Source organism: Salvia hispanica, chromosome 5 (genome assembly GCF_023119035.1).
Source record: "Salvia hispanica cultivar TCC Black 2014 chromosome 5, UniMelb_Shisp_WGS_1.0, whole genome shotgun sequence".
In the NCBI taxonomy this organism is placed as follows: Eukaryota; Viridiplantae; Streptophyta; class Magnoliopsida; order Lamiales; family Lamiaceae; genus Salvia; species Salvia hispanica.
The window spans coordinates 13,782,220-13,921,205 of NC_062969.1; the positions used below are offsets into that span (position 1 = coordinate 13,782,220).

At 36.8% G+C, this 138,986-nt stretch overlaps 22 protein-coding genes across 30 annotated transcripts in view; 10 read left to right on the plus strand and 12 right to left on the minus strand.

Annotated features, from left to right (window-relative positions):
• Window positions 1-5,762: 5,762 nt before the first annotated feature.
• On the minus strand, window positions 5,763-6,304 carry LOC125187240. Its single transcript, XM_048083794.1, has one exon. The coding sequence runs from the start codon at window positions 6,264-6,266 to the stop codon at window positions 5,922-5,924; it is 345 nt and encodes a 114-aa protein (XP_047939751.1). The 5' UTR covers window positions 6,267-6,304; the 3' UTR covers window positions 5,763-5,921.
• Window positions 6,305-9,552: 3,248 nt separating this feature from the next.
• On the plus strand, window positions 9,553-10,469 carry LOC125186065 (heme-binding protein 2-like). The gene is made up of 2 exons (XM_048082381.1): window positions 9,553-9,817; window positions 9,935-10,469. Exons 1-2 carry the CDS (start codon window positions 9,567-9,569, stop codon window positions 10,320-10,322), a joined length of 639 nt encoding a protein of 212 aa, XP_047938338.1. The 5' UTR covers window positions 9,553-9,566; the 3' UTR covers window positions 10,323-10,469.
• A 1,972-nt stretch (window positions 10,470-12,441) lies between these two features.
• On the minus strand, window positions 12,442-13,301 carry LOC125191354 (protein BIG GRAIN 1-like D). The gene has a single exon (XM_048088899.1). The coding sequence runs from the start codon at window positions 13,208-13,210 to the stop codon at window positions 12,551-12,553; it is 660 nt and encodes a 219-aa protein (XP_047944856.1). The 5' UTR covers window positions 13,211-13,301; the 3' UTR covers window positions 12,442-12,550.
• Window positions 13,302-14,251: 950 nt separating this feature from the next.
• LOC125189472 (omega-amidase, chloroplastic-like) lies at window positions 14,252-17,768 on the minus strand. The gene is made up of 7 exons (XM_048086746.1): window positions 17,732-17,768; window positions 17,398-17,472; window positions 17,030-17,108; window positions 16,298-16,313; window positions 15,655-15,735; window positions 14,900-14,982; window positions 14,252-14,537 (listed from the first exon to the last, which is right to left on the minus strand). The coding sequence occupies exons 1-7, from the start codon at window positions 17,766-17,768 to the stop codon at window positions 14,459-14,461; spliced, it is 450 nt and encodes a 149-aa protein (XP_047942703.1). The 3' UTR covers window positions 14,252-14,458.
• A 2,737-nt stretch (window positions 17,769-20,505) lies between these two features.
• On the plus strand, window positions 20,506-22,622 carry LOC125189473. Its single transcript, XM_048086747.1, has 2 exons — window positions 20,506-21,107; window positions 21,821-22,622. The coding sequence occupies exons 1-2, from the start codon at window positions 20,506-20,508 to the stop codon at window positions 22,584-22,586; spliced, it is 1,368 nt and encodes a 455-aa protein (XP_047942704.1). The 3' UTR covers window positions 22,587-22,622.
• A 490-nt stretch (window positions 22,623-23,112) lies between these two features.
• LOC125187769 (protein Brevis radix-like 4) lies at window positions 23,113-26,484 on the minus strand. 2 transcript variants are annotated; one of them, XM_048084399.1, is made up of 4 exons: window positions 26,231-26,484; window positions 25,827-26,140; window positions 23,417-23,857; window positions 23,113-23,315 (listed from the first exon to the last, which is right to left on the minus strand). In XM_048084399.1, exons 1-4 carry the CDS (start codon window positions 26,360-26,362, stop codon window positions 23,237-23,239), a joined length of 966 nt encoding a protein of 321 aa, XP_047940356.1. In that variant the 5' UTR covers window positions 26,363-26,484; the 3' UTR covers window positions 23,113-23,236. The 2 variants fall into 2 exon arrangements, with proteins under 2 accessions (XP_047940356.1, XP_047940357.1); XM_048084400.1 differs by having other exon boundaries at window positions 25,827-26,156; window positions 26,231-26,403.
• A 3,121-nt stretch (window positions 26,485-29,605) lies between these two features.
• LOC125190119 (alpha/beta hydrolase domain-containing protein WAV2-like) lies at window positions 29,606-34,522 on the plus strand. Its single transcript, XM_048087322.1, has 8 exons — window positions 29,606-30,083; window positions 30,765-30,800; window positions 30,946-31,024; window positions 31,306-31,360; window positions 31,567-31,683; window positions 32,380-32,544; window positions 33,508-33,745; window positions 34,228-34,522. Exons 1-7 carry the CDS (start codon window positions 29,846-29,848, stop codon window positions 33,739-33,741), a joined length of 924 nt encoding a protein of 307 aa, XP_047943279.1. The 5' UTR covers window positions 29,606-29,845; the 3' UTR covers window positions 33,742-33,745; window positions 34,228-34,522.
• A 1,689-nt stretch (window positions 34,523-36,211) lies between these two features.
• LOC125190353 (PHD finger protein ALFIN-LIKE 4-like) lies at window positions 36,212-40,742 on the plus strand. The gene is made up of 5 exons (XM_048087633.1): window positions 36,212-36,490; window positions 36,687-36,719; window positions 37,452-37,680; window positions 38,330-38,420; window positions 40,191-40,742. Exons 1-5 carry the CDS (start codon window positions 36,394-36,396, stop codon window positions 40,461-40,463), a joined length of 723 nt encoding a protein of 240 aa, XP_047943590.1. The 5' UTR covers window positions 36,212-36,393; the 3' UTR covers window positions 40,464-40,742.
• Window positions 40,743-41,625: 883 nt separating this feature from the next.
• Window positions 41,626-45,792, minus strand: LOC125190268 (protein PLASTID MOVEMENT IMPAIRED 1-RELATED 1-like). The gene is made up of 3 exons (XM_048087529.1): window positions 45,684-45,792; window positions 43,118-45,357; window positions 41,626-43,007 (listed from the first exon to the last, which is right to left on the minus strand). Exons 2-3 carry the CDS (start codon window positions 45,340-45,342, stop codon window positions 41,846-41,848), a joined length of 3,387 nt encoding a protein of 1,128 aa, XP_047943486.1. The 5' UTR covers window positions 45,343-45,357; window positions 45,684-45,792; the 3' UTR covers window positions 41,626-41,845.
• A 7,270-nt stretch (window positions 45,793-53,062) lies between these two features.
• Window positions 53,063-55,644, plus strand: LOC125187030 (glycerophosphocholine acyltransferase 1-like). Its single transcript, XM_048083537.1, has 8 exons — window positions 53,063-53,335; window positions 53,508-53,627; window positions 53,906-53,963; window positions 54,030-54,130; window positions 54,319-54,414; window positions 54,494-54,587; window positions 54,877-55,126; window positions 55,209-55,644. Exons 1-8 carry the CDS (start codon window positions 53,240-53,242, stop codon window positions 55,546-55,548), a joined length of 1,155 nt encoding a protein of 384 aa, XP_047939494.1. The 5' UTR covers window positions 53,063-53,239; the 3' UTR covers window positions 55,549-55,644.
• A 462-nt stretch (window positions 55,645-56,106) lies between these two features.
• LOC125187114 (myosin-17-like) lies at window positions 56,107-72,359 on the minus strand. The gene is made up of 39 exons (XM_048083635.1): window positions 71,975-72,359; window positions 67,598-67,726; window positions 66,207-66,350; window positions 65,959-66,104; window positions 65,702-65,858; window positions 65,530-65,588; window positions 65,223-65,382; window positions 64,962-65,111; window positions 64,709-64,845; window positions 64,418-64,564; window positions 64,212-64,313; window positions 64,080-64,137; window positions 63,884-63,985; window positions 63,667-63,704; window positions 63,363-63,489; window positions 63,094-63,264; window positions 62,204-62,335; window positions 61,968-62,077; window positions 61,782-61,842; window positions 61,434-61,611; window positions 60,776-60,981; window positions 60,566-60,685; window positions 60,383-60,481; window positions 60,086-60,307; window positions 59,688-59,827; window positions 59,461-59,578; window positions 59,338-59,388; window positions 59,165-59,245; window positions 58,877-59,047; window positions 58,565-58,720; window positions 58,262-58,468; window positions 57,884-58,021; window positions 57,724-57,794; window positions 57,511-57,610; window positions 57,378-57,434; window positions 57,224-57,280; window positions 57,045-57,125; window positions 56,869-56,951; window positions 56,107-56,672 (listed from the first exon to the last, which is right to left on the minus strand). Exons 1-39 carry the CDS (start codon window positions 71,975-71,977, stop codon window positions 56,558-56,560), a joined length of 4,584 nt encoding a protein of 1,527 aa, XP_047939592.1. The 5' UTR covers window positions 71,978-72,359; the 3' UTR covers window positions 56,107-56,557.
• A 3,801-nt stretch (window positions 72,360-76,160) lies between these two features.
• LOC125186678 (protein RETICULATA-RELATED 3, chloroplastic-like) lies at window positions 76,161-77,448 on the minus strand. Its single transcript, XM_048083092.1, has one exon. It carries the CDS (start codon window positions 77,201-77,203, stop codon window positions 76,253-76,255), a length of 951 nt encoding a protein of 316 aa, XP_047939049.1. The 5' UTR covers window positions 77,204-77,448; the 3' UTR covers window positions 76,161-76,252.
• Window positions 77,449-79,051: 1,603 nt separating this feature from the next.
• LOC125187637 lies at window positions 79,052-80,961 on the plus strand. Of its 3 annotated transcripts, none has more exons than XM_048084260.1 (4): window positions 79,052-79,251; window positions 79,598-79,669; window positions 79,783-80,135; window positions 80,204-80,961. In XM_048084260.1, exons 1-3 carry the CDS (start codon window positions 79,107-79,109, stop codon window positions 80,124-80,126), a joined length of 561 nt encoding a protein of 186 aa, XP_047940217.1. In that variant the 5' UTR covers window positions 79,052-79,106; the 3' UTR covers window positions 80,127-80,135; window positions 80,204-80,961. The 3 variants fall into 3 exon arrangements, with proteins under 3 accessions (XP_047940217.1, XP_047940216.1, XP_047940218.1); XM_048084259.1 differs by having other exon boundaries at window positions 79,053-79,251; window positions 80,200-80,961; XM_048084261.1 differs by having other exon boundaries at window positions 79,053-79,251; window positions 79,610-79,669; window positions 80,200-80,961.
• A 442-nt stretch (window positions 80,962-81,403) lies between these two features.
• On the minus strand, window positions 81,404-82,391 carry LOC125186324. Its single transcript, XM_048082674.1, has 2 exons — window positions 82,124-82,391; window positions 81,404-82,042 (listed from the first exon to the last, which is right to left on the minus strand). Exons 1-2 carry the CDS (start codon window positions 82,388-82,390, stop codon window positions 81,746-81,748), a joined length of 564 nt encoding a protein of 187 aa, XP_047938631.1. The 5' UTR covers window position 82,391; the 3' UTR covers window positions 81,404-81,745.
• Window positions 82,392-94,607: 12,216 nt separating this feature from the next.
• LOC125190891 (pre-mRNA cleavage factor Im 25 kDa subunit 1-like) lies at window positions 94,608-98,043 on the plus strand. Of its 6 annotated transcripts, none has more exons than XR_007170992.1 (7): window positions 94,608-94,799; window positions 94,899-94,991; window positions 95,908-95,978; window positions 96,073-96,135; window positions 96,212-96,524; window positions 96,968-97,046; window positions 97,121-97,142. XR_007170992.1 is itself a non-coding variant. In XM_048088308.1 (7 exons), exons 2-7 carry the CDS (start codon window positions 96,653-96,655, stop codon window positions 97,854-97,856), a joined length of 453 nt encoding a protein of 150 aa, XP_047944265.1. In that variant the 5' UTR covers window positions 96,388-96,524; window positions 96,644-96,652; the 3' UTR covers window positions 97,857-98,043. The 6 variants fall into 6 exon arrangements, 3 of the variants coding, with proteins under 3 accessions (XP_047944265.1, XP_047944266.1, XP_047944264.1); XR_007170991.1 differs by lacking the exon at window positions 97,121-97,142 and adding an exon at window positions 96,644-96,685 and having other exon boundaries at window positions 96,212-96,548; window positions 96,968-97,022; XR_007170990.1 differs by lacking the exon at window positions 97,121-97,142 and adding an exon at window positions 96,644-96,685 and having other exon boundaries at window positions 94,609-94,799.
• Window positions 98,044-99,788: 1,745 nt separating this feature from the next.
• LOC125188237 (mitogen-activated protein kinase kinase 2-like) lies at window positions 99,789-103,479 on the plus strand. The gene is made up of 8 exons (XM_048084998.1): window positions 99,789-100,191; window positions 100,276-100,360; window positions 100,687-100,821; window positions 101,611-101,835; window positions 101,919-102,101; window positions 102,312-102,532; window positions 103,001-103,046; window positions 103,127-103,479. Exons 1-8 carry the CDS (start codon window positions 100,121-100,123, stop codon window positions 103,214-103,216), a joined length of 1,056 nt encoding a protein of 351 aa, XP_047940955.1. The 5' UTR covers window positions 99,789-100,120; the 3' UTR covers window positions 103,217-103,479.
• Window positions 103,480-103,608: 129 nt separating this feature from the next.
• On the minus strand, window positions 103,609-106,848 carry LOC125188236 (protein phosphatase 2C 50-like). Its single transcript, XM_048084997.1, has 5 exons — window positions 106,516-106,848; window positions 105,056-105,939; window positions 104,626-104,970; window positions 104,417-104,522; window positions 103,609-104,152 (listed from the first exon to the last, which is right to left on the minus strand). Exons 2-5 carry the CDS (start codon window positions 105,851-105,853, stop codon window positions 103,818-103,820), a joined length of 1,584 nt encoding a protein of 527 aa, XP_047940954.1. The 5' UTR covers window positions 105,854-105,939; window positions 106,516-106,848; the 3' UTR covers window positions 103,609-103,817.
• A 12,036-nt stretch (window positions 106,849-118,884) lies between these two features.
• LOC125189090 (protein ANTAGONIST OF LIKE HETEROCHROMATIN PROTEIN 1-like) lies at window positions 118,885-120,501 on the minus strand. Its single transcript, XM_048086285.1, has one exon. It carries the CDS (start codon window positions 120,412-120,414, stop codon window positions 118,990-118,992), a length of 1,425 nt encoding a protein of 474 aa, XP_047942242.1. The 5' UTR covers window positions 120,415-120,501; the 3' UTR covers window positions 118,885-118,989.
• A 6,805-nt stretch (window positions 120,502-127,306) lies between these two features.
• LOC125186142 (LRR receptor-like serine/threonine-protein kinase FLS2) lies at window positions 127,307-129,187 on the plus strand. The gene has a single exon (XM_048082476.1). The coding sequence runs from the start codon at window positions 127,359-127,361 to the stop codon at window positions 129,069-129,071; it is 1,713 nt and encodes a 570-aa protein (XP_047938433.1). The 5' UTR covers window positions 127,307-127,358; the 3' UTR covers window positions 129,072-129,187.
• A 1,429-nt stretch (window positions 129,188-130,616) lies between these two features.
• On the plus strand, window positions 130,617-132,984 carry LOC125187144 (pentatricopeptide repeat-containing protein At1g08610). Its single transcript, XM_048083673.1, has 2 exons — window positions 130,617-130,772; window positions 130,914-132,984. Exon 2 carries the CDS (start codon window positions 130,994-130,996, stop codon window positions 132,704-132,706), a length of 1,713 nt encoding a protein of 570 aa, XP_047939630.1. The 5' UTR covers window positions 130,617-130,772; window positions 130,914-130,993; the 3' UTR covers window positions 132,707-132,984.
• A 206-nt stretch (window positions 132,985-133,190) lies between these two features.
• LOC125186811 lies at window positions 133,191-134,784 on the minus strand. The gene is made up of 3 exons (XM_048083263.1): window positions 134,630-134,784; window positions 133,850-133,956; window positions 133,191-133,709 (listed from the first exon to the last, which is right to left on the minus strand). The coding sequence occupies exons 2-3, from the start codon at window positions 133,943-133,945 to the stop codon at window positions 133,257-133,259; spliced, it is 549 nt and encodes a 182-aa protein (XP_047939220.1). The 5' UTR covers window positions 133,946-133,956; window positions 134,630-134,784; the 3' UTR covers window positions 133,191-133,256.
• Window positions 134,785-135,292: 508 nt separating this feature from the next.
• The window catches only part of LOC125186212, a 3,744-nt gene continuing 50 nt past the window's right edge, over window positions 135,293-138,986 (minus strand). The window contains exons 1-2 of the mRNA XM_048082559.1: window positions 138,855-138,986; window positions 135,293-137,899 (exon numbers count right to left, since the gene is read on the minus strand). The exon at window positions 138,855-138,986 is cut by the window's right edge and continues 50 nt beyond it. Of these exons, the coding sequence (XP_047938516.1) occupies window positions 135,543-137,804 (2,262 nt within the window). The 5' untranslated portion in view covers window positions 137,805-137,899; window positions 138,855-138,986 and the 3' untranslated portion in view covers window positions 135,293-135,542. The remainder of the gene's footprint in view (window positions 137,900-138,854) is intronic.

Sequence of the window (138,986 nt, forward strand, 5' to 3'; positions counted from 1 at the left end):
GTATGTTGCAATCTCTCACTTTTTAGCTCATCTTGTCACACCTCAACCTTTCTGATAAATACACTTATAAAAATAAATACGATGTAAAATAATGTAATAACATACCAAATAATATGCCATCCAAAATCTATAATTACAAAAGCCAAATATCTTATTCCACATCCGTCTTATATCAATCATATTCTTTATACCAACACAAATAACCGTAAGCATAAATATTATGCGCAGTTTCATCTCCATATGCATATGCCTCTTTGTTCAGTTTATTATTCTGTGACAAATCAAGCCTGGTATCTGCCCGGGATTTCCAATATGCCAATATGATTGACCCGTAGGTCCCAATATTATTGACCCGTAGGTCCCAATATGATCGACCCATAGGTCCCAATATGATTTGACCCGTAGGTCCCAATATGATCGACCCGCAGGTCCCACTGTGATTTGACCCGAAAGTCCCAATATGATTTGACCCGTAGGTCCCAATATGATCGGGATTTTCAATATGCCAATATGATTGACCCGTAGGTCCCAATATGATTGACCCGTAGGTCCCAATATGATCGACCCATAGGTGCCAATATGATTTGACCGGTAGGTCCCAATATGATTTGACCCATAGGTCCCAATATGATCGACCCGTAGGTCCCACTGTGATTTGACCCGAAAGTCCCAATATGATTTGACCCGTAGGTCCCAATATGTCCACTATGATTTCAGATCCAGAGCAAGACTGTCACAAATCCTCTTTAATTCAATGATACAGATAATTCTAATGCTATATGAAAATATGTCTATTGCACCACTCACATATCCATTTCGTATTCCACCAAATGATTCCAACACAATATATAAAACATATCCATTGTACTATTCACACATCTATATCAGGTCCCATATAATCTAATTACTCACTTCCGTTCGGCATATAGCATTAATTATATACTATATATAAAATTAAAGGTATAAATTATACCCACCTTAATCCGACAGATAATTTAGCCGAGCTTCTGGTTCTACTCTCTACTCCTTTCAAAATTATCTCCTTTCTCATTTATCATGTCACGTTTTTATCCACCGAAGAAATCTTCTCTTTTAAGTATAGCTAATCGTACCCTCGTGTAACCCTTCTCCTCCCCCCTTCCTCCTTTTTGTATTACCATGCAAAATATATATAGGCGAAGTCGGCTAAACCGACTTTAATTTGAGATCTTTTTATACACTATAATATTATATATACTTTGATATACCATTTCTTAATTTTTAAGCATTTGAAATTATCTTATAATAATGACACATCCTGCTCGTAACACATGTAAAAATTCTAGCTTAACTCGTACAATATACATATAATAGAGCATGTCTTCATTTCTCTTTCTTGTAAAGTTGTCAGGGAGTATAATGTATACTTATATAAACATGCACTAATATTCTATTTATATTTTCATGCATGTACACCACTATATATACATTCATACTTAGATAATGACACTAATTTAATTACTAACTAAATATGTAACTATATTTCTTTTATATTTCATTCATATATAGATAAAAATAATTCGAATACTAGCCATGGTTATGTCAACTCCACATAATTAAATAAAATAACGTCTTCTAGAATATCGGAAAAATATATTTGTAGAGCAAAAGAGAATATAACATGCGATAATAGCACAAAAACAAAATATATATTGCTATGCAAAAATTTATGTTTTAGGTTCGAGATGTTACACATGTTTACCTATCAATAATGCCTTTGTGAATCTTCCTAATGGTGCTTCAGCTCCTGTTACACACATGGGAACTGTACACCTAACTTCTTCTATTACTCTATTTTCAGTCCTATATGTTCCTTCCTTTTCCTTTAATCTCATATCTGTTAGCTCTCTCACATCTTCACTATCTTGTACTATCACCTTTACTCACACATCTCTTGAAATTCAGAAAGCTTCTCTGGGGACCGTGATTGGGAGGGGTAGCAGAATTGGCAATTTATACACCTTTGATGTGGATTCTGAGATAGTCACAGGTTCCTCAGATACCTCTCCCTGTATAAATTCTGTTGTTAGTATTGATTTGTGGCATAGGAGATTGGGTCATTTGTCTTTCAATAAGCTCAAAATCATGTCTGAGCTATTGTCTTTCACAAATAAATCCCATGCTTTGTGTGATGTCTGCCCCCTTGCTAAACAACACCATTTATTTTTTTCCATTTCTGATTCTATTGCTGCAAATCCTTTTAATCTTATTCACTGTGATATATGGGGCCTTTCACCCCTTGCACCACCCAAGGGTTCAGCTATTTTCTGTTGATGATAGCTCCAGATTTGTGTGGACTTTTTTGCTTCAACACAAATCTGATGTGAAAACTGTGCTCACTCAATTTTTCCACACAGTATATATCCAATTTTTCAAAAAGATCAAAGTGATCAGGTCAGATAATGGACCCGAGTTTAACCTCACCTCTCTGTTCACATCTTTTGGGACTGTGGTGCAGCATTCTTGTGTGGAAACTCCACATAAAAATGCAAGGGTAGAAACCAACATCTTTTAAATGTTGCCAGAAGTCTGTTATTTCAATCACACTTACCCATCACTTACTGGGGGGATTGTATTCTGGCTTCTGCTTACTTGATCAATAGAATCCCTTCATCAATTCTGCCTGATAATATTTCCCCATTTCAATCTTTCTTCAATAAACCACCATCATATTCCCATCTCAAAGTCATTGGGTGCCTGTGCTATGCTTCTACTCTAAACAGAGATAGAGACAAGTTTGCATCAAGGGCATCTAAGTATATCTTTCTGGGGTATCCTACTGGATATAAGGGGTACAAAGTGCTTGATATTGATTCTATGCAAGAAATCATCACTAGACATGTTGTTTTTCATGAAGATGTCTTCCCCTTTTCTCATCTATCACCCTCTGACTTCCCTACAACACCAAACACCAGTCACCATGTTCCCATCAATAATGCCCCTTCACCTTCATCTTCTGCCTCAGACCAACCTAATTATCTTCCAGCTGCTCCACAAATTACTCAAAATAATCAGCCACCACCTATCTCAAATAATCAGCCAACTGCTCAGAAAACTCCAAATCTGACCAAAATTGGAAGAGACACAAAACCTCCACCACTCCTCACTGATTACATCTGTAATTCAGTATCTTCAACATCTCTCTATCCTATTTCATCATATTTTTCACTCTCCAAACTATCACCATCTCACCTCAAGTACATCATTCTCATGACTGTTGTACTTGAACCCACTTCCTACTCTCAGGCAGCTACTCAACCTGAATGGCAGCAAGCTATGTCTGAAGAGTGAGCTGCACTAATCAAGACTGATACTTGGATGATTATTGTCCTCCCTCCTGGAAAGATCCCTATTGACTTTCTTGATACATTCTCTCCTGTGGCAAAATTGACTACTAGGAAGTTTATTCTTGCTCTTGCTGCTATTAATGGCTAGTCTCTTTGTCACCTAGATATCAATAATGTTTTTCTCTATGGTGATCTAGAGGAAGAAATTTACATGAATTTACCTCCTAGGCTTCTTGTTGAGGGGGCCTCTGATCCTAATGTAAAGCTTGCATGCAAGCTAAAAAAATCATTATATGGATTAAATCAAGTATCAAGGCAATGGTACCTAAAACTTTCTGAGGTTTTAGCAAATTTTGGTCTCCAACAATCAGCTTCAGATCACTCATTTTTTTTCAAGAGTGATAACTGTCACTTCTTTGGAATTGTGGTATATGTAGATGATATTTTAGTAGCCACAAACAGACCAGAGATGATAGAGAGCTTCAAAAGTTTTTTGGCTCAACATTTCAGATTCAAGGATCTTGGCATTCCTAAGTATTTTCTTGGACTTGAAATTGCTAGAAACAAAAAGGGGATTCAGATTTCACAAAGAAAATATGCAATGGACTTAGTTCAGGATGCAGGTTTTTTGGGATGCAAGCCTTCATTGGTGCCAATGGATCCACTTAAACAACTCAGGCATGAGGCAGGAAAACCAATGGAGGATCCATCAAAATACAGAAGAATGATAGGCAGATTGTTATACTTATGTATAACTAGGCCAGACATAACATTTGCAGTTCACAAATTAAGTCAGCTTGTTTCAAATCCTTGTGAAGAACATTGGGAAGAGAGTGAGAAAGTGTTGAGATATCTGAAAGGGACTCCCGACTATGGCTTATTTTACTCAAGCTCTAGTGAGTCTGTTCTCAGCATCTTCTCAGATGCAGACTGGGCTGCTTGCCCGGATACCGCAAGTCCATGACTAGATATTGCCTATTCCTTGGATCTTCTTTGATATCTTGGAGAGCTAAAAAGCAGAACACAATATCAAGATAATCAGCTGAACCAGAATATCGTGCTATGACACAAGCAACTTGTGAAGTAGTGTGGGCTACTGCATTGCTGAAAGACTTTGGGATTGAAAGAATGAAAGTTGTGCCACTGTTCTGTGGTAATCAAGCAGCTGTGTATATCAGTTCAAATCCGGTCTTCCATGAACGCACTAAGCACATAGAGATTGACTGCCATACAGTGAGGGAGAAGTATTTGGCAGGGGTGATAAAGCCTATGCATATCAGGAACAACTTACAATTGGCTGACATATTCACCAAGCCATTGGGAGCTACTGCATTTCAAAATATATTGTGCAAGATGAACTTTTTTAGCTTGTACAGTCCATCTTGAGGGAGGCTGTTGAAAATGGAGAAATGTGTTGAAGAAATGAACAATGCTACAGTTGGGTTTAGGAGTGAAAGAGCCGGTGAAGCTGACGTGGCAAAGGTTAGTCAATTAGTCAATTGTGTGGGAAATAATCAGCTACTTCTTGCTGACTTTTTACATGTATTTAGCTAGTTTTTGATTTGTTTTTTTTTTTTGTCTAGAATGAGTCATCCCAATGTATATAAGAGATTAGCTCTTGGCTGTACAATTTTTCGGATATTTTTGATGAAATAAAATCTCATATTTCTCTCTCTGATTTTCTTATGTACGCATTCTATATGCATGTTCGATTTGTGTTTTCTACAACCACTCATTGTTGCGGCCAATTAAAGTTTGTCAAATTTGTTCAACTAGATCGCGTTGGTGTACATCGTGAGTGGCGTATTCTAAGAATGGTGTCGATACAACATGATTTTGGGGGTTGGTTGCAGTGGATTGGACGAGCCAGGTATATCCATATCCACCCAACTAGCGTGCGTTCGATCTATTGTGATCAATAATCATATCGTTTCATCCCTGTGAAATGACCCATGATTCACTGAATTTCAATAGCTTGACTCCTTTGTTCGAAATATAAATCCCAAAATTCCAAAATTTTGCAGATAAAACATAATTCCAATTTTCAATGGCTGGAAACTGAGCATCTAATCCACATAACGAAAATGACAAAATTGTTAAAATACAAATATCCAGCAATCACTTGATTGCTCTCTTCTCCGCTCGACCACGTTGTGGGGTTGAAACTGACTTCAAAGACCAAAGAACTAGAGTTTTCCGGCCGTAATTTAGCTGGCGGTGAAGTCGGTTAATGTTACGGACTTAATTTCCACATCGGTTGTGAGAACACACCAGTATATAGACTAAATGAGCTCTCTCGCCTAACAAGCCAATCTGTATCAGTTAACTCTTCGACTCTACCTGAATCTGTCCTTGCATATATGAATGTACTAACCATATTTTCACTAAAATTTTGCCATGATATCGTTTGGTTCAATTAATTTGATAAAATAAACATTAAATTATAATTCATGCATATTTATTAAATAGATAAACACTTGTTCATCCTAGACGAAATGTGATCAAATATTCAAATATTGGACAACTAAAAGAAAGAAGAAAGAGCAAAACATACACACATTAATATAAAAGAGAAGCGTGAACAACAACACATGATCAGCCCCGCTTGACAGGATCGAAGTTAGAGACGGCAACGATGGCACCGACGATGGCGACCGCCACAACGCCGCCGTAGGCAATGCTGAGGAGGAAGTTCTTGAGAGAGGGACTGACGGCCGCCTCCGCGGCGTCGGGGGCGATCATTGAAGCAGTCAGCGCAGCCGCGGTCAGGCCCGTCACCACCTTCTCCTTGAGCGAAGCCCTCACTTGGAACTTCCCCACGGCTGGCTTCGCCGACACCTTCGACGGCCTCACCGGCAACGGCTTCAGGAATGCGGAGGGTGGCAGCTGCCTGTTTTGGGCCACGGGCGCCGCCATGAACACTGCGGAGGTGGAGGCCATTTGTGTGTCAAGTGTGTGTGTTGGTAAATGAATGTGGGGATTTTGGAGAGGATTGAAGGATAATAGTGAGAGTGGATGGAGGATGGATTAGAGGTGGGCCCGGAATTCCATCGTGGCAGCTTCTGCTTTTGGTTAACCTTATCTCATTATCATTCCCAATTTCCCACAACCTATGTTGCTCAATATCGATTTTTTAAATTAGGGTTACTTTTCTACTCCCATCATCCTAATCCTATATGATTACATTTAGAATGACACAAGAACTAATGCACAATTGGTAAAGTAAGAAAGATGATGAGAAGGATAATGGATTATTTGTAACTCACATTGTTATTAGTATTTAATGGTAGACCTTAGCGTTATAAGTTATAAATAAATTGATGCATATAATCAGTAATGAGTTGGGAAGAATAGGTGTGCTTATTCGGCCGGTTTCGGTTCTAACCGGACCGATTGACCGGTTAACCAGTTTTAAATTTTCACAAATCCTAGAACCGGAATCAATCGGTTTCGATTTGGAACTTGCCGGTTAAGAACCGGTCGATTTCGGTTCTGAACCGGAACCGATGTGTAATTTTAATCCAAATTTATTTTTAATTTTAAATAGTTCAATACTAAAAAAATAATAATCCAACATCCAGAAATATAAAAAATACTCCATCCGTTCCTTCATAGTTGAGTCATTTTTCCATTTCGGAAAGTTCCCTCATAGTTGAGTCATTTCCATTTATAGTAATTTTTTCCTCTCTCTTACTTTACTCTTTCTTACTTTATCCTCTCTACTTTATTCACTTTTTACTTTATTCTCTCTACTTTTTTCTCTTTCTTACTTTTTTATCTATTTATTTAACACACTCAACATTCATTTCTTAAACTCCGTGCCGAAAAGTTCCGCCTCAACTATGAGGGAACGGAGGGAGTAATATCTAAAAAGTCATATAAATACACAAAAAATACAAACCAACAATACAATAATATTTATATATCGAAAGAGTAATGCCAAGTGTAGTAGGTCGTACAAGTTTATATTAGCATTTTTTTATATAAAAAATAGGAATTCTAAACTTTAGCAATTTTTTTAAAAAAATGAGTTTTAAAATCGAATTCCATTTTCCCTTTTTTTGGCTAAACAAATATTCAATGGATTTCCAATACTAATTGATCTTGTTGTGACTTTTTGGCTTATAACGGATCAGTTAATAAATTATTCACAAATAGGTTAAATCGTATGTTAAATGAATTATTACATAAATATGTTATAAAGTTAAATTTCTATCATATGAAATGATATTGTATTTGTATAAGTTCTTTTGGATATTAAAAACAAACTTATGATATCCTACTCATTATAGTTAGTTCATAAAAAATAGATTGAAAAATAATTGTAGATTCAAAGTATCACGGTTTAAACATTTTAAATACTTCAAAAAAAAGAGCTTGCAAATTTAACACTGTTTAAATCTAAAAATACTCAATGTTTCAAATTATTTTACTTTAATTCAAAATTAATTTAATTAAATTAGATTTATTAGTATATTAAATTATAAAAAAGTAAAATTGAATTATAATCCGGTTACCGGTTTGGAACCGGAACGGGTTTATTTAAAAAGTTAGAACTGGAACCGGATTTTCCGGTTCCGGTTCTAGTTCTGGTTAACCGAGAACCGAAGAACCGTTTTAAGCACTCCTAGGGGAGAAGTTTTCATAATAGAAATGAGCTATTTTATGGGACGGATGAAAAAGAAAAGTATCTCTATTTTTATGGGATGGATGGAGTATTAATTTACATATTTTCACTTATTTTATAACATAACATTTGAAATTTGATTCATGGCATTTCAATATTTTCTATAGTCAATTTATTATATTCCATTTAACAACTTCTCAATTATTTCAAACTAATTTCGCAAACTATTTTCTCAAAATGTGCATCGGTCATCCTTGTTATTACAATTGCTGCAAAGTAAAGTTACACAATCTTTACCAAGAGTTTTACACGGTTTTAAAAGCAGTAAAATTACCACTTACCACCTTTAATGCGCAATTAGAAGTTTTCTACGATGGTAATATAGAGGAAGAAAAGGTCAAAGAACGAGATTTCTTAAAAAAAAACTGAAAAGGTGGGAGAAATGTATAATACGAACATATTTATAGCATATTTGATAGGGTAAATAACTCATCTAAAATAAAATTCTATGAATAAAATGTTACTTTTTTCATAAAATTTCATTTTTAATGAGTTATCTACCTATCAAACATGGCCGTATGTAGAATAAAATTGCTTACAAGTACTAATTCAAAAATTAGATACTTATGTTTTTAAACGAAGAAAAAGGGTTCGGCGATGAAAATGGATCTGGAGTCGGGTGTGCTGTGTGCATTGTCATTATTTTGGAACCAATAAATCCGGATTGGTCCGATCGCTTTAAAAGGAATAACATGGGTCTGAAATCCTCAAATACAAATTGAAGACATTATACCATTTCAGAAACAAATCTATTCTACTGTAATAACATAATTATACCATTTTTATTTTTTGAAATCTTATGTACTACTCCTACTATATTTTATTAGTAATATTTAAAACAATTTGACCACTTTTTATATGGTACTCTGCAATATTAAATAAAACTAAAGAGATATGTGCTGTATGTTCTTTATGCTATTGTACTTGGCCGTGAACTGATTTGAACTCAAAAAACGTCATTATTTAAAGAGATATGGTTAAGTATTTTTTTTATTGTTATCTAAAGTTAAAGAGTGATGGTTAAAGACATTAAATACAATAAATTTTCATTTTCATTCTATTTTTGTTTTTAGTTTCTTTCACAAAAACAAAATTTTCAAATACTCCATATTTTAAGAACTAAATTAATTAGTTTCGAAATTATTCAAAAATGCAAAATTACTAATCAAATCTTGATACTTAATTCTACCGAAAAAAAACCATCAATTTCGTAAATTTGTATCGATTTATTAATTTGTTACCCATTTCTAATAATGATCATTAATTGATAGTGAAGACATGATATATAAGTATGAGAAACCATAAAATCGTTTACAAAAAAACTTTCAAAAAGTATGACATAGCAAAGAGACATTATGTCAAAAATCAAATATATGCCACATGATACCAAAAAAGTTAATACCATCTAATCCAAAAACGATTCTAGTGCACGCACCAAGATTATGGCAATTAGAATTTATTCCTTGGCAATTTATATTGACTCCCATATGTCTCATTTCACACACTACAATATAAGTATATATAGCAAATTAGTGAGGAGTAAGAAAAGGAATATGAATAGGATGATGATTTCAAGAACAATATTAGCAATTTGTTGTTTGGCAATTAGTGTGTTGTTAGGCTGCAAAGGCGAGGTTGGATATGATGCACCACCAAACTGCGCACGCCTCGAGTGCCCTCAATACACCGTGCTTCACTCTCAGAAAGATTTCGAAATCAGGCGTTACAACGATGCTAGATGGCTGGTTGCCCCTACCATCATCTCCAAATCTTACAAGGAAGCTGCTAGCAAAGGTTTCAGAATGTATGTTTTTTTTAATTTCACCATATTTATTCGATTAATTCCAATATCGATCAAATCAAATTACTATTGATTGATTTTGTTGCGTTATATTGTGTTGCATTGTGTTGTTGCTCGTAGATTATTTGAGTACTACGGTGGCAAGAATAGTCAAGGGTTGAAAATCAATATGACAGCTCCGGTCCTAGTGGCTCCGGGTGAGGGGGGCTACAAGGTCCATTTTTACCTGCCTAAACAGTTCCAAACATTCGCACCGACGCCACTAAACCCGGACATTCGCTTGGCCAATTTACCTGGAAAGGCTCATCAATATGCAGCGGTTAGAAGGTTTGATGGTTTGATTACTGACGAAACCATCCCTCTTAATTTGGAGCCCCTAAAGAGAAGCCTTCAATCGAGCCATGACTATGCCCGGGCAGTCGAGGGAGGAGTCACCATGCTTGGTGCATACAACAGGCCTACTCAACTCACAGACCGTGTTAACGAACTTTTTATTTGGTTTAACTGATTCTTCAATATTGCCTTGTCTTTTTCTTGCTTCTTATTTTCAATTATACTTAATAATTACTACTATGTGTTATCAAGTCAATTTTCCAGACTTTGGAGACTAATTAATACTATATGATTTATGCAGAAGTCTACTATTTCTTGGGTCTCTTTTTTTTTTATTAGAATACTTGTTCATAGAGACCACAAAATACGTGGAGACAGAAAATTGGAATATTTGCTTCTCTGATCTTTGTTCTTTATGGAAAGCAAAATATCACACATACTCCACTGAGATATGCGATTAATATAATAGGAAGTATTTGTGCATTAATTTTTTAACTCTTATTAAATCCTGATATTGCATTCTAATTAAGTTTCAAAATTCACCTATAAATTAGTAGCAAACTAATGGTTTGATCTGACTTTGCAATAATCAAGATTTTCATTCTGATACAGTTGAATATAAATCGTAATCAAACAAATAAAAGTATTTGATTAAGTATTATATGATGATGTTCAGTGCCTAAATGTGACGTAGTTTTGGTTAACGTTATCTAATAGTGTCATGTAAGTAAGTTATCAATATGTTAACGTCGAAATCTTGATTGGTTGCAAATCTGAACAAATCATTAGTTTCATTACGAAGTCATAATAAATTAACAGTTTAATATATATTGGAAGATTTTAAAGCTATACACAAAACAAAATTTGATGATAAAAAAATTACCCTATAAAAATTCAAATATGAATCGAGAAAATGTGGTAGGAGGATTCAAAGAAAATTATTGGCATCAAGTTTGAAACAGAGAATCAACTGTTACCCCACATTTTGTTGATGGAAAAAAGTTGTATCGCATGTGCCTAAAATGCCCATATTTCTACTAGGGAGATTCCTTAATGGGGCCTATTTATACACCCACTACCCATCTAAAATCTTTTTTACTTATATTTCAAGAAAATATCATTTTTATTTTGGTATGGTTATGTCATGTAAATTCTTTAATTTAGCCTTCTCGCTAACAGACAAATCTTCCAGCTAACAAAAAGTTCATAATTTTTCAAACCTCAACTGCATCATTAAATTTAAGTTTCACTTTATAAGCAATAATTGGTGTTGATTTTGTGGGCTTTTTCTTCTTATTTTTGTTGGGGAAATGGAAAATGGTGGAAAGCAAATCCAAGGTTGATGCAAAGATTGCTTTGTTTTTTAAACATGTCATTATTTATATAGTTTTTTAAAAAGCCTACGAAATAGCATCTTCATTAGTCACTATGATTATGCTTTGGTGGTTAATTGTGTGTTTGAACTCGTGTGCTTCTTCAATGATTAGTCCAATATAATAAAAATTGTTATTGTTTGATGTGTAATTTATAGAGTGGATCGAGCATTTGTATATATTACTATCTGTTAGCTTATGAATTCAGTAACCATATAAACAAAATTAAATGCCACATGGTTTTCAATAAATATGAAACTAATGTGAGTGGCATGCTATAGAGATTGCACAAAATATATTGACTAATTCAAGAAACTCATAAATTTTGAAATTAAAAATGATCTAGTAACACGATAAAAATCTCTCCATATACACATACATAATATGAAGGGTCATTTTATATGTATAACTAACTATATATGAAGAAGTAAATTAAACATGATGGTGTGACCGGTGTCAAATTAATAAATTGATAGTAGTATTAATTTTAGCATTCAATCGTGCGAATAGAACTGTTACAAACCCATTGTATGCAATATGTGTGAGTTGCTTTTCCTTGATTACATATTTTCTTGCAGACAACATCATATAAAGTCAATTTCTAACCTCTCAGTTGAAAAACGTGAAATAAAATCCATCACTCAGTTACCTAAACATACACATATTTATTTGTTATTTCCACATTTAATTAACGAAAATAATCACTTCCCTACTTTACAATAAATTAAACACACCATGCTCACGTTGAAGAAAAAGCAGTAGCACATGATCATATTTTCTTGAATTCAAAGACAAAAATTATCACCCATCATTATACTTGTCCTTTTCCACTTTTATACTATTTGATTTTTAAAAAGTATCATACACAATGACATACTCCTACAAATTTTCATGGATCATAAAAAATAATCAAGCAAAGAATGAATTCAATGGTAGCATGATTATTCATTAGTTAATGAAGTTGTGACATCAAATTCCAAACAAAAATCTTTATTGCTAAAGAAAGCACTATTACATGGAAAATTACTAGTTAGCATCCAATGCTGTGATGAAGACTAGTAGTCTCATACACCGGCAAGTCATCGATGTTTTCGAGCTCGAACAAATCCGAGCTACCGCAGCTCATATCATCCTCAGTACTCTCATAGCAATCGAATTTCCTCTCAAAAACTCGAAAGCTATCGATGTTCTTCTTGATAAAATGGCTCCCAATTTTGGGCTTGTCTTGGTCTAGGAACCTAACCGACTTGGCGGGCCTCAAGGAGGCGTTCTTGGTGAGGCAAGACCGCGACGTCGTTGAGGCTGCGTCCTTCATCGATCTGGACTTCCTCATGGAGGAGGAGGTCCATTCTTCGTCGTCGTCAAGGCAGTGCCTTGATGATTTAAAGTTGCGGGGGCTGAAAATGGAGTTGAAGAAGTTGGAGATTTTTTTGCCGGCTGGTGAAATGGGCTTCTTGGGCTTGGGCTTGTTGATGGATGTTGTTGGGGCGGAGGAGGATTCGGTGGTGGAGTGGGTTTGCATCCATTTCTCGATGAGCATGGCGCGGCGGAGGCTCTCGATGTCGTCCTCGGCTTTGGTGGCGGTGGTGCGGCGGTGGGAGGCGGGGTTGTCGTGGTAGATGGCGTCGAGGAGGGAGGAGGAGAAGGAAGGGGCTTTGGGGTGGGTATAGATAGGCATGATATGATGCATGTACAAATTGGAAAGGGAGTGTGTATATGACAATTGAAAGGGATGATGGGAAAAGCCAAATGCTACGGCTTGGATGGTACAAAATGCTTGTTATTACCTTTTGAAACGTTGGGAGAGCATAATATAGTGATGGTACTCTTTGTGGGGTTGCATTTCAATTTTCAAGCAATTAAATTACAAACTAAAAGTGTCAAGTAGCAAACACACGCTTTAACGCTACTTATTAAATCATACTCCCTATGCAATTTACTGTAAAAGAATTAGTACTAGATTTTAAAAATACAAATTGATCATTATTTTTAGAGTAAAGGTCATTTTTTTTTTCTTAAACGTAGGATGAAAATATGAGTTTGGCCCAAAACATGCAGACTCATAACAAATGAAAACTAACGGTCAACGCTAATTGCACAAAGGCACGACCGCTAGTTTTCATTTGTTATGTACCTGTGTTTTTAAAAAGTGAATGTTTTTTTTATTAAATTCTTATTTTGATCATATGTTTAGTACCAAAATTGGTCTTTACTCTTATTTTTATATTGGATATATAAAATATATATACAATATAAAATTATCAATAATAAATTATTGTAGATTTAATCAAAATTTATATGAATATGAACTTAACAATTTATACATATAAAATATTTTTATGAAAATATTGTTTTTTTTAATTAACCGTACAAGGTAAATTAAATTTTGTAAAGTAGTAATTTTTTATTATGATAGATATATATAGATGGAAAGATTATTTCCAATATCGACAAAGCGGATGGTGAGTTAGACCCACCTCGATTCCTCGAAGAGAACATATCCCATAATATTCAATTTTTTTGGACAATTGAAATGATGAGTTGATTAAACGTGTCGAATTTCGATTCCCAAATGCACTGGAAAAGAGAGGCTGACTGGGTTTCCATGTGCATTGCAGAGACATGATGCTCCAAAAGCACTTGGCGCTGTTTAGTAGAAGACAGAATTGAATTCGTATGGTATCCTACATATTTCCAATACTTTGTTAGGTAACAGACAAAGGCAGTGGAATTAAATCTATAAATGGTGCAGTTTGGACATCAGCCAGCAGAATCATGAGAGATCACGAAATCATGTCCAGGTCCTACTATTATAAATGGGCTATGGAGCTATAAGCTTCTACTTTAACACCAGATTTCCCACATGGGAGAAAAACAAAATACACCATTCTTACTTGGGATAAACATCCGATCGTTTATTGCATCAACATACCACATCTCAAACCGAGCCAACTCTCTGGACATCAACAACCTGGTAAATGTCTCCTCGCCGCTGCCTCTCAAATGGAAGATATGTTCTGATACACAACAAGAAATAGACACCACCAAGGATGGCCTAATGAGAGATTGAGAGACCAGATAGTGAATCTGTTTCGATAATATTGTCTAGATCGATTGCATTCTATCACAGAATCAGCCACGGGTCAAAGCTGAAATCTGTTTGCCTATAAAATACTACAGTACTATAAAAACCTCAGTATATACAGAGGAAAGAATCAAGGAATGCAAGAGTTATTTTTCAGTATGTGTTGCTACAATTTCATTTATCAAATTTAAGGTTCGCGAACAAGTAGTGCCAACACAATAGCAATGAGTAACAGTCAAGTCATAAATTTATGGTATAAAGCTCTATTCTATGCATATGCCTGAGCAACATTACCTTCTTTGCTCAATAAGGGAATAATCAATCTCGGATATGACTATCGCCTCTTCATGTTCAGTTGTTGCAAGAACCTCCCCAAACTGCCAGATATAGCTCCTTCATGAGTTCAAATATTAACTTTGATCCATATTCTAAATTGCGGTCTATTTTTCAAAGTTGTTTAGTACTTGAACCGAGTCATTTAGGTGGATTGATTCCACATAAATTGGCATATGTAATATGAATACTAACATGAGAGGAAGAAGTTGAGGTATTTTAACATTCAATTTATACTCATTCAAAAAAAAAAGATCACCTATCCACCATATAAATTGACAGATGATAAGAACAGTCCTTAACTGTAATACTCTTCTTTCGGTAATAAATCAATCCTTATATTCAAAGATATTTCTAAAAACAAACAAGTGTTGAAGAATACACACTACACCAAATTTTCTGTACATTAGGGATCAAAGAAAAATCTATAAAGAAGAGAAAGGAACTCCCTCGAAAGAAAAAACTTCCTATAGGCACTTCACTCAAAGCGCTAGAGGAGAAGAGCTCTTTCGTGAGAGAATTTACGTTGAACACCAAGATAAAAGAAGTTAAGGCAACTCAACTCATTTTTCTAATATTAGTATTCACTCTTCATATAGCATACACTTATGTAAGTTGAATCAATCGCCTAATAACATGATTGATGATTCTACATAACTAGAAATTTAGAATATGAATTAAATTAAAATTTCACTCTAACCTAAATTTACACTTACCGGCCCGACGAGAGTAGAATGGCCCCAAGCCACATAACTAGAGCCAGTGTCCCTAGCTGGTGAACAAGTTGCTACATAAAGCTGCCACACAACCAGCCCCACAATTTAGTTTGCATGCATGCATGTACATAAACTGAGAAGTTACAATCATGATTAAAGGTCAATTTCAAGGTAAGTGGTCGATTTTATGGCTTTTAAAGTGCATAGGTGATGAATTTAATCCAAATTGTTGCTCTTATACTATATGCGTGACCTAGTGAAGAGAAAATAAACTTCATCCACCCAATAACTTGTATAACAAATCAAAGGCAGGCAGCCTTTTTTGCTTTAATACTAATAAATGACTCATTTAACTACTTTCAGTTGTCTCTCTAAAGATGATATAAGGATAAGTAGCAAAATATTAAGGGTCTAGTTTTATTGTTCTAAAACTCAATTTTCATCTCTAGTCATACATAGATTATCAACTCTCCAAGCAAATAATTCCATATTGTTTAGGCAGAAAAAGAAATGAACTTTGAGAATTCTAAAACATAAAAAAGGATGTGCACATTATGGCTCGCTGTAGCTGTAACTGACTTATTTCAGCAGTCGGAAGCACACAACTCATGAAACAATCAAAAGCTAGGAATAAAAAACGTACCTGAAAATCAGCTGCCCTGAATTTTAAGAAGAAATGCATCAGTAATATAATTGAAACAACTCATAACTAGAGGAAATAGCTATAAACATCAGCCAGCCTACCCACTCCGTCCGAAAAAATATTCCCAAGACAACTTATTGACATAGCCTAACTTCCCCAATGCAAGCATTACATTATAATCAGCTTTGTGGCACACAAACAGAACGTCTTGGACATGTTAACGCTCCTGATAATAAAATATAATCATGCGAAACTTCACTAATGTTACCAGATCGAACAGACATAATTAACACTGTCATTTAAAGGCTCATTCCTCAAACCAAGCCAGGAATAGATGGTCATTCCAATGGTATATAGTAGGAATAGTGGAGCAACTATTTCTGTTTTAGGCATTACAGGATGAACCATGTTAAGATATTATAATCATATTTGTTTGCCAATAATCTCATACACAGTGTTCTAGAATATCTCTTTATCTAGGTTTCCCTTTTTTATTTTTGGAGTCTCTCTTACTTTGAATATACAACTTATTCTCCTCATATACTATGTCTCTATATTTTACTGCTCTGCACACAGAAAGAGACATCGGTAATTCAGAAACTGATAATAGTTGCCTGACATCCGGGTGAAATTCAGAAGATTAGCTAGTTCAATCAACCTAGGGAATCCCTCAGAATAATATCATAACTTAAAGCTACAGATCTTAGTGATAAAGAAGCTTGGCCAGCTTACCGTGCACGCTGCATTAACTCCCAGTGAAGGGGACCAGTAGTCATGTTAAAGGCTCCTGGATAACAAAGCAAGTGGGCGCCTATCAAAAAAGAAGAGGCATGCAATTAGGTGCTTCAAGCCCATGAGAATAAGAATGGTATTTTCAATTATTTTGAACCATCTAAGTAGAACAAAAAAGACTCGATATAGGTTAATCGAATAACATTAATTTGATAGATGAATAAGCCTTTTATTTAAAGAAGATCGTAATGGAGACAACATAGCATATATAAATAATAAAGATTTCGTAAGAATCAGGTGGACCTCACAAATGTGAAGAAACATCGGAAACTTGAAATAGGTGACCTCATAGTTACAAGGCATTGTACCTCTAGAAGCATATATTGCTGCTAGCTCTTGGAACTGAATGTCGTAGCATATGCCTATACCAATACGTCCAACATCTACATAAACGAGACACTGGTTATACAAGCAAGAAACTAAAATATGTGTCTCGTACTGCAGATGCTGGAGTATACAACGTAGTGTATAAACCTAAGTCAAGCAAAATCATATTGGACAACCAAATCAAGTCAAAGTAACAAACTGTTCATTACTAATGAGCATTCAGATTGTCATATATATACTCCATATAAACTTCAAAAGACACAAACAAAATTGAAAGAATAAAATGAAAATCTTTAAAAGAACGATGTTCTTTACCTTCTGCAACAAACATTTTATAATCAAAATTTGGCATTGTATACATGCTTCCAAGAACATTTATGGATTTTGAATTTCATAATGGTATCATGAAGTTATTTAATTATTGTAGATTGAGAAGCTATACAAAACCTGTGTCAACAATGGTGGGAGTCTCTCCCGCTGTAAGAGTGTTTGATTCTTTGAAGGTCATTTTGCCAGGACAAATGAATCTGTAAACAACGAGAGGACCGTCAATCACCATTCACCCACCACGCAAGGCTTTCCAACAATTTCAATGAGAAGTTGCGAGATCCCAATAATTTCAGCAAATTACTGAAGGCTTTTGATCAAATGATTATGTGTTTCTGGACTTTTTTAAGAAGAAAGGAGATGTACCTTCCTGTGCTTAGCTATAAGCTTTCCAGCAAGTGTTATACAATCTGTCACCACTTGGTTCGGGAATGGAACCACCAACTATCGTGACCTTTAGGCTACGAGAAAGTTCAGATAGCATTGCAGTTGAAGGCGGTGCATCAGCACCGGCATCAATATCCTCTGCGTACACTGGAAAACTATCATTGGAATATGGACTATTCCATATTTCCTGACACCAAACGCAAGCAATGAAAAAAGAATTAGCATTTCAAGTCAATACTTGCCAGAAACCTGTTAACTACATAATTACTGAACTAATATTAGTTAAAGGTAAAGGTAATTGGAAGTAGAATTGGTTGAAAACTGATAATGTGAAAGCAATAAAGAATAACTGTAAGGTAGCAGCATCCTCAATTACTTGACGAGCATGAGCAATGTTAGTAACTGCTAGCTGGCAAAGTGCAATCTTAAACTGATATAAGAAGCAAAATAATGTCAATCATCCAATTAAGAACAAGGGCTACGTTTGGGTAAAACTTGTGCAAATCAAGTAAACTGAATGAAGATAAGTTGCCTTAGTAACGGGAGGAGTTGGCGGCGGAATCGCAGTTGGAACTCTTGCTTCCTCTGCTGAGGCCATTAATGAAATTGGACAGATGGAATCAGTGAAAAACCACAGCTGGCTATTCTGCAACGCAATAACAAAGTGCGATCGATGTTTTACTGGGTAACAGAACACAGTGTGTTTTAATTGGTTTAGACTTAAGATCTTAGCTGGAAAGAATCAATTTAAATTACAAAAATGATGCAAATATCTTCGTATTCAGTCTCAAGTCAATTTAAATTAATCTATTTAATTATTCCCATCTTATATTAATAATCATCTATTGAATCTTGTATAAGCATATAATACCAATCAAAGCCAACGAAAATCATCTTTTACATTGATGTGGTATGGTACGTAAGCATGGCTATGTTTGCTTGCATGCGACCTGCGCGGTCTTCGTCACTTCACTGTGTCTAACGCCAATGTCACATGAGTCGCGTACTTGTGCTTGCTCGCGCGAAGTCTGTAAGCTACTCTCAACCTTATCCAAAATCCAATTTTCGCGTCTTTTACATCTAAACTCGATAAACTTATTAACTTATTAAATTATTCAAAATACACCAATTAATCATCTTAATCAATCAAAATAAGATAGAATAAACCTCAAATATCATGTGCATTCTAAAAGTCTTATCATTATGTAATGAATGAAAATAAAAATGAAAAAATAGAAGCATTTTAAATTTGAATTGATATTTTCATCACCTCAATTTTTGTAACAAATATCAAGTAATTTCTTCTCCTTCGATGAAATTTGCTAAGCCACGATTCATTCATTTTATTTTGTTTATTTTACTTAGTAGAGTGAACTTCATAATTAGTCTCTGAAAAATGAGATATAAATATTTTAGGTCTCTAAAAAATAAATAAAATCATGTAGCAAAAATCTGGAAAATGAAAAATCACGTAAGAGGTTCAACTGACCATATTTTTATTTTGCAAAAATCTGGAAAATGAGATATACACATTTTAGGCCTCAACTGACCATGTTGCCATTGAGCCGGGCTTAAAAGTCATTTACCTTATTATTAGTATTACTCCATCCGTTCCATAATAATAAAGTAATTTTGCTTGGTACTTTCCATGTAATAGAGTTATCTCCCTTTTTAGTAAAAGTCAACATATTTTTTCACACTTACTTTACTCTCTCCTACTTTTTTCTCACTTCGTCTCTCTATCTTTTTCATTTTTCACTTTATTCTCTCTTTACTATTTTTCTTAATCTTCGTACGAAAAGAAACACCTCCATTACTATGAAACGAATGGAGTAGCATTTTCACATACTCGTACTTCAGGCATAATAGCTGCTGCAAAATTCTCCAAAGCTGGAACATTCAAGCACTACCTTTACCATTCATATTAAAAATATAATACTACGATTTTTAATGTGAGATGAACAAAAATAGCAAAATTGACTCGTGTTACGAGACAGTAAAATAATTAAAAATTTGGTAGTGGGACATGAAATGTGATAAAAGTACCATTTGTTAGAGCACTCCTAATGGGTCGGCGTTAAATCCGGCGAAAAATCGCCGATTATCGCCGGATTATCGCCGGGCGTTGGGGAGAATTCGGCGATAATTCGGCGTTAATTCGGTAAACTCCCGAAAATTCGCCGGATTATCGCCGACCACTGTGGGCGATAATTCGGCGATAAATATATTTTTTTTTTTATTTTTAATTTCCCCCCTATAAATACACACCTTCTCTTCATTCTCTCCCCATCCTCATCCCTTTTCTCTCTTCATTCTCTCCTCATCCTCATCCCTTTTCTCTCTTCATTTATTTTCTCTCTCTCCATCTATATTTAATGCATTCTGAATCATCTTCTCATTCTCGGTCCGACAAGGAGATATCTCATTCTTCTTCCGAAGAGGAGGTACCTCCCGCTCCCACCGGATGGGATGTCGCGGGTTTCGCCAACAACCCAGTCAACAACTATATCTCCCGTTTCATACAAAGCGAGCTTGCTCGAATGCAGCAGCCACCCCAACGGCCAATCCGCAGGCGGCGCCGATACATCGACCGCGACCACGCTGGTGGGCACGATCGGCTGTTCGCCAATTATTTTGCTGAGGAACCACGTTATCCGGCAGATGTATTTCGTCGCCGATTCAGAATGCGCCGCTCCCTCTTCCTGCGCATTGTTAATGCGTTGTCCGCGCGTTACCCCGAGTTCCAGCTCCAGCGAGACGCCACAGGGAAGCTCGGTCTATCGCCCCTGCAGAAATGCACTGTTGCCATCCGACAATTGGCATATGGAGGGTCCGCCGACATGTTCGATGAGTATCTGCAATGCGGCGAGACGACTGGCAACGAGTGCCTGAAGAATTTTTGTCAGGGCGTGCGAGAGATATTTGGGGGGCACTACCTTCGCTCGCCGGACGCAGCTGACTGCCAGTTTCTAGGGATGTCAATCGGGCCGATCCATCGGGTTTCGGGCCAACCCTACTCGGGTTGCGGGTCAATCGGGTCCGGGCTTGCCGGGTTGTGATTTCTTTCGGGTTGTAAAAGTTCGGCCCTAACCCTAAAAGCTCGGGTTTCGGGCTAGCCCGACGGGTTAATCGGGTTGCTACCGAAGGTTAAGGCTCGAACAATCCAATAGATCATGATGAAAATTAGTTATATTTATAAAATATAAAATATTTAATTATGATAAATTTGGTATATAAGCTTAAACTCAATCATAAAATACTAATATTTGTGATATTTCGTGAAATTTTAATACATGTTAAAAATTTTAATATTCTTTTAGTGAGATTAATTTATATAACAATTATTATATTAATAAAAATTCAATACATAATTTATATATTTACCATAAAATTGAAAGTTATCTTTTTTTAGTTATCTATGTCATAAAATTAGTCAACGAAGTGTCGAATTAGGAGTAAAAAAATGAAAAATGAAAATTTTACCGGGTTACCGGGCCAGCCCATCGGGTTTTCGGGTCTGGCCCTAACGGGTTGCGGGTTAATCGGGTGTGGGCTTATCGGGTTTTATTTTTATCGGGCTAGAAATTTCCGACCCTAACCCTACAAATTTAGCGGGCTATTCGGGCCAGCCCACGGATTGCGGGCTACATTGACATCCCTACCAGTTTCTGCTGGATTGGCACTTTGGAGGACCCACGGCTTTCCGGGGATGCTCGGTAGCATCGACTGTATGCACTGGCAGTGGAAGAACCGCCCAACCGCGTGGCGAGGCCAGTTCACTACCGGCTACAAAGGTACGCATCCCACCATCATTCTTGAAGCCGTTGCCGACCAACGGCTTTGGATTTGGCATGCTTATTTTGGTATAGCCGGGTCGAACAACGACCTAAATGTTCTCAATTCGTCGCCCCTTTTCAACGAGCGGATCAACGGGTTAGGCCCCTCCATCGAATTCACGGCCAATGGCAATGTGCATAACATGGGGTACTACCTGGCTGACGGCATCTATCCGCAATGGCCCGTGTTTTTGAAGACGATCAGATGCCCAATCGGAGATAGTAGAAAGTATTTTGCCCGAGCGCAAGAGTCTGCGCGCAAGGATGTGGAGAGGGCGTTTGGGGTGCTCCAATCACGATTTGCATTGGTAAAGGGCCCGACGCGCTTTTACTACCAGGGGGATATTGCCGACATCATGTATGCGTGCATCATCATGCATAACATGATCATCGAGGATGAACACGAAGGCGTCCTCAACGTCACCAACGACACCAGTGTTGCATCATCGAGTCACGGTGTCTCAACCGAGTCCGAGTCCGCCCGCCGGGGTGTACCGTACAACGAACATGAACGGTTCAAGGCGTTCATGGACATACACCAAAAGGAGGCCCATCGAGCACTACAACACGATATGATCGAAGAATTGTGGGCAAATAGAAACCGCGCCCACCGCCCTTGAATTTTTTTACTTTGAATTTTTTTTTCCGTTCCTGTACTATTTTTTTTTTAATTTTCGTCGTTGTAATTTTTTACTCGTGTTTAATACAACGAACTTTATTACTATTATTTGTCTTGTCTTATAAATTAGCTAGCTTTATTATATACAAAAATAAAACAATTAAATTAGTAATGATGTAAAAATGAAATGTTGAGTTAGGGAGAAATAAGGGAGAAACCATTGGAGCAGTTGGCTAAAAGTTGGCTAAAAACTGGGGATAAATTTTGGTGCTGATGTGGCGCTGATGTGGCAGGAGTTAGGAAGAAATAAGGGAGTTTTTAGCCGGACCATTGGGAGTGCTCTTATGTTCTTAACACTACATCAAAGCATATCGATTCTTTCTTAAAAAACTTTAAGAATATAAATCCAAAAGATTTCACACATCAGATAACTGTATAACGGAAGAACTGAAATCCAGTAATTATATAGTACTACTAGTATAACTAATTTAATAGGAAGACAACTATTTACTTTCACCTTAATTTAGTGATGCACAGAAAATATCCGTACATGTTGAGATTACCGTAGTATTCCACAGTTCCATATCAAACACAACGTTCTTTTCATGTATATATTTATATATATATAGCCACTTCTTTATCTCCAATGAATCATAAGTACTGCTCGTGTATTCTTGCTCTATTCTGCTCCCACCACACTCTAGCATGCGTCTCTCCGAATTTCTCCCGGCTGTAAACAGGTTCCAAGTCCAAAATCAAAACCTAGTTAGATACATATATATATTTCGTTCTTGCAAATATATAGAAGAAGCAGATAACAATCAAACCGACCTGAACCGAACACGTCTGAGCTCTCGCCTACCATGAGGCAGAGCTCTGATGGTAATATACACCCCGGGCTCATCCTCTTCCACCCACTCCGTCTCCATATTGGCAGCATTGCTGATTGACATCTCTCCAGATCGATCAGCGTCGCTAGCCCTCATCGAGGAAGCTTCTGTTTTAGCAGTGCCACTAACTGTGCTCTGCACAGAGTGTTGCTCGAGTGAATCCGAGGAAGAGGAGGCCATAGCCCCTACTCCATTGGGGCACTCGCGGCCTGCAGGCGGAGTCACTGGGCTGTGTTCGACAGATTCTATCTTTGAGGCCATGTCGTCTCCTGGGAGAGGAAATGCTTGCCGATTTAGCCTCTGCACGTTGTATAGCTCCGTCACCTTTTCACAATTCTCCGTCCACCACCTTTGTGCTTGCCATTTGTTGAACATTTCTCGGCTATAGATTGTTAAAGGTTAAAATTATTCCGAATACTACTCATGATGCTGCAAATATGTATTGTGCAAGATATGATTGAGAAATTAAATGAGAGTGCATAATAGTCCAAATACTGTTTTGAAATTACAACTATGTCAAATAGATGTGGATTTGATTCCAAGATTTGCCAACTTTAAAACGGGTAATTCAGTAGTCAAAAGCCTAGTTAAATGCATTATTCCAGCTAACAAACTTTAACCATAATTAATGGAGACAATTGTTATTATGACAAGCCACTAAGTTGGACCTACCTAGATTGTTAGTTAACAAGTATTGCAGAGACCAGAGTATTGGACGACTGAATACCTAACATGGGACTTCATCACCTAAAAAATACTAGGACTTATTCGACTTATGGTGGAAAATAATTGGATGGACACAAAATGCCACCATATGAGGAAACAAATAAAATGATTAAATCTTGTCACGGGGAAATATCATAAGTCACGGCCCATTCATATGTACTACCAAACCTCCTGTTCAAATGCATGTTTTCATCATAAACATAAACAGGGGAAAAACATAATAAGGTGCTCTGTATTTCACAATCTGTGAGGAGGTCAGCTTTCTAGAAATTTGACCACTAATCTTTCTAGGACACAATACAACACAAACGTTATTTGGAGGTGTGTACTGCATAAACTCTGCTGATGGTATATAGTAAGAATTATAAGATCTCACCAAGCAAGTAATCTTATAGTACCTTAAAATTGAAATAGCTAATAGCAACATCAAATGCAGAACTCAACAACCAAATTTTGCCTTTTGGAACTGTGTCAAAGGGGGGTCCAGTTACCACTCTCATCTTGGAATTTCTATGATGATGGGATTAATTATTACTTCCAAATGTATGTAATGATGTTTCAACATCAAGGGGGGTCGACTAAATGTGAAAAGATTCAGTTTGTTTTCCAGCACCACCACCACCTAACTTTTATTCTAACACCTTCTAAAGAGCATACTAAAGTACCCTTTTTGCATGGTCTTAGCAAACATGATTCATCATCTGAAGCTTCTAATTAAATATTTAGGGATAAAACTACAGTTTCATATCCATAATACACTTTGTTTTGAACAAAAATATTCCAAACTATACCTGAATTACTGATATTTTAACATTAATGTGAACATCATTGCATAATATCAACATCATGGCTTTGATATTAGCTCATGTTTAGTATTTTTGCCTTAGAATTCACTTGAGCAATCTCTGACAAACCATGCAATATTTTCTTGGATAGAAACTGAACTTTGAGACTTTTTTGTGATTTTGTCAGTTTGTGATAGTTCGGATATTTAAAATTACTATTATATGTATAGTTTGAGACTATTTTCCTATAGCTAGTCATAAAGCAGTGTACTCCCATGGGTCCTCTGCTTGAATCGGGGCAATAGAGCAATTTAGTCAATACCTAAAAACTATTGCTAATGATTTCAAAGTATTGTCTCAATAATGCCAAATAACAAAGTGTCCCTTCTTAACTTAAAGTCCTACGACTAATTTATCCCTTCTAAAAAATACTCCTACAGTATGATTAATCTATATCCTATTTTAACAACTCATAGGGAAATTACGTTAAAAGGTAAAAGTTGATTACATATAATCTACCTAAAGTAGCATTCTAAATTTAAACGTACGACGTTTAATATTTCACAGATGGAGACTTTTCACTCGATAATTTTCTATTTTCTCAAAAGAAACAAAAACATGCATATTTATACGAATCATGTAGTTGGTCCACCTAAGTAAATCATGTAAGTGGGCGTCACATTGATACATGGACTAGGCATATATATTTAATACAAAATGAAAACAAACAGAAACAGAAGAAATCGCATTTATTCATTAAAAAGCATGCAAAACACAATAATTAAATCTCCCCAACCAATCAAAACCCCACCAACGCCGCGTAAAATTACCCAAGGGTACCTGAATTTAATCTGCTTAAGATCATTGCCTCCACGTGGCAGGGACAGGAACGTAATTAGCACACCGGGTTCGACTTGAGCCACCCACTCCTTCCGCTCGCTCTCTTCTACGAACACGACCGGGTCGACTCGGCGCCCGCTCGCCGACGCCGGCGTCCCCTCGCCGCTGGAGATCCCCTTCAGCCGCGCCTCCAGCTGCCTCCTCCCCGCCCGCCGGTGGAACCTCTCCGAGTCGGACTGATGCGGCGCCGTTTGAGCGGCGCATGGCGCGCAGTGGCGGTACGCGCCCGACGCCTTCAGCGCCATATCCTTGATCTGCGGATCATCGCATCTGATTGCTAATTAAATCGAAAATTGGAGCGACTGAACATGTGAATTGAAGTTTTGTGGTTGGAATTGGATTACCTGAGAGGAGAGGCTTCTGATGGATTGTTTGGTCGGAGTAGCATTGGAGTTGTACTTTTCCGGCGGGGTAAGATCGATGGCCGACGACGCGTCCTTGCTGGATTGCTTGGAACGTGCAATGCATGTAAGCATATTTCTCAGTGTAACTATATATACTTAACAATGAATGTTCTACACTTGATTAAGTGAAAATTGAAAAAAAAGAAGGATGTAAAGTGAGAGAACTAATGAAGTAGGAGCTTGAAATCAAATGGAAAATGAGAGTTTAGACTTTAGAAGAAGGTTGAAGTGGAATGGGGCGGTGATCAGAGCGTATTAATGGCAATTGCGCCACCACACGGTTTCCTGTTCATATTAATTGTATATGTCTATAGCTCAAAGCACGACTAGAATAATGTCTATGACAATAAATATTATTTTTCTTGTTTTTACATAAATACAAATATTTTTTTGAGTTGGTGCTGCAAAAACTGGAAAATATTAAAATACTAATTATGTCCATAAAAAAATTCTTGTTTTTTCATTTTAAAAGTTTTTCTCTTTACACCAAGTATCTCTCTATTTTTCACTAATTATGCTTTAACCAATTTTTATGTTAATTATCTTTTTATTTTTTTTATTTTTATATTAAAATACCTGTCGTAATCTATTAAGACTATTTTTAGCAAAAAATGGTGAACTTGAAATTTGTTGCTATGACTTAGTACATTATTGCTTTTGAATAAAGCCTCCTAGGAGTTTTTAACTAGCTTCAAATTTTTTACCTGGGTGATTTTTTTTGAATTTTTTGACTTTTCAAAGTTAGAATAAGAAACTTGGCTTCTTTATGCGATTGGAGTTAAGAGTGGGTGACCAATTAATCAATTATTGAGGACTTATTTATCATACATGTATAGGGTTGTTTTGGCAGCAACGAGATTCTCAAATCCTCTTCGTTTTATTTTTAATTTACTTTACAATCTATAAGTGTTTAAATTATAAGGATCCTCACTCCGAATTCTCCGACTTATAAAATTGTAAAGGTACTGACTCCAAATTTATTTTAAAAGAATTGTAGATATCATGGTTATTGTGTGAGTTCGTTGATCAAAGTACTTATTTTGAATAATACTAGTAGTCATAAATCGATTGGAATAGAAAACTTATTGGATTTTGAATATGTTAGAATAGTCGTCTGACTTATAGAATAGGTTAGTAGGAAGCAGTAAATCTGTAAATGACTGACTATAATGACTCATTAATGGTTACCTTAATCAACTGCTCAGTATAAGTTATTTTGACCTTAATCAAAACTATAGTGGTTATACAACTTTATAGGTCCAGCTCGCTCTCTACTCTCTAGTCCTCCTAGTTCTGCATGAAATAATTGGTCATTGTCTTCAATTCTACTATTCTAGCTAGTCTACTTGTTATATCAATAAAAATGACTGGTAACTTAAAGAGATGTTTATTTTTCATATTTATAAAAAAAATCACAAAATAATTCACTAATTTTATTCTACTGCTAATATTCCTTCAATCTTACCTTTCCAATGAAATAAGGAAATGAAAAATCTCATAAGAAGCAGAGAGACATAGCATGTGATATAGGGTGAATATTCATTTAGTAGGTTCATGTTTAATCGGCAATTGATCGTGTAAAATGGTTATTAACTAATCGATAGTCGAATTTTTTTGCTTTCAATTCGATTCCCATTTATACTTGAGAAAAAAATTGATTAACAATTATAACTGATGATCGAACTGAAAATAATAAATGACAAATCATGTCATAAAAAGCGTGATTGGTACATCCATGGTTGTGAAAGATATTTCAGCCGATACCTTATAGAAGTAAGTTATCGATAATGTAATAAGCACAATGGATTCAATAAGTTCGTGCAATGTTGGTCAATACGTACAAAAAAACGTTATCAAAAGACATGTCGATAATGAGTGACAACCGATTGATAAATATTATAAAAAAAGTTTTTATGACCAAATTGAGAAGCTAAATTTAAATTTAACTGATTCGTAATTCTTTTATTTATTTCGATTATGTTGTTTTTATAATTTTAACTATAGAGTATGATTTTAGGATTTTAATTTTTCAATTTTAAATAATTTAATTTTATGATTTTAATTTAATTGAATAATGCTTGAAATTTAATCATTAAATATATTTCAATCGAAATAAAGATATGAAAATGGATAATTTAAAAAGAAAAATAAATTTTTTTGAGGCGTTTTAAAAATAGTATGAATATTTCTAGTATTAGATAATGCTACTTAAACTCTTCTATATTTTTTTGAGACGTTTTAAAAATAGTATGAATATTTCTAGTATTAGATAATGCTACTTAAACTCTTCTATATATTTTGCTTCAATGATCCATCGCCGATCGTCTCTCTCCCATAAGAGTCCTATTACCCACAAATCCAATGTTAAAGACCTAATTAAAGATCAAATTAGGGCCATCTATTTTCTTAATCTCGTGGTTAGGATTAATTAATAATTAATTTAATATTTTATTCAATAAATTTTTTTAATTTTTTTAATTTTTTTTATTCAATAAAAACTTGTCGGGGTAAATAATGAACTATATTTACTAAATAATGAACTAAATGAAGTATGTTATGAAGTAATTGAAATACATTAATGATACAATAAATTTTAGTGTTAAACGTTAAGCGGTAGTAATGAAATATAGTATTCAATAAATAATGAACCAAATGAACATTAGAAATGAAGTAAATATGATATTTTATTGAAATACAATGTTAAATATGTTAAACGTCAAAGTAATGAACTTATTACTTCATTCAGTTATGCTATTTCTTCATTATATTAGTTTATTACATCATTCAGTCAATGCTCTAACTTCATTCCATTAGTTTATTCCTCAATTCTATTAGTTTATTATTTCATAATGTGTTATGACATAATTATCTTTCAGTAGAAGTAAATTCAGTATGTAATGAATGCGAAAAATTACTTCATAACATACGTTCATTTAGTTCATTATGTAGTGAATATAGTTCATTATTTACTCCACCAAGTTTTTATTGAATAAAAAAATAAAAAAATATATAAAAATTATTAAAAAAAATATTTACTGAATAAAATATTAAATTAACTGTAAATTAATCATAACCACAAGATTAAGAAAATGGATGACCCAAATTTGATCTCTATTCAGTCTTTAAAAAGGGGTTCGACATTGATTACAACTCCTCCCCCATAATTCATAAACCTATATAGGATTTTTTTCGTTTTCATTTTCTAGGTCTAATATTTGAACCCTAATAAGTACGGAGTAAAAGATTTTAAAAGTTATTGATTTCCAAAGCAACCATCCATTTGCTTAAACGATGTCGTTTAGATCACATTGCTGAACCCAGAAATGCTAAAACGCAAGGGAAACTAGAAACTAGAAAATCCCCCATTTGGATCTCTCTAAAATCTAAATCTCTCAACACACAAACATCAACCAGCAAAATTCAATTCCCTCTGCGCATCGATCGACGATCCATGCTCCGGAATCAGATACACCCACGAAAACACTCAATCTTGTTTACAAAGATAAAGTAGAGAGAGAGAGAGAGAGCGAGGGGGGGAAGGGCGTGCGTCAATCCATGGTGTCGTTCGTGAGCGCGTTGCTCTATGGAGTTGGCGGAATCGTGGTGGCCGGCATGGCATTGCTCGTGGCTTTCCAGGAGAAGCTCGTCTACGTACCCGTGCTGCCTGGTCTCACTAAGTCCTACCCCATCACCCCTGCCCGTCTCCGCCTCTTATACGAGGATGTCTGGCTCACTTCATCTGACGGCGTCCGTCTTCACGCTTGGTTCATCAAGCTCTCCTCCGATTGTAAAGGTTTGTGTCTTTTTATTAGGTTCTCTGTATGCTTTGCTGTTTTTACGGTTGTTTGGAGTCGCGATTGAAGTCTAAATAATTTGGCACTTGATTTTTAGGGTTTTGTGGTAGTGTGTAAGAAGCTTCCGAAATTCTTTTTTGGTTAGTGTGGTGGGGTGATCTTGTGGAATTAAGATGCTTCCTACTGATTGGAGATGGAAACTTGGATCCGAGGCTATACAATTTACTTATTTTATAAAATTAAGATGCTTCACTTCTCTATCTGACCTTTTCTCAGTTTAAGTATCAAACGGATCATTATAAGTACTGCTAAACTGTGAGCAACGTATCAGCGGCATCTCTAACTAATCCAATACTTGCTTTCTCTTTGTGTCCTATAGTACCACATGTTTGGAAAACTATGGACACCATAAAACTGTATGTACATCTATCTGTTTCCCTGTATATTCACACAAAGTAAAATAATAAAAAGGACAAAAGGAGATCATATATTTGATGGTGCAATTATTGCTAAGAAGAGTGTGAGTCTTGAAGGAGATGCATCAGTTATTAAATTACTACTCCACTCTTCTGAGCCTCCTTATTTCTGGTCTTCTATTTTATCATTTAAATGTTTCTGAAACATAAGCTATTACTGATTGGACTGACTAACACTAAGACATGTTTTCATGACTTTTTCAGGTCCAACTATTCTCTTTTTCCAGGAAAATGCTGGCAGTATCTTTTTCGTTGTTATTTTTATGGGTGGCTATTGGTTATATAACAATGTCTGATGTGTAGAGGACTAGAGGTAGCTCCCAGTGTTTCCTATTTGGGAAGGAATTTGTGTATATTATGTTGGGCCTTGACTAGTTAATTACAGATATTGCTCACCGCCTTGAAATGGTTCGGATTATGTTACAGCAATTGCAATGCAATGTTTTCATGCTTTCATACAGAGGGTGAGCAGCTTTTCTATATAGCAGATTGAAACCAGAGTTTATCGTCCTTTTTATGTGTGTATTTGTATCTACTTGCATCTTTTTCAAGCTCCTGACTATTAATTACATGTATTCTGTATCATCTTCTTCTGATAATACTTCATCCTCATCTTGTTCACCTCTTCCTTTTCCATTTCTGCCCTTTTTCCCATCCTCTTTTGATGGTATGCTTGGTACACTTAGCCATTCTGTGCTTAGTTATCTAAACGAATTAGCTCATTTTTCTGCCTCGAAATTTTCAGTTATGGAGCTAGTGATGGGTTCCCTTCACAACAAGGTATCACTAAGGATGCTCAGGTTTGCCTTCTTGCTCCCGATCTTCTATATAAAAGTGTCTTTCAGCCAACTCTTAGCTTTTAATTAGAGGAGGAGGATTATTGTATTCCTGCTGTGTCTTTTTGTGTATATACATGTATATTTTTAATTCTGTTATTTCATGTGGTGAGGTATGGGAAGGATTGGATGCAAATTATGCTAATTCATGCCGTTTTCCAACTAAACAGGCTGCTTTGAATCATCTGGTTGAAAGAGTAGATATTGACACTTCCAGAATTGTTGTCTTTGGAAGGTCTCTTGGGGGAGCTGTTGGAACTGCGCTAGTTAGAAACAATCCAGACAAGGTAATATCATCCGTTCATCCCTACAGGCTGGGAACCACACTTCTTTTATATATCTTACCTTCTCTCCCCCATGAGTTATTTACTTTAGCAGGGGAAAACCTTTATTTAATACAGTACCATTTTGTGCACAAACTTCTACTTTCAGAATTCAGATCAACAGATGTATCAAAGCGACAATTTTGTTTTTCCAACTAATGTCCAAAATAATATAGTACAGCTTTTGAAATAGACATAAGCTAATGTGAATGTGTAAGAGGGAAATAGACATAATACAGCATGCCCCATTTTCCTCTTAATTTGCATTTACTCGCCGTTTCCTAGTTTGTTCTGAATTTTCTGATGTATCATTTTAGAACCATGACCTACGTGACTCTGACACTCTAGTGTTACTATTTAGTATGTAGCAATGTTAGATTTAATGCGAGTAACAAAATTATGTGGTTATTGTTTCCCTTCGCTGACTTTCCCTTTAGGCCTAGCTGTTTTTTTTACCACGGCACCTTACAATCACATTGTAGACACTTGGTAAATATTTTAGGGCCACTGGTCGCTAAAATCTTCATCAAACTTTGATATCCATATGACTCTCGCGTTTTAGCATTCTTCTTTTCGTTTTTTTGTGTTTTAGCAATATGATGTAGTCTTACATTCTTTGCTTGCCTCGCTCTGATATTATTTTTAACTGAAACATCACAGGTAGCTGCACTGATACTAGAAAATACTTTCACATCCATTTTGGACATGGCTGGAGTTCTCTTACCATTTCTGAAGTGGTTTATTGGAAAAGGTGGCTCCAAGGGTCCTAAAGTTCTTAATTTTCTTGTTCGTTCTCCCTGGAGCACTGTCGATGTTATTGGAGAGGTGAGCCTACATGTTGTTGGAGTCTATTATTTGTTCTTACTTGTGTGGGTGTCTTGCCAATGCCAAAATACTGGCAATCAGCTCTATGTGGCATAAAGCTCAAAGGCTTAGTTTTTATGTTAGAATATGAGTCTTTAATAAATTCAATTGCTACCAAATGAATCAAAGATAAGTGATCAATTTTATACTTCGTGTTGTAACCAGCTGCTAGCATAATTATGAGAATGTAAAGTAACTAACTATTAGGATATAAATCTTTTCATTTCCTTTTTCACGTGTGGAAAGTCATGATTCCTATAATTCTATTTCGAACTGTCACATAGGATGTACTGTCTTAGATGTATTGATAAGTACTTACTTAACTTGTGCTTACTTTCATTTTAGTTATCTATCTTTTTCTTTTTTCTGCTTTGAATTCCGACCTTAAGTTTTACTTTCAAATCAATCACTTCTGCGAAAGGTATTTTTAGTTGACAGAAAGCTAGCATGACAAAGTAGTTAGTGGCTATTTCCATCCTAGCTTCCATTTCGTGGTTTCTGCTAATTTTTATTTTTGCCACTCTTATTTTCTTATTTACTGGTTGAAATAATAAGAAAAATGACAGATAAAGTGCAAATGACTTGAGTGTTAAGTTCTCATCCAAGAAAAGTATACTGAGCAGGATGCACGCCAGCTCTCTGGCAATTAAACTATACTACATTTTTTGAAAGGGATTAATCTATAATTAAATGCTAGTTGACGAATTAAAATGAAAATTATCAGAGAGGTAAGTGACTAGATTGAAAGTAGATGAAGGTAAGTATCAACAGCTGCTTGTGATATGTAATTATCCAGGCTCTTGTCAAACATTCCTTTCCAGTAGTTATTTGCCATTATTTAATTTTGCCTCTTGTGGAAGAGAAGTTATGTTTTCTAACTAAGATAAAATTGTTCACTAACATTTTATGTTTTTAACTGCACAGGTCAAACAGCCAATCCTCCTCCTTTCTGGACTACAAGATGAAATGGTTCCCCCAGCTCACATGGAGATGCTATATGCTAAAGCAGCTGCCCGGAATCAGCAGTGTTCATTTGTAGAATTCCCTACGGGAATGCATATGGATACATGGTTGTCTGGTGGTGATCGATATTGGAGAACAATTCAGGAGTTCTTGGAAAAAACAGTGCCAGAAAAGAAGGATAGTGGCTCCTCTTAAGTGGGTAAGTTTTGGATTTATTTTACTCCAATCTCCAGATACCTGTCTGCTGCACTATACTATACCCTCTACAGCTAGAATTAACTTCAACTTACCACATTAGGTTTCCCAAACTTCACGCCTAGGCACCGTCTTTAGAGTAAGAATGACAATACATCTAGCAAATAAATTGCTAGTGTAGATATGAAGCCCTTTTCCATTATCCACCCAAATGTCTAACATCACTCTTTAATTTTGGCCCTTTAACTCCACCTTTTACAAGAAGAATATCCAACTCTGTTGTTCCCGCCAATTCCTCTTATGGCTTTGATTCTTAACATGTAGCTCTCTTTTTTCATATGGCCTCTCAGTGTATAATTCTCATTTTATATCTCTTGTAATGTTGCTTTAGGCGGCTATAAAGACAAAGCGTTGCAGAGTTGGGTTTTTCTGACCAATTGTTGCCTTGTATTTTTTTAAGTATCATTTTTTTTCTGTTTCTTTCAGATTAATGCAAGGTTTTATGGTGGGATGTGGAGTTTTGTCCTGGGACTGGGGAGTGAACAGCTGTGCCCATTTACAAGAAAGCACTGTGGTTGAAGATGGCTGCTACTATTGGAGAGGCACAAATTTTGCAAGACAGTTTGGACGCTTTTTGGTGTATATGAGATGAACGTGGTTATAGTGCACCATTTCCTAATAAGAATAATAGTACTTGTATGAAGAAGGAATTGGAGAAAATATTCTGGTATTATTGCTGATTGGAATTGGTGTCTTCTATTGTCGACTTGTTTGGACCTAATCGTAGTGCATCAATATATTCATTTGTTTAGAATAAAAAAAACTTAAATTCTGTGTTTGCTGTATTACTATTATCTTTGGAGCATTTGGTCGTTAGGACATGCCGGTGCGCGTATTTATAGTTAGAGCTATCAAACTATGGGCTTGAATCCTGACATATATTCCCTCCGTCCCATTTCAAATGGAGTATTTCTAGCGGCGAGATTTTATTTAGTACTCCCTCCGTCCCGGATAATTCGGGTCACTTTGACCGGGCACGGGTATTAAGAATTATAATGAAAAATGGGTTGAAAAAGTTAGTGGAATGTGGGTCCTACCTTTATATATTAGTTTTATAATAAAATGTGAGTAAGAATGAGTTAGTGGAATATGAGGTCAACTACCAAAAATGATAAAAGTGAAGTGGGACAAATTATGTGGGACGGACCGAAATGGAAAACTAGAACAAATTATCTGGGACGGAGGGAGTATTGTTTTGTGAGTTAAATGGAGAAAATAAAGTAAGAGACAGAAAAAGTAGAGAGAATGATCTTCTTATTTTTAAAAATCTGGCATTTAAAGTGATACATTCCAAAAGGAAAAATAATTCACTTAGGCCCTTTTTGGTATGGTGGAATGGAATGACATTCTTACATCCATTCCTTTGCTTGGTAAATATTTTTGTTAGGAATCACCATTCCATTCCACATGGAAATACCCATTCCATCCATTTAACTAAGAAATTGTCATTCCATTCCATTCCATTTTCTTTTCTTCTTATTTTAAATTTTAACAATATTATATAAATATTATTTTATAATATATTTAATTTTAATATCATCACAATTTTATAATAAAATTAAAATTTAGAATTTTTTAATAAATGAAAAATAAACACACGCACACTTCACACACTTCACACATTTCACACACTACACACATTCGCACACTACACGTCTACACGCACTACACACTCTACACATATTTCACACACTACATTCATTTCACACACAACACACACTACACAGTTCACGAACTACACATTTCACACACTATACACACTACACAAATTGAAAAATAGGATGCTTGAAATGTGTTAAATGTGAGTAACATAGTAGTGTGTGAAGTGTGTGAAATGTGTGAAGTGTGTGTAGCATATGAAATGTGTGTAGTGCTTTTTTTGGTAGAATCAACATATTAATTATTCATATTTCATTCCATTTCATTTCTATATTAATTTGTAGATATCAAACATAGGAATGAAATCAATCAAGGAATAACAATTCCATTCCTTTTGCATTCCTTGTTACCAAGCACAAGAATGGAATTGAATTGTCATTCCATTCTCACCTTCATTTCATTCTCATCTCCATTTCATTTCCTTCTTATTCCATTCCATCATAAGCTGGACCTTAAAGTAGGATGGAGAGAGTTTTGCAAGATGGCTTATTGTGTACATAAATTGCTTTATGGTTTTATTAATAGTATTTCCATATTAACGTAGGTGGAAATGGTTATGTAGCAAAATGTTATTAATATTGTACTAGAATTGACAATACTGAGATAGAATTGACAAGATGAGAAATTGAGATACAATCATAGAATTGATAAATGTTACTAACATAATTGGTACGTATTCATTTTCAGGACATTTTAAAGCTCATTTTCTATTTTTCAAAATAAGACTGTTTTATACAGAACACACTAAAAAAAAGTAGAATAACTTCATAATTTAAAGTTGATGGAGGTTGATAGAGTAGATATCAATTTCAGTTAAAGCAAATGTCTCCCTCTCTTTTTTAATTCAAATCATAACCGACTCTTCTCTCTCTCTATCTCTATCCTTCAACCCTCCAATTCTTCAAACCATAGCTAACGAACACTTCAGCTGTGATGGACGGAATTAGGCCCGACGATCCTCGCACGGTGTTGGGGGTTTTCGGAGATTACAATGGTAGACGCATGGCCTTGATCAAAGCTCTCACCACTGGTAACGCGCTCTCTCTCTCTCTCTCTCTATCCTTTCTTTTTTTGATAAAAAAAGTTCAATATAATGCTCTTGTAATTTGATCTTCTTTATTCTTCTTGGAGTTAGGGTTTCTGTTTCTTGATTGTACTGCATTCTGCTAAATTTGTTTTTATTTCTTTTTCTTCCTCTGTTTATTTATTTATTTTCTCCTTTTCAGATGTTAAGGAATTCATCCGACAGTGTGATCCTGGTGAGTTAGGTTAAAGTTTCTATTTGGCTGATTTTTCGATCAGTTCTATTACTCTTTTGAAATATTTTGGCACTTGTTCATATAAGAAAATTTTGGCATGTGTTACTGAGTTTTATCGTTACATGGTTTGCAATTTTTTATAAAAATTACTTTCAGTTTTAGTGTTATTTGATACTCGATTTATAGTACTCCTCATTATGCAGTTATCTGTTGCAATTTTGGGGTTCTTTGATTGTTGCAATTTTGGGGTTCTTTAATTGTATAGTATAGTACTGATATTCCTGCTGACTGCTGTGGACTTAATCTTAGGATTCTTACATAAGAACGTGCAACTTGTTGACGCGGTATCTTTGATGTCCTATACCCGTTGTTGATGCAACACCAAATTGTTTTCATATATCAATATATGGTGTGGGGTGGAACTTTTATGAATATGCTTTGGCTGCTCATGGATATCATATGTATACAGTATTACCCTTTGTATTGTTGTGTGGCAGTCATGCATGAAGATCTGACCATTAAATTTCTAGGCAATGCAAGAAGAAAAGTTGTTAGTGCAATTGTTTTCTTATATCCACTGCTATACATTTATCACCAACTTATATATGGGTTAGTCTGTAGTGAAGGATATTACTGTTTATTGCTATAATCAGCCGCTATTTAATCATTCGATAAACGAAAATTATACCCATTAATGACGCTGCTGTTGTCAAATTAACGGACATTTTGCAGAAAAGCCAGATCTGTGTCTTTATGGATTACCCAATGGGCAATGGAAATTAGATCTGCCTGCTCAGGAGGTGCCTCCAGAGATTCCAGAACCTTCTTTAGGTATAAACTTTTCCAGATATGGAATGCAAGGAAAGGACTGGCTAGCTCGTGTTGCCATCCACAGTGATGCATGGCTACTTTCTCTTGCCTTCTATTTTGGTGCCAGATTTGATTTCGATAAAACTGACAGGTAGTGATTTTGTAAATTGTGAAGTTATTTAAATATTCTTTCGCTTTAACTTTTTTTCATTTACTGTAAATCACTCCCTTATTCGTTTCCTTAAAATTCCATCCTATTGATCCCTGTTGGGGGTGGGGGATCTATAGAAGGCTGAGAATTATATGTTCTATTCTATTTGGAGTGATGATGATACTAAAGAACAACTATATATAGTTTTGATTTATCGATGTAGATCAGGTGATCTCCCTTCCATATTGTGCATAGTTGTCCCAATTCCTTTGTTAATGTGTGCTTACTTTCTATCTAGTCTTTTGCTAATCTCCCATGTATTCAAGCATGATAATGCTAATCTTAAGTTAGCACTTTATAATTGCCTATATGTTTCGAATAAGCTTTCCAACCCCGTGGGAAAAAGTAATGAGAATGCCATCTGACCTATGGTCCTAGTATTTTATGCTGAAGTTTCATTACCTAAACAAAGTTTTGGCTTGGTTGCCAACCCCTTTAATTTATTGTTCCTTACTACTAAAGATGAGCATATTGCATTATAAAGTTAGTAGTACTATTGTATCATCTGGGCGATTATGTATAATGGCCTTTACTTAATTTCTTTGAATCTGCGATTATTGCTAACTTCATTCTGTTGTCTTGGATGCAGGAAAGTTCTATTCGATATGATAAATGATCTCCCAACCATTTTAGAAGTTGTGACACAAGATGCAAAATATAAGCAAGCAATAATAGAATTGGTAAATGAAATCATCATATCTTTTTCTATTGATATCTTGGGTAATCATAAATCATCATATCTTTTTTCTGTTGATATCTTGGGTCTTGCATCACTAAAACACTATTCCTATTCTATTATTTTGGAAGACATATACGTTTATACGAGTTTTAAAAATATGGCTTTTGTGTTACACTCTGCTCATTCATAATGGCCTATATTTTGTCCAGTATAAAAACTTGTGAGCTACAAGCTAGCAAAGAGATCTTCGACTGCCTTGTGACCAAAGATATATTTTTCACATGACTATACCTGTCCATTCTTGTCTCCACTTTATTTTGGGAAATCATTATGTTACTATTAAGGTAGAAGTAGTGATGAATAAAGCTAACCTCTTCTTTCACCCTTCCTCCTGGTCCTTCTAGTAGGCAGAATTCGAAGTTCTTTTCCAGTTTGGTCCCTCATCCTAAATATTGAGGTTACCATGTCCGGGAAGTTTAAACTGTAGCCTGAGATTTGGTTGTAATATACATACTAATAAACATATCATTTCAGGATCTTACCAGCTAAATTTCATAACCTATAGGTTTGAGGCTGAGCTATATCTCTGAATAAATGTTTGAATTTATATACCACATTGTTATGCACTTGAACCAAAACATGAGATAACATTCATCATTATTGGGCATGAGTTCTGGTGTCATAACTCATCTCATTAAAATTTCTGCAAATTTATCAATTAGTCTTGCTTTTCAATCTGCTAAGGCAGGACTAAGCTGTTTGCTTTACATGCTGTTCTGGCTGGTTGATGATAAAAAACAATTGATTTTCTACTGAGGTAAGAAAAGAAAATCTGGAAATTTGATGATGTTATGATGTCAAATAGTTTAAGAATTGATGTTTCATGATGACTTTGTTAGTTATTGGATATTGTTAGCATGTTTCTTTTTATCAAAGGAAAGAAATAATATCCCCTTGTTTTACATGATGGTTATGATGACTTTGCTGTGCCCAAGTTCATCTATATGTTGCCTTTCCACAGTGCTGCTATGTGTGAGTAATAAGTTTGTACACAACACTCTCTGACTACAGAATCCAAAACTAGCGTGCTTCCATTAGTTGAATTAAGATGCATCATAGTCATGGGCAATTAGCATGTTCTATAGAAGTTCTGCACTCTAACATGGATGAGGAAAAAGAATGAAGAAAACCATGAATTCTCCGTACGTAACATATTCACTGTGTCACATGTAACATCATTGTGAGGGTGAGATGTGATGCTGCTGACACTAAAACTTACTCCATGTGTGATTCCGTCTAAGAATAATGGTTCCATTTTTTTCATTTAGTCCCTGTCTATTTATGGAAACTTTCTATAACCCTTATATCTACTGACTATGAAAACTTTCTAAAGCTACTTCAACCACCTTTTCTCTTTCTCTCTACTAGTTTACCAATTGTGCATTAAAACTCGTTTTGTCCACCATGGGGACTATTTTACATGGACCGAGGGTATTAAAAAAAAGCTTAGTAGTTGTTTCACTAATCATTAGGTAGTAGTTTCGGGATTTGACTGTGTTGTATCAATGACTTCATATACTGGCAGGTGGGTGATACAATGTATCAACAGTACATCCATGTGATGAATCTTGTGGTTATTTTCATGATCAATTCATTTTCCAAACTTCATGGATCCTCTTCTATTCATACAACTTCAGTCGCTGTGCTTTATTTCCTCTTCTGAAGCTATAATAGTGAAAAAGGATCTTACTTTCTTTTCTGTAATTTACAGGAGAGAATGTCAGTGCCCCAACCAAATGATGAGGCCAAGTATGAGGGATCAAATGAAGAGGACGAGGGATCGGACGTAGAGGATGAAGACGAACATGAGGAAATCTTGTGCGGATCATGTGGTAAATATTACACCTCCGATGACATCTGGATTTTCTGTGACCTATGCCAGAGATGTTTCCATGGGAGGTGCGCCAATATCACACTTGCTGAGGCGGAGCACATTACTGAGTTCAAATGTCCAACCTGTACGGACGCGAGTGCCCCGCCTTGACGCCCGTCTTCCAATGCTAGTATAATTGGTCTTGGTTGTGTACAGTCCTAGTCATTTTATATCTGGAATAGTTAGATGCTCTTCTGTCTTTGGTTTTAGCTTTTATCGTTCATTGCATAGCTTACTTTTAATATTCCTGTCTTAGCTACATATTTCAGTTAACCAGTAACATCTAAAGGCTACAGTTGGAGATGTTTTGCACCCAGTTTAGCACACAAAGCTGTGTATGTATACTCTTCACACATTGTTGCGTAGTTTCCATCTAGCACTAGTTTGCTATGTATGGTAGTGCAATGAGAGATAAGATAGTAAATGGGCTATGGTATTTCACTTATGGATATTATGCTATCTATGCCTCCCGTTTAGTAGAAAAGTTAAATTTTGCAGAAAAATGTACGTGTTTGTTAGTTTGTTTAGTAATGCGGTTAATTATCTCGAACGCCCCTCACCGTGCCCTTGTGTGACGCCTGTTCCACGAGCTTCCCCTCTAATGTGTCCTGCCATTGTTCCATGTCACCAGGACAGGACACCCTTCTACCATTGCAAATGCTCTTAGAATTGAGAGAGTGATTCTATACTTGTTTTCTGCACACGTCTTCTAGTACTATACATGTATATGCTTTCACATTAACAGCCACAAAAAGGAAGGACGCAGAAAAAGACATCCGAGACATGAGAATTGGGATATAAGCGAACGCAATTTTTGGATGCATTCATGTTCAAGAGAGAATGGAGATGAAGAGGTTAGAGGCAGCCTTACAAGGAGACGCAACAGCGCTAGAGAATATTATACCAGTAAATCTGTTGATATTTGACATGTCCCAACTAGGAATGACAATTCTTGGGAATTCAGTGGCATCTAATTAAAGGGAAAAAAGGAAGTGGTATTTTTTACAATTTTAAACTCAAATCAACAGTTCTCTTCTCTTTCGACATAGAGTCGCATGGGGTTTACACAACTTGCCTGTTCAGATAATTAAAAGAGGCACGCATACAGCTAGAGAGTGTTGACTGTTGAGCAGTTCACCATTTCCACATAATTGCAGAGTTCCAGAATATATGAAGAGGCACTGCATTCTCCATGGCATTTAAGAGAATCTTATGTTATGGGGTAAAGGGCTTTTACAGCAATGCTAATCAATGTGTTACACTAAGTCAGGAATTTACAAATAAGACGTTTAATCCTGTCTCCATTTTGGCTATTTCATGTATTGACAGGATAATTTTTACACTTCCTTGTTCATAGTAATGAATAAAACAAGTTAAGTTAAACACAAACTTGGATAAACTAACAACTCTACCACAGTCTAACCCACGTGCAGGATACAGTTTAGCTAAAATCTATCTAATCATGTGAAAGAAACTGCACCTTTATCTGAATGCTAGCGCAGTCTGATAGTCTCGTTGGGAAGTATAACATTAGGATTGCGAATATGTGGATTGAGTGCAGCAAGGTCCTTCCACTTTGCACCTGTTCCATGGACACGAGAAGAGATGCTCCATAGTGTATCTCCAGGCTGCACTGTTGTAGTAGATGAGGAAGAAGCAGGACTTGAATTCTTTACGACAGCCTTTGACTTCATTAGTGGATGCTTGTTCTTCTTGCCCATTCCGTTTCCAAGCAACCAACGGGACCCAGACTGTTGTTGATTTTGAGAACCCCATAACTTCTTTTTACCCTGTTCCATTTTCAAACCTGCAACATGCACCTCGTTGATTTTATATTGAGGAATCAGCTCTTCTTCACGATTTATGCTTTCTGTTGGTGTTCCAGTAATGTTCTCTTTTGTCGCAGTCGTCGACTCCTTTTCCTCTTCACTAGAGTTCCTTGCTAGAGGAACTGTTCTATAGATTTTAGGCCTCGGTGGGACAAACACTCTCTCCACTTGTATAAGAGCGAGCATTGGATTTCCCACAGGCTCATAGTTCCGCAAAGGATCACGCAGCTGTACCATCAGTGCAACAGTGAAACTATTGCCCAACAAACCATACTTCCTACCTCTGCCTCGTCTCTTCTCCCCCTTTGATTTTCCACGAAACAAATCCAAAGAAGTAGCACGATGAGCTGCTAGCAATCTAGAGGTCCGCTCGCTGACAAGATCATCATCATCAATTTCACCAGAATCAAGTTTCACCCATTCATCAAGTGTAAGAGAGAGACTCATCAATCCGTCAACATTGTCACATTTGTCTTTGATATCCAGTAATTGCAATCCACCAGTCCCATCAAGTCCTATGGTTCCACTGATATCAACGCTCTTTCCCTTCAGGGCTGAAAGTTCTCCAAAAGATTGTGTGCTAATATTTGAAGGCGCATCCTCATCTGTCATACCAGATTGTACTCTCAAGCCCTCAATAGAAAGAGCTTCAATCTTATCCATTGCAGATGGAGCGAGATCCTCTAAAGACACGTACTCTGTATCAGCACCCAGCAGTGTAGAACCACACTTACCTAACCCTGGGCCATAGGATGTTCCTTCACCACTCTTTTCCCCATTACATATATTTTGCATAATTTCAAATTCATCCTGAGATAAACCTTGCCTGTAACAAGAATGCATGTATCAATTAAACTATAAAGGAATCAAAACATCTTTGGAAAAACGAAATTCACAAAAACGGCATATACTAATGCACATGCAGTAACTACAGACCTCTCCAAACTGGGTGCAGCTTCCCATGCTATTTGTTGAATTGTCTTGCCAGTTATATCTTCCAAAGGCATCAATTTGTTTGCTTGCATGGATAGCTTCTCAATTCCCATAGCAGCCAGACCCTGAAGTATGTCCATTACACCAGACCCCATTTCTGCAGGGACAACCACTGGACTAGATGCCTGCATTATTAAGCTCCCTCCACCTTTTGCATTCCTGAAAAGGGCGGGATTCATTGAGCGCAAAAACCCTCCATTTTTAGTTTGCAGAAAGGGACCCAAACCTTCTGAAACAAGCTGCTGATCAAGATCCTTTGGAGGCAAGCCAACTGGGTTGCGAAACCCATCAGATTTACTAGATGGAGATTGTTGAAATGCCTTCTCATTCATGCCCCAGTCACGCATCAAAGCTTCAGTTTCCAAATCCTCTAACCTTGAGGCTCTTCTACTGAATGCATTTGACTCCATCTGAGATGTCTCCCGGAAACCTTCCAGTAGTGATGACTGATAGAAGTCATTAGACATAGCTTGCCAGACAGACCCTGTTGGAACATCGCTGTCACTTTCCATTGGATCATCCTCCATATCAAAGTTGAGTATACCTCCATTGGCAAGAGCATCCCTCTCAAATTCCCTTAGAAGGCGTTCTCTTGGAGATTCAGGCTCACTTGTAGAGCTCAAACCAAATGGACTGGACTCTACATTCAGCATTTTTAAGAAATCATTGGCTACTGAGTCAGTAATATCATCCATGTTAGGTGGTTTCTCCTTCGAGAAACTGTCTTCAAATGGAGCTTCACTTTCATCATCCTGAGACTCTAGTTCCTCATTCATTAAATCTGAAGCGTAAGTCAGTGCCAGCTCCAGTTCTTTCATTAGTGACTCTTTGGAGAGCACAGCATTCTCTTTCTTTGAAGAACTGCATGTTCTTATTGACTGCTCGTGCTTTCGGTAAACAGTGTCATTGGCGGAAGGATGAAGGATATCCTCCTTATTGAGGGTTACCTCCACAATGCCATCTGTTTCCATAACCTCTCCAGAAGCTAAAGCAACCTTACAAGGATCCTCTTCTGATCTCATGTGCTCCCTAGTGAACTCTTCTATCCCCTTCTCTGTGACAGCAAACTCACCAGTTTCCCACTCAGTTTCAGTAATTTTCTCATCAGCATCAGGAGGTTTAAATGAATTCACTTTACAGGAGTCAAGATGTGAAGGAAATGGATCCGTGTCTAACTTATTTTCAACTGAAGCATTTGGCATCTCTTCATCCAGTTTCTGATAAAGTTCATTGACTGATTGATACAATTCTGAAGTTGGCATCGGCAAGATTTCATGAAGCTCCTTTATATCTTCTTCAGACTGCTTTAAGGTATCCAGAGTAGCAGGAAGACTCCCCACTCTACGAAGGATTAGATCATCCTTGAGATGAGACTGATCCACGAAAGATTCTGTCATCGCCCTATTCTCTCGTAGGTTCAGGATGCCAGGAGTATTGTTTTTCCTTGAAGGCTCCCTACTATTTCCTACTACAATGTAGCCAAAACTGACATTCATTGTTGCACCTCCTGCTTTACCTGATAGCCTGAAACTAGTCGCCCACTTCCCTGAGCTCTTTTCATCTTCCAATTCCTCTAATGTTAGAGGTAGCAATCTTGTCAAATCTATATGATGCTTCCCCAAATCAAGCTCAGGGGCATTGTAAACAGAAGCATACAACAAGTAATTTTTTGCCTCATACTTGGCCACATTCTTAGTAGTGCCCCTGGAAACATTTACAGAACACGAATGAATAAGCTCCTCCTCAAAATTAGCTACCCCTTCATGAACTATATTCGGGGATGTCATCAGCTCACCATCCTGCCTCTTCCAATGCACAACGAGACAAACATCATCAAATAGGCTTGGTAGACCCTCAATCGAATGGACTAGGAGTGAGAAATGACATCTGAACCTTCGGTTTCGACCAGAGGTCCATGCCTTTAGACCTTTCCAGCTCCAAATTGAAGGCTTCTTTTCTTTCTCCTTAGCTTTCTCCGCCTTGATTTTATGCTCGGGCATAGGCGATTCTCTAACAGCCTCCGATCTATAAGCATCCGACGAGCTAGAAAGCCTATGCTGTTGCCTATCCGCAAACAAGGCTTTGCTAATGAGTTCAAGGTCATTTGCGAATCTTCCCGTTTGTGAAACCTCATCAATTTTCTTTCTGCCATCTGCTTTCGACAACATTGTCTCCTCACAAACCTGAAATTAAGAAGGCGATTTTGAAGATTATGAACCTATTTTCAACACACATAAATCCATGATTGCATCCGCAATACAATCCATTGCAAAAATTGGATAAAACATGAGAAAAATTCAAAATTCCCTAATTCAGGTCGAAAAATGTATGTTGAGTAAGGAAATATATTAATGAAGTCGAGCGCATGAATTAATTCATAAGGTTTCATTTCATCGTCAACGGATAAACGCATAAGCTACGAAAAGCATATCCCTCAGCTTATTCCGCTTTTCACTACGAAAATACATGAAGAGCGAAAGCAAATCAGAAGAGAATTGAGGAATCTTACCTCTTGCAGCTGAAGAAATTTGGGAGCCAAATCCAGCGCGCTCTCTCTCTCTCTCTTCTCTATTTTGGCATGAGCATGCTCGATTCAAAGTTGAAATTATACGACAGCATAGTGATTTTTCAAATTAAATATAAATATATCAAAATTATATTTATGGAATAATCCAGCTAGAAAATCATTATGATAAACGATTGGTGCTTCGTAGGTAGGTAACAGTACGATTTTTAAGTTTAGTTAATAGTATTAAATATCTTACTAATTTAAATTTATTCATTTTCTGTCAATTACTACCATATTATTTTGAAATTCGAACAAAGAAAAGTTATGTACTCCTACTACTTATATTATTTTGAAATTCGAACAAAGAAGTTAATTTCCATTTATCAATATCTTAGTGTTAGAAACATCACTCAAATATGGGGATCTATTTGAAAATCAAGTTCAGAATTTCGTACCATAAACTATCATTGCTCTATTTGAAGTGATGGCGAATACATAATTTAATCACTCAAAAAAAACAAGGGTATACATAAATTTAAAAAAATAATTAAGCCACAAATGAAATTAATAGGAGTGAGAAATAAAGCGCATATTTTTATCGTGTGGATAAGTGGTAGGAGTATTAATAATTTAAGTAGGTAGGAATTGACTGTCAGCTAAGGGAAGGATGACGAAGCTATTCTATTAGTGGTGGTTAATAATAATGTCACACATATTATTAATTTCTAACAATCATTACTTCATTACTGTTCCTTAGGTTTAAATATTGACAAATTATGCAACGCATGTCATGCTTTTCAATAACAGGCAATCTAAAAGTATCCGTTTTTGTCATATATGGTCAGCCATATAAATTCATAAAGAAAATGTTGTACTGCATAAAAATGACATGGAGTAATTAATGTAAATTTATTAAGGACTAAAGTTCAAATTTAGTCTCTTAATTTCTCTAATTTTTTTTTTAAAATTTTATGCATTTAAGTGTATTATTTTTTGGTTTCAAACGAAATGCTTTGGATCCAAATTAATATTTTTTTATTAAGTTTAGTGGTCAAATATTTTTTTATCAAATTAATGAATGAATAATTATGAATCTAATTAGCTAGATTAACCTATCCAATTCAATATTAAAATTTATAAAATTTATATACGAAAATATTAAAAATCATAAAATATTTTTTTACATATAATAAAAATATTTACAAAATTTATCTAAAATAAAAATAAAATAGAATTGAAATTTAAAAAATATTCACAAATTTAATTTTTATTATAGGTAAAATATATACTGGTAAGATATTTTTATCAATTTTAATATAATTTAATTTTTATAAAATATTTTATAAATTATAATTTAAGTAATTTTTACCATAGAATTTTTTTTTTATAAATTCTAATATTAAATTAATTAGGTTAATGTGGCTAATCTTATTCAAAATTCAGTCACTAATTGATCAAAACACATTTGACCATTGAATTTATCAGAAAATGTTAATTCGAGACCAAAACATAATATTTGTGATGAAAAAGGTTTTTTATAAAAATTTAAGGAACCATTTTTAACATTAGTTTCATTAAAATCAATTCAATTTAAAGCATAAAATATTTTAAAATTATTATACCTTTATATTTAAAATACTACTACTTATACATCAATATTATAAACGATAAAGTGACAATCCCTCTTAAAGCATAATATAAGGTTTGTATTAAAATGACAACCCCTCTTAAAGTGACACCGTGACACCACTTATACAGCAATATTATAAACGCTACACAGCAATATTACAAACACTACACAACAATCTATAGATTGCTGTATAGTGTGTCGGATATTGCTGGACAAGAAAAATTGCTAGATAAAGACCAGCAAATTGTTGGCCGTCTTTTTTGGGGTCCTTTTTTTTGCCACGTGGTGACTTATTATTCATCCGCGTGAAGTTTATATTATGCAGTTAAAATTTTCAAATGGTTATGCTTCCCAATCACTTTAATTGAGGGATTCGATCTACTTCCAGTCTCAGTGTTCTGTACGACCTATTGTGGATGGAATGAAGGACATTGATAAACTTGTCTTGAACTATATGCAGCAGCCATCATGCATGTAAGTTCTGTAAATTCTGATCCATCTACATATGAGGTTTCAACTATTAGCTTATGTATTTTCCTAAAGACTCTCACATGCTTGAGGTCTCAAGATTTATAAAATCATTGAACCCTACCTTTCATAAGATATTTATGTGCCATAGCATTCATAACAGAAATAATACAGGTGTTTAATGTTATAATACGTTTTAAATGACATTTTTTTTCATGTAACAGTGTATAGGCAGAGGAATGCCACATAAGTTTCATTAGAAGTAGTAACACTGCTAGAAATGTGCCCATGATTACAGATATACATGCACTTCTATTGATGGTTGCTATCTTGTCTTCTTCTAATTGTTGCAGTGGCAGAGAAAATGGAGCCCATCGTGCAGAAATTGCCAAACAACTAAATGTTCCGGAGCATAAGATCATGTAAGTTCTCTCCCTCCTCAATCACCGACTCTCTTGAGCACTATATTCATTCTTTGGTTTTCTGGTTTATTGGCAGAGAAGCTATTGCATCTTTGAACGAAGAAGGTTTAATTTATTCAACTATTGATGAGTTCCACTTTAGGTCCACTGTCAACGGTTGAAATTGGATATACATAGGAGCGATGAAATTTTTTTGTGCTATATCTACAATTATCAACCTTTAGGTATGAACGAATATGAGTTCATTTTCTTTTAGCAACGTAGTGAATTCAATTTAAATCTATGAAATGGAATTTTTGGGTAATTCACTTGTATAAGAGTTTGGTGAAAAAAATGTTCAATAACATCTGCCTCCAGATTATGTTGAAAATTATTTATGGATGGAAGATATTCGATTCATATTACAAGCTTTCTAAGCTTTATTTATAAGAATCTGAATTGCAACAAGAAATCTGGTTAAGTGCTACCTTCAAATTTCTTTCACAAAATATATTGGTCCAATCATCTCTGCTGGAACTGAAATGTTCGTTTCAAATTATAGTGAAGAAGTTTTGTGATTATGATTTTCACTTAGCATATCTTTTAAAGTCTCGAGTTTGAGGAATCATATCATTAACAAAAAAAAGATAAACAATAAAAAATAAATGTACTCGCATATTAGAATTTCATGCAAATGTCATCCAAGATAATTATTCTCCCTTATCCCACTTGCACAACTTCAAGTACAAAAAGGTACATATGAGTTAGAATTTACAATCATCGTTAAATTTTCCCTCTTCTCTTCAATTTTGTAGATAAATAAAGTAGGTTGATGGTGTATGTTTTTAAGATATACACTTTTGGCATGTTGCTTTTGGGAAATGGGTATTTTAAATTTTCATCTCAAATGGAGACTATATAAACCTTCTAATATGGAAAAGATATTTTTTTTCTTTTACAAATAAAAAATACTATCACCGTCCTATAATAAGAGTCATATTTTGTCATTTCGTCGTCTCATAATAAGAGTCACATGTCACTTTTACCATAAATGGTAAGTAGATACTACATTCCACTAATCAATTCTACTCACATTTTATTATAAAACTAATATACATGAGTGAGACTCATAATTCACTAACTTATTTAACTCACTTTTTTTTACTTTTCTTAAAATCCGCACCCACACTAAATGTAGGGTAGTAATTAATAATGATTCCTCGTTATCATTATCACCATGATGACTCAAACCTTCAATCTATTAATTGAAGGAGAAACGTACCAATTAAATTGCACTTTATCGTCTATAATAAAACGATGGTTATATCTTCTCAAATAAAACTCTCTCCCAAAAAAATTACATAAAATCCATTTATATATAAATGACATATTTTATTGCATAAATGACATAAATGATATAGACTTCATCCTCTACTCCATCCCTCACAAACATAAAACATGATGGTGGGCCCCTCACTTATGTTTGTGAGGGGTTGAGTAGGGGATGGGGGAGAGAAAGTATTAGAGCATCTCCAATAGCGGCTAGCCCACCGGCTAGCCGAACTATTGCAACCGGCCATCGCACCTTCGGGGAGAAATTAGGAGAGCGCACGCCGATTTCCAGGCGCTGGCCGATGCGCTGGCCGCCATTGCAGGCTAGCGATCGGCCAGCGCTATTTTTTATTATTATTTTTTTAAAATTTTGAAACACTATATATTCGTGATTTTCACGTCATTTTTATTTGCACCACTTGTTTTAACGAATTTTCTCTCTATCTAAATTTTTGTACAAGAACAACCAGGCCAAATGAGTAACGCGGGTGGTGGTAGTGGTGGTAGTGGTGGGGATGCTGAGGAGTACGAACGGCGAACGAACGAGGCATTGGAGGCCTACATGAACCGCGAGATGGAGCGGTACATGCAAAGGGCCTTGCAGCTGGCGATACCTCGCCCTCGACCCATTGTCCACCGCCGAGCAGTGATTGATCGGGATCACGTAGCTGCACATCGGCGGCTATATGACGACTACTTTCAAGAGAACCCGTGGTTTGGGGCCAACCTGTTCGTGACGGCGTTTTAGAATGCGCAGGAGTCGTTTATGCGTATCGTTGACGCTTTGGAGCAACGATATCTCGTGTTTCCGCTTGGCTGTGCACGATGCGGCCGGCACCCGGCCACACCCTATTCAAAAGTGCACGGCGGCAATCGGGCAGTTGGCCTACGGAGGCGCGATGCATACATGTGGGATGAGTACCTCCACATCGGTGAGTCGACAGCCCTGGAATGTCTGATGTATTTCTGTTAGGGCGTGATTGAAATATTCCGTGATCGTACCTTCGAAGCCCTATCCCCCAAGATTGTCAGGATCTGATGCAGATGCACGGGGAGCAGCATGGGTTCCCCGAGATGTTAGGCAAAGATAGATTGTATGCATTGGGAGTGAAGCTCGCCCGATGCCTGGAAGGGGGCCTACACGACCGGCTACAAGGGAAAGAATCCCACGATGATCCCCGAGGCCGTAGCTGATTACCGGCTGTGGATCTGGCATGCGTATTTTGGGGTAGCCGGGTCGAACAACGACCTCAACGTACTCAACTCGTAGCCCCTCTTTAACGAGCAGTGTCAGGGCATCGGTCCGGCCGGCAGTTTTGTAGCCAATGGTAACCGGCATGATATAGGTTACTACTTGGTGGATGAGATATACCCTAGGTGGCCCGTCTTTGTGAAGACGATCAGACACGCAAATGAGGACAGGAAGGCCTACTTTGCGGAACGGCAGGAGTCGGTGCGCAAGGACGTGGAGCGCGCATTTGGTGTGCTCCAGCCTCGATGGGCAGCAATTAAGGGTCCAACGCGTTTGTGGGATGTCGGCTGCATTGCCGATATAATGCACGCCCGCATTATCTTGCACAACATGATCGTCGAAGACGAAGGCGCACAACTGACTAATTGGGCCAACGTACGCAGGGAGGTACCTCACGATGAAGCCGGCCGCCTCCATGCACATGCCGACATGCGCCAAGTGAATGCTCATATTCAACTCCAAAAGGATTTAATTGAAGAGTTGTGGGCATGGAAGACTGCACGGCGATAGTTTTTTTCTTTATTATGTAATTTTTTTTAATGAATGTACTTTTTTTAAATGAAATTAATATGTCTCGTAAATTTAATTCCGTAATTTATCGTAAATTTAATTCCGTAAATTTAGTTGTTTTTGAATTACTTTTATTGCGGCTAGCCTATTTGCTTAAAATGATGATGTGGCAATTGGAATTTTAGTGCTGATGACGTGGCAGAGAGAGAGAGGCTGGCCTAAAGGCTAAAGCCATTGAAGATGCTCTCAGGTGATCCCAAGTGCTCAAACACATAGTTCAATATTAACAACATCTTAGTTGACAACACAAATTTGAAAACATCAAGTGAATCAACACACATGTCGTTATAGTATACTTCATGTTTTCAAAATTCATACTCTCATCCTTTCTTTTTTTCTGATGTAATGGTTGAATTTGGTATGCATAGCTGAGAAATAAAAAGACAAGACAATAGTTGAGATTTATGACCCTAATTGAGAATTGAGATGCAATCTCAGTCACTTATTCAGAATATTTGTGAAATATCAACAACATGTAGTTTATGTCAACTAGGGGTATTATCGTCAATAGTCTGCACATCAAATGTCAACAACTTTATTCAATAAATACTTTTTTTATTTTAATTATTTTAATTTTTTTTAATTTTCTTAAAAAAAATTTATATTTTTTTTAAGAAATTTTTATTTCTTTTAAACAAAAATTTCATTTTTTTTTATCAACTACATATACAATTCATGTTAACTACACATCAAATGTCAACAACTTTATTCAATAAATACTATTTGACATGAATTGTACATGTAGTTGACATTATATTGTGTAGTTAATATCAGAATTGTATATATAGTTGACATGGATTGTACACATAGTTGACATTATATGTGTGTAGTTGACATGAATTGTGTGTGTGGTTGACATGGATTATACATAGTTGACATTATATATGTGTAGTTGACATGAATTGAATATGTAGTTGAAAATTTAAAAAAAAATCAAAAAAAATTTAATTTTTTTTAAATAAATTAAAAAAAAATTTAAAAAATTTAAAAAAATTACTCCATCCGTCCCACTTTAGCAGTCTCATTGACTTTTCTGTCCTCTTTTTGTAAAAATGATAAAAAATAGTTAAAGTGGAGAAATGGTAAAGTAAGAGAGACAATAATGTTGATAAGAATCTTCTCTATATTATTCTCTCTGTTAATTTACCATTTCTCCTCTTTAATTATTTTTTATCATTTTTACAAAAAAGAGGGCAGAAAAGTCAATGGGACTGCTAATGCGGGATTTTAAGGGAGTAAAATTAAAAATGAAAAAAAAATTATTAAATAAAATGTATCATGATATTACCATTCTGCCCTTTCATAATTAATTAATCTATAGATATTTTCCATGTGGAAAAATCTGGACCATTTATTTAATAAAAATAAGTGGCTAATATTGCATCTCATTTCTCAATTAGCATAAAAAATTTCAATTATGACGATATGGGTGGGATGGGATTAATAATTAGCCAATAATAATTGGAGACGAACAAGATAAGATGTGACAGGCTCGATCTTGATAAAGGGCTAATGAAACAAGAGAATGAGGAAGGTATGATGGATATAGTATGGGCTGCCCCATTAGTCACGACTCACGATAAGGAATCAATTGAGATTGGTTATTTAGTCAAGCTTGATAGAAACTTGATTTACCAAAAACCTTCAGTCGATTGTGATGTTGATGAAGTAGAAAGCATGAAAATGAAATGAATTGTATTCCTATATGTAACTTAAATTAACCACAATTAGGGATTACCAATTTTATATAAATTTAATTAATCAGGAGAGATAGAGAGAGGCCTTTATTTCCGCCTATATTTTAAACAAAACCCATGTCAAGATCTTGTTTTTAATTCCCCAAATATTGAAGAATATAAAAGTTTCTTGAAACGGAAGAAGGAATCGTAAATAATTGAAGGGAATGGCAAGCGATGAAGATATGACGGAGGTCGATGATTCCAACGGAGGTTCATGTTCATGCGGTAGTAAGGATCAACGGTTGAAAGAGCGAAAAAAGGTAGTAGTAATATTTTTAAAAAAAATCTAATACGTTATTATTTAATTGCATTCGCGTGCGTGGTCAGAAGATATGTTTTTTTAATGAGATTAGGCGTTTTCCTGATTTGGAATTGGGTATATTTTGTCATTCGATAGCGTGCTTGATTGGTTGTGTTTTTGATTGAGTGTAGAAAGTTGCTCAAACAAAGGAGATGCTGTCGAAGCAAGCAGTTCACACAAAGGAGATCTTGTCGAAGCAAGCCGTCAAGATCGCTAGACAGGCTGAAGAGCATGAAAGCTTCATCAATAAGGTCACTTGCTTTAAATTTGTTGAGAAATGATTAGTATATCGACTACGTAGCTGTTCAGTTTGTTAGACAAAATAATTATGAGATGTAGTATATGATTGACTATAACTAATTATCAAGTGATTGTCCATCTAATTTGAGTTGTGAGATTCAATCTCATGAACCAAATTCAATACATATTTAATCCCGATATATGATCTTGCAAACTGAACAGCCTCTATGTAGATTGTATTGGAAGATGCCTTTGTTAGTGTTTGATTTGATGTTGTGGTGTGGTGTAGGTGACGCACTTGCTTGGTGTTCTTGGCTTCGGAGGCTTCTGCTTCATCTTGGGTGCAAGTGAGTAGAAACTTCTCTTCCATGGTGTTTTCATAGCTTTGGCTAATCGTGGTTTACTTTGATTAGGGCCACAGGATGTTCGATATCTCTATTGTTTGTTCTATGTCATTTTTGTCCCACTTCGATGGATTTATTACAGATACAAGAAATGGCATTATTATCTACTTGTAAGTTCTTACTCATCTTTGTAGTTGATTTATGTTATAAATTCAGGTGCCACAAGTTTTTAGTTGGAAGTTTAGTTTCATACACATCGATCTACTAGTTGTGTATTCTTTTCTCGGTTTTTTGACTGCTAAAACCATAAAATAGAAGAGGGGCATTAGCGACTCATTTAAGTTCTTTTTGGGTGCAGGATTTTTGCTATTATGCCAATACGATATTCTTGATCATGCTTCTGTTTTATCCCACAAATGAGAAACTTTTCATGGTTTGCTTCTCATTTGCAGAGGTAAGCAGTTGGCTTATATTACTTCTGCCCAATGTTAATGACCGTGATTCACTTTGTACGGACATTTTAATGGGCGCAGGGACCCTTGGCATGGGCACTAATCGTTTGGCGATGTAGCTTAGTTTTCAATTCCATGGACAAGATTGTAAGTGTCTTTATACATCTGTTGCCAGGTACGAAGCTGTTTTCCTTTGTGAGATAATTCATACTGGCTCTGTTTGACACTGGATCTAAAATATTTCTCCGACTTTGGCATTATGCCTTCGCTTCCTTGTCCACCCTTGCTACGAGAAAAACACGAAGAATTTTTTTGAATGCAATTTCTTTATCCATACTTGTGTTGAAATATCGACTTTCTCCCTGAATAAAATGATAAGAAAAAAAAGATGGATTGCTGGTATACGTGTACATAATAATCGTCCAACCACGTTTCTTAGCTAATGCAGTAAATTGATTTCCCAGGACTAGTTTACTTCACGATCCGATGGTGGGACCCCGTATTCTTCGAGGCGATGCATCTGGATGGGGATGCTCATAGAGAATCGTGGCCCTATGCGTGGCCCTATGCAGAGACGAAGTCATACCTGTGGACATGGCTTTTCTTTGTCCCTTTAGCAGCTTACGTTGTCTGGCAGCTTCTTTATTTTCTGATTGTAAATGTGCTTCGCGGACAGAGACTGCTGCGAGATCCAGAAGTGATGACCTCCTACAGGTTTCATGACTCTCACTCTTATTCACATACATCATTCAGACCAAGACCTACTCATATTTATACAATTCTTCTCTTGTGATAGGGAGCTGTCGAAAAAAGCACAAAAAGCAAACAACTTATGGTGGCGGTTGAGCGGGTTGCTGGGAGATCAGAACCGGCTGTTTATGTTCATTCTGCTTCAGGCAGTGTTCACTGTGGCCACAACAGCGCTTACTGTCCCGATATTCCTGTCCTACAAATTACATGTGACGTTCCAACTGCTCAAGGTATCTGCGACTATATGGAACGGGGGTAACTTCCTTCTAGAAGTGATGCCCAGACAGGTGATTCTGAAGCAGAAAAGGAAGACAGAAATGGGGCCTGTCGTGGTCGAAACTTCTGTGAAATTGACCGATGGTTCGAAGGTAACATTATCTCAGTAGAAGGTGTACAATTTGAAGTGTTTGTAAATCTGGTCTTGTGGTATACTATGTGATCAGAAATTTATTTGGTTTCTATAGAATTTTCCCTTTTGTTAATTTTTGTTTGTGCTAATTACATAGATTTGGTCTAACTGTAGCTTAGTTGGAAAAAAAGGAACAAAATTTAGCTCTCCTTTTTTGTTTGTTGTAGAATTACTCAAAAAAAATTAGTTGGAATCGACAGTTTTGTTTTATTGAATAATGTTGGTTGGTTATGGATTCAGTGAAGATCCAAAGCAAAATCGACAAAATTACATCAAGCATATAAGAAATTAAACTGAGAAAGTGGTTGAATAATAGTGCCAAGTCATTTTCACACCAAGATACTACAAGTACTCAAACAATGAAAAAAAGATGCATAATTTATTGACCGTTAGATTACATGATCTCGTGGTCTAAATTTGGCCTTGGTTTTGCAATAATATTTATTTATATATGTTTGGAGTGTGATAACTTATTTCGTATTAAGCTATGCCTTTAGCCAAAAAGTAAATGCAAGAAATAAATAAAATGGAAGGGTAAGAGAAGAAAAATCCTTCTATTATAGAGAAAATTAAATTGAATAAATCACTCTTCAAACATATACAATTTCTTGTTGACAATCTAAATCAATAAAAGAAGAATTAATACCCTTCAGCCACTCTTCACACAACTATCACTTTACAGCACACGAAAAAAACAAAAAGAATCATGAAGAAACGCCAATGCATATGCTATAAATTACATATCATGGCAAACCTAATTAGGCCGTGTGGCCTTCCTAACAATGCCCCTCACGCCGACGAGGCACGAGGCCCGAAAATTGGAATTGACACGGACAACAACCAATTACTGTTGGCCGAGCAAATTGTGATGAAAATATACAATGGAAATGAACACAATTATAGTAGTATTGTATGCACAAAGATTCACATGCTTTTCTTGTATGGATTCAACTTCAATGGCGATGGTAGCAAGATCATGATTCGGATCATTGAAGTAAAAATACGAATCCCGAGTTTTCACGGAGTAACGGGGGAGGTTCCACATCAGCCACATCTACTTGTGGCATGGTTTTGGAGAGGTCATCAACAGAGAAGGGAATGCTGCAAAAGGTGGTTAAAAATTAAAATACATAAATTTAATTATCAGGATACATCATCCAATATAATGGAGAAATGATTTTCTAATATTGATTTTATTTTTACATTGTTGTTGCAGCTCTTACACAAAGACAGCTAACTGAAAAGGAATCAATCTTGCTGGTAAAAAGGGAGTGTAAACCATGAAAAGAAGACCTACCTCGAGTCGTCATCCAACAAAAAGGAACTGTTAACCGAATTCTGAGAGTCCTCTGTCATCATAACTCTTATACTTGAAATGACCTACAAAATGTGTAGGATATGACATAAGTCGACAGGAACATGGAAACGAGAATGAGGTCGTGCAAAGACAGACTGGTTAAAGAAACTGCGTACATCTGCAGAAACACTATGAGTGCCATATTTATCATCCCAGTACATGGTGCTAATCCTGTATAGCTGTTGAATGCTTAGCACCTGTCAAAACAATGTAGACGTTTAAACACGAAAATAGTTTCTTAAGAAAGTCTATTGCAGTGGGGAAAGAAATAAAAGCAGGATGAAGGTCAACTCACGGGACAAAGTTCATTCGTAAGTTCATTCAAGGTTTTCTTGGGCTTTTGATGAATGACCTGAAATACGAGCCGATGAGGATTCAATTAGCAAACAATCAATACAAACATGATAACTATGTTGGAACCATCGATGAATTGAATGTGAAATTCTCACCAAAAATCCAACTGCCTGTCTAATATGCTTCAGTTCATCCCAAGCTGAGCCTACATACTGGTCACCGTATATGTTGGTAAAAGCACTATATAAGGTGGTTGGTAACAAAAAAAATAATCAAAATTGAGCTTACTTCCTCGGTTGCATTAGAGCACCATTGTTCTAATTCAGCCAGCCCTGATTTGACGTACTCCCCATTGCTGAATGAGCAACATTCGCGCCGTAAAAGAAGGCTGAAAATATACGAAAAGAGAAGACATCAAACGACATTTCCTCTGATGCCATTTCTAAATCCAAAAGGATATTATTGTAAACAACATGTATTTTAAGATCACAGATGACTTGCCTGTTGAATAATTGGACATTGATGAAAGAAAATATTTGAGTGAAAATCTTCCGGACCAGGATAGATGGAACCTATATTGTGTAACAGCAAGAATACGAGTATATATTAAAGAAAGAACAGATTTCAAATAACCCAAATTTAAGAAAAAATCGGAACTTACATAATTTGCTTTCATGATCTTCAAGTAATTGTTTAGATTTTTCACAATGCTCTGCCAATGAGCAATTAGTGCTTGTTGAGCAACAGCATTAGCTTGGGTACGGCCTTTAACTAAACTTGAACGAGATGTCCTGGGAGCCTGCGTAAAATAAAGAAAGTTTCTCACTCGGCATAAAATGAAATGATGTGTTATCAACCAAATGCCATACACATACTCTGAGACTAAAAGCTTAGTTTTAACTTAATACATGTTCCGGACCAGGATAGAATCTCAATTATGGGGACAGCCGATACAAACACAAGAATAAAAATGGGGAGTGGTGGAGGAATCTAAAATTGGAATCCAAGTACCATTCTCAACAGGTATTGCTAGATTTACCTGGATACATAACCCAATCAAAGGAGAAATTTCTTTCTTTAAGTTGTCTCTGATCATTCCATATATTTTTTCCAGAAAAGCAGTAAGCTGCTGCTTGAACAACAAGGCGGGATACTTGGCTTCTACTTGCCTCACATCTTCTAGTCTACCAAGCATCCGACCATTCAGAAACGACACTCCAGGAGTCTGAGGTGAGGTCCTCAATCCCTTCAAAAATCAATGACAAGAATAACAGAGGCGTAAAAACTCAAGTATGACCAGGTGATATTCAGAAGGCAGAGAGAATAACACGGCACTACATACTTGTGACATCCTCCCAAAAAGAGAAGCTGATGATGACCTCCGTCTGTGGGGGGTTAAGCTAGCTGCCCCGCTTGCTTTGAGTGTATGTTGAAGCAGCATTAACAGAGTCGATGTATTACATAACCAGTAGGCTAGAACGACATTGTTATCAGGGACCTGCAGAGGAGTTCAAGAATCAGTAATTTTAGTGGTTGGAAAGACATCATTGTATAGCTTCCTTGGCCAGACAACTTCATGAAGACTTAAAGCAAATTCACATGTCAAGTGATCATATAGTGAAGGCTATAAAGATGTTCATAACAATCTACCAACCTCTATGGACGAAGCTACAGACTGAATTATGCGGTCAAACACAGTTGTCCTCTCAACCTCAAATGACCTCCAGTGAAGAAGGCTTTTGTAAATAAGACAAGCAGCGACAGGTTTGCCACCAGCGAAACCCAGATCTTGAGATATACATTTCACCAGAAGGTCTTGATTTTCCTATGGAACACAGAAAAATAGATCAATAATTGATTGGGGTTAGAGGAAAGAGGTGTACGGAAACTTGCACAGCCATCATAACTTTAATTCGGATAAATACATTTGCAAGCTACTTACTTGCTGCTTTTCATTGAGAGATTTCTGCGGTTTTTCTTCAGATTCAGGTTCCTTTGGAGATGCAACAACAAGAGCTGTATCCTATCATAAGAAACAGAGAATACATATAAGAACCACAAAGTGCATAATTTTTACACTGTTACAATGAAAAATCACAGTGGTGACAGTCTTACATAATTAGGCTTCGTTTCTGCATTGTGAATATTTCCATTCTCCTGAGGTCTCTGTAACATTAACAAGGAAATAAGAATGTATAAATTGAAATAAATATGACAATGAAATCAAATCAGCAGTACCTGAATGATAGCTGTCCTGGTTCTTGCAGGCATAGTTTTCCCTGTAGGTGACATGGTTAGGGCTTGTTGACGAAGTACTTGATTCTCCGACTCAAGGTTCGATAGCTTCTCTTCAAGTCTGATGTAAGATAGGAAACAATCACAATATAAAAACAAGTCACAAAGAAAAAGTAGATATTGACCAAATGAATATCAAATAATTCCACATTTACTTTCAGTAAATATACCTTTGCGTGGAATCTTGAAGCTGATCCACTTTTCCAGCAGCCTCCTCTAACTTTTTAGCAAAATCCACATTTTTGGATTCAGCTTCTGCACAGACCTTTTTAGCCTCTTCTGCAGCCTGTTTCTCCAAAAGCAGCAAAGCCTGCAGATAATAGTGAAATGGGTTGTAGAATTACTTCTTAGTCCATCATAAAATATTGATTATATGACTAGCAAATCAAAATAAACTTATCAAAAAGGTGACTGAAAATAGATTCTATTCTCAATAACCATTGAAAGTAGAAACCAGTTAATTAGACGCTGCTGATAGCACGTCACTCTCTTTTCATAAGTTCCCTATTAGCATGTAAACAAAGATGTGATCAAAGCAAATGCTATTACAGTCCACAATTATTCTTACCATGAGACTTTCTACCTCGGCTGTTAATGCATCAATCTTTGTTGTGTCTTGGACCACAACTGGGGTTTCTTTAATGACTGGTGGTGCATCTTCGATTGCCTTGCGAGCTGCTTCCTGTTCTTTTATCACCCTAGCGTTTGCTTCTTCCACTTGTATTTGCATTGAATGTAATGCCTCCTGCAACTTAGTAATTTCTTGTGCTTTTGTTTCCTCCAACTCGGTCTACGTTCAACAAAATGTCAATCAAGTCAAGTAAATAAATAGTTAAGGACCACAAAAATTTTCAAAATGACTTACCCTTAATCGCTTCTCAAACTGCAAGCGCCAGGTAAGCTCCTCTACTTTTTTTTCTAGCTTGTCTTTTGCTTCTTTTAAGGCTCCTGTTTCCCTAGAAGCCTGTCCATAGACAAAATGTCATACAATGTGCAAGAAGATATCCGACTCTCTTAATAAAAATAGACAAAAAGGATTGATCAGAACCATTCGAAGCTTTCGGAGCTCTTTGCGGGCAACACGTTGCCTCCAACCACATTGTGTAACAATAGCAGCCTTTTGGAGACTTTTATAATACGAATATTCTCTGTGACCACGTGCATGAGCCTGCATATGAGCAGCGAAAGGATGTGTCAATAGTTACAATCTCCAGTTGCATTAATCCTCTGTTGGACAGTATGAAAGTGATATCATAACCTGAATTTTAATTGCAGCCTTGGTCTGTTTTCTGAATCTATGTTCGCCACGAGCGGTCATTGCCCTCATGCCAGTCTGCACTATGATAGCAGAATTCTGCAATGCTTTGTAAGATATCCGGGCAGTGTAGCATCTGAAGTTCTTCTGAATCTTAAGAGCAGCAGCTTCACGTCGCAATTGCTCATAGAAATTGCAAGCAGAAATAGCTAAATATTTACAAATAAAACAAACGTTATGTTTGAACAAGCAAGCATCTAAAATTGCTACATGGCAGTTAATGGAATCATAAGCAAATGGCAAGATGAAGTTCAAGGCACATGGAGAATCTTCTAAAACTCTATGGAGCCATACAGAGTGTATTAAAAAATTCAAGCAATGATTGTAGCACCACTGGTAAATTTCTCAAATTAGTCAACAAGCTATATCAACGCAGAATTTTCTGAATCTATAAGTAATTGAACCATCACAAACTTAGATCATGAAGTTAATATGTGCACACAGACAATGAGTCTGGCCAGTGACTTGTAAATGACACTTCCCCTGTAACTTAAAAAGATATGCATAGTCTTTCCTTGTATAGAGTTGATTTTCTTGGAATAAATAATAAAATCTGAAATCAAATATTTGGATATTTGGATGTGAAAAATATAGAGGTTACCTCGCCAACATGACTGTAATTGTATTGCAGCTCTCCTCAATACAACAAAATCTCTCCGAGCAATATAAGTACGAATTTGCCTTTGAATTGTTTTGGCTGCATTTCCAAGAACTTCTGCTCTTCTAGTATCTAGTTCAGCCATCTGACCAGCTCGAAGGAAGACCTTTGTCTTACCTAGCTGCAAATTCAAATTATAAAGGCATAACACAAGTATGAGACCTTGTATCATAGAATGTAAGTATGTGACAAAAGTCATAGCACGGTGATATTTTCAAGCCCAAAAGAGATAATAATTGTATGTATTTGACATTAATAAAGGGAAAGTTTAACCATTTTTTATGCAATTACCTGATACCCCTCTAATCTCATTTTATCCAAGATCATCTGACATGCAGCCTTGTCAGGAATGCTGCACAGGTTAATATCATATTATCATGGACTTGTTCATAAGCAAAAACAAAGCAACTCAATAGCAGATAAGAAACAAGTGTTAGATTGAAAAAAAATCCGTTTAAAGCATCATCAGAGACTTACTTCCCATCTAAAACTTCAGGAGCAAGAACACCAAACCGCAGAAGAAACTCATCAAACAAACGTCTGGTGGGGTATCCAGCACAACTGATTCTGATAGCTTCGAGAACACCCTGCATTGTACCGAATAGTTTATTACATGATCCTCCACGAAGAGATAGCGATAATTCAAAACTCAAACAAAGCTTGTATGATTAAATGTTGTTCCAAGCAAGATCAAGGTTTCACAAAATACTTACACCACATCGCAGTTGCTGAATAATGTTGACATTCTCAAAAATGGCAGGCTTCAGGACATTGTTTGGTTTCACACATCTGATGTAATGAGGTTCTGTTGAATTCAGTGTATCCATTAAAGATACAAGTTGCAGCTGCAGGCATAGATTTGGTTAATGCACCGTACAACCCACCAATTGTAAATAAGCTGAAAACTCACAATGCACTTTCCGGAGCCTTAAATGAATCTTAAGGAACAAACTCACAAAAAGATTTTTTTGGCATCAATGTAAACAAATAATTGTAAGCATAAGCCAGACATCCACATATACTGTATCAACTATTCACCTCCAAATCCACAGTATTTTAACAGCAATTATGCCCCTCCATATCTTCTGTTAATGTTTCTAGCCCAACAAATCAGAATCTCAATGCAACACCTATAACTTGTGGCAGAAACAATTCGAAAGAAAGTGAATCTACCAGCTCACAGCCACGAGGAACTTAAAGAACAACTTCAAATTATTTAATCTTAACAATCGAAGTTGTTCCAATGTGTCAAACTGAAAATCCATGTATAGAGACTAAACCAGACACTTATAATCAGATTGTATCATTTCTTTTTACAACTCTAGACAGACAAATTTGAAGTGAAAAAGGGGGGAATTACAGAATGCCAAAGCAAACTATAAAATGGTTATGTTTACTCTTCAGTAGCTAAGATGTGTCAGAAATTTCTAGGGGTGATTACAACCAAATAGATAATATGCTCCAACTATATGTTTATCTCACATCTTTGAAAGAAATAATCAGCATAAACATGTTTCCTAAAGATTCCACTCCACTACAAGTGCCTTAGATATTCCGTGGATGTAAAAAAGGCTTTGTAAGAACTAGAGAAATTCGAGATAACCTTAAAGCGTGATCCTATTGATGAAAACTTGGAAGACTTCGATGATTCTTCTGGACTAGGAGGAAATAAACCAGCTGCAAAAGAGCATTTTGAAGCTGTTAATAAATCTTGATGTTCTGCCACCACATAATCTTTGTTCTTGTCCAGGAAAAGATCTGCCATGTATAACACCTACAATTTCAGAAGAGGTACAAGATGTTATTTTTACAAGTGTCTAATGCAATTGGTCGCTAGATAAGCTTATATTTGAAAAGGCAATGCATCATCACCTCTCCTGCATAGTGAGATATTGCAAAATTGGTACGCGAGAGTTTGGGTTTGATGAAGCGCTTATTTTTGCTAAAAGTCTGATACAACTTCTGAGCAAATGTTTCATGAGTAGATTTAGGAAACATGCTGCACAAAAAAAAGTAAAATATTAACAGCAAAATACATAGAAACAGAAGCTTAAATGATAAAAAAAGTGTAAGATAAAAACCCAGCCACCTCAATGACAACAATTGATCTAAACCAAGTTACACAATAAACTTGAACATTAGGAAAGTAATGGACATAAACATTAAGAAGGCATACCAAGCTTCATCTAGCAACGAAATTATTCCTCCTGGTTTCTGCACAAATGGAAGAAAATGATATATTACTGGCATGGACTAGTTTACAGAATATTATTCGGGATTCAAGGAAATCAATAACTAAAAGTATCTATGCCAAATAAGATAATAATCATTAATATTCATAAAAAGCAATAAAATATACGCAATCAAACAAATAGAATTTCAGAGCCTCAAACCTTCTCAATTAGATCTAAAACATCTTGGTTATCAACAAACTCAATGTAGCTCCAGTTAATCTGTTCTTTCTCATAATCTTCTTGTTCCATCTTAAAGACGTGCTGAAACAAATAGGTGGATGCTTAAGACCTCCAATAAGTAGATGAGATAATATATTAGAAACAATTTTGATTTCAGTAAGAACTGAAAAAAAACCTGGTTAAAATGCTGCTGCAATTTTTCATTCGTATAATTGATACAAAACTGCTCAAAACTGGCACCATATAAAGAGTCAGAACAACACAAGTGAACTTTACATTGCAAATGATATATACAGGTATAGCTTGCCTGTTTTGCTTAAAACTTTCAAAACCATATATATCAAGAACTCCTATTATTGCTTTGGAGTTACGATCCTGCCCAATGGAGATATTTATTTTTTCCACAATCCTGTAAACAGTACAGAGCGAGAGTTCAATTCAAATATCTAAAATGCATGTTACATTACATATATTATACCTGTATATTTAGATCACTAAGTGCTTTTACTTTACCAGTCAAAAAGTCGAGAATATACAGTCTTTGCCAAAGCATCTCGGCTACCCAATGCAGCTTCTGGATCAAGAGTTCTGGTGATAATTTCCTCAGGTGTCACCATAACTCGCTTAATAAGTGCATCTTCCAAGCTCTTTGGATCACACCTATTGAAAACAAGTTCAGCATATATAATTCACCACAGATGGATATGATCATCCTTTAAAAGTCATGGGGAAAAAAGAATATAAACAGAGAGAAAAAAAAAAGAAAGAGAGAAAGAGAGAAAGAAAGAAAAAGCATCTTCCTACTTGAGTAATTCAGCAGTCGTGTTGAGATGAAACCTCGACTTCTCATCCTTAACTACCGAAGAATCAATCTCCTTCCCCTTGGAAAACTCAATATTACCTAGATGAAGAATTGCAGCAACTATCCTGAATATTGCCTCCTAAAAAGACAAAATGCCATTAGAAATTTAGAACTTAATAAATTTTGACATTGAATATAAAATTGAGAAATGAAACAGGTGGGCACATAAATATAGTTTTTTTAGGGAGGTACAACCTGCTCATCCTCACTTATTCCGACTATATCCATAGCCCTTCGAGTCGCAAGGTATTCTTCAGCATCACTTACTCCATCGAGTTTGTAACACTTGGATTGATTTAGATAGTGGAATGATTCTGGGCTTCCAAGCTTGTATTTCTCTCTTTCCTACAGAAAATGGATTCCATATTACAAAGATGGATGCAGCTCTAGCAACATATCATATAAGATTTCAGAGAAATAAGGAACAAAACCACAAGAAAAAATGAGAAGAAGTACTTCAGGTGGTGCTGCACAGAGAAGATAGAAGCAATGGTAGTTTCTTTCAGGATCTGAAATCTGGCAAACGCGAGATCTCTCCAGCAAGTAAGTTCTAACAGCGGCTCCAGATATCCTCCCACTTTTGTCAAATTGGATCTCAACGAATTTACCAAAACGACTGTATGATGCAGCCCATTAAAATCAATGCCATGTAGTTAACTTTTTCAAACAAAATACAGGAAATATGTTCAATTGTGCAAGTAAGATCTTAAAATAAAGTATTCTCAAATATGTTTAGTTAGAGAAGCTCAGCAGAGTCACTCACCTTGAGTTATTGTTCCTGACAGTTTTGGCATTTCCAAATGCTTCAAGAACTGGGTTTGACTGAATTCATTACCAATAGAAAACCAATTCAGACAACATCTTAATCACCAGACTTTGTATAGATATTCTGTTTTGAAGAAATATCGATTGTCAAGCTTAAGCTCCAAGCTTACCTCTAGAACTTGTTGTTCAACGGTTCGTCCTTCTACTCCAGACCGACCACCCAAATATGCAAGATATCTCATGAGCATCTTAGTTGTTTCAGTTTTACCAGCACCACTTTCTCCACTAACTAAAATGGAGTTGCTCTTTCCCTCATTGATCATTGCCCTGAGAGAATAATATAGCATGTAATATTTACCACACAGATCTCAAAAAAATACTAGGGGACAAAAATATATCTAAAATTATTCTGCATGTTTGTCAATACCTGTAAGCAACATCTGCAATTGCAAAAACATGAGGACTTAGCTCTCCAAGTGCTGCCCCTTTGTATTGCTCCATCATGTGAGTATCATACAGATGGGGTAATCTTTGGAAAGGGTTTATAGCAATCAGAATATTTCCAGTATAAGTCTGAAAAGTAAATGGACCACACAAGAGAACATTAAGAGAACTACTTTTGCACTTTTGCTAGATTATAGTTCTAAAAGTATAAAGGTATAACATCAGGCTTACATATATTTCGTTTAGTTCATATCTTGTCGCCAGGTTTTGCAGGACCCCTGGTTCATGAAGATATGAAAGCTTAGTCATATCATCCACACCTCCAGGTGGTGCTTCAGTATCCTTCGGAAATACTTTAGAGATGTTCGCAACAACCTGCGAGGATTAGGATACTATATTTTCAGGTGACTTGGGGAAAACCTTGGAGCCATGACATTGTAAGAAGACTAGAACAGGAACTGTGGAAACTATAATATAGCAGGCCTAGCCTGCCCATCATTCCACGAGCCCAACATTCTTTTTAAATACTATTAAAAAATATGAAAAATAAGGTTCAATCATTACCCAATATAACTGCAGATAAAGCATACAAGCACATAAACAAACATATTGGCTGATCCTAGAACATAAAATACACTAATAGTAAAAAGAAATAATAACTGAAGATTGTTATAACGGTATAAACTTGCAAAAGCAACACATCCATCGGTTACGGAACAAGCACAATGGTAAATGAGAAACAGTATGAGCTTCTAAAGAAAGACAATTTAAAAATGTGCCCGGAGTTGATGTTGAAGGGGAAGAGCAACTTGAAATATTAGGACAATGATCGTTCCAGGGTCATCAGCAGCTAGGTGTTTTTCAAGTATTGACATGTCAGTATCACAAACATCCGCTGCATGTATGTCCATAGGCTGGTGTAGATACCAAGAAGATGTTACAAGAACATTATGTTTTTCAAATTTAATTATAATCCATCTTATGTTTATTTTTTTCAGTTTTAGCTGCACTAGAGAACTACCTCCAACTCAAACATCACAATAAAACAGCAACAGAGAGTATTATGATCCAATTGACCACAGTAATCAGAGACCAAGAGGCAACCCTAAGGAAACACGAGATAGCCATTTTGACTACAATCAATATCACCAGACTCATGAATTAATACAAAAAATCAAGTTAGCAAGATCAGTTAGCATTGATGGGTTCATGTGAATTAGCTGCCACAGTAAATTGATCCATCACTCAACTACTACTAGAAATAAAGTGAAGTGACTATTCATAAAGTATTCATCAGTTAGTTTTCAAGAACAAAATTTTCAAAATGGGGTTCAGTTAATATTCAAAATTGAAATTTTGAATCCTCATCTACAGTAAAGAAACATTTATCAAGTGACATGTCACATGAGCAAAAGTAGTTCAAAGTAAAAAAATAAATAAAAACATAAATCTAATTTTGCTGTGAACATTCAAAATCATATTTGAAGAAATCACTAATAGATACTAGAATGAAGCAAAGCAGATTAGTTGTCTCGAAAACCAAAAATTGGAGAAGATTTTGACCCATAACTAACAGAAGTAATAAATCACTAATAAGCAAGGGAGAATGATTGAGTATATACCTGTTTCCCATTTTTAGTTTTCACATGAACATCTTGCCCGTTTATCCGGCTCACTTGTCCATCAACCCATGCCAAGGCAGGATCCTCAACCCATACATGAGAACCAACTGTGATATTAACTGGTGATCCCTGCAAGAAAAGAAAGAAATTTGTTGGACAATTTGACTGAACAAGTATTACTCTCTATATTACACCACATACACAGACTACAAGATTCAGGTTGAGTTCTCCCATTAGAGAGAAGAAAACAATTCTTAGAAAAGATATAAAAAAAATACACTGGTGAAAATATTCATTCATGATATATAGCAATGCATGTTGGATATTTTAGTGTAATTGGATTAACTTGATTGATCAGTATTATCATAATGAGACATCATATAAGTCTGGAGGTGCGGATTGCGCGCTTATTTGAATTCATTATGATGTTAGGGGCGAAGCCCCTAACAGATGAACGGGAGTCCGGGGGCAGCGCCCCCGGGTAGCGGGGTCCAAGGGGCAGAGCCCCTGGCTGGGGTCGAACTTAGAAATTTTTTATTTCCAACGAAGTTGCTGTGTAAGAAATTCATCCGAAAATGTAATTTCTGTAAGTCAAAGGACTTGTTTGCAATTTCGGAAACCTTTGAAATCAGTTAATTTCAGTTATGAAATTAACAGACGCGCGCTGTTTCATCTTGATAAAACGCGCTGGTTCATCTTGTTAAATCTGATTGATTCTCGTTTGGTTCATAAGTTTTTTTTCTCAGATATCAACATAAGAGTTCTGTTTTCTCTGAATTTTATCCGATCAAATATTTTGGTTGAACCGCCGAAATTGATTTGATCTGAAAGTGATTTCATCACGACTTTCAGATTATCCGTTCTGTTTCTGTTCAGTATATTGAATCTCCCTTACAATGCAAACTTACTATGGATCCTGAACTCTGCCCCTCAGTGGCTTAGTAGCAAATAATAGAGAAGGGGAGTTGAGTAATATAGGCTACATGGTTTTAATTGCAAGCCAAATACAGAAAGAAACCACATAGGCTACATAGTTTTAATTTCACGCCAAATACAGAAAAAAAGCCACTTAGATAAGGGAGATTTTAGTAACACAGCTTTAATTACATTTAGCAATGCAAACTTACTATGTACTAACTAACGGAGACAAAAGAAAAACCTATAACCTGTTACACTTCCCATCCTATATGGACAGCAAAAATAGATTAATATTGATATTCTTCTACCGCTGGTTTTCTTGACAATATCAGATAAGACCTCATATTTTGACTAAGATGTCTTTCAAAATACTCCCCCCCGTTCCATTTCACTTGGCCTTCATTCCTGTTCGAGGTTTCCCACATTACTTGGCATGTTTTTTTGGGTAATCACTTTACACTTCATTAAATATGTAGGCCACACATCTTACACTACAATCTTACTCTTCTAAATGACCACACCGAAAAGAAATAGGTCAACTGAAGTGGGAAGGAGGGAGTATAAATTATGGCAGGATGGTGAAATTATGATAGTTTACTCCAAATATGTTATTGTATGGCAGAGTTATCTTCCGTTATGACTATCCAAATATTTCATTTATCATGTGTAATTTATAGGATTTAGATTTGCAAATTGTAATTTTTAATTTCAGATTTTTATCAACGTTTTATATAGTTTTTCCAATATTCTTAATTCCCTTCGAGGCTTCGACAATATTTAGCCTAAAAATCAACAATGTATTAAAATTATAATTTATTAAAGTTATATATGATAAATGAAATATGATCACATATATTTCATATATCATGTTTTACTTTTGTAGTTATAAGTTGTAATTTATAGGATTAAGATTTGCAAATTATAATTTTTGATTTCAGATTTTTATCAACGTTTTATATAGTTTTTCCAATATTCTTAATTCCCTTCGAGGCTTCAACAATATTTAGCCTAAAAAGCATCAATGTATTAAAATTACAGTTATACATGATAAAAAAAAAATGCTCCTAGAATATAGGAAAGGGGCCAGAAATTCGGACAAAGATATTGTGTTGCGCAGTTCCACCTCAAAAACAAAATTTATTGAGTTGGCAGAAAGTCAAATGTTATGGGGTATCTGAACTTCAGCCAAAACATTAGGCAAAATTTTTGCACCTTAGTTCTTTTACCTATTAGTAACAAATGAAAAGGATAGCATAAGATTATTTTTTTGAAAAAAATTATTAGTGGTTCAAAAAAGAATGTCAAAAGTCATGCATATTGCTATTTCTATATACTAGTACTTATAATAAAATATCTCTTATTCTATGAATCTTACTCATATATGAAATGACTTGGCATTGGAAATACTAATTAGAAATGAAAATTATGCAAGTACTATATTGATTTTTATATTGAAGATGCATTTACATTGAAACATATTAGAGCATTCATAGTTCAATAGATGGCATAGGGTTTTTTTTTAGTAATTAGAACTGTAGTTGATCAAACTCCAAAAGATGTCGAAACAAACATATTTCCTATATTTTTCTACATACAGTAGGGGTGAAATGGAAATAACTTTGTTCTTAGTTAATAAATCTTTAAGTGCTAACAAAAATAAATTACCAATACACATGCCCATACCAATTTATTAAAACAAGATGATTTTAATTTATATAGTACTACTATAAGATAGTAATATAACAAGGTCTGAAGTATCAGCTAACAATGGTCCAAGAATTCCCTCAAGGCCACAAGTCATAATAGATCGATAAGTATCAGCTAAAGTGCAACAACCTCATATAACAAGTAGCAGATAGAGATCCATTTACACAGGTTAAAATATAGTTTAAGTAATCAGATCACATCAGAGATATTGTTCTGCTATTTAGTGCTGAAAATGAGATGAGGATGTATTTAGCCTATTAACATACGCTATGGAATTTTTTTCATTTTGTGTTTTTTGGTATCCTTATAATATCCAGAAAGCAGCAATAGGTCTCACTAAGGAATCTCGATACAGAAACAAACCAAGAAATGTCCACACCAATTTCGATAAAATAATTAATGTTGTGGCAAGCAAAAAAATCAGCAACATCGTGAAGCCTTGAAAGAAAAATGTTTTTAAGTTACAAAGTGAAAATCCAGCAGCTATATGATGGATGGTGTGGAGAAAGTTCCAGCACATGCCGATAAGTAAAAGGTGGCCAAGGTTTGCCAAAATGGAAAAGAAGGTATTAACCATCAAGACAAGAGCTCACAGAAGCAAAAGTTAGTGAGCAAGTGCCGTAGGAATGCATGACAATCATCTGTGTGGTTGAGAAAAGAACTACAAAGATATAACGGGACTTGGTGAAGAGGAGTGATTGGTGGAATATGGAAACAACTATAAATTCGTCGGAAACAGAGGGGTAAAGGAAATTTAAGGCTGAAGGGATTGGTGGAAGCTGACTCGAATTTCCTGGGAATCAGGAAACTTGATCTATGTTCAAGAAAAGCCACATATCAAGCTCAGTGCAGGGAGCAAATCTATGAGGATGGCTATGAACTATGATAACTCAAGATTATTGTGTGGTTATAGGAGGAGAAAGTCTTGAGATACGCAAAGGCATTTTCAGGATTAAGAAAGGGACACAAGTCCAAACGCGAACAAACTTGCAAATCAATTGGAAATACCTAAAGTCTAAAGTAAATAGGCCAGTATTACAACCCCATTCCAAGTTCTAATTCCATCATGGTCACTAAAAGGATAGGATTCTAGTTCATACTTTAGATAGGAGGCTTCAATAAGAATGGATAAGCTACATCACGAGAAATCAAAAGCCAAAAAAACCTATCATTGCCTTGGGCTCACTAATTGCCACTTGTCAATTAACAGGTTGAGAGATGAGCATTGGCTAACTAGATTGGAACCGAGACACATCATGTTAAAATCCTTAGTGTTTGGGATGCGGGTCAATAAGCATTAAACGGCTCAATATTATTTTAAGCTCACATATACGGTAGCATTCATATGAACGATAAAAGACATGCATCGAAAGATGAAGCAACCGGCATTCCCCAATTTTTAGCATATGCCATTGGCAGCTCCTACGCCGCTTCCAAGTTACAGGAAGTCGTTTCCTAACTAAAACATCCAATTCAGATTGAATAAATGGAAAATCATCAAATTGGTCAATTTCTGCTAAATGTTAGTAATTTAAAAAATTTCATCCACCTCACTAAGGATCAAACAATCTCCTTCCCCAAATACAGCAGAATGCAATTTATCTAAGTTCAGACGCCAAAGTTACAAAAAAAACACACATTGCATAATCATTTCCAAATCAAATCAAAAGTGAAAACAAATCAAACCAAAATTGCAGCTATGCAAAAACAATCAAAACGGCAGCAGAGAAGTCGTTTTACGAATGAACTTACCATTGACGAATCTGGTAAGACTCGATCTCCTGCTCCTCAGATCATCAACACAGCGAGAGCGAGAGCGAGCCCTCAACTCAGCGAGTCAGATCGGCGCCTCCAGAATCTCCGCACTTGACAAAAAGCAAAAGCAAAGTCTCCTTTTTTTCCTCTTGATGATTAACTTAAGGAACTTCTCCCCCACTAACAATTCTCTCTTCCAAACAGTTATACACCAAAATCCAATCCAGGAGATATGATTAGTGGAATAAGATTGAATAACAATTGGATCGTTGTTTCTCTCTCTAGAAATGTGCTGTCATGGGGAAGGTACTGTTTCTGTAATTTAGAAGAATTTTTCGCTGTACATTCTTACTCTAGAATTAAATATATTCTGAGCTCTCTCTCTCTCTCTCCTGTACACAGGCAGACAATGACGGGATTACAGGGCGCTTTACACCAAGTCCGACATTACGGGCTGTTACATGGAGTATACCAAATTATGTTTTTTTTACATTTGAGTTCATGAGAATTGTCATATTCCAGATTGACCCCTGTGTTACCTCTTTGGTAATTAATTATTGCTTTCAAATTTGATTGGGAGTAATTATCGTCATTTACAGTCAAAACTTGTCAACTCATAATTGTGCGAAAGGCTAATTAGTTGTCAATTAATATTAATACGTATACATAAATTTTCCCATTTTAGTAGTAGTAAGTAGTAACCCATAGATATAAACTAGTGTACTAGAATGGAACTCTATGAAGTTAAAAGGTCTATATTTAAAATTTTGAATAATGTTTTTGTAGGTTTGAGCCGATCATATACACGTCTAATTTTATTTGTTATGTGCCATTTATAAATTATTACCCATAACCATAAACATATTTATCATGTTTTTTTAATCAAAGAACATATTTATCATGTTCGAATCGAGCAATATGCATACTATAAAAATGTGAATTTGCATAGGAAATTTGAAAATCCATTAAAAAAATAAAATATTTAGAATCGGGTGAGATGGTTGGGCGGCCGCAACCTTGATTTCATTTTTTATATGAGAAAATATTGTAGTATACAAATTTAATGAAATGTAGTCTTACTTTGCAAGTCTACAATTTTTTGCATCGACTCTAAAATGTAAAATTAATGTATTGACTGACTCGATGTAAAAAAATTTCACCCGTTTCCAACCTTTTGCTTTTAGCTAAAGAATCATCTGGATTATTGTTTCTTGTGTGGTGTGGGTGACTAATAGACAGTTTTCTCAATATTAATTTTATTATTAATGCTATAGCATTTGTTTTCTCGAAATTTCTGAAGTATATGCCTTCAGAACTAAAGTATATGCCTTCAGAACGATGTATTCCCTCCGTCTCACTGAAAATCTAATATGTTTTCTTTATTTTTTTTCTCCATTCCTCTTACTTATGCATTTTCTTTCTCTATTATTTTATCAATTTTGCATTAAAAATCGTATCGTTTTCAAAATTCCTGCTTTTAGAAAACGGAGGGAATATTATTATTTGAATTATTTTTATTTTTTTTGTAAATCATGCTTTAGTTTTATTCTCTTTGTTTGTATAACTCAGATTTAAATCTTCCAAATCAGATTTAATCGTGTAAATTAAGTTTAATAGTGTAATATTAAGTTTTAATCATGTAATATCAAGTTTTAATAGTGTAGATTAAATTTGTGTAATGTCTACCCATATTAAATGATGTCACTAACATATTCGTGTAGTGTGCAGTCGTGTGAGTCATGTTCGAATTTGGAATGTAGCAAGTTAGGTTCGTGTTTAGATTAGACCTCATGGGGTTGGGTCGGATGACCCGATAACAACTCAATCCATACGAATTGCCACTTCTAGATTAAAGTATGAAAGACAATAAAATAAGTGTAATTAAATGTTTTATTTTGTGTTATAAAGAAAATGACTAAAATAACTTGACGCAACACCAAATGAAATAATAATCAATTAACTTGAGATGAAGGGAATATTTATTTTTGTTATATAATTTGAATTTTGAGAAAATGTTGATCCATTTAAAATTAGAGGCAACAACATTATCAAAAATTCTCCATTAATTTCCAATTGTTTTAGAATAAGATTTAATTAGTGCATGTATTTTGTCAATCATGTCAGATTTAAGATTTTGGCATACATTTCGCGATTTTAATTGAGCAATGAAGATAAATTTTATCGGAAAATTTGCCTTTTTTACTCCACTAAAATTATTGAATACGGATTATATGTTAAAAAATATTTGTCTTTATATTATAACCAACAAAGTTCATAAATGAGGTTTAAATTTGGGCTTAGGGTTACTTAATAGGAGGTGGTTAAAAATAGTAGCAAGATATAATTATAATCTTAATTTTTGAGATTATTTAGTAGAGGTGAGTTAGCTATGACTAATTATCACTTGACTATCCATTAGAATTAAATTATGAGATATCTCATGAACCAAATATAATACAAAGTTAATCAATGTAATATATTCTTGCAAATCGAATATCCTCAAAATCACCGAATTAATCTTATTCTAATATGACGAAAATTGGCCATGAACAATTAACCTTTATCAAAGTTGGAATGTAAAAAAAAAATTGAAGTTAATGCTACAATTTAAACTTTGGCAAATTTGCCTTTGTTACTCAATCGAAATTATCAAATAATATGCCAAAATCGTTGTCTTAATACATACTCCGACAATGTTCTCTTAATCTAAAATGATAAAAATTTAACCACAAACTCGATATTGTTGGTGCTACAGTTTTTATAAGAATCACAATTAGATAGTTTTTCAAAGTTAAATATACTCTATTGAAAAAGAAGTTGATACTATAATTTAAATTTGATTGAAATTCAACCTTTGAAAATGCAACAACGTGTTAGTACATCTATACCTTTACAGTATAACAAATTTAATGCAACAATGTATAATTACATATTTTAAAACTTTGTCAAACCAAATGTTCATACTTTTCACTCTTCACTATTACTATTTATTTTTTCTCTCTTACTTTACCATTTATACATTAAAACTCGTGGCGAACTAAATGTTCATACTTTTCAGGACTCAGCGACATGGCCGAGCGGTCCGCTCCAACTCAGGGACTAGGAGTCTTTCCACCTTGCTCACACCCGGACTGCTCGGCCTCAGCAGCTTCGTCAAGCCGTGCGCACTGTGCTTCTGTTCCCGGCAGTGTCGTCACCCGGATTGGATGAGTTTGGGTCACACTCACCCGGGCTGCTCGGTCCATCTGTCTTCCCTCCCGGAACCTTGTCCTTGCCGCCTCCTCGTCTCATAGCTTCTGGATCAACGTGGCTGGGCTCTCGAGTTTCTTCTTGGACATAGATCGTATTGTTTGCCTCCCAAGCATTCTCAACGGACTCGGCTTCCCTTGTTCTTCGATCTCGGCTTCCTTATCCATATTACCGCATGTTGTGTGTCATGGGCGTGGGCCTTGGCAAGTGGTCTTTGGGTTGTTCTGTGGGCCTGGTCGTTGGGTTGGCGCTTGAGCTTTATCCGAGCCCAGCTTAATGCGTTTAGACCACCAACCCAATCCAAGCCAATGAGCCATATCGCCAATATGACGCGGCAAAGCAAATGTGACTGACACATTGGATGTCGCACGTCGTGTCTAGTGCATTCCAAACACACCAAAGCATTCTCTGCACTCATAGACATGCAAGAGCTATTCTCTCTGCATTATCTTTCTGTCAAAACTCTATCCCCACTACCCTCACCATCATAAGTTCGTTGGAGCTCTGCTGTTAGCGGAGCTGCTACTTCAGAGACGAAGTCGTTGATCACTGGGAAGGGCACACCAATCTGAAAGCACTACCTAGGTATATCTCGTCTTATGAACGGAGAACTCCTCAGACTTAACTTATCTTTTATATTATATTTAAAGTTTCAAATCTGTATTTCAATCTAGTTTATTCCATGTAATATCGCTTTTCTTTTTTTTGATTGTATTACATCCTAGTAGTGTTTTATTTCATACCAGAAATTTCACAACACTAAAGCTGACAGGTAGAAGTTAACCCTATGACTTAAATCTACTAGTAATTAATTTAACCAACCATGTACTAGCTTGCCCAAATCATGATATAGTCCTCAACCATTGCATAACACAAGGAAAACCGAAGACAGCCACTTCCCCAACGTTCAACTAGCAAAAATCACAGTTGAAAGTTGAAAAACAACAATAAAGGAAGTGTGTTATAAGGCAAGATTAAGCATAATCCACATCGATCGATCATACAAGCAAAGCAGAGCAAAGCAATCTAATCCAAAGCAGCCTTGCCGCCCTCTTCCTGATCCACAACCTGCGATCCCATCAACCTCGCCACCGTCACGAAGGACATCCCCCCGAGCACGTTGTTGAAGCACCTCAACACCACCACCAACGACTTGAACACATTCATCGGCAGCTTCTTCGCCAGTATAAACTCCACCGCGTTCAGCACCTGATACCTCAAGTTGCTGCTCACCCCAAGCTGCACCGCCCACGCCGATGCGTTCAGCAGCGTCGGCGGCGCCTTGTTCGGCCTCACAAACTCCGGGTCCACCTTCTTCCTCAGCTCGATCAGCCCGTTAGAGATCGCCGTCCCCACCAGCCCCGCCGTGAACCCCGCCGCCGCGAACAGCAATCCCTTGTACACGAACGTCCCCAGCCTCTCCACCACGGTGAATGCGCCTGGCTCGAACATGTGGCTCGCCGGAGACCCGGAGAAGATCGACGGCAGGCTCTGCCCTAGCGAAGACGAGGTTGGGGCTAAGATGTACATCAGCAGCAGATTCAAAATCGACCCCACTACCATGGTGGAGAACACGAAATCCAGCTCGTTCAGGCCGAAATTAGGGCGCGACGCCATGTCGCCGAGAATGCACGCGCTCACACCTACTAGCTCCTCCATCAACACCTTGAAAGGGAACTGTGGATCGGCGACGACTCTCTCTCTCCATCCGGTTAAAAACGCTCCGATTGGTCCCAATCCGTTGTCGCGAGGAGAGTTTCCTTCGCCGCCGTTGTCACCTCCTCCTCCGCCGCCGCCGCTGCTAATGCCGGCACCGCCGCCGCCTCCGGCGGCGTGCGGTGTACTTAATTTGGAATCGAGATTAGGGTTTGAGAATTTGAATTTTGTGCATTGGGGGAAATTGAGGGAATGTGAAGACGTGGAGGTGGTGATGAGGCAACGGTGGGTGGGAAGTGAAGAGCAGCAGAGCTGAGCCATCGCCGCTATCTCAAGCGGCTGAGATATGCTTCTCTCTCGAAGATTGATTGTTTTGGAAGTATAATTGAGACGAAACGAATTTGGAACTGCAGCTAGAAACTGAGAATAATCAAATGTCGATGAGAATTTGGATGCTCATAACATAAATGTATATCTAAATGAAAAATTGTGTTAATGGAGGTTTTGGGTGAGAATTCTGCGAATTACAACAATGATATTGAGAACTGTAAACACCAATAGCAGGAAGAATAGTGTCTCTCACACATATCCTAATATCAACATCTTCTCAATAAGACAAACACACAAATCCAGCTTCCAACATAAAATCCAGAAAAAAATTTAAAGAATTATTAAAGGAGTTGATATTCCAATTGTTTGATGTGGGCTAAGTGGGATAATGATTTGTGGGCTTACTATTGGATAGATATTTGAATTTTGGGCTACTTAAAAGAAATACCAATACTTTATTCTTTAGGGGAGGGGAGTGATCAATTGCTAACTCATTATTTAATTGCTAACTACAATAAATTTAAGGTCATATAATTTTAGAAAACGTGTAGTCTACAATTTGCCACGTATAATTTTCATTTTTATTAATTAAATCGAAAAAGATAAAAAAAAACTCCAGATTATGATTTTGGATGAAAATGTCAATATAGTGTTTCGAAAATATCAACACAATGTTTTGATAATGTCAACACAATTTAGGATTGACATTGTATATGTTTTATGTTGACATATTATCTTAGCTGCATTGACATTAACTGTGCACGAAAAATACGAAAATTCTAGATTTTTTTTTTTTCAAATTTTGACGTCGGAACATATGCATGTAGTATATCGTTGGAATCCTTATAAAATTATCTGTAATTTAATATATATTACTTGAATTTAAAGTTTTGGGATTTCTTTTAAAAGTTAGATATAACTAACTTGACATTAATACCCCTATTGATATTTTTGGAATTAATCCTATGGCCTTATTGACGTTTTTTGTTGATCGTATTGATATTTCGTGGTTGATGATCTAGGCCTTTAATTTGAATATCTAATGGTTATTATTGAATTGTAGTTAGCAATTAAGCATTGAGTTAGCAATATAACACTCCCCTTGTTCTTCATATAATATATGCCAAATTTGGATGATTTTATAAACTCCATCCGTCCCAAAAAAAAAACAATTGGTATATGATATAGATTTTAATGTAGAATTGGTAAAGTAAGAGAGAAAGAGAAAAAGTAAGCGACAAATAGTGTAAGTAGTGTTAGTGGAATAATGCGTAAGGTTATTATTTGTTGAAAACTTTCCATAAATAAATATGCTTTATTTTTTTGTGAACGGCCAAAAATGATAAATGTGCCCTATTTTTTGTGGACGGAGAGATTATGTAGTAACTTTTTTTATAAAAATTAATTTTTCAATTCAATCGAATTCAGAATAAAAAAAAAAAAAAAAGAAAGAGAGAGAGAGAGTCTCGAATGCTCATCCCTAAACTCAGGATAACAAGTACAGATAAGTGGAGTACATATTTTAGTTTCACACCAATTGCAATGTTAAGCCCAATAGTAGAAGAACATTAGCCCATGTAATCGTGTCAAATCGCAAACGAATAGCAAAAGCCTAAGGGCGTGTTCATGTTATTTGTTATGGGATGTCCCTAATATAATATTGTCAAGATTTGGTACTGTTCAAGCATGTTATGTTTTGAGCAATTCTAGTGTTCAAGTTCTCAGAGATAAGTCAGTAAATGGAATTTTCATTTATTTATCTTCATTTATTTGAATCACCCCACAAGGTATGTTGTCTAAATTGCCCTCGTCGAAATTATATCCCGCCCTCTGAATTCATGTCGTGCCAAAAGGGTGAAGTCAATTTCATTTCAATTTTGGCTTTCTTCAAAAGATGAGCTCCTCATTTCTGAAATTGGAGAAGTGGGGTGAATCAAATTTCGCTGCAATTTGGGTGTCTTCAAAAAACGTGCTCAAGCCATTGCTCAAATTGGAGAAGCGGAAGGCCACGATGCAGTCGGGACATCAACATGGCAAAGGTATGGATAACTTTTCTTCTTCAAGCTCGACGTCGTCTTCGATTTTAAACTCAATTGTGGCGATTGTGGTTTGTTCGATTGATGGGTTAAACTCAATTTGTGGGTCATTGAATTTAATTTTTGGGCTCTATTATCATTTGTTGTGCTTGATGTGCCTTCGGACAAGAAGTGGTGTTGTGCTAATTATTATTGCAACAACTGTCATATTTGTGCTAAAATTGTAGTTTGAATTTGATTGAGTTCCTATTTTCATCTCACTTTTATGCGGCCAATTTCCTTAAGTTGATGTTTGAAGTGAAACTGGCACTGAAGTGATCTAATTCATCTCTGACTCCTTTCTGTGGAGGTTCGAATGTAGGTGTTAGCAACTCAATGAATTGTCCATCTGGGGATAGTTCAAAAAGCTTTGGTGTTGACGGTATGTTTACCACCTCTTCACAAGATGAGTGATGATTGTTGCAATAATCTTCTGCAGATTGGTCAATATTTTGTAATTAAATTCTGATTGGGATGATGCATTTTGTGTTCCAGGCCTGTCTGAGACGAGGAGGAATAAGTTTCGCAAGGGGGAAAGATCGCGACGGATGTGGACTGCTAGGGAGGAGGAAATACTGGCCGCTTCACTGCTAGAACTCACTGCAACAGGCTGGAAAGCAGACAACGGATTCAGGGCGGGTTACCTGAGTAAGATAGAGGACAGTCTCCGTGCAGAGTTCCCCAATACGGACTTGAAGGGCAACCCGCACATAAACTCAAAAATGCAGGCATGGAAGAAGAGCTATGGCAGTCTACGATTGATTTTGGGTCGAAGTGGTGTAGGGTTCAACAATCATGGTGATTACAAGATTGATTGCAGTGACGACCAATGGGACTAGATAGTACAGGTATGATTCAGTTGTTATTCTTCACGTAGTGTTAATTTTACTAACCAATTCGACAACAACGCAGGCAGACACAAAGGCCAAAGGAATGCGGAACAAGTCATGGCCCTTATGGGAGACATGGAAGTCTATATTTGGCAAAGATCGCGCATCCGTGGGAGGTGCTGAGCAGTTAAAAACAGCTGCAGTTCGCCTGCGTGCCCAGGCATCCGGTGGCAGTCAAGTTAATGAAAATGACTACCACCCATGCTTCGAAGATTTCATCCCAGAACCATACACACCGGTGGCAGACACCACTGAAGCAAATGAGAACAGCTCTGGCACTACAGGTAAGCAGGCGTCTACTACCAAAGCATCTGAAGGTAAGGGAAAAAAAAGATCCCGCGACTCAGAGCTAATGGATTTCCTTGGCAACCTCTACGCTGAAACAAACTCCCGTCTTGAGATGCTTTCGACCCGCATTGGCTATGAGTTTGACATGGGTAAAGCACGACAGGAAATCTATGACAAGCTCGGCACTGTTGAGGGACTTACCTTGGCTCAGCGCTATAAGCTGTGCAATATTTTAGGTGACAAGAACTAGCGTCTGGAAGTATTTATTGGCATGCCACCTGATGCTCGTCTCGGTTATGTTCTATCCCTTCTTGAGGACGATCAGAAGGTTGGGTGATTGAATCAAGGACTTTCATTTTGGCTTTGAAACACTGCCACTGTTTTATATATATATGCATAGTGGAGTGTGATTTAAACTAAGCAGACTGCTGGTATTTTTGGGTATGTATTAACCTTAATTTCAATGCTAGTGCATGAACAAATTGGTTTTTGTGTATGTATTAATCTTATTTCCAGTGCTAGTGGCTGAATAACTTAGTTTTTTTTGGCGTGCAACCACTTCTTATTTCCAGTGCTACTGCACGGATAACTCAATGTAAGTGGAACAACTATGAACCTTGATCTTGTTTTATTTTTGTATTTGATCAGATTGCAAATTTTATCAGTCTCTACAAATGGATATAGAGTGCCTTGTGTTAAGACATGGCAGCAACAGACACAAATGAGCCACTTAGATGTATTAGCTTGTTAAAGAAATGAGATGAAAGTTTAATTCACAACACAGTTTAATTAAAGAGCTAACAACAACACTCCACCATACACAAACAAACAACGAGGTCCAATGACTACACCAGTGTCCATTCCTGGAGTGTGTGTTAACTAAAACCACAAAAACTACAACAATACAATAATATCCTACCCTACCGTGCAACAAGTAATGAAACTTAGAACCACCTCATACCATGACACATCTTAGACACCATTATAACATACCTAAATACATTGAAGCACACAAAACAGAAGCCCTTGCACACTTTGAACTACCAATAAACACAATATCACGGATCATAACACAAGGGCTTCAACCACCCAACTACAGGGTGCTCATGGCCGCTTAACATTATGCGGCCACCCTTTCATCGGGCTGTTTGAGCCGCAGGAACTTGCATGAGGCGACTTCAAGGCTGAAGGACCTCCCACGTCGCGAGATGGGCCGGGTGGTTTGGGAAGCATCCTTCCCTTCTACTCCCGATATCGCATATACCCGTCCGCCCCTAGGTCTACGAAGCAGTCTCCGTCCTCGGTAGTGGACTCAAGATCAACAGCTCTGCGTCCTCGTCGAACAACTTTCGGTGAACTTTTGGCCCAGGGAACACGACCGGGGAGTTAACTTCTTCTTCTCCTTCGACGACATCGTTGATTTTGATCGAATCAGAATGTATCACTTCGGTGTTGTCAGAGATGACGACCACCGTAGTCTGGCCCTCGACCTCTACGTCATCTAACCCAAACACACAAGCGAGGCGTGCGCAAATGGGTTCTTGCTGATAGAAATACGCACCCGCGAAGGCGTTCATCTACATTCAACAACATGTTACAGCTTTGCGATCATTAGATGATTTTGTATACAGAATTGGCAAGTGCAAAAGAAACAATACCTTGAGCATCTTCTCCCATGAGTCAGCCGGTGCCACAATAGCTTTCGTTGGTGCGTCTAGGCACGCACCACGGATGCGGAGGACAACTTTGAACGTGTAGTACCGCTTCCGCAAAAGGTCGACCCGATCCTTAAGCTCAAGCTCGGAGAAAATTACATCTGCTTTGTCCTTCATCCACTCTGCGGCTAACGGTAGGAACCACGAAGGGACGGTGGACTTCGACCATTGCATCTCTCCCTTCAACATGATGAGGCAGTCCACCACCATCACATGCCAGAGACCATTTTCCTTTGTATAAGAAATCTGATTGAGGTGGAATACTCATCTTTGTCTTTAGCGTTGGTGTGAATAATGAGCAAGTGTGTGAAGTTAGCTAAGCAACTGACGAGTTTAAAACGGATGAAGGTGATTAATGACGATTGACATTTATCTACCCTTTGCATTGCCATACCCTTTATTAATGAGGAGGATCGTATCACCTGCAGCCAGCAGTAATTGAAATTTCCCCTGGCTATATAGAGTTGAGTTGGTCTAGATTGACTTCAATGAATTTTCAAATCAAGAAAATAAATGAGCTAAAGTAAAGCAAGTGTTTCTTTGGGTGGGTAATATACTTGAGTGATTTAAAATAAAGAAATTGCAAACATATATCAAGTAAATAAATGCATTCGGCCGCTTTGTGTCTACATCCAATTAATATGGGTACTACAACATATATACATTCCAATTTATTAAGCTAGGAAGGCAAATAAAGAGACCGAGAATGGCTCTCACTGACTTAATTAAATGCCCAACTCTACAAGTCTTTAATCTATAAAAATTGCAAGTAAGAAAATAAAGTGTTTGATTAATATACAAAGTTAATTCCCCTGGTTATGGTCAGTAGCTATTGTCCCTTTCATTCTCAAAGATTAATGGATTCTCCTTCAACGTATTTATACTAAAATAAAGCATAATATAATGTTAGGGGACATAAAAACATAAAAGAATAATTACTAGAGCAATATCTGACAAATAGTCATTAGTTAAAACCATAGATTTTATTAGGGGCATGTACCTACAGTTTGTATTTATTTTTTTGTGTAACTATATGAATGGGCAGATATATTTTAATTGATCGAGTTCATGTCAAATCCATAAATAATATTGGTTACATGTGCATCATTAACAAGGTGCAAAAAATAATTTGAGGAGTAATAACTAGCATATGTAATGCAGCTCCAATAAACACAAAATTATAATATATAATATTATATATTATCATATACCAAAATAGTTGAGCCATCACATAAAGTGTTGATACAAAATAGTTAGATATTCATACAAAATAGTTATATACCCACTACACTAATCACATCGGCTTTCATCTGATTACTTCCACATTTTAGACAATTTTCCCAATCATGACTAACACCATGACTAACACCAGTCCAGTAAACAAGATCAAGACATTCGTCTTCTGTGCCAACGTGCGTATGGTGTCGACCTCCTGTGAAGTCATGAGGGCGCTGGTTTTTGGCTCAGACCTTGAATCTGCTCCAGGCACATCTTCAGCTCGTTTTCCTCTTTCAGTTTTGAGATTCCAGCTTCGCTGCATGGGTCTGAGGCCACCTCGTCATACCACTTAAAAGACCCCGGATGCTTCCCGTTCACTGGACACTTCAAGTAATAACGCCCAGCATTCTGGGCGGACTTCCCAGCACACCTAAGTACCATCCTCCCGCAACCGCAAACACATTCCAGCGTTTCTCCTTTGGGATTCATCTTGCTGTCAATAAATCAGATAAAACAATGTATCTAGATCATCATCAACAAATTTAAGCAAATGAGTAGGGTTTCATAGAGCAGCAAAGACATAATAAGCAAATTATATAGTGTCTAGGGATACAAATAGATCATTTAGAAATAGTTTAACAAGTCATCCAAGTCACTTGTTTTGAAACAAGTCATTCATCTGTTATTCCACATGTTGAGTGCTACTCTATCACGGAACTGAGTCCATTCTAAAGAGGGCTCGACATATTCAACATACTCCCAGACGATGTTGTCTTCCTCTGTGTTCGCAGCGGAGTTGTCTGTGTCTAGTTCAAGTTCTACCGGATCCACCTCCATTTCACGTTGGATGAAATTGTGGAGCAAAAAACAGGCCATGATTAGGCGGATTTGTGTGTGTAAAGGGTAAAAGGAAGCGCTCCTTAGAATTCCCCACCGCATTTTTAAGACTCCAAAGGCACGTTCGATCACATTACGGGCCTTGGTATGCCGCATGTTGAATATTTCCTTCGTATTTTAAGGAGTCTCAGTGCCAGGACCCCACTCTTTCAGATGATAGCGTACTCCCTTGTATGGCGTTAGGAAACCATTACAATTTGCATATGCATTATCGCAAAGATAATAGCAACCTGCAAAAACAGAAATGGAAAGGACTTGAAGTTGATTGTGGTTAGGAAAACTGAATACACACAAGAATGACTTGAATGGAAGTGCTACCTTGAGGTACTTTAAGCCCATCGGGATGTGAAACTGCATCCCGAAGGACACGAGAATCGCCTGCGGAGCCCTCCCATCCTGGGAGCAAGTACACAAACTGCATTTGACGATCACACACTGCAAGAACATTAGTTGCTATTTGACCCTTCCTTGTTCTATACTGTGGTTTGTCATCGTTGCGGACTAAGACATTAATATGGGTGCCGTCAAGCGCACCGAGGCAGCCCTGAGTTTAACAAATAAAACACAGTGAAACATGAACAAATAAGCCGGTGGCACGTGCTGGTCATATCGCCCAATTTTAAATTGTAAGCAAATTAAACACTTGTCATTGTAATACCTTAAACCACTTCCAGCGGTTGTCGGTGCAATCATCTGGAACAGGTTGAGGCTTCGAAAGAAGAAAAGGATGGAGGCTGAGTACAACAGCAAGGACCTTGTTGACATAATACGAGACAGTTCCACCCGAACGCCAAAAGGTAGTCCCAACAACTCGATTCTTTTTATGATGTGCCAATACGGACAAAAATATAGCAGTCTGTCTAAATACTTCAGCTGGGTAGGGATCTTGGTTAAAACGCGGTGTCGCCGAGCATGCTCAACAATTTGGCGCCTTTCACATCTAGACCGGGCACCGATATAACGATGTAACACTCGTGTGGTCTCTGTACGATAGAGGACCATAATGTCCTCGAGCATTGAAGATGCGGTTAAGTTTAGACTGTGTGCACAGAAAAGAATAACAAGTTTCCTGGGTCCAGCAAATCCACTAGATCACAGGGTCTAGGAGCTCTCTGGTCGTTGGAAAATCTCGGTTGTCGGACACACATAATACTTCTTCAAAAACCCTCAACCACTTATACTAAAACTTAGCACAGGGAAGTAGGGATCGATCCCACAGAGATGGATGCGTAATGAACATGCTCAAGGATTTGGAAATTATATTTGGGTTGGCTGCTGCCACGCATTTTTGGGTTGAGGAAATTAGACTAAACTTGGAATTGAAATCTGCTACGCTAACAGCTAGATCTAGGCAAAACAGAAATCATGCATGTAAATTGAAATCGGGACAATCACTAGATCTAAGAAACTATTCTAAATTACCTAGACCTGGGAAATAAACTGACGGTGGGGACCATGGCTGAAAAAGCAGAGTACGGACGAAAAGCTGGTAAAATAACTAACTAAAGTACTAACTAACAGCGACATCATCTTCTCCAATTCAAATTGCACAAAACTCAGAAGAAACAGGTATGAAACGTAATCGGAAACGAGCAGACTGGAATTAAACAATTCAGTGAAGAACAATTAGGAACTAAACAGATCTACGACTACTAGACGAAGTAAAACAGAAAGGAAATAGAAAACTCAAAAATCCATGCACAACTTGAATCCCCTGTTCAAATCCAACCTCGAATGCTAAATCCACTCCGGATCCAAGCATCCGACACAAACTCCGGCCAAAAACATTCCATAACTTCAGATTCAACAAACAACCTCCGATCAACGACTACAACACAGATCTGCAGCCAAATTCCCCAGATCAAGCACCAAAGTGACAAAAACAGAGATTAACATGCAACTTGCCGAAATAAAACTTCAAAAAACAGGATCAACGTAGATCAACACGAGATAACACCAATATAACAGAAACTAATGGAATGCATAGATAATCCGTAACAGCAACAACCAAATCGACTTCCAAAAGTGAAGTTCGAACGAAATGAAGTGCAAAAGAACCGAAAGTAAATAGATTGTATCTTCGTCCTTCACGCGGACGGTGTTACGACGGGCTTTCTTTGAAGATGAGACCCTTAAAATCCTAAACTACCCCAGAACTCCCATTTCCCAAGTGTGTGTGTTGTGTGTGAGCTAAGAGCGAAATTGTATTTTTCTTTGTGTGTTGCATGCTCATTTATTTATAGGCGTTGAAGTGGGGCCCATCGAGGTATAGATAGTCTTTGTTGCCCTCAGCTATTGACTCCCTTCTTCTAGCCTCCTTTTCCTTCAATTCTGCTCGCTTTTCCTTCATTCCTTCGCTAGTCCGTTTCCTCCAGCTTCTCCTGGATCTAGCGATTCTGTCACACACCTGGCTTAAAAACTGTGTTAGACCCAGTAAAATATAGTGTTTTTCACCATATAACCGATGCATGAAATTAGCCTTATCAAGCATCAAGCATATTCGCATATATTTGGTGGACAAAGGACTCGTCGACATCGAGCAAGTAAGCAACTGGCATTAAATAAAAATTATACAAACAAAATGTATAATTTTCAACACAGAAATGGAATTACTTTTGCATCCATATATAAAAATTCCTTCACAGTGGATGGTGGGCTGAACACAAACCGTAATTTCAGATTTGCCTAAAGTGGGGTCATGTAGAAACCCAATTACAACTAACAAGTGCATATATGATATGCAAGAAAATGATATTATAACCGAGCAATCAACAAAGTGGCATAAATTTTTTATACAAGTAACGAAATTAAAAAATATATATATACCTGAGTACCAAGGGTTGGGGTTGAGTAAAGAGCAGCGATGATGCGATCGAGGCCTACACTTTGTAAACTTTCGTGAAATCATATTTTCGTTTAGGTGAGCAAGGCCTTACTTACTGAGCTAATCGGAGGGGAACAATGTCATTGCCTCTCTGCAAACCGGTGAGGTCGGGGGAAAGCCAAACTCCGACGAACTTTGTATGAGGCGAACCAATTTTTTGACGGTGTTGAATCGCAGATCTAGGGTTCTAGTGCATTTTTTTGGGAAGACTGCAAATGAGGAGAAGATATATCATTTGGGAGTGATTTTCAAATAACAGGGGCAAAAGGGTATTCTTTGTTGTAAATCTGGATCCGATTTCCGAGACCATAAATAAATAGCAGCTTCTTCGCCTGTTTTGAATTAGGCGTATTATTCAATTGAACAGTGCGGGCTCAGATATTATCAGCGGGCTTTGACAAAAATAATGGAGAAACCTGAACAGCCACTTAGTCCAAGATATGGGCTCATATTTGCCCATATATGCACTTCTAGTGTAACATGAACAAGCCCTAAATAAAATCTACCTAGCTCTCTGCATCGCCTATTCTCCATCTCTCTTTCTCTCCTCTGCACGGTTTAAATCAATGGCGGATCCAAGAATTATTAATCATAGGGTCGAACTAAACAAGATACTAATAAACACTACTTCCTCCGTCCGCAAATAGGAGTCCTGATTCACTTTCACATTTTATTTAAAACTATATAAGTAGGACCTATATTCCACTGAATATTTTCCACTCAGTTTTCTTAACATTTTTTAAAACTCGTGCTGCCAAGAAATGAAATTTCTAATGGCGGACGAATGGAATAATATTAAATATATTCTGCAAAAATACATAAAATATAAATATCACAATCTTATGTTCGGTATAGTTTACTTTTCTAAATAACGATTCAAATTCTTTTCATTGGGAATAGTTGCAAACACCCCTTTCTCATTCTATACCATCAAAATATCATTCAATTAATCATCTTTTATCTTATTTCACGGTTCTAACTTCACAAATTTTATTATAAAATACACTCCTTCAACATATATTTTGTTTTCCAGTGGTATAAAGTAAGACCAATTTAATCAATAAAAAATCAAATAGGAATTACTAAAAGTAAGATAACACGATCAGTCCTCTTAAAAAAATTTATAATTATATTGTATCTTGAATAATTTATCACATGCTATAACATTTTGAATTTAGAGCATCTCCAATGGCGGACATCGCGGTAGGACGTCGCCGACGTCCGACCGGACGTCCGCCGTAGTGAAGAAGAAGGGCGGACACACACGTCCCATATGCCCGTCGGATGGGCTCGGACGTCCGACCCATGGGCGGGCGGACGTCCGCCACTGTGGCGAGGGTCGGACGTCCGAGTTTTAATATTTAAAAAAAAACTCTATAAATAGGGCTCGTTGAACTTCATTTCATTCACACCACTTGTGTTGACAAGTTTCTCTCTCTAATCTACAAGTTTCATTTCAGATCTACTATAATATGGAGTACAATAGGTACTTCCCCACCACGAGCGGAGGAAACACACCCACGTTCCCTGCCAGAACGGAGGGAAACTTTGCGGGGATGAATTCCCAAATTGGGGGGATGGCGGGGATTACTGCCCAAATGTTCTACAATATGTACAATTGGATGAGTCAGATGGGTGGGATGATGCCCAGGGCAGTGGGGATGGGTGGTATGCCGCCAAATATGGCGGGGGTGGGTGGGATGATGCCCGGGGCAACGGGGATGGGCGGTACGCTGGCGGGGGTGGGTGGGATGATGCCTGGGGCAACGGGGATGGGCGGTACGCCGCCAAATATGGCGGGGTGGGTGGGTCGATGCAGCACAGGAGCCCGGGGACGCCTAGGGAATCTGTCTATCGCCCATACATAGATTTGTTGGCCGATGATTCCCCTAGTACTGTTCCGGAGACTCAGTACGCCGGCCTCGAGACTTTCTCTTTTGAGGAGTTGGGGCTATCGCCGATCCGTGAGATTCCTGATGAGGCAGAGCCTGCTGCAAGGGGTAGGGGCAAAGGCAAGGGCGGGGGTAGGGGCAAGGGCAAAGCCCCGAGCTCTTCCTCGCACACGGGGGCAGAGGAGGAGGAGAGTGAGGATGAGCGGGAGAAGAGGACGATCAGGACCGTGTGGGAAAATGCCGCGCTTGCGAAGGCCTGGGTCGGTGTGGTCGAGGATCCTTATGTCGGGGCGAACCAGTATGTTGACCGATTGTGGCATCGCATTAGTGAGGCATACCTCATACATAAACCGGCTGGGGCGAAGCCTCGCACTCCCGAGCAATGCCGGAAACAGTGGGATCGGTTGAGGCCTAAGCTCAGTCGTTTTGCCGGCCTCTACCAAAACAACATGTGCATGGCAACCAACGGCATGTCTGAGGAGGATGTGAAGAAACGGGCCTTGTCGCAGTACCCCGACAAAGAATTGAAGTTCAAAGAGTTTGACCAATGGGAGGCCTTTCTCGTGGTCAGGGATTCGCAAAAGTTTTGTGCGCGTGTCGACTCGGGCTGGAAGCAGACGAAGATCAACTCTTCCGGTGAGTACAGCAGCAGTGCTGGTTCGCACGAGCTCCCCGAAGCCGAGGAAGTGTCCCCGCTCCCACGATCAGACTCTCGCCGTCGTCGTCGCCCAATGGGGCAAAAGGCTGCGCAGCGGATGGCGAGGGGAAGCGGCAGCGGGTCCTACGAGGTCAAATCGGAGGCCCCTGAAGCCCAGATTTAAACGACCGTCTCGCCCGAGCGCAGCTAACGAAGACCCTGATGCAGAGCATGCATAGGTGGTTTAGCACGCACGATCCCGTATACAAAAGGATGTGCAAGGATGTGATCGATGCATGTTGGCGCGATTTAGGAATGCCACCCATTGATGATTATGGCGTCGAGATTGAGGGCGGGGACGTCGGAGGTGGCAGCGGCACGGGCGACGGGGACGAGGACGAGGAGGAGTGAGAGCCGAGGGTTGTATTTCTCGATTTGTTATGATTATGTAATTTTAGGTATTATGTAAATTTTTTTTAAAATTATGTAATTTTTTTAATGAAGTATTCGAATTTTTCCGTATTCCGTGTCGATATTTTAATTCCGTAAATTAAATAATTGCGGGAAGTCCTAGTGGATGTCCTAGTGGGAAGTCCTAGTGCAGGGAAGTCCTAGTGATGTGGCAGTAAAATGGGAAGTCCTAGTGATGACGTGGCAGGAAGTTTTTGTGGGAAGTCCTAGTGGGAGGGGCGCCACCGGAGATGCTCTTAGTCTCACTAAGGATAAGACAAACAAAACAATTAAATCAATAATAATGAAAAAAAACTAAATGCGTTATGAATACTCCTCAGAGCATATCCATCCGTGCTCTTAAATAAGAGCACAGAGGTGGTTTCGGACCTACTTTTACTCATTGTCCTTAGACAAGAGCATAACACTCACATCCATGCCTTCCGCAAAGATAAGCTCAAGAGTCTCACCATTCTATTATTCAATTTAAATACTTCAATTACTAAAATATTTCTACAATATAAAAATACATTAAAATATAAAAAAAATACATAATTAGTGTGGTGAGAATTTTTTTGTGTTGAAGTGGGAGTATTTATAAATGAAAATGTGAATTTTGGGGGAAAAAATTGAAATATAAATTAAAAGTATAATTTATTGGAAAGTGGGAAAATATTTTTTTTTATTTAAAATCGATTTTTTTAATTAATTTCATTTTTTATAAAAAGAAAAAAATCAAATTTGCCGCTGGCCATTGGTAGACCGCCACGTAAGGCTGCTCAGCAGCACGGACATGCTCTTATTTAAGAGTAGCGCCGTGCCGCTGACACGGACGGACGAGTCAGCGGTGGGGCGTGCCCCTGGCACGGACGGACACTCCCCCGCTGCGGATGCTCTTATTAGGCGTTAAAGAATCGATAGGCATTATGCCATTATGCCACATAAATATTTTGTAAGTATTCTCGTGTATTAGCAGTAACTCGTATTACCACTCGTGCTATGCACGGGCCAAATGATTTTCTAAAAATAAGAAAATATACTTAAAAGGAATTAAATCAAATTTAAAAATATATAGAAAAAATATAAAAATTATTGTAAATCAAGAATATAAGATTATAATGATTTAAAAAACATACTTCTACTTCTACATCTATTAATCTATCAATCCAAAAACATAAATAGAATATGTCATACAAATAAAAAATTGAGAAATCCAAAATACGAAAGTAAATAAATAAAATTATTTGAAAAAATAAATAATTCATTAGATATTCAATCAACAAAATGATATCCATATATATGGATATAATCTTAAGCAAATATCCCTTTTAAAAAATGATATCCATATGGATATAATCTTAAGCAAATTGTTCTAAACTAATATTTATGGAGTATAATGCAGAGATAATTAAAAGAAGCTTAGCATTAAAAATTGAATATCAGAAAAAAAATAATACTACTTCTGCATAATTAAAATACAAAAATGTGTTAAAAATAAAGTAATTAATGGTGTGCAGCAATTAAAATGAGTAGTACGTAACATTATTTTTATTTTATTTTATTTCATAGTACGTATCATTGTTTCCATGGGAAAGATAAAATAATATCGTAGCATTTAAATTTTAATATTTTACAATATGCTAGATACAACTAAATTTTAACCATACTACTCAGTCCAATCTAAAACATAATTATGACTTATGAGTATATCAAACGCTACACCAACCAGATCGGTGCACCCAATTCTATCTCCCTTTCTCTCTCTAACTGCCGCTTCTCTCTCACTGACGTTCCTTTCAACCCGACCCGCAGTTCCATCGCTCTGCCTCATCAGTTCTTCCAGCTCTACTTCACGTTGCATCCTTTTTCTGCTATTAGAGACCAAGCCATAAGAAGAGCTCCAATCGATAATCACCTCCATGATTTGATGCAACTTAATCCAAAATCAAATGTGCAAACTCAAATAGGAAAGATCTAGATAAGAAATGTATTAATAATTGTTGGAATAGAATGTTTACACACAACTACAAAAGGAATTGAGATACTAGAACGAAAGATTAACTATAGAAGAACTGATAGGAATGCTTTGGATCCACGATCCTCAGCCCAAGCGCTCAGCGCACACAACACACATTTTTCATGATGCTGATGAAGAAGAGAGTCTCTGCATGTATACCCAATCTGTTTCCCTTCTCTCCCCTTTGCATTTAGACCCCTCAACTTTCATTCTCTCTCATTTCTGTTTAGGCTGATGTGGCCCTCCAGCTGGCATATCAATTAAGTCAATTGAGCTGAGCTTCTTCTTTAATTTGTGACCGTAACACTTCATGACCGCTTGCCTCGCCTTCCTCAACCGCCGCATCACAGGGGACCTACGACTTTGAATTTTCATATCGAACGTCGATAACAGTAAGCTCACATTTCTAAAGCTTTCACCTTTTAACCTTGTTGATTTTTCCATTAATTTGGGGAATTTCGATTTTGTTGTTGTTGTGGATTTATATTATCCTCCCATGTTATTTTGGTTTTGAAGGATATCAAAGATGTTGAAAATGGAGAATTGATATCTGGAGATTTGGGAAAAACTCCATTGAAGAAGGAAGTAAAAACTGTGAAGAAGAAACTGTCGAAACCGAGAGGATAAAACGTGTTTCACTGTTGACTACATTGTGAAAAAATTACAACAAATTGCAACTAAGAGCCTTATATATAGACTAAGTAAAAGACCAACTAACTAATAAAAAGCTAACTAATTACATTTTATTTTTCTAATTTCAACACTCCCCCTCAAGATGAGAGCAAAACAAATGCAACCATCTTGCCAAGGAAATGAAGAAACCAACAAACAAAAAACATACAAAGTTCTCCTTGTAGGATAGTGATCTTAAAACTCCCTGTACCACATCAGCACCAGCAACGAGGACTTCAACTCTCCTTGCAAGTGATCTCAAAACTCCCCCTTAGTAGGGAATCCATCTTGAGCATCAAGACTTATCACAACAACTGTAACAACACCACATTGTAGGATCTCTGCAGTTTGAGCAGTAGCAAAAGCTGTGACAGTAGATTTCCACCCTAATTTCAAACTTTGAATATGAATGAAGCAACAACACCATGAATAATGCAACAACACCATGAATGAAGCAACAAAACCATCCAGCTTGAGCAAACTTGCTGCAAAGCCAACAATCTGCCTCAAATCCTTGAGCATCATGACCAAGAACAATCACAACACCAATACGAACAACGCCGCATAGAAGCATAGCCTTTCCTCACCCAAACAAACAACAAATCTAGCAAACTGACTCCTCAATGAAGATCAAAAACATATCCACCAACCAAGCTTCGGTCATAGACGAGATTGAAGAAAAAGGTTTAGAAAAAACAGATTCACCCGAACAATCGGTGAACAACAAAACAATCATCCGACATACAATCGGAAAACCAGAGATAAATCTGAAAACATATTCAGATTCAACAACAAATTTGAGAAAACATATTCTCAAAACGAAAAACTCAACCGATTTTGATCGGAGAGAGACAAACTTGGATCATACAAATCCAATGAATAAACGAAAACGAGACAGAAAACAGATCCGAAATTTCAGATCGGCGGAAATTAACGCCGTAAAGAGAGAAAATAGAGAGTGAGAAGCAAAAAACGAACCGATTCAAACATCTGAATTGAAAAATCAGAGAGATTTGAAGAGAGAAATTGAAAAACCTGGAGCACCGGTGAGAAATCGGAATCCGGTTAGAAGCTCGCGGAAGAAATACGAAAAGAAAAATAACCGATCCAATTTTAATAACAAACCCTAACTATGAAGATTCAAACGAAAAAAAAGGATAGAGGTAATCAGAGGAAAACAGAGGCGCAGCAATTGCGCTCTGATACCATGTTGAAAATGGAGAATTGATATCTGGAGATTTGGGAAAAACTCCATTGAAGAAGGAAGTAAAAACTGTGAAGAAGAAACTGTCGAAACCGAGAGGATAAAACGTGTTTCACTGTTGACTACATTGTGAAAAAATTACAACAAATTGCAACTAAGAGCCTTATATATAGGCTAAGTAAAAGACCAACTAACTAATAAAAAGCTAACTAATTACATTTTATTTTTCTAATTTCAACATATTAGAAATGGGTCACTCACCCCTTAAAGGGGGACCCCTCACGTGGGTAGGCAAGAGAAGAGATAAAGAGATGATGGTGCCTCATAAGGGGGACCCCTCACGTGGGTAGGCAAGAGAAGAGATAAAGAGATAAACCATCATCGACTTGGGCCCTGCTCTGATACCATATTAGAAATGAGTACTCACCCCTTAAAATGCCTCATAAGGGGGAGGGTTATCCACACTTATATAGAGAAGCTAGGATCATCACCAAGCCGATGTGGGACAAGATATTAGAATTTTAACAAAAGATTAGTTGAAGGAAAATCGCACCAATTACTAGATAAGAATTCAATTGTCTCTATCATCTTCGCAGCGAGCCCGAGCCTTGGGGCAGGAGAGTTGGCGCCGTGGGTCGGTAGTATCCGGACCTGGATCCGCCGCTGGTTTCAATGGCGGAACACACTAGTAAAGACCTCTTGGAGCTGGAGGCCAAGCGAGGCGGCGTCTCCTCCGCCTCAAACTTAGGTAGCAGAATTCATTCCTCAACTGATTTATATTCCTTTCTCTTCTTCAGCTTTCTTGTGTTTCCCTCTTCTAAAAGATTTGCGTGTGCCAATTTTGCAGAATCACTCTTTGTATGCAAGAAAGATCCCACCTTTACTCCTTCTGATGCTTCTCGTCAGAAGCCCACCACGGCTCCTCTGCCCAAGAGCCAATGTACTAAATGATAAGCCCTTTGTGTTTTCTTGGAAATTATCGGCTTTGTTGTTTTTTAATCAACAATTCACTTCATATTGTTAATGTATTGCCCAAAATTGTAGAAAATCTCATTGCAAAATTGCTGTCTTTGCTTTTGTTGTGGACTTTAAACATTCAAAAGTCAAGCTCGTGTTTTGGGGAAATAAGTTACTAATTGATGTTTTTTTTATCAATAATTTACTTCAGATTGTTGTTATAATGTGATGCTTGTAGGAAATCTCATTGCAAAAAATGGTGTCTTTGCTTCTGTTTTGGATTTTTAACATTAATAAAACAAGCTCATGTTTTGTAATTTGTAGGATAAGTTGATTCATGTTTTTACTCGAACACAAGAAGTTAGACAAGCTGTTTAGGGTTATTGGTAGCTGCTTTAGATTTGATCTTAAGTTTCTTGATAACTTATCATCAGATTGTTAGTTTAATGCTCCACCATTGATTGTGTGATCCTGATCCGGGTTCTGCAAAAAAGTGGCATTGCTTGATATGTAGAGTTCATGTAATAGGCAATTGATCCAAATCAGTTGCATATGATGATGAATTTGACCTGTTTGAACCTTGGGGTGAGGTACCTATTATAATATGTGTGCTTTTTTTGCTTGAATGGAAGAGGTTGTTGATCCAACCAGTTGCATGTGATGAAGTGATTTGCTGAAGTTGTTAGTTTTTGCACGTATAAACTTCCGTATCATATGAGGTTTGATTTGTCATCGCAGTTCACCTGATCGAGGCTCTTGTTTCTTTAAGTGGTTGTAATATTGATGATTACATTCTTGACTACTTTTTGAATGCTAATTGTGCAACATGTGGTTTCAATAACTGAACTTGGGTGAAATCTGGTTCGATAGTAATGGGGGAAGTCTCTTGCTACTTGCAGTTCTGGGAAAGGTGAAAGACTTCTTAGGAGTTTTATCAGAATCGAACAAGAAACTGATGGAGGATGCAAAGGCATGATCTTGCTTCTGTTTCTAGTTTCTACCTTTTATATTTGATTTTTAGTTTCTCAAACACGAGCACTGACCGTGGTTCTTACTAAATGCAGGATCGTCCCGATAACTATGACATTGAAGTGATCAGCAGAGACGAGTCTACATACATCGAGATGGTAATTGGTATACATACTATGTTAAAGTTTGAGACTTTTATGGTTATACTATTTTCTTACTTATTCTTGTTGATAGGATCTGATGTTGGGTATTGCTGATCTTCACACCCCTGAGGCAGTTGCTGCAGCCGAGTCTGCAATGGCCGGTTATCAGCCACCAGCTCGTCTGGAGGAGAGCAGCAGTGGATCAGAAGACGAAGATAGCAGTGATGACGAAGAAGATGGGAATCACAAATCAGATTCTGAAGCCGGCTCAGAATCTGCGAAGCTCGGGTTGAAGGCAGGAGATTCTTCATGTCGAAAATCGAAGAAGCGGAAGGCCAAAATCATCGAGCTTTAAATTTGCACAAAAGTCTCAAGATTTGACATTGTTTCAGCTATGGATTTTGGTGATGCTGAGTTTTAAGCATTTGGTTTGATCATTTATGTTGTTTTTAGTCACAATGTTTCTTATATATATATATATAGAGACTTAAATCGTTAACTTTTGCTAAATTTTCTCTTGCAGTTTGCCTATATGTTGGTCGATTGTGCCTCTTCTGATTTCGAGGTTCTATATACTCATATGATTAGAAAATTAGATGAGTATATCGATAGTCGAGATACATATTCAAATATAGGAACATATGATAGGAAGATGGCCATGAAGGAGATAGGGAGAGAGAATAGATTGCAATATATGCACGCAGGATTCTTTTTGGTTTATTAGTAATGTGATAAAACTTTGTGCAATTCCATCATCTTTTTTCTAGTTAAGTATCGTACCTTTTGCTTAGAATGGACAGTCTGCACCTTTTGTGGCTGTGTTGTGATTATATAAGTGATCTTGCAGGTAGAACTTTTCAAACACCCCCATCTCTTGTTGCTACAAGTTCAGAACTCCTTTTACAAACTTCGTGGTGGTGAATCAGGTAATGCAAGTGGGTCTCAAAATTGATTGGAATATTTCTGCTAGTCTTACAAGTTGTGTCATATTCTGCCTTAGATATTGACTACTTAATACACAAGCTCTCGAGCAAGCTATGTGCTGGTGAAGGTAGCCGTGATCCTGAATGGGAGGTATGTGTTTATTTAACGCTATAATGTGATTAGAGTACTGCAGTTTTATAAACTCACCCGTTGCTTAATATCCAGGTTGGAGAATGCCTTGGTATGTGGTGGAGAGACTTTGAGTCCCTGCTTTATCCGTATTTGCCACCAAATATAAAGAGGCCTAAAGTAATATTCATATCTCATTTACATTCTCACAGCTGCCAAAAGTGTTTTACTGTACATTGTTTTCCAATTTCAGGAGTGCATTAAACTATATCTTGTGAAGCTGCCACCGAGCAGAAGGTTTATTGTTCCTAAGAACTTCAGACTTCTCGCTATCCCATTGTGCCAACTTCATGAGAATGGAGAGGTATGTAGCTTTAGTGAGTTTAGGCTCCAATCATCAGAGACAGTAGTACTCCACCTCTATTAAGTATTAACATCGGCACTAGAGTTTTCCTTGATCAAAGAAGAATACTTATTATCATGACAAAAGGAAAATGACTTATCCGCCGCATTCTTATAACTCTCTTTAATCTAAGGCAAGATCTGCTAATTGGTTGCTTACATTTTTCTGGTCTCGTTGGAGGTGGAGTACACGTAGAATTCCTTTGCAGACTTATGGTCCGATAGTCTCTGGAGTCCCACAGTTGCTATCCAAATGTTCTTTCAACATGATAGAACCTTAAAACTTTGAGGTGGAATGGGCAGTAATATCATTGCACTGGGCAAGGTTTGTGAATGTGTTTAATTTGAATTTAGTTGGGATTGCAATTGAACTGTTGTTTGTATAAACTATAGTTAGTGATGATTTGGACAAAATCACAGTTTAAAGATGATACTATCATGGTATTTTATGGGGGTTAGATGTGTTAATTCAGTGTAATATACTCCAATAACACCAGTTACATGACCATAGGCTTTGTATTAGATTTATAGGCCATGTGGGCCGGGCTTTAGAATTTTTGCTAGCAAAATGCAATGGCCCGGTGATCTTCCCACTAGTCAATTCAGGTATAACTTTCTTTTTTTTCTTCTTCTTCACCAATACCGTTTCTTCGTGTAATTGGTGAAACAAGAATACAAGACACAATTACAAATTACCATATTGTTATATTTTGAAATTTTAACTGACATTATTTTAATAAAATCATTTCGAAATCAAACATAGTGACATCATGCTTTTCCAGAATCATGTTTCGTGATTTCAAGTTGCTTTCAATTAGTTATTTCTTTGAAAATAATTCATTTTAGATTTTGGTCAACACATATTTTCGATGGAGAAATTGAAAACCCTTGCCTGTTTTTTTAAGCTTTACAAATCGAAGACCAAAGGATTTTAGGACCTGATTAATAATCTACCACTACCTCAATGAAACTAGAACTAGTTAGAGAAAATCTTATTAAAATGGATTATGAATAATTCAATGAGTCTGTATCCATTTGTTGGTCATGAACAGTAGTATGTAGGATTGGAGAAAAGTATGGCATTCATCAAACTCAGTCGTGTCCAGCCAATCATATAATAGTCTGAAAATCAAAGTTTGGAAAATGTTAATTAAAATTTGTCTGTCTATATGGAATTGACTTTTGGACTTGAAATATCATCTTCAACTATCGATAAAAGGTCCACATTTTCTAATTTCAGCGCTTGTGGAAGGTGTTCTTTTTATCCACAGTTTATTGATTCAAAGTCATTTTTAAGTTTTTGTGATATCATTATTAGTTCTAGTTCCTTTTGAGCAATAAATAAATGAAAATTAAAAATCTTTCGATTCACTATGTTACGACAGCGAGGGATACGACAATTTATATTGAATATAATTGTAGCATGACTCTAGCTAGACAATTTTTTTTAATGTACGACTCTAGATAGAACAAAAATTGTTTGAAAGAGAATAATTAAAACTAGTACTCCCTCCATTTCATAGTAGTAGAGACATTTCATTTCCTGCTTTTGTTTTGAAAAAATCATATTAAATAGTTAAAGCAGAGAGAGAATAAAGTAAGACAAAAAATAATGTAGAAAAGAGTCTTATCTACAATATTCTCTCTCTTACTTTACTTTTTTCTCCACTTTAACTATTTATACTACCTTCGTCCACTAAAATTTGTCCCATTTTGACCCGACATGGATTTTAATAAATGTAATGGAAAGTGAGTTGAAAAGGTTAGTGGATTGTGGGTCCACTTTTATATATTAATTTTATACTCCCTCCGTCCCACAAAGATAGTCCCACTTTGACCTAGCATGGGTTTTAAGAAATGTAATGAAAAGTGAGTTGAAAAAGTTAGTGGAACGTAAGTCCTACTTTTATATATTAGTTTTATAATAAAGTGTGAGTAGGAATGAGTTAGTGGAATATGAGGTTCACTACAAAAAATGGTTATAAATGAAATGGGACAAACTTTGTGGGACGGACGGAAATGAAAAAATGGGACAATCTTTGTGAGACGGAGGGAGTAGTAATAAAATTTGAGAAGGAATGAGTTAGTGGAAGATGAGGTCCACTACCAAAATGAGATAAATTTTGGGTGACGGATAAAAATGAAAAAATGGGACAAATTTTGGCGGATGGAAGTAATAATTATTTTTTCAAAATGGTACGCAAAATGAAATGTCTCGGAGGGAATAGTTTAAAATAGAAACCGAAGAAAAGAAAAAAAGAAAAAAAGAAAAAAGAAAGGGCGGGCGAAGACAAATTAGAGTTGGCCTGGTATTAAAAGAGAAAGAAGAAAAGTAGGTAGAAAATGTTGGGAGACTGGTCTGAGTTCAATTTCAACTGAAAGTGAAGAGCTTTCCTCTCTCTTTCTCTTTCTCTACCCCCATTTGATCATTCTTTTTATCCATTTTTCCTTAAACAATTCACTTCACTTGCACAGACTGATACACTTACCTAACCTCAATTTTCGTCAATTTACCTTTCGCCTTGCTGCCAAAGATTACCAGATAATGAAGAAAGGGTCTTTGGCACCTAACCTCAAGCTCTCCGTCCCCCCTCCCGATGACATCTCTAAATTTCTGTATTACTTCCTTTTCCTTTCAATTTTCTTTTTTTTCTATCGTTTATTCATTTCAATTGATTTGGATTTCGTTGATTTGTGCAGGACTGGGTCGGGAACGTTCAAGGACGGCGATCTCTTGGTTAATAGGGATGGAGTTCGGGTTGTTTCCAATAGTGAAGTTGAAGTTGTAAGTGGATCGATTTCATTTTGCTCACTTGTATCTAGCAATGTCATGTTTCCTTAATCCTAATTGTTGGTCGAGTTTGTTTTGATACATAGTAGGGATTTAGGAATTGAGGGGGTTTTCTTTTCGAGCCTCGATTTGGCATTTGGAATTTGAACTGTGTTTACTTGCTGGTTTAAACTAGGGAAGATTCTTCTTCCATTTGAGAGAGTTTAGATAATCATATTCTGATAAACTCGAGTCTGAACTATGCTGGATTTGATACAAGTATTTGAACCATGCATCCATGGAAACTTGCACTTATGTTCTGTGCTTACTTTGCGTTTCAGCCAACCTTGATACAGCCGACGGATAACCAGTTGAGCTTAGCTGACTTTGATGCAGTGCAAGTCATTGGTAAGGGAAATGGGGGTGTTGTGCGTTTGGTGCAACACAAATGGACGGCACAGTTTTTTGCACTTAAGGTATTGAAGGACTTCAATTTTTGTCATACACCATAATATTTGTAAAGAGATATGTTAAGTTTTATGTTGTTCATGTTTGATTGACAGTTACAGAGAAGGCATTTGAAAGTAACCTTATAGATACTAGCCTATCCTAAGTTATCAAATTTGAGTTTGATACTTACTTATCTGAAAGCATTGTTGTGTGTCTACTTGTTTCCAAGTCTAACCTAAATCTATAAGACATAATCATAGTTTATGGTGGAATACTGGAATATGTCAATGCAACACATGTGCATCAAGGTTATCATAAGTTCTTCTGAAGTAATTTGCACCTCACTATATTACTATAATCAAGAGAACCAAACCTTGTTGTACTGGAAAATGCTATTTTATTTTTAAAATGTGGGATCAATGTATTTTATAAATTGATACCCCATATTGAAAGTATTGTTTTGTTCTCTACACTATCCAATTTGAGGCCTCTCTACATCTGTCACTTCTAACTGCTGTCTCATTTCTTTCAATTTCTAGATGTGATAAACTTACTTCAAGAAAACACACACGTATATGTTTATATCTAATGTATTAATGTTGTCCCCTTAAGTTTTTGTTACGCTGACTATATAGGTCATGTCCTTGAGTTATAAAGAATTTATCACCAAGAGAAAAAAAAAACCTTATTTTTGGGAATGTAATTATACTAAACTATAGACTTCGTTTTCCTTTGACTAAGTTTGCAAATAATATGTGACAGAGATGCATGACAACCACTGACATCAATCTTCTTGATTTCTTGAATGACATCAGGTTATTCAAATGAATATCGAGGAGTCTGCTCGCAAGCACATTGCTCAAGAGCTCAAAATTAATCAGTCATCTCAATGCCCATATGTCGTGATTTGCTATCAATCATTTTATGATAATGGTGCAATCTCCATCATCTTGGAGTATATGGATGGAGGGTCTCTTGCAGATTTCCTTAAGAAAGTCAATAAAATCCCAGAGCCTTATCTGGCTGCAATTTGCAAACAGGTACTGGCTATTGCGCATGTACACACACTGTGTAATCTATTTCTAATACTTGTTATAATATACTCCCCGTCATGGCATTATAGGTACTCAAAGGTCTCTGGTATCTTCATCACGAAATACATATCATCCACAGGGACTTGAAACCTTCAAATTTGCTGATAAACCACAGAGGTGATTGCAAGATCACCGACTTTGGAGTCAGTACAATACTTGCCAACACATTGGGTCAAGCTAATACTTTCGTTGGTACTTACAACTACATGTCTGTGAGTACTCTTCCCATTACACGAATTAACAATATCCACCAACATCATTGTCTTTTATGCTAATATCTTTCCTGTGATTATAAATATAAACGTGCTAACAAATTTACTCACCTTCATCTCCAAATGTGTGCTCTTATCACTCTTATGTTGTATTTTCGATGCATAGCCAAATTTTGTTCTGAACTCTCTATTTTTGTTCTGTGTGCTTAGCCAGAGAGAATCATCGGAGATACTTATAGTTATAAAAGTGACATCTGGAGCCTGGGTTTGGTTCTCCTCGAGTGTGCAACAGGAGAATTTCCATATTCCGCACCTCAGGCAGAGGGATGGATCAATGTCTACGAGCTAATGGAAACCATTGTCGATAAGCCTGTTCCTCGTCCATCTCCAGATCTATTTTCTCCGGAGTTCTGTTCATTTATTTCTGCATGGTAATACACTGAATCTAAAACTTGTTGATAAAATTTCCCCCAGGCTTCAAGTGTACTAAAAATGGTTTAAATACCATGGTGACTTTACTTCACTCGTCGGAGTCACATTTCACTGTCAAGTAAAGTCAAAATTTGATGTTTTCAGACAATATTATGCAAAAATAATTGTGAAAGCTTTATGTGAATCAGATGTTTGGAAAACAAACAATAGCATTTCCCTATATAAAATCATTTTCTTACTTTGAAGTTAAGGACATACATTCTGGAAACTTGTCTGGTCCTTCACTTGCTCGAATTTCTCATTAAGTGTGATGCCATGCTTCTGTAGAAATTAATTGAACTTCTTTATTTCAATATTCTCTTACTCATTTATTGAATTCTTGAATTGTCATCATCCCCTACCTGCTTACATACTTCTATAGTAACTTAGCCCTCCCAACTGATCTTATATAAAACTTGGATTCTCAGTGTGCAAAAGGATCCTAATGATAGGCTATCAGCGAATGAACTCATGGTATATCTCATCACCCTCTTGGTTAAACTCAGTTTATGGACCTCCTGATAACTAACTTTTTTGTGTTTCGTGAAACTCAGGCACACCCTTTCATTACTAAGTACGACAATCATGATGTTGATCTTGCTGCGTACTTCACCAGTGCAGGACCTTCACTGGCCACGCTTTAATCAAGGTTCAGTCTATTGCTGCATTACTGCATATTATGGCCGTCTTCGCAGCTGTGAAGGCCAGATGAGGCACTCCCATTTCAGGACTGCTGCTGAAATCACTATTTGTGCATCGTTACTAAGAAAGAGTTCGCCCGGTCTTGTAATTTTGTATGTTAGTGAATTTTCATGTGCTCTCAAGGGGGTAGAGGTTGATTCTCTTTATGTGTGAGTATGTTGTAAGTTGTAACCTTTATATAAATGAACCCATTTTGTGATTTTCAGTTCGAAGGCAATCTATCTTAATGAATTAGGCAACTTTAATGAAGATTCTGCCAAATTTGTAAATTCATCAAGAATCTAGTTAGTAGTATTAGATTTATCTCCATTTGCAACAACTAACACAGAATCAATAGAATGGGAAAAAAGTCACAATTGCTTTAACAGAAATGGTTTATATGTACAACAACATCCTTCCTTGGTTAAATTATACTATCATCTTAAAATGCTTTTCTAGAGAGCTACTGCTACCTTGCAGGAATTTGTCGACTGCTCAACACGCAAACTTCCAGCGACGCGAAAATTTCAGTGGCTCACTAGGCAGGACAATGAGTTCCATGCGTCACGTTTTCCTTTTGAACTTCCTTTGAGCTTTCAAATCCACCACTATCACAGAGATGTTGTCTGCACTTCCCCTTTTGAAAGCAAGCTTCGAGAGGTACTCTGCTGCCTCTTGTGCAGCGGGGTCGCTCCCTGTACCTCGCCCGTTGGTGAGCGTCGTTCCGTTCCTCTTGTGCCAGACCAGTATCCTCTTTCGGGCCAGATCACACGCCTCCTCATTCGTCATCACATCCCATAAACCATCACTAGCTATGATAAGGCACTCGTCCTCTTTTGTGCGAGGAACAAACATTACTTCTGGATCTGCAATCACATACGGCCTCAGGTATCGATCACCTACACACGATGAGATGCTGCAAAGTTAATAGAGTTGAACAGACTTATACATTTGATGAGTTAATTACCTAATAAGCAAGGGATAAACAAATCATAAGAACATACAGAACAAACAAATATGATAACATTTGTTAAAAAAATTGCAATGTAACTAAGATGATCACCCTAAGATTGTTAACCATCCCAACTGAGCTTCAAGCCTTACATTAGTGGTTATATTGGATCACACGATAGAGTTTACGAAAAGAAAGAAGATTGGCATACCAATGGATCTTGACACTGCAAGGACACCTGAAACGCGATATCCATCCCAATTGATGACCTTGCCTCCGGCAGCTTCTATCCTTGAGTACTCGTCTTCTCTATTTGGCTGAAAACCAGAATCAGAGCATCGCATTAGACCAATAATGGTATTTGCTGACAATGCATGAATATCTGCAAGATAATATTTAGTCCAACAAATCAAGAGCTACCTTATGATCGATGGATAATGGCATGGGCACCTTCCCCCGGTTCAACACTGCCCTCGAATCACCACAGTTTGCAACAATGATATGCGTGGAACAAACAATAGCAACAGCAGCAGTGGACCCAACGGATTCTGGGGCGAAAGGTTCATGAAGGTTGGAAGCAATGTCATCATCAGTTCTGGGGAACCCTCCGACTTCGTTGTCCAATTTATGAAAGCAATTCTGAAAGATCTTGAGCCATTTCTCCTTCAAGTTGTGCTCACCATTTTCAACCTTCAAATTTTCCTTAGCCGCACCAATCTCATCGGCTAACGCTAGAGGCATATGCTCTCTGCAGTAGTTAGCTACCTATACACCAAATAGTTCTATGGTTACATGACATGCTAAACTAATAAACAGGAAATCCGAAACAGACATCATTTTGAATCTTTACCTGGCAACCTCCATGGCCATCATAGACTCCATATACATGGCCAACTAGGTCTTTATGTATGGAGCTAAAAAGTGGGGCGTCGCTTAACATCTGAGAAGGAATGTTTAGAAATCGCGGTAATGCTACGGCTGCATCTTCCATTTCTGCCCTTCTCCCACAAATAGATGTTAGGCCCCAAAGAGGTGGTAAATTGAAAGCAACATTTGGCTTATTTATCTTCATTTCCTCAGTAACCTCAATGAGTGAAGTTGAGTAGGTCCTTTTAGGTTCTCTAATCCCGACAGCCTCACCGATCTCCTCCAAAGAAATTAGATCATCAACTATCTCAGACGCTACAGTTGCTACCCATGACTCCGATCTCTTGATGCTCTGAGACATATTGATCTTCCTATCTATGATATCCTCATTGCAAATGCCATTAGGGCAATCAGTCACACGTTGAGAATTGAGAAACGGATGGCCCATTGGATCATTATCGTTCTTGAGTCCATGGTTAATGGTGCTGCTAAAAATCATGCTCTGCCTACTCCTACAATCCTGATCTATATCATCCTTGGACTTATCTAAGTTCGAGTCTACCCTAACCAGAACTCCATTGTGAGGAACAAAACATCGAGAATGCCTATTCTCGGAGGTCAGAGAGATGGAAGGCAGCTTGGTCATGGATGGTTCAAGAAACAGATTTTTCGAAGTTTTTTCTATCAGGTTAATCCCAGCAATGTCAACGCACGTTGCATACAACGATTCTTCGCCTATCCGATTAAGTGGAAGGGCAATGAAGTGAGAAATCTCATCCATCAATTCTTGGACAATTAGCTCAATTTGAATACCACTGTTCAACAACGCTCTCTACTGTATCTCAACATCCGTGATGAAGCTAAACCCTAATCAAAATGAGGATTTTGAAATCAGAAAATAGAGATTTCCACAACTCATATAATGCAGAAAAATATTTGCAGAGGCTCAACATCCACAACACCCACAATGAAACTAAATCCAATCAAAATTACCTTTTGAATATAAATCAGAAAAGCAGAGATTTTGCAACTCATATAATGCAGAAAAATATCTACAGAGTCTCAGCATCTCAAACAAGTTAAATATCCTAATCAAAATGGAGATTTTGAAGAAAGAGAGATTTTGCCAGGTTGCCACAGTTCATAATGCAGAAAAAATCAATCATATGTAAACAATAATGGAACATGCATCAGAATTAAAATGGGAATCAATGTGTCAAAAATACAATTGTCAGCAACCACTAGGCATCTTAATAATCTCTATTCTTATATTCCTCTTTATCTACAACAATTTCAACCATATAAACTCAAGAGATGACATAATCACAGTTCATTTTACACATGGGGTTCTGATTATCCATACCAAAACAGAACAAGATTGCATTAAAAACACTCTCTCTCTCTCACACACACTGACAAACAAATTCTTGAACACATCCATACCTTACAAGGCTGAAGAAGGCACCCCAGAAAAATAAATGTTGATTTGTTTCTTCCGTCTAGCAAGACTGAATTTTGAAATACAAAGAAGAGAGAGAATCCCATAAAACTGCAATCTTTAGGGTCTCCAAGTGTTAAAAATCAAAGCTTTGATCACCAGATGTCACCCCAGAGACACAAGTCCACAGTCAAAGACTCAAAATTTTCTGTGAAATAGCAACAAATGCCACCTATCACATTCCCCCTCAGAAAAATCAGTCCCTTAAAAGCATCACATGCATTTCTTCCAAACACACACACACACACAAGAAAAGAAGCGAGGGGGAGATATTACGTGTCCCGAGAAAAGATGGTAAAGAAAGACTGATTTTGATATGGAATATTAATAAATAAACAATTAGTCAATCATACAAGGAAGGTAGTTGCTTACCGTCGCAAATCAAATCAGCAGTGACAACTCATGCCTACAAAAAGCTTCTTTTGCCCTTAATTCTTGATAAACAATTAATTAAAAGAGAGAGAAATCGGAATTATGTGTCGAATCCAATGTGGAACTCCCAAATTTGATCCCATGTTGTCAGTGAGAAGGTATTCACAATTGCAGAGTGGGGTCCACCTATAGGGGACATGTGTCCACCCATCCTACGTTCAATGCTTCCTTTCGGTTCAACTAATTCCCATCTTTTTTTATTGTTATTCTTATGAATATTTTACCCTTTGAAATCTGTGGATTGTCTGCCAATCACATGCTTCCACGAACTGACCATCATTTTTGTTATTTTCCCCTTTTTGTTTTAAAGATCTTACTATGATTTACTACAATTTTTTTTTTCTTCGGAAGTTGAATAATTCGAAGCGGTGAATGTGGATTTTTTTCACATCCAAGTTTTCTATAAAGATATTTGATATTTTTCGATTACGCCAAGTCCGCAAGAATTTGTTTTTGGATCACTTCTAATATCTTCTCAAATTAATGAACATTCCAACTTTCCTTAGACGAATTTATACTCAATACATTTAACTCATTACACTCACGTCTTACTTAAAAAAACAAAAGGAAGTTATTTTTTTGGTTAAAAAATAAATGTGAATTTAGAATGTTAAAAAACAGAACAAGCTTTTTTTTAGAATGAATAATGTTAGTAGTATTAAAAAATATGGAAATATAACGTTTTCCTAAGGCTATCAAATGTTGTTGGTTTCGGGAAAAAATTCATATTGCAATTTTCCAAACAGAAATATGAGAATTAGAAATTCGTCTATGCATTTATGGGATAACTGATTCATTTCGTTCATGAAATAATCAGAGCTATTAAGCTGTTTATATTAGTAATAATAATTAAAACTTGTTTGCTTTGGGATAATCACATATAGTACAACACAAAGTTTTACCTCAACAATATCAGTTATCACACCCTTAATTTCAATAATTAGCTACTTATAAAAGATTTTAACATGCTCAGAATATAAGTCACAAAATGAACTTGTAAGATCGATAAGATTCACAGGACACATTGAATTTGATATTGGAAATATACATATATCATCTCATGGGCAATGCTACATTAAATTAGGGTGCCTCTTGATTTTTTTTTATACTTAAATTTGAATCACCCGACATTACTATAAAAAATTATTAATGAATCGTTATTGCACAAAGTTTGACATTATTAAAAATAAATAAAAACGCAATCATTTATAAAAGGCATCATGAGTCATCTAACAATACTATAATTTTGTTTAGTTAAAAAAACATAGTACTAATCTTGTTTACTTCAACATCTCAATTCATGTATGGAGTATCAGTATTTCATAATGCTAGCTTGAGGTTGAGATTATATAAATTTTCATCTAGTAGTAAGGTTCATAAATCTGCTAAATATCATTTCTAGAAAAACATACTAGTAAAAATAGAATATTTATTTTGTTTAATACAATTCCGAATGGGAAAGAAAATATCTGAATTGTCCCCTTAACTAACCTTCATCTCTCTCTATCTCAAAAAAAAACTTACAATCCAAATAAAAAACTAAATTTATGCTAAAGATTCAATGCTGTCGAAATACAGCAACACATGTGCATGTCTATATTGATAATTTTATTTTATTTTATTGATACAGACCAAATAAAAAAATTTATCCCAAAAGACTAGTATATTAAGAAAGAGAACTTATTTAGTCTAGATATATACCCTACACCTGTTGTTATCACAATTAATATGAGAATCTAGTCTGTAACATTCGACCTTCTTTAAGCGCCAACGTCCTCGTTGGTCATGACCATGTTGTTCACGGCAAACGTACTCATTGGTCACGGCGCGTTCGTTGCCCAGCCATCACTCTGAGCCGTTTGTACTCTCATTGAAAACACCAATTGATCTAGACCAAACAAAAAAACTCATCCCAAAAGACTAGTCTATTAGGAGAGAGAGTTCATTTAGTCTATATATCTCACACCAGTTGTTATCACAACCGATGTAAGAATTGAGTCCATAACATTCATTTGCTAAATATATCGAGAGCCCAATCTTATACTCCCTTTGTTCCAAGGAAGATGATCCCTTCCTTGAGCGATACAAGATTTTATATAACTTTATTTTATGTGTCAAGTGGAGAGAATAAAATAAAAAATAAAAAATAAAGTAAAGATAAAAAATGTATTCATTTTTAGTAATGGGTCATTTTGATTAGGACAGTCTAAAAAGGAAAGTGAGATATACAATTGGATGGAGGAAGTAAAATATATGCCCTCTAATTAATTTAAGATTTAGGGACAATCAAACTAAATTAGATATCATGTATTGTCACAATTTGATTAGATGACCTTGACAAGCCATTGATGATAGATATTTACCTGATTAATACCAACCAAATACAAAATTAATAATGCTCGATTTACACAGACCAATTTAATGTAGAAAAAAAGCTACTTTGACAAATGAGGTTAATTTGTCGGACATTTAATTATAGTATAAAGTTTGGTGATCTACATTTCAATATGTGGCATGAATGGAAGACTAACACGTGACGTAATCGTTTGCGTTGTCGTTTCCAAAGATAGGATCTTTATTTCAGACATAACAAATAATATTATAGATTAATTTTGTTCGTTTCTTAGGTCAAAGTTGTATTACGAATAGTCTATTAATTAGAGTTTGATAAAATAGTGTATGGGGATTATAAAAAGGATTAATAGGAATTTGCGAATATAAACTTGCATTATCTTCTAGAAAGATAACATATACTACTATTATAAACTCATGATCTAGTTTAATCAAGATTATTGTCATGTAATATTCGTTACCATTCCTTAATTAGTTCTTTTTTAAAAATACTCTTCTGAAGGGAGAAAAATCAAATTTTAAATAATGAAAAATGGCATGACCGTAACAAATTTAAAACAAAAATTGGTCATTTTAAAGCTATAAATTAATTAAAATAAGCCGTATCCTACCTTAACAAATTACTAAAATATACCCAAAACCTTTCATTTTTTGAAAAAAAATGATCATATGCACTAGACGTACATACTTATTAGCACTTACAATCACAATTATTTATGATATATCAGTGTCTGTTTCAATAGGAAGGTATGATCTCTTTCCAATTTATACACATATATAAATTGTAATTTTATTTATCGAAGATGCTGCATAATTTTAAGAATTTGATATTATTTTTTTTAAAAAAATTGTAATTATCATGAAGTGAAATGTTTTTAAATTGAAAATTAAAAACACAATTATAATTAATCTCTATAAAATTGGTGTTATGTAAATTTATTTATGCACTATCTTTAACTATTAATTTATTCGAAGGTGAATTAGTCGTGTAAAAAGGTTACTCATTCCGTCTGCCATTAGGAGTTCCGGTCACTTTTGCGCACCCGTTTTGTAAAAATGATAATAAATAGTTAAGAGCATCTCCAATGCCGGCTAGGCAACCGGCTAGCCGATTCGCGTCACTAGCCGGTCGGCTAGCCGAACCATTGGAGTAGGCGAGCGGGAAATCGGCCAAATTTTCGGCGTGGGCTAGCCGGTGGCGTGGCGCTGGCCGATGCGATGGCCGCCATTGTGGCGGCCCGATCGGCCAGCGCCGAATTTTGATTTTTTTAAAAACCTATATAAACGCGATTTTAGTTTCATTTTCATTTGCACCACTTGTTTTAACGAGTTTTCTCTCTCTCTAACTTTCTGTACAAGAGCATCATTGAGCGATGGATCACAACAACGAGTCCGGATCCGGCGACGAGTGGATCTCGAGACTCCCACGGTACCCGTGGGATCTGGATGGGGCCAAATGGGCGGGCGAGATGGGCCCGTGGTTTAACGTCCTTGGAATCGCCTAACGGGGATGATGGCCGGAGCGCCGAGGGGTGGGAACCAGGGGGATGCCGTGGGGTATGCGCTGGGCGGCGGGCGGGGGTGGGGAGGTATGCCCCGGATGCAGCAGCCCAGATGATGGGTATGCATGCCGGGATGCAGGGGTCACCGGGGGGGACACGGTATATCGTCCCTCTCGGGATTTTTTGACGGCTTCGTCTCACACGTCGACCCGGTGGAGACGCAGTTCACTGGCGATGATCTTTTGTCATTGCATGACATGGGGATCGATCTCGGGGATCCGGACACTCCCGTTCCAGCGGGGCGAGCCGCGGCGAAGAAGAAGAAGACGAAGGGGAAGGCCAAGGCGGTCGGCGAGTCATCGCAGCCCGCTGTTGACGACACCCCCGCCCGGAGGAAGTGGACGGAGGATGAGTACGCCGGGGTGGCCAGGGGGTGGTTGGGGGGTTCCGACGTGGGCTCAGATACCCTGGCGGGTGCGCGGCGGCGCGGACGGCGGCAGCGAGGACGGCGGCGACGACGACGAGAGTAGAGAGGGCTCGTGTGTGGAAGCCCTTTTTTTAAAAAAAAAATCATGTATTTTTTTTTAATCTTTGTACTATTTTTTTAATGAAATGAATTAATTTTCCCGTATCTGTGTCGTAAATTTAATTCCGTAATTTAATCGTTATTTTAATTCCATAAATGTAGTATTTTTTGAATTATTTTATTGCGGCTGGCCTATGGCTGGCCTAAATCTGATGTGGTAGGTGGATTTTTAGTGCTGCTGACGTGGTAGGGAGAGAGAGTGGTTGGCCTATTTGCATTGCGGATACTTTAAAGTGGAGAAATGGTAAAGTAAGAGAGAGAATAATGTTGAGCGGACTTGATAAGGCTAATTTCATGCATTGATGATGGGGTTAAATTCTGTGATTTCCCGGGTCTGACAAGGTTTTGTAAGCCAGGTGTGTAGAGAAAATGCCAGATCCAGAAAGAGAGGAGTCTGTCAGAGGAAGTGAGCAAGAAGAAGGAAATCCACCAGACAGAAGAGCATTCTAGATAAAGGGGCAAAATGGGAAGTACAAGGAAGAATCTAGAAGCTCCATTCCTTATAAATAAGAGCACGCGACATACATGAAGGCATCCATCATCATCCATTTAGCTCTTAGTTCAGTTTTCTCACACTCTACACTCACACTTGGGGGATCGGTTTGGGGGTTTCACGGTTCATGGTTTGAGAATCAGTTGGTGTAACACTGTCTCTACGTGAGGCGAAGATACAATCTAATTTATGTTTTAAGTTTCCGTTCTGGATTTCCCGAGACTTCGCTGATTCGAAGCTCGACCTTATTTTGTTAAATTTCTGTTGAATCTGCACTTGTTTAGCTATGGAAGTTGTTGTTATGGTTCCGTTTCATGTTATTACTGTTTACTTTGGATGCTTTTAGCGATTGATCTGAGTTTTGAGTTGAATTCTGTGGAGATCGTAGTTGATCGTTTGAATCTGGTTGAATTTGTGTGATTGGAGATGAGAACTACAGTGGTTTGTTGTGGATTGCTTGGATCCGGAGAGGATGAAGCGTCCAGAGTTTGAATCTGTTCATTTCTGCATGGTTATGATGTTAGTTTCTGTTTCCTCATTTACCTCATCTAGCAATGGTAGATCTGCTTAATTTCGGTAGTTAATCATAGTTTAATGGTCTAATTCAGCTTGCTCTGTTTAGCTTAATTGTTTACTCTGTTTTTCTCTGCATTTTGTGATCAAGGATCGTTAGAGAAGATGGAGCTAGTTGTTAGTCGAGCCTTTAGTTAGTTATTTTGTAGCTTTTCATCTGTACTTTGCTAATTCGGAAAATGGTCCCCACGAACTGTCTTTCCTCTGTCTAGGCTTTTTTAGGAAAAGATTTTCGCTAGGTCTGGTAAAATGTTATCTATAGAGAGTCATCTTGCTTACGTTTTGTTTTTCGTCATGCATGTCATGTTTGCCTAAGTCTAGCTGTTAGAATAGAGTATTTACAATTCCCCAGTCCACTAGTTAAGTCTCAACCCCACAAAATGCTTGGCAGCAGCTGATAAGGCTAATTTCATGCATCGGTTATATGTGAAAAACGTTATAATTTGCTGGGTCTAACACGTTTCCTAAGCCAGGTGTGTGAAGAAAAATCGCTAGATCGAGGAAATGCTTTGGAGGAGATGGTCTAGCGAATGAAAGGAACGAAGTGAGCAGGATTTAAAAGAAAAGAAGGCGTGACAGAGGAGTCAATAGCTGAGGGCAACAAAGTCTTATCTATACCTCGCTGGGCCCCACTCCAACGCCTATATATAGAAGAGCATGCAACGCACATTATATCACTTTTTTCACTCTCTTCTTAGCTCACACACATTACACACACTTGGGAATGGGAGATCTGGGGTAGTCGGGTACGAAGGGTTATTTTCTTTAGAAGTTTCGCGTTTGCAACACCGTCCGAGTGTGGACGAAGATACAATTTCTCTTAATTTCAGTTGTTTGCTCGTTTTGCTGTCGAACTTCACTTTTGGGAGTCGAGTTTGGTTGTTGATGATACTTATTATCTTTTCGCTTTGGTTGATTTGCGTTTAGTAGTTAAATTTCAAGTTGATTTACGTAGATCTCTCTGCTGGAAGTTTATTTTTACAAGTATTATGTCGATCTCTGTTTTATTTTGATATTGTGGTGTTTGATATGGGAATTTGGTGATAGATCTGTGGTTTATTGACTGTTTGGAGGTTGTTGTTCGAATCTGAAGTGATGCAGTGTTTCTGTTGGTTGGAGTTTGTGTTGGACGCTTGGATCCGGAGTGGATTTAGCGTCTGAGGTTGGATTCGAAGTGGGAAAAGAAAGTTGTTAGATGGATTTGAGTTTTCTTCTTGTTTTTCTGTTTTGCTTCGTCTAGCGTCTGCAGATCTGTTCAGTTCTTCGTTGATTATGCATTGATTTGACTTAAAACTAGTTTGCTCTGTTTTGATTTCGTTCATGTTGATTTTCTTATGAGTTTTACGCAATTTGGTCGTAGAAGATGATGTCGCTGTTAGTTAGTACTCTTAGTTAGTTATTCGCCGGCTTTTTGTACGTCTTCTGCTTTTTTTCAGTCATGGTCCCCACAAATCAGTTTGTTTCGCCTAGGTCTAGCTGTTAGCTTAGGAGTTTTAAAGATTCCCAAGTCAAGTTTAATTTGTTTTCCTCAACCCAAAAATGCGTGGCAGCAGCCAACACCAAAAACACACCCAAATCCTTGAACACGAGTATTACGCATCCTTCTCTGTGGGATCGATCCCTACTTCCCTATACTAGGTTTAGTAAAGTGGTTGAGGGTTTTTGAAAGAAGTGCTCTGTGTGTCCGACGACCGGGATTTCCTGCGACCAACGAGTTCCTAGACCGCGTGATCTAGTGGATTTGCTGGACCTAGGGAACCTGTTATTTCCTTTTGAACACACTACAAACAATACACTAGTAACCTTTCAGCAGCCAAAACAAGTGTCCAAGTTCTCTTGCATGTTTACTTACGCCTCCATCTCTGTGGGATTCAATCTCTACTTCCTATACTAGTCCTTTTTAGTACAGTGGGTTGAGGGTTTTGAAAAGCAGGAAAAGATTGTGTGCCCAACGACCGAGGGTTTCAAGGGTTCTCTAAGTTCCTAGATCCCGTGATCTAGCGGATTCTCTGGATCTTAGAAGTCTAGATATTACATAAACGCACGAGAACACTTCCTTAGCTCTTCAGGACTCTTCACAAAATTATTCTCTCTCTTACTCTAACATTTCTCCACTTTAACTATTTATTAATCACTTTTACAAATCAGGTGCGCAAAATTGGCCGGGACTCTTAGGCCATGTTTGGTTGTCAGGATTCTGTCTGGGAAAGTAATATGATTCCTTAAATTTTAAATTCTTGTGTTTGTTTTGGTTTTTAATCAAACTGAGAAAGTAATCAGAATCCCGAGAACAAGGAAAGTTAGTACAACTTTCCAGGATTCAAATCCCAACTTTTCTTAGGTATTCTTTATCCCAGTTTTAGGATTGTTACATATTAATGCAATATAGTATAATTTTTTTATTTTTTATTATTATTATTATTATTATTATTATTATTATTATTATTATTATTATTATTATTATTATTATTATTATTATTATTACTACTACTACTATATTTATTAATTATTATTATTACTAGTACTAGTATTATTAATTAAATTTTTTTAAAAATAGTTTAAATTATAAATCATGCTACTTAATTTTAATATAAGAAAGAACTATAATTAAAATTATCATAATTATAAAAATATTGTTACAATAATTATATATAATTTTTAATATTATTATTTTAATTAATAATTTATTACTTAATTAAAATATATTCATATAATATAAATCATATAATAATTAATAATAATATTTATTTTATAAGTTAATAATTAATCAATAAATTCTAGTGAAATTTTATATTATAAAATTCATTCAATAATAATAATAATAAAAAATAATAATCATATTTATTACGATTATTATGCATTATGATGAATAATTCATATTTAAACTATCCATCGTAATATAATAACATAATTATTATCATTTGTAATTAATAATTTATTTAAAAAAATTATATTATTATTCTTTTTTAAAAATAAAAAAATAATAAGTAGTACATTTTTAGATTGGTGTTTAAATCAAATATAAATTTAAAATCTTGATATTTTCCAAACAAGTGAAAGTAAAGTTATTAGGAATCATATTTCCGGGATTCATTTTTCCAGAAATCATTTTCCTTGCCAACTTTACTTTTCCATCAACCAAACAATGGCGGACGGAGGGAGTATTATGTAAAATCATTTGAGCACTATTTATAACTATTCATTTGTTGGAGGGGCCGAATGTTATTTGATAAGGCTAATTTCATGCATTGGTTATGGGCTTAAATTCTACAATTTCCCGGGTCTGACGAGGTTTTGTAAGTCAGGTGTGTAGAGAAAAGGCCGTATCCAGGAAGAAGAAGGAATCGCCTGGAGAAGGAGCTGGCAGAGGAAGCGAACAGAAAAGGGAAGAAATTCACTAGATGGAGGAGCATTCTGGACAAGGGCAGAATGGGAAGCACAAGGAAGAATCTAGAAGCTCTGTCCCTTATAAATAAGAGCACGCGACCTACATGATCATCATCATTATCACCTTTAGCTCTTAGCTTAGCTTTCTCACTCTCTACACACACACTTGGGGGAATTTCTGGGGGGTTCACGGTTAGAAATTTCATCGGAGTTGTGTAACGCCGTCTCCACGGGAGGCGAAGATACAATCTATTTCCTGCTTTCAGTTTATGTTTCTGAATTTCCCGAGACTTCGCTGTTCGAAGCTCGGCCGTATCTTGTTAAATTTCCGTTGGATATTGCACTCTTTTGCTATGGAATTTACTGCTATGGTTTTGTTTCATGTTATCGCTGCATTTTCTGTTTACTTTGGATGTTTTTGCGATTGATCTGAGTTGGAAGTTGAATCTGTGTGATCGGAGATGGAATTTGCTGTGGTATGTTGTGGATGGCTTGGATCCGGAGTGGATGAAGCGTTTAGAGTTTGGTTCTGTTCATGTTTGCATGGTCTTGATGTTTAAATTCTGTTTCCTTATTTACTTCGTCTAGGGATAGTAGATTTGTTTAAATTTCAGTAGTTAATCGTAGTAATCGGTTTAATCTAGCTTGCTCTGTTTCGTTTTGTGTTTTACTCTGTATTTCCTCTGTAATTTTGTGATCAAGGTTTTTGAGAAGATGAAGTCATTGTCAGTTAAGCCTTTAGTTAGTTAATCTGCAGCTTCACGTTCGTACTTTGCCAATTTGGGAAAATGGTCCCCACGATTTATCTTTCCTCTGTCTAGGTTAGTTTTAGGAAGTCGTTTACCGGGTCTAGTAGTTGTTTCCGCTCTGGGAAAATTCGAGTACGTCTTGTTTTTCGTCATGCATGTTCCGTTATTCCTACCTAGATCTAGCTGTTAGGGTGGAGTATTTTGTTTCACCAGTCTAGTAGTTAAATCTCAACCCAGAAAATGCGTGGCGGCAGCCAAAAATAGTGTCTAGGTCTCCTTACATGTTTACTTACGCCTACATCTCTGTGGGATTCGATCCCTACTTTCTTGTACTAATTCTTTTTAGCATAGCGGGTTAAGGGTTTTGAAAAGCAAGGGGTAAGATTGTGTACACTAACGACCAAGGTTTTGAGGGTTCCTTGAGTTCCTAGACCTTGTGATCTTGCGGATTCTCTAGATCTGAGAAGTCTGATTTTATTTTGCCTTACACTCTCCTGCACTCTAGCTCTTTTCATTATCACAAAGAACTCAAAGTGGCACAACTAAGTTTTGAGAACTTGATTTGCATGTGATGATATACACACAATGCTTTTCATAGATAATATGCAGTTCGACTTTCTTTAATCAGTCCTATTTCAGAAGAAATAATAAAGAAAACCCGGACATCATAACTAAATAAATGACTAGAAAATAAAGACTAAATATATACTACTACAAAACAAGACAAAATATTTAAATAGATGTCGAATATAACTTGTCTAGTCTAGCCAACTAAACTGTAATTTACCGTTATTTTTATCATAGTTTTCATTTAATTTATTGTACTGGAGTTCCTATAACATCTTATATCATCGTAATGGTTTAGTTTAACAAAAACGGCAGTTGATAAATATGAGATTATAAAAGAAATTTACAGGTATGACCGTATGAGCAGAATGGTTTCTTAGGCCTGCTTGAAATTCTATTAGGTCCAAAATATTATGGGCCTGATCCAATCACAACACATTTGAATGAACACTGAATTTGAATTTTGAAGTGTACATATATAGCAGATTATGCTAGTATATGGAGTTCTATGGAGTATTCGATAACAATGAAATTGACTTCCCTAACAATAAGAAAGAATCACTGATTATTACTTGTAATAATACAGGATAATATATTAAACACATCTTGTGTCAATTATTTATATTTCTTTTTACTTCGATTATGTAAATTTATTATTTTGGTAAAAGTGTAATATTTTTCGTTAATTTGTAAATCAAATTAATTGATAGTACATAAAAATGTACCAGAAAAAGTGGATGTAATTCATAAATAGTGTATTTGAAGTGTTTCCCAATGCTCAAAAGTTATAAGTATATATATGAACTTATGTTGCTTAAAAAATGCCTATAAGATTTATGAATAATGCAAGTAAAGTGCTTATTAGAGCTAATTGGATGCCTTAACTTAAAAAAGTGTTGATTTTTGTAAAAAAAAAAAATGATTAGATTATCTTGGAATGTAAAAAAAAAAAAAAAACGAATCACTTAATATTGCACGGAAATGCCATGACGAGGGCAGGATATGACTAATCCCATAAATCTTTCCAAAAAATTTAGATGAAAAACTTCAAAGCTTTTGTTGCTAAAACACACAGACTTTGAAGTTAATAAAACCTTATCCACTTCAATGCCAACCTTATTTTATGTAGAAAGTTCCTTCGAGATTGTATCTTTCTCGTTAATCATGATTACTACAGTACTTGAATTGAATAGCAGCCCACTATATGTGACCAACTAAGTTGATCAACTGAATCTAGTCCATAAGTTCGCGTTCGAAACAAAAATAGTGAAAAAAATCCAAGATAAAATCACCACATTAAATATTACAGTAGTAGATCCTATTTTCAAATATTGCTATGAAATCTTGATCTCGTGAAACAAAGCAGTATATGAGTAAATCAAGAACAACAACTTCATGATCGAATTCTTTGCAAAAAAAAGTTCCATTTTATTTTGAGTAATAACAAGAAGAAAGGAATTTGAAAACAGAGAATAATTCTCATAAATCTTCCAAAATTGCGTGCCATTCATTTGAAGAATGACCAGCCTACACTATTGAACCAATGAAAAATCAACAAAACAAAATGAAACATTCTAAATAAGCAAAGAGTTTGGTGTGGGGTTCCAAATCACAATCTCTAGATTATGCCTCAGTTGTGAAGAGTTGTTATCAAACTAATTAACCCAAGTTGCTAAATCAGTAAATTTAGTGTTTGTGTATTGATTGACAATTGCTCAATTGAATGTACAATAATAATAAATAAATAAAAAACTTAATTCCCTAGTAGTGTTTAACAACTACAAGAGGAAAGCAGTTGCAGCAGCCTCATGATGCAAGAGCTTGTGCGCAATCTGATCTCTTGTGTGCAACGCATTGACGGACCTCACGCCATTCTCGATCGCCATCTCATCGTCAAACAGCTCGAACTTGAGCTCCGGACTCAAGCCCTCGCCCCTCATCTCGCAAATGTTATGCAAAACGCAGCAAGCTCCCAGCACAACCGGCAGATCCTGCAGCTTCATCTCCGTCCTCTTCCTTAGGCAGCTCCACCTCCCCTTGAGCCGCATGAACGACTCGCTCGCCACCCGCTGCACCTCCCCCATCTTCTCGTTGTACGCGTGCTGCGCCCACGTCAGGTTCTGGTGGCTATACGGCACCAGCACCCACTCCGTCAATGGCAAGCTGTTATTCCCCGCGATCCACGTGTTCTTCAGAGCTCCCCTGCTCGCGCGCTGCGAGAGGGACGACTTCTCGAGGACCTGATCGTCGCTCATTGAGCCGGGATACCCGATGGAGATGTCGGTGAGGACGCCCTTCTGATCGACAACGCCTTGAACCGTGACGGAATAGGATGTTTTCTGGTTGCGCTCGGTGTGGCGCTTGTTGAAGTAGGCGGCGGCTCTTTCTTTGGGGGCGATGATGGGAATGTGGGTGGTGTAGATGGAGCCGCCGATGTTGGGGATGCCGGAGAAGAGCTCGAATTCGGTTTTGATTTGGTGGAGTCTCTTCTCGTCGGGCCATTGGATGAATTTGGGCATGAGGACGGTTCGGATGGCGGTGCAGACCTCGAGGACTAATTTGTGGCAGGTGGAGATGCCGAGGCCGAACCGCTTCGACACCTCGCGGAGGGCCTCGCCGGTGGCCAGGCGCCAGATGCAGACGGCGACGCGCTGGCGGACGGGGATGGCGGAGCGGAGCATTGTGTCCTTTTTGTTCACGGCGGGCTCGAGCTCGTCGCAGATCATGTCGAAGGTGGCTTTGCTCATTCGGAAATCCTTTTTGAACTCTTCCTCGGGGTAATTAGGGCTGTCCACCTGCTCCCACCACGCCTTCGACCGGCTCTTCACCCAGAGGCGGCGGCCGCCGGCGCCGGCGACGCTCGAATCGTCGGAGATGGGGCTGGATTCGGCGCGGGGGCGCTTGGGCTGTGGGGAGGCTCTGGAGGGGGAGGAATTGGGGGTTGTTGATTGGTTGTAATTGGAAGTGGAATTCATCATGAATGAGGTATGCTGCGGTGGGGCTGATGAGAAATAGGCGTTTTCCGAGGGTTTATCTTGGACGACGGCGGCGTCGAACGCGAGCAGATTGGTTAGCACGTCTTCGAGCGACGAATCGTTGTCGAATCTGGGGCGCTTCTTGGCGTTGGAGAAGGAGATGAAGCTAGGATCCGAATCTGTGGCGAAAGCGTAGTCGTCGAGGTGTAGAAATGATGAGATTTCCATTAGAGTTGCAGTGATCGGAAGATGTTCGATGAAATGTTAATATGAGAGAGGAGAAGAGAGAATGCGTTGGTAATGATGAGGAGAGGAAATGAAAATGGTGTATATATATATTTGGGGGAAAATCAACGCGGCTAGAGACTGAGAGTGAGAGACGCGGTGAGGAAGATTCGAGGATGGGTGACTTGGACTCACGCTTTTGATTTTAATTTTTTATTCGATTTTTTAATAACGTAGTGTACGCGTTTGGGGGCGCGTTTTGCTATTTTATGAAGTGGGGAGGAAACAACAGCAAATACAAAGTGGAGTAGATAATTCTAATTATCCGCACATGGAATTATGATCAAATAACGTCAATTTATTTGTTTATTATCAAAAGTTGAAGATTCTTTATTAGGCTACTACACTCCTTTGCTTAAATTATGACTTAATGATATTTAATTTGCTAATTGTCTTATTCTTTTCTACTAAAACCGTGGAATCAAATTTATTAAAGTGATAAGAGGGGTGACGTCGGAAAGTAGTTCACTTCTGGAAGTTTACTTCACATTCTTTTGAAGAGAATAGAGGTGTTATTTTTATGCTAACATTAAGATATAAATATTTTGTGTGTTACGTAGAGAAAAATAATGTAAAAGAGAATAAAACAATAATTGAAGAGTGAGAAGATTATAAAAAATTGTAGAAAATAAAGTAAGAGACTAAATATGTTAGCTTTTACCAAAATTGACATGATTATACCATGTTAGAACATTACAAGTAAGAATATGGCTCTACTAGTATGGAACAAGGGTTTTACTCTTTTTTTTCATCGCGTATAAAATTTTAGTTAGTTTTCAGAATTTTGCAATACTATGGTTTATGTCTTCAATTTTGTATCCCTGTCCCTAGGGAGTTTGATGCGTGTATTGATTGTACAGTTAGATGTAAACTAATAGTACATGCAATATATAAAATTCGTCTTATTTCTTTTCCATAATATCCATCTGAGTGGATCAGTAAACCGATCCATCCTTCGTACTCTTTTCGTCCTAAGGTAAATGGGTCGTATTTCTATCTGGGTTGTCCTAAGTGAGTCGAATCATTTTATTTTTTTAGTAAATACTTTAATATCTCCCCTACTAATTAACTTTCTCATCAATTCTCTTACATTATTAACTATCTCTTACTTTACTCTCTTAACTTTAACATATAACACATCATTTTTTTTAAATCTCATGCAACTACCTTAGGATAGAGAGCATATTAACTTTAATCTGGATCATCCACTATTTAGATCCAACGGAACACGATTGGTCTTAGTTAAAAACATTCAGAGCATCCACAATGGATGCCCGATCGCGCACCCGATCGGCCGAGATCGGGCTCGGGCGTGGTCGGGCATCCATTGTAGGCGTCGGTCACGCCCAAGCGCAACCGAGAGTTCGGTCGCGACCGATCTCTCGCCCGATTCATCGGGCGTGAGATCAGGCGCCCATTGCGACAAAACACCCAAGCCCGATCTTTAAAAAAAATTTATAAAAAAATTGATTTTTAATTATAAAAACCGTTTTTTTAATTCAAAAAATCGATTTTTAAATTAAAAAATCATTATTTAACTTGAAATAAAAACTATAATTTCACAACGATCCATACTAAAAGAAGGATCCATGAATTAGTGAAAGAATATATTTTATAGAATATAATCCTTCACACTAAATGAGCAAGTATTGCATTACTTGAGTAAACCTTTTATAGATAGGTTTTCAACTCCAACTTTCATTGTGACTTCGATGTGGGACAAATGATAATTTTATAGATAGGTTTTCAACTCCAAATTTCTTTGTGATTTCGATGTGGGACAATTAGTTTTACACTTAAAAGAGAGTTTTTTGTTGCTTTATGTAAAAATTTGTTTGATTTCAATGTATAATCTATGTTTAGCCAAATGGTAATTATATCTTGGAAGATTATAGAGATTGTGTGTTCAAGTCCCAAACTCAACATACTTTTTTTATTTTGACCTTTATTATACTCTACTCATTTTATTCGATTAATGTAAGTGTTTTATTTAAATTTATTGTGTTGTATAATATGTTGGGGATAATCGCAGCGGAAAATGCAAAACAAATAAATCCACATAAGAATCTATTTAGGTGATTATGTGGGTCGATTCAATTTCATGCTTGAACATGTAGAGACATATAATTGCGCAATTAATCACATAATTTAATTTAAATTATGTTGTTGAATACTTACAACAATGATTCTCCAAAGAATCGAAGTGGCTTGCTACTTCTCCACGTGTAGATCTTGAAGCTTGATTGTGAATGCAAGACCAAAGATCTTCTAACCTATGACCCTTAACTCTATAGATCTAAATTCCTTGTGGGAGGAATCTCTTAGAAATTATAAGAATCTTGAAGGAGAAGACAAGAAAGCCAAGTGTGGAGGCTAGGGTTTGTGATAACATTTGTCTCATCTCCTTACATTCTTATTTATAGAGTTTATGATGGGCTAGGTTAGGGATCTATGGGGCTTGGATTGGGCCTCCCCAATTGGACCTTCTTTACTAATTAAATTATAACCCATAATTTAATATAAGGCCAATGGAATATTTCTTGTGCCACTATAGAAGAAATATTGACCGCCCATCCAATCCGTGATTACAAGCAATCCGGGTTAACCTCTTTAATATATTATTTCCCGTGTCTAAGACTTTCTATATCCATTAATTAATTTGTAGTCTGCTATAGACTTTAAATTAATTAATATCTTTATTTCCAAGAGTTTGTCTAGTACGAGATGTATATTAAAAATATACTTTTCCTTTTCTATTTATTCTTGGATTAAATCCAAACCGGCCGGGTTTCCGAATAATAGAACTTCTCTCGAACACCTCTTGGGGATATAGTCAAACCACGCAGGCACACGATTCAATGTAATAATAAAACTGACACCATACTAGTTATTAATTACTACTACCCAAGATATCAGGAATATTGGGTTACGAAAAACCCGCACCTATTGATAAGTCAAAGCAGCGTATGATTAAATAACGTGTGTCCTATATTATTACAAAGATTAGGAAATATTAAATCTCCAAGACATCGTCTTACAGTAGATAGCAACAAAGACGTGTCTATACTTTAGATCCATTCAATGCTATACCACACCAGTGTCACTAGTCATTCTCAAGGTAAAGACGACTTTTCGGATGGACACTGCAACCTTTCACGATAGGTAGCCAAAGCCTATCTAGGTTGTGAAAAAGTTTTACTTCTACAAGGTACCGGTTGGGCCACCTACTGTGATGACCTGTTCCACGACCCAACCTTCAATGTAGAAGACTTAGACTGATTTTACTTTCCGGCGCTTTAATTATATAATTTAATATATAATTAAATACGGTCAATACCCATTAAAGTAAAATACACAGTGTGAAGAAAACATTTATTATTCTCATTAAATGAAGAGTGTTTACAATATACAAGCAATTTATCAAATTCAAAAACTCGAAAAATGCTTTTTAGTATATATGTTCCAACATAATATTTTATTTATATTTTGCTATTTTTTATTTAATTAAAATTAAATATATAATTTATAATTTTTTTAAAAAATTAAGTAATGCATGATTTTTATTTAATTTAGTATTTAATTTTTCTATTTATAATATGTGAAAATATAAAAAAATAACATTAAAATTGAAACGAAAAATGGATAAGAGATAGAGCATCATCCACTAGGGCTCCACCATTGCAGAAAGATAGGGCATGCTGACGTGGCAACCACTAGGGCCCTCACTAGGGCTTCCACTAGGGCATCCATTGTGGATGCTCTAAGGAGTGATTCTTATTCTAAAGTACCCTTATATTGGGTTTCTATTATAGATATGTAGTACTCCCTCCATTCCATATAGTAATATAGTCATTTTGTCATTTTGGTACGTTCCATAGTAATAGAGTCATTTTCCTTTTAGTAAAAGTCAACACATTTTTCCACACCTACTTTACTCTATCTTACTTTTTTCTCTCTTCATCTCTCTACCTTTTTCATTTTCCACTTTATTCTTTCTTTACTTAACTCATCTAACACAATTTTTCTTAATCTCCGTGCCGAAAAGTTTTGCCTCCATTACTATGGAATGGAGGGAGTACAACATTTTCAAATTGCATATACATAATAAAGAAGTAGCACTCCCCCAGTCTTCATTAGAAGTCTCAGTTCTATGAGTTTTAGCTTTTAAGAAATTGTTTGAATTTGTAAATAAAAGTGGTAGAAAAAGTTAGTAGAATGTAAATCATATTTTTATATATTAATTTTATAATAAAATATCAGTGGACTGTGAGGTCCACTTTTTTAAAATAGTAAAAATAAAATAATTTTTGTTCTATTATTATTAAATGAAATAATTTAAATGATGGAACATTATTAAATTCTAGTGTGATCGTAAGATTTTTAAAATAGAATGTTAATTACAAAATTTTAATTTTTCTTAATTGTCTCATCCACATAAAATATATTGTATTTCAGTGATGCCCGAAACGACGTTGTTTCGTTAAAAATAAGTATTTTTTTCTTTTCCTTAATTGATATTTGTTGCTTCCTAAGTAATTTCTTTAATTTTAACTCAAACACTATACTATCTACCAACCAACAATATGGATTGAGAAGAAAGAGAAGTGAGGATGAAGGTGTTTTTTAGCAATAGCTAGTGTGTTATCGAACGACGCTACTTTGTCAATATAAATATTTTCCGACTAATTAATACACAGTCATGATTTCGCCAAAATTAAGAATGAAGAAAGAATGACAAATGTTTCAAACTTTATGATTTATATTTTTGTTTTTCTTAAAAGTGTGAGATCAACGGGAATTTAATTAAATTTAGTGATTTGTTCGGAAAATGTTATCAGACGGCATTATTTTGCGTACATATTTTGATTGACACATCAATGTTAATTTCACTCAAATTAAAAATATATGGGATAGTTGCGAATTTTCTGAACTCTATGATTTATTGTTCCACTTTTTAAATGTACGAGATTGACCAGAATTTGACAAAATTTCATAATTTATTTTGTAATCAATTAATTTAATCAAGATTCAAGCATAGATGAAGTTAATTTGTTAATTCTTCATCTCACTTTCATTTCGGTATCTCGCATGAGGATTGCTACACGACAAAAAGTGCATGTGCCCTTGATAACACTAGCTTACAGAATAAATGAAATACAAAACCTTGATAAATGTAGTTCATTAAATTTAGCGATAGTGATGGATGGAATGTTTTAGACTTTTAGCAAAGAGGAGACTGTACCATATAGCATAAATTTCTCATCTCGGCATTTAGGGATAAACATAAATACGAAGTACATATAAATGTGCTTACAATAATTAAAAAAAAAATGTGTATTTATATTTTCTAATATAAATATAAATATTTTTGTATATACACAAACCAAGAAAATATGTCACTAAAATCCGTGCTTGCTAAACATGCCAAATGCTTGTTAAACATAATTACCGAGCATGTACAGATATCTAGAAGTATCAAGTATCATGGCCATCGATAATTCATCGAGCGCTCATCAAGTACATAGTCACAAAATTATCAACATGTTCTTTTATAATGTATTACTACTATTTGTAGTTAAAATAGTTTTATTACTGAACAGTAGTAGCTCGGTCAATGTTTAGTAATTTAATCCAACATTTGTCAACAAATAAATACTTTTATGCTTGGTAGAAAAAAACACTAAATTGAGCACATATTCCTCGATATGTTTACTACTCCTCCGTTCCTAGTAATGGAGGCGTTTCTTTTCGGCACGAAGATTAAGAAAAGTTGTGTTAGGTAAGTTAAGTAAAAAGAGAGTAAAGTGAAAAATAAAAAAGGTAGAGAGATGAAGAGAGAATAAAGTAGGTGTGGAAAAATGTGTTGACTTTTACTAAAAAGGAAAATGACTCTATTACTATGGAACGTACAGAAATGACAAAATGACTATATTACTATGGAACGGAGGGAGTTATTTTTAACAAATTAATATTACTACCAAGCACATACATGCTCAATAACATTAATTTGATAAGTTTTAAAAGAGAAATAAGTTAACAAACACTACAATGTTCGGTAAAGTTGTTGTAATTAATCTACCATGAATTATTGGCACCAAAAAAAGATAGCTATATCATCTGTGAAATTGTTTATGCTAAATTTATAGCAGCAATTTAAAAGGTAAATATCTTATCCCGCGACTTTTGATTAATGAGATGAGAAGAAAATGTGTCGCTTTTACACATTTTCTAAAAGATTCTTGCAGTTTGAAATTTACGAAAATGTTCAAACACATGCCAAAAATGTGGGTTTATGAAATCGCGTGTTTCGATAGTTCTGCAAGAAAAAGGGAATGTCCAACTTTCTTCACGCAAAACTTATCCATTCGTATGGGCATCGGTCCCACTTCTGAGTAAAACTTTACAGATTTAATGAATCTAAAATTTTTAATCACAAAAATTGTGAATTTCACATAAGTTCGACTCGAGATAGTTCTAGACAATTTTTTTCACCTGAAACCTTTTTTTATTGTTTGTCTTTTTTTAAGCCAAACATTATATTTGTTGAAGCCCGTCTTGGAAATTTTGATCATGGTATATTAAAATATTTGTATTTTTTCAAGAGAAAGATGAATTGTTACAGAACAAAAAATGATTTTGGAGTTTGGACTAATTCTTTCACAAAAAGTCCGGTAGTTCACATAATAAATTTTAAGGTGGTCCAAAATTTTAGCATCAATCACGCAATATAACAATTCAACATCCAAAAAATAGGAAATTAGTGGATCAAATCACACTCATGCACCACAAAAGTTGAATCAACAAAAATTTTGAAGTCAAGAATTTGTATCTACTTCACTCCAACATTAAAACACCCATTATTTACTATCACAATCATCATTAACATAATGCAGTTTTTAATCAAGATTTTTCTAATCACAGCATTCTTCACAACACCTTCATTCCAAAGGAAAATACCATCATCACCTCTCTTTTACAGGGATGACAGAGCTGCCCTTCTTGAGTTCAAGGCCGGCATTTCGAACGACACAACCGGCATCCTCTCCACATGGATCGGCCGCGACTGCTGCAGCGGTGGATGGCAAGGCGTCGAGTGCTTCGAAGGAAGGGTCACCAAGCTGATCATGCAGAGGCCACCATCATCACAAACCCTCTTCATGAAGGGCACTCTGTCCCATTCTCTTAGCAATCTTCAATACTTGGAGGTATTGGTGATTAGTGGAATGAAGCATATTTCAGGTGCAATTCCACACAGTTTTGCCAAACTCAAACACCTCAAACACCTTGCTCTTGAAGATAACTCATTGGATGGAAGGATCCCATCAAGTTTAGGCCTGTTGGAGAACCTTCAGACAATGTCATTGAGTGGTAATCTTCTGACAGGAAAGATCCCACCAGCTTTGGGGAATTTAAGGAATCTGTTGCAGCTGACTCTAGCAAACAATTCACTCACAGGTCCACTCCCCACATCTTTTAACTCATTGAGAAACATCCAGTTTCTTGATCTCAGTTTCAATTCATTGTCTGGATCCATCCCAAATTTTCTCGGACGCCTCTCGAATCTTACATATCTTGTTCTTACCAGCAACAAGTTTGTGAACCAGATACCTATATCCTTGTTCAGCCTCACCAACCTTTCTGAGCTTTCAATCAATCAAAATCTACTAACCGGACGAATCCCAACTCAAATTGGGAATCTTAAGTCCGTTTCAGTATTGAGACTAAGCTCGAATAAGCTCACTGGCCCGGTACCAGATTCCATTGCACACCTTCACAACTTGTGGAATCTGAATCTGTCAAGAAACTTGCTCACAGATCCTCTGCCTAATAAAGCATTTGAGGAAGGGCTTCCTTCTCTACTATCGATCGATCTTTCTTACAACGATCTCAACTTACAAACCGTTCCTGACTGGATCAGGACGAGGCAACTGTACAATGTTCACCTTGCAGGCTGCAAGATCAAAGGAGCACTTCCAAATTTCACAAATCCAGAATTTTTAACCACATTAGACTTATCCGACAACTATTTCACAAAAGGGATTTCGAGTTTCATGGCAAACATGACAAACTTAGAAACAACAAAGATCTCAAACAACTTACTCACATCTGATCTCTCATCAATCAAACTCCCGGATCAGATCACGGATCTCGATCTCCACTCGAACCAGTTGCACGGATCACTCTCTAAACTACTCATCAACAACCACCTACACAGCTTAAAAGTAGTCAATATAGGAAACAATGAGATTTCAGGGCATATTCCAAGTTCAGTTTCAGACCTGACTAAGCTGGAAAGCCTTGACATTTCAAGAAACCGAATATCAGGACGAATCCCGGGGAGCTTGGGGTTGCTGGAGAGGTTGAGGTGGCTGGACGTGTCGATGAACAAGCTCACGGGGAGAATCCCGGAGAGCTTGCTGGGGATGGAAGAGCTGAAGCATGGGAGCTTCAGGGTGAATAGGTTGTGTGGGGAGATCCCACAAGGAAGGCCTTATAACATGTTCCCTGCAGCTGTATATGCTCACAATCTGTGCTTGTGTGCCAAACCACTGCCGCCTTGTAGCACCAAATACTACACACAGTTTCCTTACATGGTTTAAGTGTTTCATTGAGGTCTTGTAAAGTTTCATATCCAAAAGTTTGGTAGATTGATAGAGCAACTTGTTTCTTTCTCTTCAACATTACAAGTGATCAAATAAGAAAATAGTGGATGAAGGATCTCCAAAATAAGTATTCCTGCATATTATTTTAATAAAAAATTCATAAATTAAAATTAAAAAGCACACAATCTTTTGGATTTTTAAAAATAACTAGTAAGAAATTACATATTGCACGCTATGATTGGTAATCAAACGTTGAACTCTTTATTACTCTATTCTCATATTTTTTTTTCTTTTCTTAAAAAATAATCAATAATTATTCTCCCGGGAGTAATCAAATGCAAAAGCTAAATATCTTGCAAAATAACAACAATAAAAAATATCACACACTGTCAACGGTGGATGTTGTTAGGGGTGGGGATTCGGTCGAACCGAACCGAAGCGATAAGTCGGTTAACCGAATCCATTTTTTTCCAAATTCAAGAACCGGAACCGAATCTTAAGTCGATTCGGTTATTTGAGGAACCGATCGGTCCTGACCGACAGGTTATTCGGTTCTACCGAAGGAACCGAAATTCTGTGACAGAGAATAAAAAAATTTGTTTGCATGCGTTGGGATTTGAGCCATAATGTTCCATCTTCAAATTCTAGACTTCAAATTGTTAAACATTAAATACAGTATAAAATTCATAAATCGTAATCATATATTCATATTGGTAGACTACTGATGGTTTTAATAATAATTAAACTATAATATCATCACAAACATACACTACAAAATTCAAATACTAAAATATTCATATTGGCAGAATATGCTAATGGCAACGGGCAACAAACGATTCTATTTCTATAGGTAGAGTTTTTATTTTTTCATTTCTTTTTTACTTTTCAAAACTGAAATAGCAAAACTAAAATCAATATATAAAAAACTAAAATTAAATATAAAAAAATATCGGTTATTCGGTTCTAACATCTCAGTTTTCGGTTAGAACCGAGAACCGAGATTGGCTTAAACCTACTAACCTAAACCGAACCCTAACCTTATTTTTTTTGTTTAAGATTAACCGAGAAGTCGAGAACCGAAAAAATAAGATTCGGCTCTCGATTAACTGAGAACCTAACCGAGAGTCGAGAATCGTTTCCCCAGGCCTAGATGTTGTATTGACATTTTCTTTTATTATTATTTTGTTATATATTGATATTTTTAAACGGTTCAAATCATAGTTTGAAGTTTGTAAGTACAGTACATGGAACTAGTATTTTATGACTATCCCTCTAGGTATCATATGATTATTAGAACCTCCAATTTATTAGATGGAGAAAAAACATCACGTCAACTAAGTAGCATCGTATTAGAGCATGTTCAAGGGTATTGACAAAATTTTGTAAATGGATTATAACCAAATCTGTAATTCATATAAACTTAGGTGTCTTTTGTTACAAACGTTTATTTATAGGGACTTAATAGAAATTAACATAAGTTGATTTAAACAAAACCCCAGCATAAGCCCTTCCGATTTTGAAATCAACTACGCCGGCCTTCCAAACTCCGAGAAAGCAAAATCGAATGAAGAGAGAGATAGACAGATGGTAGTGAGAGAAAATTTGAGGTTGAGGAAAGTCCAGTCCCATTTCAACTGAGGGCGGAGTTTACAAGAGCAGCTGCAGCGCGCGGCCGCAAGCAGATTTCTCGGTCATAAGGTATGAGATGAAATCGTTTTCGAGGTTACAATCAACAGAGAAAATGTACACGCATTTAGATACTTTTTTTAAAAGTTTTTCTCTACTCTTCGATTGCAGTTTGTTTAATTGTATGAATACAAATTCCAATTCCTCCTGCAGGTCGAGTTATTAAGTGGAATTCATCACAAGAAATTGATCATTTACGCTTGTTCTGTTTTTCAATTAATTGAGGAACAGCAATGGCTTATGCAGTTGCACCGCATAAATCTTTGATTGAGGTTCATAATTCGCATAGGCTGAACTCATTCTCCAACCAAGCAGATATAAATTCGGATTCAAGGGCTACAGTTCCAACTAAATGTGCTCTGCGGCAGGCTGATACAAATGGTGCCAAATTCACACCTTCTTTGTGGTGCAGAGGGCAGCAAGCAGGTGTGCGCATTGATAGGCGTGGCGAACAAGAGATGAAATCAAATGGTAACAGGATGGGATCTGAGAGGAAATTCAACGGCAAAATGCATCCGAGCACGTATTCGTATTCGTTGAAGTTTGCCTCGGATGGTTCCTTCCTTGAGAATGATGAGAAGACCAACAATGAAATCCTCCAGAGTTTGTGCAGCCGTGGGAAATTAGTCGAAGCAGTGAAGTTGGTGGATGTCATGACACGCAGAAACCAGATTCCGGATTTTCAGTCCTGCATAAACATCATCAGAGGTCTGGTGAATGCTAAGCAAACAGATAGGGCTTATAAGGTTCTTCAGTTAGTCGTTATGACTGGTGGGATTCCTGATATTATAACCTATAATATGGTGATTGGTGGTTTGTGTAGGAAAAAGTATCTCAAAGTTGCTATTGATTTGGTAGAGTGCATGAGCTTGAGTGGTTGCCCTCCTGATACCATCACTTTCAACACAATTATACGAGCCATGTTCGATCAGGGCAAGTGTGACGAGGCTGTCCAGTTTTGGAAGGACCAGCTCAGAAAGGGCTGCCCTCCTTTTGTGATCAGTTACACGATCCTCATTGTGTTGGTGTGTAAGAAAATTGGAGCCACGCGGGCTCTGGAAATCATGGAGGATATGGCAGTTGAGGGGTGTTATCCTGATATGGTGACCTATAACTCCATTGTCAATCTTACTTGTAAGCAGGGGAATTATGAAGAGACTACATTGGTTGTGTGCAACTTTCTTTCACGCGGGATGGAACCAAACACTATAACGTACAATACCCTGCTGCATTCTCTTTGTATGTATGGGTGTTGGGACGAAGTAGATGAGATGCTTTCCTACATGATTGAAAGCTCGAGCCCTCCTACATCTGTAACATACAATATTATTATCAATGGTCTGTGCAAGGAGGGACTGGTTGATCGTGCTATTGACTACTTTCATCAGATGGTTTCAAACGGCTGCTCTCCTGATATTGTTACTTATAACACCTTGCTACGTGCATTGTGTAAGGAGACCATGATAGACGAAGCTATTGAGATTCTTCACCGCTTGAGAAATACAAATTGCTCTCCCACCCTTATCACATACAATATTGTGGTTGATGGATTGGCCAAGCAGGGAGTGATGGAGAAGGCAATGGAGGTGTACAAGTACATGCTGGAGCATGGGCCTCGCCCTGATGATGTAACATATCGATGCTTGATTTGGGGCTTCTGTCGGGCTGATCAGGTTGAGGAAGCCGTGGAACTGCTGAATGTTATGGGGTTGTATAACAGGCGCAGAGTGAGGGACAACTGTTATAGATTCATCATTCATAGGTTATGCAAGAAGAAGGAAGTGGATGCTGCTGTTGAAGTTGTAAAACTGTTTATTTCAAGTAGAAAAAAATGTGATCCCATCTTTTGTCCCACCATTATTCTAGGAATACATGCTGCAGGCATGATCGATGAAGCTGCAGAGCTCCGCAAGAAGTTGATAGAGAGAGAGTTGCTCTCTCTTTAGGGAGGTAGTGTAGGTTTAGCGTTTCGGACAGGAACGAGGGGAGGCATATGCTTGTGTTTTGAGCTCATCTTAGGAAGAGAAGGGCAAGTTTTTAGGTTTTTTTTTTTGTAGGAAGCAGAAGAGAAAGCTAAAGAAACTCGTTATTTTTGAACGATTTAGAATAACTTTAGATGCAGATTTTTGGCCCTTCATTCTGCTCTTGGAGTTTTTATGTATGGATTCTCCACTCGAAATATTGAATTTTGTATCTTATCAAATACAAGTGTGCTTATTCTCCACCCTATGTTATATAGGGGAACTAATCCCTCAAATTGAAAATTCTATCACGGTACTATTCATATCTACCAAGATTTCGTCGTTTCTTTAAACCAATCCATTTCTAAATGAATGTGAAATCACCATCTAAGAAAATATGATAATCCACATTCCACAATAATTTTAAAAGTAACAAAATTAGAGAGACCTTGTTGATGATGGAGCACAATGAAAAACTAATAGCGTTGTTAACAATTTGAAATTGGTTTGACAAAACTAGGACTTGTAAAAATGATCAATCAAGATAGATTTTGACATCAATGCCATTGTCAATAAGGGACTGAACAACTGCCCTTATTTTCCCTTCAAACTTATCTCTTTCCCTGGGGGTATAAGAAGCTGTATACACGTCAGCTTCTCTCGCCCTATCGGCCAAAATCTGACCTATTGCCAAACAAGCAGGTATGTCGGATCGTGATCTCAGTGCAGCCTTGATATCTTTCGAGTTTGTACCAGCAACAGCAACCTGCTTGCATGTCACTCTGTGGGTGATTGAAGCAGAGACGAACCGCTTTGAGATGAACACGTCCAGGGTAAACGGCTCCATGTAAGCAACGGTACGCTGTTTGAAGGATACGTGCTTGTTTGGATTTCTCGACTTCTTTTCTTTTTGATAAGTGTATGGCCTGCTATTATCGTCATCTAGAAAATCTTCGACGCCAAAAAAGCTTCTTGGCGCCAAAGACGGCTGCAAGAATCAATTCTTAAGATTAGAATCGATATCTATTGATATTCTTCAGTTGTTTAGGATAGCCAGTTGAGCAAAATGGAATAGGATTTTGCCATAGAGATGGACAAAAAATGATGAATGAAAAGCTACAAATTCACCTGAGCAGAGTGGAAACCGCGTATCTGTGATAATGACCGGATTTCACATCCTCCATCCACACGAGCACATAACTTGCGGCAAGCTAGTCTCAACATGCTAACACAACCTAAACAGAATGCCAAAAGAGTCGAGGAAAAACAAGATAACAATATCTCCACACTCCCACCCTAAAACTCTACAAGCACACCATTCTTAAACAAAACTCATGTTGGGAGCCGTCCCGTCTATATAAGCCAGAAACGTACTGAAGTATCATCTATGAATTTGATCAAACAGGCATCACCATAAATTTGTAAATAGAGGGGGACTCAAACCAAACAAGCAATTACAAGGTCCAGAAAAGATTATACTTTTCCAATCCAAACTGAATTATCCTTTGATCTATACATAAACAAACTCAATCTCTTGTATAGTAACTAAGTATCATATCACATGCTGGGATACAAGTTATTCCTATCAATTTCTTCAAACAAACAGTAGCCATGAAAGAGAGAGTCATCTTCTAACTTCAACTTAAGCAAATCAGGCCGAGTAAAAAACCCAACCGTGAAGCCCTATTTGTCAGCTAATCTCAAATCCACTTCAAAGTTGGATTATTTTTAAATTTTATTTTTTGTATTTCAGTCTTGGTTTATCTCCGGGAAGCTAAATTCACCGTCAAAACAAGAAAAATAAAATGAATTACTCAAGCCTTAAAAGAAGGAACCATTCGTTCCTTTCTTCATCCATCAGTTTCATACATAAGAAACAATCTAATGATAGAAAGGTGAAGTTCTTACCTAATTTCGAAAGAATCGAAAATGGGAAAACTAGGTTCTTCAAGCCTCTAAATGGGGGTTAGTGGAGAGAAGACGGCGGCAGACTCGCGGCGGAGGAAGTAGGGCCTCTCCAACAAGGTGTCAATTTGGGTTGTGTAGAAAGTAGAAACACAACTCAGAATTGTAACCAATTAAATCATAAATTTGATTATTCAAAATAAAACATTAAAAATATATTTTCTCTTTCGAAAATTTCCAAACTAAGCAAAGTCAATAATTCTTTAAAATATTTTTTACATTTTTATTTTCTTAAATTCATGAAATTTTAAATTTATAATTTTTTGGAAATCAAATTAACTTTCGATTTCAACATTTTATACCCGTGACACAAAGCTTATTCATATTGAGGCGGATTTTTTTCATCTCCATCATATGAAAACACGTTTAAGCAAAAAACAAATGTGTATTTTAGTCTCTATAAAAACATCCTCACTTTTTAAAACACTCAGCCAAACAATGAGACAACCTATCTCACTTGAGACCTTCCAAAAACAGCAAACAATGCAATGTGTAATACACATTAAACAGAGAATAATAGGGTTGAAGCTAATTTAATTGAAGAGATCTCAAAAGAAGACATAAACAGAGAATAAAGAACTCTGCTTCAGAACAGAAGACAGCAACTACAAAAATCAGGAAAGAGTAGAAGTAGGTAAAAAATATAACTTCAATTACATTATCAACATTCTGATTCAAAATGATACACCATGTCACCTGCAAAGCTAATAAAAAAAGTATGTTCTCATCCTTGTGATCTCAAGGCAGCTCTAACAACTTGCTTTTCATCAGCAGGTGAATGCCTCATGGTTTCTATTCCAATATTAAAATTTCCTGGAGTTCATCTATCCTGGGGGGACCTCTGAACTTCGTAAATCTACCCATCAGAGGACTCCAGATCCACAAACACCTTCGTATCATATCCCACAACATTACTTTTTCCTTTATCGGACTTTGGTGGAGCGCAATTAACTCCAGGCTCCATCTTATCAGTTCCCATCTTTGATTTGGCGGGGTAGCACAAGTGATCTGGATTCAGAGGTAAGGCTGAAGGATCGAGTTCAAAAGAGTAAATGGGCACTCCTTCCCTTTCAGAGCCTGTCATTTTGTAAGAACGAATACAGTGTGAGAATCTGTACATTTCATCGGGCCTTATCATAAAAGATTCGGTCATGCTCTGGCAACTTCTCTGGAAAAGGCACACAAATCCTTCAACTTTGTCTAAGTAACAAACCCTTGCACCAGACAAAGTATTAAAATCCGATAGCACCTCAACAATTTCATATTTGTACTTCCCGTGCCTAGCAGGCTGGGAGCTCCAGCTCAAATCCCAGTCCTTAAATACAGCCCAAACCTCCCCTTGTCTAGGATATATGTATAAAGAACCTCTCTTACCCTTCTCACAGGGCACTTGCTGAGAAAATATGAGTCTACTTGGCATTTTTTGAACTTTGCCAAGCCTAAAAGCACCACAACCAACAGGTAAATCTTCATCTATCCATTTCTTCTGAGTGTCATCTGCAGGTTCAGCTTCTAACCATGTGACGGACAACTCAAACGGAGAGAGTTGTACCTTCTTCACCTTTGCATAATATCTTGGCATGCCATCAACTGAATCATAACAAGCCCAATACTGGTTAACAGCAAAACAGTTGGCATTACGATCCTTATCAAAATCACTGAACTCTGGATCATCATATTCAAATTCATCCTTATCCGAATCATCAGAATGTGCATCCCAGTCAGAGCCAATTTCAGTTTCAACCGCATCAGTACCAACATTTGGCGTACAACCGCCTTTTTCCTTTGTATTGACTTCTATGTCAGTATCAGATCCTGTTTCTTTACTCTCAGACTTGGAAAATTCTGAATCAGCATGTAAACCATTTTGATTCTCATGCTTCACAGATTCTCCATTCAAAGCATTGGATTGCCCATTTTCATTATCTTCTGGTAACTTGTTCCCTTGAGATCTCTTGCAAGACCCAGGAACAGCAACATCATCATCATCATCACCAGCACCTTCGTTGTAGGACACATTCTGCCTTTTTCGAGAAGATCTTCGTGGAAATTGGACATTAGTAGGTCCAGAATCTGGATCAGTTGCAACATCATTGACATCTTCTAGATCAGATTCACTGGAGGTGTCGTAACTCTCACTAGATTCTGAAGAATCTGAACCCCTTCTTCTCCCCTTCCTTTTGTTCTTTCTGTTGCCATCTTTCCTATTATTTCGATCACCACTGCCTGTCCGATCTTCCTTTCCACTTCTTTTGGCCTTAAAGTCTCCATTGACATTTGCAGCCCTTTCTACTCCCTTATCTTTGAAAATAGTTTCTGTCCGAAAACTTGGTTGGGGTCGAACTGTTTGCTTGTTGGCACACCACTGGGATGCCATTTGCGATGCCGAATATCCCATGCCATTTTGAACACCCTGTTTACTTCCACCATAATTTGGTATCCCGTTCTGAGAACCTTGAGCACCAGTTTCAAAAACACTAAAATTCTTTAAGCATTTCGGGCAGCGCAACGTTGTGTTCACATGTTTTCTATCTAATTGGTACTTAAAACAACAAAATGGGCAACTTGTGCAGAACACTTCCTGCCTGGCAGAAAAGCTCGACTGTGTGGTTTGATGTTGATTCATACTGTGAAAACCATTGGTAACTTTGACCTCAGGTCCACATTGAGTTTTCTTTAAGTGATGATGTGGAGGAACTACTTGAGCAGATCTAACCAGTACCCTGATCTTCTGATCATATAAAAACTTCTTTTGGGGATCTGAAAGCACAGCATTTGCCTCACAGATCAACTTAAAAGCAGACTCTGCACCAGGAAATCGATTCTTATCAGGATGGAGAAAAAGAGCAAGCCGCCGATATTGTTTTTTGATTGTCATCTCATCAGAAAACTTTGCAGCTTGAAGAAGTTCATACCAGTCCTTTTCAGATCCAGACACCATTTTTTGTGCTGCACAATGAACATCACAGATGCTAAGCAGCTGGGTAATATTCTCAAGTTCTGGGTAAAGATTCTGTGCCTTCAGTGCAATTTTCTGAGCCCCCTCAAAGTCATTGTTTTTCATTTTCATCTCAGCCAGTTCCCTGGCCCGGATAGCCTCATCTTTGTTGCACTCCATTGATAATATAGAGATACAAGATTGTGTAGCAGTGAAATACCCCAAACAATCTTATTAAAAGGCAACGTAGAGAGTTTTCTTCTTGTTGATACGACCTGCAACCAAATTGACACTTTTTATAAAACAATACTCTATAGTAAACACACATGTAATAGTTATGGGTAAAGTTCTCAGAAGAAATAGTTATGGGTAAAGCTTGGTACCAATAAGTTAAAACACAAGTTTGATGAACCCCAGTTAGATATAGAGAAAAAGATACAAGTGGAATTCCACAGCCTAAGACAAATGCAGGAAAAAAAGACGATATAATCATGCATGCTGGTCTGGCATTTACATAACAGGGCACATTTAGTGGACAAAACAAAATTGGAGTTAAAATATTCTCCAGAGGTAGCTTTGAACTCAATGCCCTGCTTGTAACTTATCATCATGCAGAAACAGACTTATAACTTCAACCACTGGTGCAGATATCCAAACTCCTAACTAGTGGCAGAGCCACATGACCTCTAGGAGGGGCAAATGCCCATTCTCAACTCCTCAAAATTTCCTCACATATGTTTTTTCCCCTCCTAAGTTGAATCCCTGGCCCTGCCCTGCTCCTAACTATCTTATAACAAACATACACTTAATAGTAACAGATTTACACAACAACAATCAATCTTAAGGAGCCAGAATGTTAGACTAAAAGGGAACTCCTTGAAATTTTTCAAAGTCTGTAATTAAACTGCATACCATTTTATAAATTATGGCTCTCTGTCCAAACACAGGATGTCAACTCAGAGCAAAACTAGCACCATGTCATTATTGATTTTATGCTCTATGGAAAGAGTTAATAAGCCACTGCCAGGCATGCGAATTTTTTTTTAAAAAGGAGGTAACATACAGAAGGCGAATTGCTGGAATATCAAACAAAACCCTAGAAACGGACGAGATTGTGAATTTGCATACTCACACAACCCTAAACAACCACAGAAGCTACAACCAGGAGACGATTCACAGAGCAAACACAAGTAAATATATACATGCAGGTGATCATATACCCAGACTCACCTTTTATCTGTTCCGTGAATTGAAAGATGAAGCAGTTTGAAGATGCAGAGTGAAATGGGCGAGAGAAATTTGCGTGCAAAATGAGGGTTGAGACTTGAGAGTGGAGGGAAATTGTAGAGTGAAAATTTTTGG

Coding starts and splice junctions, on each gene's coding strand:
- LOC125190119 (XM_048087322.1), top strand. CDS start 29,846: ATGGTGTCGTTCGTGAGCGCGTTGCTCTATGGAGTTGGCGGAATCGTG. Junction 30,084..30,764: donor GCTCTCCTCCGATTGTAAAG/GTTTGTGTCTTT, acceptor TGACTTTTTCAG/GTCCAACTATTCTCTTTTTC. Junction 31,361..31,566: donor GTATCACTAAGGATGCTCAG/GTTTGCCTTCTT, acceptor CCAACTAAACAG/GCTGCTTTGAATCATCTGGT.
- LOC125187114 (XM_048083635.1), bottom strand. Junction 66,351..67,597: donor AAACTAAAAATGGGAAACAG/GTATATACTCAA, acceptor TAATCCTCGCAG/GTTGTTGCGAACATCTCTAA. Junction 57,611..57,723: donor AATGTCCAATTATTCAACAG/GCAAGTCATCTG, acceptor GTATATTTTCAG/CCTTCTTTTACGGCGCGAAT.
- LOC125186324 (XM_048082674.1), bottom strand. CDS start 82,390: ATGGTGGTGGACTGCCTCATCATGTTGAAGGGAGAGATGCAATGGTCG. Junction 82,043..82,123: donor CATGGGAGAAGATGCTCAAG/GTATTGTTTCTT, acceptor TGTTGAATGTAG/ATGAACGCCTTCGCGGGTGC.
- LOC125187144 (XM_048083673.1), top strand. CDS start 130,994: ATGGCTTATGCAGTTGCACCGCATAAATCTTTGATTGAGGTTCATAAT.
- LOC125188236 (XM_048084997.1), bottom strand. CDS start 105,853: ATGGATGAGATTTCTCACTTCATTGCCCTTCCACTTAATCGGATAGGC. Junction 104,971..105,055: donor ATGGCCATGGAGGTTGCCAG/GTAAAGATTCAA, acceptor TTTGGTGTATAG/GTAGCTAACTACTGCAGAGA. Junction 104,523..104,625: donor CATTATCCATCGATCATAAG/GTAGCTCTTGAT, acceptor TCTGGTTTTCAG/CCAAATAGAGAAGACGAGTA.
- LOC125190891 (XM_048088307.1), top strand. CDS start 96,528: ATGCTGAGTTTTAAGCATTTG. Junction 96,686..96,967: donor GTGCCTCTTCTGATTTCGAG/GTTCTATATACT, acceptor GTGATCTTGCAG/GTAGAACTTTTCAAACACCC. Junction 97,195..97,269: donor GCCGTGATCCTGAATGGGAG/GTATGTGTTTAT, acceptor CTTAATATCCAG/GTTGGAGAATGCCTTGGTAT.
- LOC125188237 (XM_048084998.1), top strand. CDS start 100,121: ATGAAGAAAGGGTCTTTGGCACCTAACCTCAAGCTCTCCGTCCCCCCT. Junction 100,192..100,275: donor GATGACATCTCTAAATTTCT/GTATTACTTCCT, acceptor TGATTTGTGCAG/GACTGGGTCGGGAACGTTCA. Junction 100,822..101,610: donor CACAGTTTTTTGCACTTAAG/GTATTGAAGGAC, acceptor GAATGACATCAG/GTTATTCAAATGAATATCGA.
- LOC125189090 (XM_048086285.1), bottom strand. CDS start 120,414: ATGGAAATCTCATCATTTCTACACCTCGACGACTACGCTTTCGCCACA.
- LOC125191354 (XM_048088899.1), bottom strand. CDS start 13,210: ATGCATCATATCATGCCTATCTATACCCACCCCAAAGCCCCTTCCTTC.
- LOC125189472 (XM_048086746.1), bottom strand. CDS start 17,768: ATGCCAAATTTTGATTATAAAATGTTTGTTGCAGAAG. Junction 17,473..17,731: donor TAAAATGTTTGTTGCAGAAG/GTAAAGAACATC, acceptor TCGTTTATGTAG/ATGTTGGACGTATTGGTATA. Junction 14,983..15,654: donor ATTCTACTCTCGTCGGGCCG/GTAAGTGTAAAT, acceptor TATATCTGGCAG/TTTGGGGAGGTTCTTGCAAC.
- LOC125187637 (XM_048084260.1), top strand. CDS start 79,107: ATGAGCTCCTCATTTCTGAAATTGGAGAAGTGGGGTGAATCAAATTTC. Junction 79,252..79,597: donor GGGACATCAACATGGCAAAG/GTATGGATAACT, acceptor CTTTCTGTGGAG/GTTCGAATGTAGGTGTTAGC. Junction 79,670..79,782: donor AAAAAGCTTTGGTGTTGACG/GTATGTTTACCA, acceptor TTTGTGTTCCAG/GCCTGTCTGAGACGAGGAGG.
- LOC125189473 (XM_048086747.1), top strand. CDS start 20,506: ATGCATTCTGAATCATCTTCTCATTCTCGGTCCGACAAGGAGATATCT. Junction 21,108..21,820: donor GACTGCCAGTTTCTAGGGAT/GTCAATCGGGCC, acceptor GGCACTTTGGAG/GACCCACGGCTTTCCGGGGA.
- LOC125190353 (XM_048087633.1), top strand. CDS start 36,394: ATGGACGGAATTAGGCCCGACGATCCTCGCACGGTGTTGGGGGTTTTC. Junction 36,491..36,686: donor GATCAAAGCTCTCACCACTG/GTAACGCGCTCT, acceptor TCTCCTTTTCAG/ATGTTAAGGAATTCATCCGA. Junction 37,681..38,329: donor GATTTCGATAAAACTGACAG/GTAGTGATTTTG, acceptor TCTTGGATGCAG/GAAAGTTCTATTCGATATGA.
- LOC125186811 (XM_048083263.1), bottom strand. CDS start 133,945: ATGTTGAGACTAGCTTGCCGCAAGTTATGTGCTCGTGTGGATGGAGGA. Junction 133,710..133,849: donor GCGGTTTCCACTCTGCTCAG/GTGAATTTGTAG, acceptor TGATTCTTGCAG/CCGTCTTTGGCGCCAAGAAG.
- LOC125187769 (XM_048084399.1), bottom strand. CDS start 26,362: ATGCTTACATGCATTGCACGTTCCAAGCAATCCAGCAAGGACGCGTCG. Junction 23,858..25,826: donor CTTAAGCAGATTAAATTCAG/GTACCCTTGGGT, acceptor AACAATCTATAG/CCGAGAAATGTTCAACAAAT. Junction 23,316..23,416: donor CTCAGACGTGTTCGGTTCAG/GTCGGTTTGATT, acceptor ACCTGTTTACAG/CCGGGAGAAATTCGGAGAGA.
- LOC125186142 (XM_048082476.1), top strand. CDS start 127,359: ATGCAGTTTTTAATCAAGATTTTTCTAATCACAGCATTCTTCACAACA.
- LOC125187240 (XM_048083794.1), bottom strand. CDS start 6,266: ATGGCCTCCACCTCCGCAGTGTTCATGGCGGCGCCCGTGGCCCAAAAC.
- LOC125186678 (XM_048083092.1), bottom strand. CDS start 77,203: ATGGCTCAGCTCTGCTGCTCTTCACTTCCCACCCACCGTTGCCTCATC.
- LOC125190268 (XM_048087529.1), bottom strand. CDS start 45,342: ATGTTGTCGAAAGCAGATGGCAGAAAGAAAATTGATGAGGTTTCACAA. Junction 43,008..43,117: donor GCTGCACCCAGTTTGGAGAG/GTCTGTAGTTAC, acceptor TTCTTGTTACAG/GCAAGGTTTATCTCAGGATG.
- LOC125187030 (XM_048083537.1), top strand. CDS start 53,240: ATGGCAAGCGATGAAGATATGACGGAGGTCGATGATTCCAACGGAGGT. Junction 53,628..53,905: donor ATGAAAGCTTCATCAATAAG/GTCACTTGCTTT, acceptor GGTGTGGTGTAG/GTGACGCACTTGCTTGGTGT. Junction 54,588..54,876: donor CTTTATACATCTGTTGCCAG/GTACGAAGCTGT, acceptor TTGATTTCCCAG/GACTAGTTTACTTCACGATC.
- LOC125186065 (XM_048082381.1), top strand. CDS start 9,567: ATGAATAGGATGATGATTTCAAGAACAATATTAGCAATTTGTTGTTTG. Junction 9,818..9,934: donor GCTAGCAAAGGTTTCAGAAT/GTATGTTTTTTT, acceptor TGTTGCTCGTAG/ATTATTTGAGTACTACGGTG.